At 50.0% G+C, this 132,037-nt stretch overlaps 1 protein-coding gene across 1 annotated transcript; it reads right to left on the bottom strand.

The window, feature by feature from the left end:
- Window positions 1-10,668: 10,668 nt before the first annotated feature.
- Window positions 10,669-78,716, bottom strand: LOC140404563 (uncharacterized). The gene is made up of 51 exons (XM_072493165.1): window positions 78,605-78,716; window positions 75,634-75,747; window positions 75,049-75,162; window positions 73,747-73,857; window positions 73,134-73,247; window positions 72,552-72,662; window positions 71,795-71,908; window positions 71,211-71,324; window positions 69,826-69,939; window positions 69,242-69,355; window positions 67,941-68,051; window positions 67,329-67,442; window positions 66,747-66,857; window positions 65,990-66,103; window positions 65,406-65,519; window positions 64,176-64,289; window positions 63,563-63,676; window positions 62,979-63,089; window positions 62,222-62,335; window positions 61,637-61,750; window positions 60,411-60,521; window positions 59,798-59,911; window positions 59,214-59,324; window positions 58,457-58,570; window positions 57,873-57,986; window positions 55,966-56,079; window positions 55,366-55,479; window positions 54,783-54,896; window positions 54,168-54,281; window positions 53,582-53,695; window positions 52,991-53,104; window positions 52,405-52,518; window positions 51,804-51,917; window positions 51,217-51,330; window positions 50,342-50,455; window positions 49,759-49,872; window positions 48,240-48,353; window positions 47,654-47,767; window positions 46,541-46,654; window positions 45,714-45,827; window positions 44,574-44,642; window positions 44,055-44,156; window positions 39,710-39,828; window positions 33,801-33,859; window positions 31,588-31,727; window positions 26,629-26,697; window positions 21,725-21,887; window positions 18,948-19,124; window positions 18,288-18,394; window positions 17,684-17,751; window positions 10,669-11,883 (listed from the first exon to the last, which is right to left on the bottom strand). Exons 1-51 carry the CDS (start codon window positions 78,714-78,716, stop codon window positions 11,839-11,841), a joined length of 5,655 nt encoding a protein of 1,884 aa, XP_072349266.1. The 3' UTR covers window positions 10,669-11,838.
- Window positions 78,717-132,037: the final 53,321 nt, after the last annotated feature.

Raw genomic sequence — 132,037 nt, 5'->3', positions numbered from 1 at the left:
GGGATATGTTGCTCTCTTTGGTTGTTTCTAAATATGGCGGTCAATATGGTCGCCTTCCTTAATTCTAATTACGTTTGCTTTAGAGTCGCCAGGTATCTTTCGATACCGCCACAAGGTTCAAACCCGAATACTGATCAAAGAGCCGGTACACCAGTTAGTTAGTTCAAAGTCAATACTATTTATTTACACACACAGCAATATCTACTCATGCACAAAATACTACAGACTAAACTATCACTACTGCTAAAGCCTATACTTAGCTTTGGGCGCCCACTCAGTCAGAGGAACAATGGCCGTTGTTCGGATCTGAGGCTGCTGGGGTCGAAGTGGTAGAGGGGAACAGCTAAGGTCGTCCGTCTGGTAGCAAGTGTTGACCTTGGACTTACTTGCTTCTGGTGTTGCTGGTGGAAGGGTGTAGAAGCCAGGTATTTCGAATACAACCAGTATAGGTAAAAGATAGCTGTTTAAGTACTCATTTTTTTAAATGAGAATTTCAGCACACATAAATTCAGGACTTCAATGTGATACATGAAACAGCATAAAATTCCATTATAAGATTATAGCAGCACAGTTGCAAGACAATTTGACACTGCTTGTGCTAATTGTCAAGGCCAAGGACTGAGTTCCATGGCAGCTAGGTGGCAAGAGTCCAATGCAGTTTGTAAGAGCATTGAATCATATATATATATTCTCGATATGAAGTCTCAATTGTTACATTAGCCAAGCCAGCTAAAAGATTAGCAAAATATCACATTCCATAACATGTAGACATGAAACAATTAAAAAGCTGATGTTGCACATTGAAGATGGACGGCTTGCCATCAAATCAAATGTGTTTGAGTCTAACCCAAACCAATTAGGATTATATTGGGGTGTAATTAGATGACTTAAGATAGATATGAAAGTGACTAACTGAAAAGTTTCCGCCCGCCATTTTAGTATTGTCTTTGGGGGGGGGGGGGTTTGAGGAGATGTCTTTGTGTTGTCTTTCTGTTAGTTTAGTCAGTTTTGTCCTTTATAGTCTCCATTTTAGAGATGTCTTTTGGGGGTTCTGTCAGTCTAACAGTCTGTGTCAGTGATGTTAGTCCACTTTTGACTTTGAGTTTGAGTTTAGCTGAAGATTAACTTTCTCTCTCTTTTCATGTTTCATTGCCAGACTTTGACCTTTTAAAAGTTACTTTCGAGCTGTCTGCCTCAGCAAAGAAAGATAATGTCTGTAATTCTCTGAAAGCTTCAAATTGTCTACGAATTGCCTTTTAAATGACTTTCAAATTGTAATCAAGCAACTACAAATAAAACAATTATTTTTGGGACCTGAGGAGTTTATACTGCAAATTTCTGCTGAGTTCCAGTATTCGCAAAGTGCTACTGATAACCGAATAGTGGAAATGATATAAATTCCTTCAACTTTACACAGTCGAATAATACAAGGAATCGAAAAACTTGGCAAAATCTACAAATATTACAAATCTTACAACTTGTCGTATTGCGCCAGGACTTGATTCATCAACTAAGCTTCCCCCAAACTTGGTGTAGTTCGACAGGTTAAGATCCCATAAATTAAAGATTCCTATAAAGGGTCTCTCCACTGTGAAAGCCAAGTCCAAGAGAGCAATTCTCTCTTGGGGCCTTCTTCTTATACCCGAAGGGGCTTCGCGCGCTTTTGGTCGGGCCTTGAACTTGGCCCCAATCAATTGGCCATTCCTTGATCATTCGCATTGATCCTGACCAATAAAGGGGAGGGTGCCCTGATGGCTGGGTGTGTCCTAGGTGGCCATTGGTCTGCTTTGTTTTCTGCTTGCGGCTTGGGGAACTGGCACCAGATTGGTTGCTTAAGTATCTCCCTTTGTTCCCGGAGATGGGCCATCCACATGCTAATGGGCCGACAGTTTCAGTCTCGTCTGGGAGCTGTTTCTCTAATATGCAGACGGCTCTGTGCCTGCCTGCTTTCTTAGCATTGTCCATATTTCCCTGCAATCTTTGCAAATGTTCATTTTGTATTCTGAAAGTGGCCATCCCAGATGGCTACAGATAGGGCCTAGATTTGTGTCGTGGGTACGATTGTGGTATAAAGCACTGAAGGCCAGTGTCTGCACAAACAATGTGAGCTTGGGGTATTTTCAGTCGAACAGGGGAATGAGACAGGGGTGCCCCATGCCCACCCCTCTTGTTTGTGGTGGTGATAGAACCTATGGCCATTGCAATGGGGACTTCAGATAGGTGGAGGGGGTTAATGAGGGAGTTGCGGAATATAGGAGGCCGGATTCTCCGTTCCTGAGGCTAAGTGTTGACACTGCGGCAGGATTCGCAGATTTCTACATCAGCAAAACTGGTGCCGCACCCGGACCAATTCACCGACCGTGAAGGGGCTTGAACCGACGCCATGTGGAACATGATTGGTTCCAATGGGAAACGGTGTCAGATTTGTCGGGTTCGGGACTGACATTCGAGTGGCTGACAAGCTGCAGCCACATTGACACATTCACTCCCCACGGACACCATCCCAGCCAACAAGGTGGCAGCAGTGAGAGTGGCACCGAGGTTTACCGAGGCGGAACTGGAGACCCTGCTGGATGTCGTGGAAGAGAGCCGGGCAACCCTGTACCCCGGGGTGGGTCGGAGGCTGCCAGTCGCCGCCGTTCACCGGGCCTGAGCACAGGTGGCAGAGGCTGTCAGTGCCGTGAGCTACACTGTCGGGACCAGCCCACCGCAGGAGAAGGCCGCTCATGACCGCCTGGAGCGGGAGAAGACTGGACAGGGAGAGCCGGACCTGCAGCCCCTCGCACCAGCAGAACAGAGGGCACCGGACGCAGCTGGAGGGGAGTCGCCGGGGGGGAGGCCGGCATCGGGCGAGGAAGTGAGACCTCGCTGAGCTGTGGTTCCCCACGGCATGTGTGTCACCCCCCCCACCCCACCCCCACACCCCTGCTCCATCCCCACCACCCCACCACCCCCACACCCCTGCTCCATCCCCAACACCCCCACACCCCTGCTCCATCCCCACCACCCCACCACCCCCACACCCCTGCTCCATCCCCACCACCCCCACACCCATCAGCACCCACTCCTCACCACCACCCCCACACTCAAACCACCCCCACCCATCAGCACCCACTCCTCACCACCACCTCCACACTCAAACCACCCCCCACCCATCAGCACCCACTCCTCACCACCACCCCCACACTCAAACCACCCCCGCATGATGGTGCGGTCCCTTCTGGTGTCCCCTGCCCCCGACCACAACCCCAGGTGTCGACCAGCGACAACTACATGGACGGGAGCCCTCGACCCGCAACCCGAGACATCCCGGAGCTCGAGTCCGGGGATGACACTGACGTCTGTCTCCAACACCCTCCCCCATCCCAGAGACACTCACCTCGGTTGGGAACTTTACTGAAGAGGCTCCTGGGTCACTATCACAACAGGCCACGACTGGGAGCGTTGGCAACATTGCCCAGGCACTGGCCGATGTGCGCGGACCCAGAGGGAGGCGGCACAGTCACTGGCCGACGTGCGCAGACCCAGAGGGAGGTGGCGCAGTCACTGGCTGATGTGACACAGACCCAGAGGGAGGCGGCACAGTCACTGGCTGATGTGACACAGACCCAGAGGGAGGCGGCACAGTCACTGGCTGATGTGACACAGACCCAGAGGGAGGCGGCACAGTCACTGGCTGATGTAACACAGACCCAGAGGGAGGTGGCGCAGTCACTGGCTGATGTGACACAGACCCAGAGGGAGGCGGCACAGTCACTGGCTGATGTGACACAGACCCAGGGGGAGGCGGCACAGTCACTGGCTGATGTGACACAGACCCAGAGGGAGGCGGCACAGTCACTGGCTGATGTGACACAGACCCAGAGGGAGGCGGCACAGTCACCGGCTGATGTAACACAGACCCAGGGGGAGGCGGCACAGTCACTGGCTGATGTGACACAGACCCAGAGGGAGGCGGCACAGTCACCGGCTGATGTGACACAGACCCAGAGGGAGGCGGCACAGTCACTGGCTGATGTGACACAGACCCAGAGGGAGGTGGCACAGTCACTGGCTGATGTGACACAGACCCAGGGGGAGGCGGCACAGTCACTGGCTGATGTGACACAGACCCAGAGGGAGGCGGCACAGTCACTGGCTGATGTGACACAGACCCAGAGGGAGGTGGCACAGTCACTGGCTGATGTGACACAGACCCAGAGGGAGGTGGCACAGTCACTGGCTGATGTAACACAGACCCAGGGGGAGGCGGCACAGTCACTGGCTGATGTGACACAGACCCAGAGGGAGGCGGCACAGTCACCGGCTGATGTAACATAGACCCAGGGGGAGGCGGCACAGTCACTGGCTGATGTGACACAGACCCAGGGGGAGGCGGCACAGTCACTGGCTGATGTGACACAGACCCAGAGGGAGGTGGCACAGTCACTGGCTGATGTAACACAGACCCAGGGGGAGGCGGCACAGTCACTGGCTGATGTGACGCAGACCCAGAGGGAGGTGGTCCTCTTCTTGAGCTCCATGCCCACAGACACTGGCCTTCAGTGCTTTATACAACAATCGTACCCACGACACAAATCTAGACCCTATCCCTCACCCCTGGCCCAGTCGATGTCCAGCACCGTGGGGGCCTCTGGCCCTGGAGTCCATCCCTGCTGCCATGGATATTGCCAGCTGGTGCTGCCCATGCCACCGGTACATGCCATGCTCCATGGCTGATCATCAAGTTCAATACCCTGATCCCGCCTTCTCCTCATGTCCCTTGATCCCTTTGGCCCGAAGAGCTGTACCTGACTCCTTGAAATTACACAGCGGTAATGGGTCGGCCTGGCCCACTGATCGCTGGTCCTGTACTACCTTGTTCCTGATGCCCATTGGGAGGGTTTGGAGGTGGGCAAACCAGTCGAGACACCCGTCCTGGCCAGGGCCTGGCCTTCAGACCACCAGGATGTTGGCGAGACAGCATGGCGGAAGTAATGGCGTCTAGTGCTTCGATTTTCCGAATTCTGGAGATATCCTGAAGAGGGCTCGTTGATCCTGCATATTCCTTGGCTTCCATCGTGTGACTGGGAAGATGTCTTTATCCTGAGGACTGCCCTGCAGCTGGTCTGTTACCCTGAATATTACTCCCTGGTGATCATGTTGTTGTTTTCTTGATGCTGTCTGTTTTCCGATAGGGGAGTGTGAAATATGGCTGGGGTGGCCTCGATCGCTGGTTACCCTGATTTAGCAAATCGGAAATGGGAATTCCCACTCACTCCCAAATCACTGAGTGTCTTTAAGACAGAGATAGATAGGTTCTTGATCAATAAGGCGATCTGGGGTTATGGGGAGAAGGCAGGAGAATGGGGATGAGAAAAATATCAGCCATGATTGCATGGCGGAGCAGACTCGATGGGCCGAGTGGCCGAATTCTGCTCCTATGTCTTAGGGATTTGTGCACAGTTTCACTCCTAATTGTAATTATGTCTTGCAGTGTCCTTGTGATTTGAAAGGAAGATGAGTAAATAGTGAGGAGGATAATCTTCGATTACAGGAGGATATAGACGGGCTGCTCAGATGGGCTGATCAGTGGCAAATGCAGTTCAATCCGGATAGGTGTGAGGTGATGCACTTGGGCAGGACAAACAAGGCAAAGGAATACATGATAAACGGCAGGACCCTGGGAAGCACCGACGATCAGAGGGACCTTGGTGTACATGTACACCGGTCCCGAAAGGTAGCAGAGCAGGTGGATACAATGGTTAAGAAGGCACATGTTTTTAGATGGGACGTTTGCGAGCCTTGGGGCGCTGGAGGAAAAATTCGGGCTTCCTCCCGGAAATGCCTTCAGGTACATGCAGGTAAGGGCGTTCGTAAGACGGCAGGTGAGGGAGTTCCACTGCTTCCAGCACTCAGGATCCAGGATAGGGTGCTCTCGGGGGGGTGGGTTGGAGAGGGCAGGGTCTCGGTGATCTACCAGGAGATGCAGGAGGAGGAGGAGACCTCGGTGGAGGAGCTAAAGGGTAAATGGGAGGAGGAGCTTGGGGAGGAGATAGATGAGGGTGCGTGGGCGGACGCCCTGGGTAGGGTTAATTCTTCCTCCTCTTGCGCCAGGCTTAGCCTGATACAATTTAAGGTTCTTCACAGAGCGCATATGACAGGGGTGAGGCTGAGCAGGGTCTTTGGGGTGGAAGACAGGTGTGTGAGGTGCTTGGGTAGCCCAGCAAATTACACCCACATGTTCTGGGCGTGTCCGGCGCTGGATGGGTTCTGGAGGGGCGTTGCGAGGACGGTGTCCAAGGTGGTGAACACCTGGGTTAAGAGAGCTGGAAGTTAGCACTATTTGGGGTGTCGGACGAGCCGGGAGTGCAGGAGGCGAAGGAGGCCAGTATTCTGGCCTTTGAGTCCCTGGTAGCCCGGCGGAGGATTCTGCTACAGTGGAAGGATGCGAGGCCCCCCGAGCGTGGAAGCCTAGATCAGCGACATGACAGGATTCATTAAATTGGAGGGGGTAAAATTTGCCCTGAGAGGGTCTGTGCAAGGGTTCTTCAGGCAGTGGCAACCGTTCCTAGACTTTCTAGCGGAGCGTTAGGAGGTGGTCAGCAGCAGCAGCAACGCAAGGGGGGTGGGTGAAGGGGTGGAGGAGGGGGAGGTGTACTTTGTGTTTTCTATTGTGTTTATTATTGCTTAATGGGGGGTTTGTATATTGGGGGAATTCGTGATGTAGTTGTAAGATGTTTATTTAGGTGTTCTTTGTTTTTCTTTTTTCTGTAAGGGGGGTTTGGTGAAAATATTTTAAAATTTGAATAAAAATATTTCTAAAAAAAAAGAAGGCATATGTTCTACTTGCCTTTATTAGCTGAGGCACAGAGTTTAAGAGCAGGGAGGTTATGCTGGAACTGTGTAAAAAGTTGGTTCGGTCACAGCTAGAGTATTGTGAGCAGTTCTGGAATCCACATTATAGGAGGGATGTGATCGCACTGGAAAGGGTGCAGAGGAGATTTACCAGGATGTTGTCTGGGCTGGAGAGTTTTAGTTATGAAGAGAGATTGGATAGACTGGGATTGTTTTCCTTGGAGCAGCAGAGACTGAGGGGGGACGGGATGGCGATGTATAAAATTATGAGGGGCACAGAGAGAGTAGACAGGAGGAAACCTTTCCCCTTGGTGGAGGGATCAATGACCAGGGGGCAGAGATTTAAGGTGAGGGGGCGGGAGGTTTAGAGGGGATGTGAGGAAAAACCTTTTCACCCGGGGGGGGGGGGGGGAGTTGTTTTCCCCCCCCCCCCCCACTTCCCACAACACAAATCATGACCCCCCCTCATTGAGGAGGACACCGCAAACCCTCATCAAGGAGGGGCATGCTCCCCCCACCACGGAAATAAGAAGTCACCCCCCCGCACACCACACCCCCCCTCCACCCCAGCTCCCCCCTCAATCACCCCCCCCCTCAATCACCCCCCCCCCCCCCCTCAGCCACACCCTTCAGGCCTGTCTCTTCCATCCCCACCCCCTGGCATTACCAATGGTGCATTGTCCTTTAGCACCTACACCCTGGCAGTGCCACCATAGGCTGGCATGATGGACACTGAGAGGGGTCAAGGGGGTAAGTCCATAGCTAATATGCCCCTCTGATGCTGCCAGGTGGCAGAGAGATGGGCTCCCCAACAGTCCTGGGGGTTGGGTGGGTTTAAGCTCTGCGTGAAAAGTCGACCCTTGTAACCCCCCCCCCTTGCGATGGGGGTTCCGTGTCTGGACTGAGCCTTCCAGCCCTGGGAAACCCGAAAATCACCCCTGACACGGTGATCACCCCGGACACGTAACCTAGCCTGGCGCGATACTCTGTCAATTAATATTTAACCTCATCCACTGGCACCTTCCATTCCGCGGGAGACCTCCTAACGTGACACAGTCTTCAGCTTAGTTGTAATCACCGGTAACAAAGTTACACTGAATTTCAATGTTGTTTTCTGTTGCAATAGGATTGGAATGTTACCCAGATCCTCTTACAAAGCAATCTTCTTGAGTAAAGTCCTGTTGAATCAAAGGAATGATGTAGATTACATTCCATTGGAAACAAACATTGAACTAGCATATTGCAGGTAGATTAGTGAATAAAGGTGGTGCAATATTGAGAACTTGTATCTATTGTGCACTATTTTATTACATTTGTTTAATTGGGAATATTTTGTTCAACACGGTGAATGATGTGGTGCCAAGTAAAGTGCTCTACATATACTGTCCAATCGAACAGTCCCAGAGCAGATACAGCACAGGATAGTTATAAAGCTCCCGCTACCCTGTCCCATCGAACACTCTGTAGGCAAACCAACATGAGGTGATACAGAATAAAGCCGCAGCACGTGAGCACAAGTGGCTAGCACTGTGGCTTCGCAGCAGCAGGGGCCCTGGAAAGCCTGTTGGCCGAGCAGAAGGCTGTTTTGGAAAAGGGTTTTCAGGAGAAAGCTGAGCTTATGGAAGAGCAAACTCACCAGATTCGATTCCCCGCTGGGTCACTGTCTGCGCGGAGTCTGCACGTTCTCCCCATGTCTGCGTGGGTTTCCTCCGGGCGCTCCGGTTTCCTCCCACAGTCCAAAGACGTACAGGTTAGGTGGATTGACCATGATAAATTGTCCTTAGTGACCAAAAAAAGGTTAGGAGGGATTACTGGATTACGGGGATAGGGTGGAAGTGAGGGTTTAAGTGGTCTGCAATCTATGTTCTATGTTCAAAGCTCAAACTCCAGCCATCTGCTTCAATCTTTATTTCCACACCTGACAACTTTCCAATAATTTTCAATTGCTCATCGATAATATATATACCATAGAATTTACAGTGCAGAAGTAGGCCATTCGGCCCATCGAGACTGCACCGGCTCTTGGAAAGAGCACCCTACCCAAGGTCAACACCTACACCCTATCCCCATAACCCAGTAACCCCACCCAACACTAAGGGCAATTTTGGACACTAAGGGCAATTTATCACGGCCAATCCACCTAACCTGCACATCTTTGGACTGTGGGAGGAAACCGGAGCACCCGGAGGAAACCCACGCACACACGGGGAGGATGTGCAGACTCCGCCCAGACAGTGACCCAAGCCGGAATCGAACCTGGGACCCTGGAGCTGTGAAGCAATTGTGCTATCCACAATGCTACCGTGCTGCCCCCTACAACTCCTAATTGCTTGCTCATCTGTCACCTTGCCATCCACTCAATTAACCTCTTTGCAGCCTCGTTGTTTGCTCTTACATTCCCACCTAGCCTCGTATCGTGAGCAAATTTGTAAACATTACTCATGGCCTCGTTTTGACAGATTTTTTTTCCCAATTAAGGGGCAATTTTATTGCGGACAATCCACCTCCATGCGCATCTTTGAGTTGAGGGGTGAGACCCACAGAAAAGAGGGGAGAATGTCCTAACGCCACATGGACAGTGACCCCGGGCCAGGATCGAACCCGGGTCTTTGGCACCGTGAGGCAGCGGTACTAACCTCTGCTCCACCGTACCGCTGCCTATGACAGATAGCAATTCCCAGGCAGCCCAAATTCCAAAGGGATACTTGGACAAGCTATCACAACAATCTGAAATTTGTATTTTATTATGAGAGGGTTTCTGTACTGAAGTCAGGAACAAAAGCTTCAAATCACTGTTGGAGATTCTAAATGTTAAATTTAAACATTTATTTTTAAAAAGTACATAAACACACAATATTGTATTTACACAAATAACAGTAGTTCGACAAACCCAAAAGGTTTTAGCTTTGGTAAACTCAGAACTAACCACCCCTTTTAGGCAATAGTACTCATAGATTTTCTCTATAAAAATACCAATAAAAATACCGCAAACTTCCACTGTTGCTACAAGTGAGGCCAAGTATTCCACAGGCTTCTCCCTCTATCAATTGATACTGGAAAACCAACACTTATATCAAAACCTTGGAGACACAGCACTTGTCTTCTCTCAGAGTTGCAGCCAACTACTTTCTTCACTGGTCTGTTTCAGTGCAGATGTTCTTCAGGATCTCATTGGCCATACTTTCATACAGCCGACAATCTCACTTTCAATATGGTTTTTCCCCTTTCATTTTTATATCAATTACATCCATATGGAAGTTTCTTTTTCTAGAATGTACAAATCCTTCATGCGTATTACTTTTCGGTAAATATAAATTTAATACTTTGTTTTTTTCATTTATGGTCTTCACCAATTGTATATTTTCCTTCTACAATGCAATAGTTCAACTTCGAATCACCCTTCTTATCTTCCTAATGCAAATTTCCATTCATGCTGCTTACTGGTATGCCATTTAAACCTGCTCATCTCCCCTTCAAAATATTTGCTTTCACACCTAACCCTTTTCATGTTTCTACCCCATGGTTTCCGATTGGCCCTCTCAGTTATCATGTTCTTCTGTCTAGCCCTTTGAGGCCAGGCTTTCATTCAGAAGAAGGTTCCAGGTGTGCATGGCCAAACTAAAACCTCTGTGGCAACCGAGTTTACTTTTCCATTGAACCCTTGGTTTCACTCTGTCTCAATGTGCACAGGTTCCACTTTACAAAGCGTTCCTGGAGGTATCCTGCCCAGCCGGAGCACAGAATAGAATAGAACAGCTAATAACCCTGGTGCAGCAAAAAGGGGGAGAATGGAATGTGGGGGGTGGGGGGGGGGTGGAGGGGGGGGGGGGGCAGGGCGTTGTGGGGGGAGCAGAAAATGGTGCATTGAACAGGACATGGAATGGGGATTACACATTGGGCACAGGGTAGTTGCCAATTCTGATTACATGTATTCCTGGACGTTCAACTCATGACTTTCCTCCAAGTTCCAGCCATTCGACGACCATCACATCCATCCTTGTGATGTCCTGCCTCCCTACACCAATTGGAAAGCAACACGACTCCAATTGGATGATGCTTGGCGATCGACCAAACAGCATTCCCCCCGCCCCCCAACACTCATTTTCAAGTTGCTGTGTCTCTCTAAATCCACATTACCAGCAGTAAAAAAGGACAGAATGCAACATTTTATTTTATGCCCCGATGATATTTTTCTCCAGAGTTGCTAACCGCAGTGTCTTCAATTTCCGAAGACGCCAGGCCATGTCTGGAGCGTTGGCAACCCTATCACAGAGTCTGGGTCAATACAGCTTCTTTATCTAATTTCATCTCTGTTACACACAATTCAACTACATTATCAGTACCAATATAGGAACATTTAACATCTTCACACTTTGCTGATATAATAAAGACCCAAAATAACAATTATGTATCACAAAATAAAACATCTTACAAAGTGTAAACATTGCCCCCGCTCTCTTAATATCTTTTCCTTACGGAAGGACCATGGGGCGAGGTCTGAGAGCTCAGGTTTATATTAAAATCTCTTGGTATTTGGAAGCTCCCTCGTACTGACCCACACAGCACAGGAAGCTGACAGGCTAGGCTACGACTAAGTCAGGCCTACACAAGGGCTACTAAAGGGGGGTTCAGTCCTCGGGGTTACGAGGAGTTTCCACTCCTAATTGCTGCCCTGGACTCCATTACAGGAATGAGTAGGAAGCGCTTTCCCTCCAACCCGCCAGGCTGTGACATAGCCCCGTGTATCTCGCCATGCATCAACGGGACATTAGAGTTCACCCAGGCTTCCTGACCCTGGAAAATGAAAAAATGAACGGCAAAACGAAATGTGAAAAATGACCAACCAAGCTCTTTAAATGGCAACTAGCTCGAAATAAGAAAAAAAATCTGTACACAACGTGATAATCAGACGATAGCTTCTGTTTGTTAACCCACAGCTTGGGCTCCTGAGTGGAGAGGGGGTGAGATGTTAATCAGGTCAGCAGACGGAGATTGTAGTCTTTAGATGGCATGTTGTTCTGTGATATATGGCCGTGGGAATTTGTTCTGAAGAATAAAAACAAAAGAATATAAACACCTTGTAGCCTCCTGCTATCTCAAGGGGGTGAGATTACAAATTGGAGGAAGTTATGCTTCCATTCTATAACGCGCTGGTTAGACTGACATGTGGAGCAACTTGTGTTCAGTTCTGTACACCATCGATCAGGAAGGGCATGCCGGACTCGACGGGAATTTAGCACAGACTATCAAACAGGATTATCAGGATCGGATTACATCAACAAGGCATGTACGTCCCGAGTACCAAACAGCAGCAACTTGCATTTACATAGCGCCTTTCATCTAATAAAATGTCTCACCGCAGGTTACAAGGGCATAAACCGGACAAGTTAGACATTGGGTCACAAAATGAAAATTAGGACAGGTGTCTAAACGCTTGGTTAAAGGGATGAATGTGAGATTTGATCCACGTGTTTGAAGTGCTGCAAGGATTTGAGAGTGGGTAGGTTCAGAACCTACTGTTTCCTCAAGTGGGCAAAATGCCTGTCTGGCATCATGACATTGCCTACCTGGTACCCTGGCAGTGCCTACCTGGTACCCTGGCAGTGCCTACCTGGCACCCTGGCAGTGCCTACCTGGCACCCTGGCAGTGCCTACCTGGCACCCTGGCAGTGCCTACCTGGTACCCCGGCAGTGCCTACCTGGTACCATGGCCGTGCCTACCTGGTACCCTGGCCGTGCCTACCTGGCACCCTGGCAGTGCCACCTGGCACCATGGCAGTGCCACCTGGCACCCTGGCAGTGCCACCTGGTACCCTGGCAGTGCCACCTGGCACCCTGGCAGTGCCACCTGGCACCCTGGCAGTGCCTACCTGGCACCCTGACAGTGCCACCTGGCACCATGGCAGTGCCACCTGGCACCGTGGCAGTGCCTACCTGGCACCCTGGCAGTGCCACCTGGTACCATGGCAGTGCCTACCTGGCACCCTGGCAGTGCCTACCTGGCACCATGGCAGTGCCACCTGGCACCCTGGCAGTGCCACCTGGCACCCTGGCAGTGCCACCTGGCACCCTGGCAGTGCCACCTGGCACCCTGGCAGTGCCTACCTGGCACCCTGGCAGTGCCACCTGGCACCATGGCAGTGCCACCTGGCACCCTGGCAGTGCCACCTGGTACCATGGCAGTGCCTACCTGGCACCCTGGCAGTGCCTACCTGGCACCCTGGCAGTGCCACCTGGCACCCTGGCAGTGCCCCTGCCACCCTGGCAGTGTCAGGCTGGCATTCAGGCAGCACTGCCAGAGTCTCCTAACAGCGGCTGTGAATCCCGAGGTGGGCCTCTCCCCGGATCTACTGCCCGTGTCATGCCCCGGTTCCAGTTGGGACGCAGCAGGTTGATCGCGCCCTGAGTCAGTTATTGGGGTCTTGGGGAGTTTCTGCCTAGTCAAGCCCTCACTTGGAATTTTTTTCAACAGTGGGAAGCTGAACTTGCCAGCAGGACTGGCTCCTCAGATATCGGGCCACCAATTTGAAAGGGTGCCCCTATCTCCTAGGTGAGCTTGGGTGTACCCCAAAGCCCACACCCACAAACAATGTCACCCCCGCACACGTACACATTACCTCACCCCCCCCCCCAAGTGAGGACCCCCGCTATGGGGTCCCTGAGGCCTCCCCATCCACGTTTTGGGGCCCCCTCTTTCAGGACCTCCAAACTTCACCTCCCCCCCACAACCTTTATAACCCCCTCATCCCCTTTCATGGGCATCGTCCCCCTCAGGCCCTCACCCTTGGCAGCCGCACCCTGGCACCCAGGAACCTCGGCGTTACCACTCTGGCAGTGCCACCTGGTACCCAGACAGTGTCAAGGTGGCAGTGCCAAGGTACTCAGGTGCAGGAGAGAGGGCCAAGGCGCCACCCTGCCCTGTCCCCGACCAGCCAGGCGTCTCCAATGGCCTGGGTTACCCCCAGGTGCCATTACCAGCGGGATTCTCGGCGGTGTGGTGGCTTCAATCCTCTTGACAAGTATCGGGAAGATAGGATCTCACTGCGGCCGTAAAACACAGAGGGCTGGATTCCCCCAAAATGGGGCTATATCCCCTCGCCGGCGTAAAAACGCAGGCGTCACACTCCTGGGTTTCCTGAAAAAAATTCAACCCGATTCATTTACCTTCAGGGGGCTAGCAGGGAGCCGGAATGCTTCTCGCAGCTTTGGCTGTGGATACGGACCCCCGCACTTCCGGTTCCCAGTCCGCGTATGCGCATGTTTGCTCAGAGGCCGCAGCCGCCACCTGAGCATCCCGACCGGCCATAGCATATTAGTTCCACGCCATGGGGAACGCGGCAGGTCGGGAGCGGAGTATCGCTGGGAGGGCCTCTGGCAATGGCCCCCCAGCCGCGCAGCGTAATTCGCGGTCGCGCGGATATTCGGGGCCTGGAGAATCGAAGGAGCGGCGCCGGGCCCAATTCCGTCGGGAAATTTGATTCCCCGGCCCCGCGGCAATTGCGATTTCGGCGTGGGGCTGCGGAGAATCCACCCCAGGGTTTGGGAATCGGAGAGTCCCTCCCAAAGTTTATGGACTGTTTTCATGCCAGTTTCCTGGGGCAATATACCAGGGGGAATATAAATATAGCTATTTAATGTTGAGTATTGTGCAGTGTGGTAGTTAATTAGTAATCTCATCATAAAAGATCTGCTGGGAAATAATGATCATAATACTATAAAATTCCATATTAAGATTCAAAGCGATGTTCGCCAATTACAATCCAGAATTCTAAAATTAAAGAAAATCAGTTACAAAGGTATGAGGGAAGAGCTGGTTAAAGTTGTTTGGGTACATAAACGAAAAGACATGGCAATAAATAGACAACAGGAAACATTTACAGAAGCAATTCAAAATTTTTTGCAGAAATACATTCCATTGAAAACCAAAAACGTGGTGAAAAAAAGTCTAGAGAGAAAGTAATGGGGAAACCTGTCATCTAATCCAGCCCCGGGACCTGATGGCCTATATCCCAGGATTCTAAAAGAGATAGCTGTACAGATAGTGGATGTCCTGGCTATGGTTTCCAAAATTCCCGAGATTCTGGAATGATCCCAGCAGATTTGAAGTTGGCAACCACGGAGAGATTCTCCGGTTGCCGATGCCGAAATCAACATTTCCGACGAAATCGGGGGCGGTGCCGCCCCCTCCAAAGCGGCGTACTCTAGGGGTACGGCGCATGGCGTATCGACGGCCTCAGGACGCTGCCTGAGGCCCTCCCCCAGTGCTCTGCCCGAACAGTGAGTTCCCGACGACGTTGGTCACGTGTGCTATGATTTGTCAGGAACTCGGCCTGGCGGCTGCAGACTTAGTCCAGCGCCGCCATAGTCGCTGTGCCAAATTTTCAGTCGGAAAAGGCCACCGTTCCCACGCCAGAGTCAGGGCAGAGTCTGAAAATCAGAGAATGCAGCCCCACGATTCAGGGAAGGAGAGAGTGGGAAAAGAAAGAAGCACAGGCTGGTTAACCTGACACCATGATCTCAGAAGTATTAGCAATGTACTCAGTAAATAATAACATGATTAGGACAAATCAATCACATTTTACGGAAGGGAAATCAATTTAATGAATTTATTAGAGCTTTTTGATGATGTACCAAAGAGGAACCGGAACATCTGGTACATTCGGATTTCCAAATTCAATAGCAAATGAGAAAAAAATGGTAATATGCATCATAAGGGTTCACGGTGTTAGTGTAATAAATTAGCGTGGATCGAAGATTGATGAAGAGACAGGAAGCAAAGAGTCGGGATAAATGGGACATTTTCCCGTGGTCAGGTTGTGACTAACAGAGAATCACAAGTGTAGTGTGGTGGCCTCAGCTATTCCCAATCTTTATTAATGGCACAGACAGAAAGACAGAGAGTAACATATCTAGATTTGTTGGTGATAAGAAGCTAGGTGGGAACGTAAGCTAGAGGATGATACAAAGGGGTTGCGAAGAGATATAGACGGTTGACTGAGTCGGCAACAAAGGGAGGAAGTGGGAGGTTAATCACTTTGTCATCAAAATAGAAATGCAGAATATTTTGAAAAGGTGTGAAACGTGTAAATGTTAATTTTCAAAGGGTCTTGGGTGCACTTGTACAAGTAACACAGAAAGTTAACATGCAGGTACAGCCAGCAATTAGAAAGGAAAATGGAATGTTGTATATTGCAAGGGGATTCAAGTGCAAGAATAAAGAAGAATAAAGTTGTCCAGGACTTTGGTGAGACTACACCAGGAATACTGGGCGAGATTCTCTGACCCCCCCCGCCGGGTCGGAGAATCGCCGGGGGCTGGCGTGAATCCCGCCCCCGCCGGTTGCCGAATTCTCCGGCACCGGATATTCGGCGGGGGCGGGAATCGCGCCGCACCGGTTGGCGGGCCCCCCCCGGCGATTCTCCGGCCCGGATGGGCCAAAGTCCCGCTGCTGGGATGACTGTCCCGCCGGCGTGGATTAAACCACCTCTCTTACCGGCGGGAGAAGGCGGCGCAGGCGGGCTCCGGGGTCCTGGGGGGGGCGCGGGGCGATCTGGCCCCGGGGGGGTGCCCCCACGGTGGCCTGGCCCGCGATCGGGGCCCACCGATCCGCGGTCGGGCCTGTGCAGTGGGGGCACTCTTTTCCTTCTGCCTTCGCCACGGTCTCCATCATGGCGGAGGCGGAAGAGACCCCCTCCACTGCGCATGCGCGGGGATGCCGTGAGCAGCCGCTGACGCTCCCGCGCATGCGCCGCACGTCAATGTCAGTTTCGCGCCAGCTGGCGGGGCACCAAAGGCCTTTCCCGCCAGCTGGCGGGCCGGAAATCAGTCCGGCGCGGGCCTAGCCCCTCAAGGTTAGGGCTCGGCCGCTCAAGATGCGGAGGATTCCGCACCTTTGGGGCGGCGCGATGCCCGACTGATTCGCGCCGCTTTTGGCGCCGCGCCGATTGCGGAGAATTCCGCCCACTGTGTGCAGTTTTGAGAAAGGATATGCTTGCATCGGAGGAGGTACAGTGAAAGTATTCTAGATTGTTCCTTTGGGAGAGGGGGGAGGTCGTCCTATTTTGAGAGGCTGAGTAAATGGGTCCTTTGCTGGAGGTTAGAAAACTGAGAGGCAATTTCATTGAAACAAACAAAATTCTGAAGGGGCTTGGCAGGTTTGACACAGGGAGATTGTTTCCACTGGTCGGGCATGGTCTCAGAATAAAGGGATCCTTTAGCACTGACATTAGGAGGAATTTCTTCCCACAGAGGATTATTAATGTTTGGAATCCTCTGTTCCAGTGGATTATGGATGCTCTATCATTGAATACATTCATGTTTGGGATACATAGGTGGTAAACAGAACATCGCTAACTACACTCCCCCCCCCCACCCCGCCAAGTAAATGTCAGCCCTCGGCCTATCAGGGAATCAAGGAATGTTAGAAGTGGGTGGGGGAAATGTAGTTGAAAGTGAGGACCTGCCAGGATTGTATGGAATGGCAGGGCAGGTTTGAATGGTCTGCAACTGCTGATATTTCTGATTTTCTTCTCGATCAACGCCTCTGCAATGAGCTGGGGCTGGGTCCCAGCTGGGGAGGAGGCTGAGAGGGACGGGATTGTCTCCCCGCGAATTTCTATTCAAACTGGGGGTTGTTGCCAACCACAGCTCGATACCTGTTCCCCCAAACCGCCCAATTCACTCACACCCTTCACTCGGTGTAGTTTGTGGGCCGGCCCCCAAGCAAACTAATCATGCTGCCCAACCGCGCCCACACCTGCTTCTCCGGCATCACCTCAACACTGCCATGCCAATCAAACCCTGTCCAACGGAATCCGAACAGTCAGACTTCATAATGAAGACCTACCCTGGAAGACAAGCTCATGACCTCCATCCTGGGGTGACGGTTCTTCGATTCCTTGTATGTAGAAAGACCTGAAAGATTTGAACACAGTTGTTAAAAGATTTTGTAATCTCCTTACCATTACAGTGACCCAACCCTTCTTCAGATACATAGCCATGAATGTCCCGTAGTCAGGCCTCCCTGAGCAGTGCCAACTTCCCACATCCCATAACGCCCAACTTTAAATCAAACAGCATCCCAGCACCCGTATCCTAGCACCCAGAATCCGAGTGATGCAGGGGACCCCAGCACCCAGAATCTCTGACCCAGCAACACGTCGACTGTTCCAGTCTCCTGTCATCTCGATCTCAGCATCCAGCGGTTTTGAATCCCACAGTATCCCAATACTCCGGGTGAAGATGGATCCCAACACCTTGATATCTTTGCTGAATTCCGTTCATCGGGAGAAAGCTACTCCTACCTTTTGGTTGTCCAAAAACGATTGATAAGTTAAAATGACATCAAGTACCGACATTTGGGAGCCAGTTTCTCTGACCCTGCCGGTTGGCTGTGCCAATCTAACTTCAGACCCAACCTAGCAGTTTAGCACGAAGGCCTCGAGTCTTACCATGCCAATTCCCAGCAGAAGGATTTCCCAGGGTTAAACCTTCACGCTTATGCCAATCCCAAGTGTCCTCCTCCCACCAAACTGTGTTTTGTTTGTCTGTCTTCCTCCTGTTGGATTACAAAAGTTTTGTCCTGTGTTAGTGTCAGTGAATGCACAGCGTTGGAGCGATACTGAACAAGGTTTGAACCTTGAAGGATCTCTTCAGTCCAGTTCGGAGAGGACTACTGCGCAGACGAAAGGAAATTGCATTCCGTTCTACTTTTTATTAATTGATTATTAAGTGGACATCGCTGACAAGGCCAGCTTTTAATGCCCATTTCTCATTGAGAGATCATGGTGAGCCTTCTCCTCGAACTGAAACAGTTTGATACGCCCGGGAGTGATTAAGAGATCACTCACAATGAAGTGGGATTAAAGTCTCAGCAAACAGACTGGATTTAGATCGCAGATTTCCATCCCCAGAATATAAATGGTTTAGTTACGTTGTTGCAACAACCCAGCAACTCCATGGTCACTGAAACCAACTGTTTGCTTTTTACATTTTTTTTTAAACAGAAATCTCTCAAACTGGTTTGGTGGAATTTAAACTCAGATTCTCTGCATTATAATCCATGGATAGCAAGACAGACGAGGAGAGAGGAGAAGAGGTGACCAAAGTACCTGAACATGGCGTATTTCTTGTCCAAGTGCCGATATCTTGTGCAACATATAATCGCCACGATCAGCACAATGATGATTATCAGAGCCACCGCTGCTGTCACCACGATTAGTGTCAATATGTGGACTGGGAATTGGCACTTTTCCCCAATGTACCAGTAATCCTTCGATGTGTCACAACTGAAATCAAAAATAAATGGTCGGGCACATTAAAACTACTGAACTCAAATGTAGAGAGTAAAACTCCCTCACACTGTCCCCATCAAACACTCCCAGGACAGGTACAGCACGGGGTTAGATACAGAGTAAAACTCCCTCTGCACTGTCCCCATCAAACACTCCCAGGACAGGTACAGCACGGGGTTAGATACAGAGTAAAGCTCCCTCGACACTGTCCCCATCAAACACTCCCAGGACAGGTACAGCACGGGGTTAGATAGAGTAAAGCTCCCTCTGCACTGTCCCCATCAAACACTCCCAGGACAGGTACAGCACGGGGTTACATACAGAGTAAAGCTCCCTCTGCACTGTCCCCATCAAACACTCCCAGGACAGGTACAGCACGGGGTTAGATACAGAATAAAGCTCCCTCTACACTGTCCCCATCAAACACTCCCAGGACAGTTACAGCACGGAGTTAGATACAGAGTAAAGCTCCCTCTACACTGTCCCCATCAAACACTCCCAGGACAGGTACAGCACGGGGTTAGATACAGAGTAAAGCTCCCTCTGCACTGTCCCCATCAAACACTTCCAGGACAGGTACAGCACGGGGTTTGATACAGAGTAAAGCTCCCTCTACACTGTCCCCATCAAACACTCCCAGGACAGGCACAGCACAGGGTTAGATACAGAGTGAAGCTCCCTCTGCACTGTCCCCATCAAACATTCCCAGGACAGGTACAGCACGGGGTTAGATACAGAGTGAAGCTCCCTCTGCACTGTCCCCAACAAACACTCCCAGGACAGGTACAGCACGGGTTAGATACAGAGTAAAGCTCCCTCTACACTGTCCCCAACAAACACTCCCAGGACAGGTACAGCACGGGTTAGATACAGAGTAAAGCTCCCTCTACACTGTCCCCATCAAACACTCCCAGGACAGGTACAGCACAGGGTTAGATACAGAGTGAAGCTCCCTCTGCACTGTCCCCATCAAACACTCCCAGGACAGGTACAGCACAGGGTTAGATACAGAGTGAAGCTCCCTCTGCACTGTCCCCATCAAACACTCCCAGGACAGGTACAGCACGGGTTAGATACAGAGTAAAGCACCCTCTACACTGTCCCCATCTAACACTCCCAGGACAGGTACAGCACGGGGTTAGATACAGAGTAAAGCTCCCTCTACACTGTCCCCATCAAACACTCCCAGGACAGGTACAGCACAGGGTTAGATACAGAGTGAAGCTCCCTCTGCACTGTCCCCATCAAACACTCCCAGGACAGGTACAGCACGGGTTAGATACAGAGTAAAGCACCCTCTACACTGTCCCCATCTAACACTCCCAGGACAGGCACAGCACGGGGTTAGATACAGAGTAAAGCTCCCTCTACACTGACCCCATCAAACATTCCCAGGACAGGTACAGCACGGGGTTAGATAGAGAGTAAAACTCCCTCAACACTGTCCTCATCAAACACTCCCAGGACAGGTACAGCACTGGGTTAGATAGAGAGTAAAACTCCCTCAACACTGTCCCCATCTGCACTCCCAGCATGGGTTATGTGCTGGGTAAAGCACCATCTGTACTGCCTCATCAAACATTCTCAGGCCATAGATATTGTCAAAGTGCAGAGTAAAATTAGTTCCAGAATGTTTCCTCAATGTTATCAGTCACCAACCTCTAATCAGCAATTCAACGTCTTGTGTGACATTTATTCATGTCACATAGCCACAATCTAGGCCTGTGTAAGTTGCTGTGTGGTTGCCAGTTTAACTTGTCAATGATTGCCTGTCAGGTTTGTCTGACCGATCTGAGGTTCCAGTTCCATGTCAGTGTGGTTGACATTGACACATGAACTATCCTCCGTAATGGCTTCGCAAGCCCCCCATTTGTATCGCCATCCCTCGGGAAAAATAGAGAAAGGCGGCAAATGCATCACGCAGGGCACGAGGGGTTGACAAGGAGCTCCTGACAGGGCTGTACAGCAGCACCCTTATCCTGAGTTTCAATCAAAAAACGTTCTCTCACCCAGCAGTCTGGGCCAAAGTGATGGGTTAGTGCCAATCCAAGGCGCCTCTTTGAATTTTGGTTTTCTCAAGCTAACCATTTTAGCCAGAAGCATTGTGTAAAGTGATTACCGAACTATGTTCTATGTTCTATGTTCTAACAGAGATTGATTTGCTAACGGCATCAAATTTAAAAAACAGTCAGGTAAATTATTTGGGTTTCCATTTCTCGGTCAGGGTGTAGGGCTGTGCCAATTCTGTAACTCATGCTCCCTTCTGATGGGCTGTCAGAACTTGCTGGGGTTGCCAACTCGTGTCGGACATCGTCCTGGAGATCTCATCACATGACATCCCCGCCCAAACAGCCTTTTTCTCCTGTATTCCAATGTTTTTCAAACTAATGAACAAAGGCGTCCAATGAAAATATGAAAACGCACACTGTTCTTCATAATACCACAATGATTTTTCTTCCTGGTTTGCTCGTAGCATTATCCCGGAGATTAATCTTCAAATCTGGAGACAAAACAATCCTGCATGTTTGGCAACCCTGAGGCCTTGGTAAATTAATCGCGATGAATCAAATACAATCATATTAATTGAATCTTACAAGCACTTGGGGCCTTGCGTTGAGAGTTCGCATTTTCCATAAATGCAAGTAAAAGCATCTTTACTATCTATGTGACACCTGGACATGCAGATCCAGCCCGAAGATGTATTTTCCGCTGTATAATAGTCCTTAAAATCGTCTTCCATATTGACTGTGCAATTAACTGTTGAAGAAAGAGCAGATAACAAAATCATGACCGTGCTCATGTATCCCGCACACACCGCAAATATTTCCTCAGCAATAGGGAATGAAGCACTGAATGCAACAAGGAATCCCACTCACAATCAATGCCCCCCTCACGAGGCACACGTGCACTGCTTTGCAGCAATCTTGTATGTATGTGCAGTGAACTGGCTAGCAGTGCTCAATGAAGAAAATTAACGGGTATATGTCCCACCACACCCCAATCATGCACTTAGTCAAGCAGAGCTGCCTGTATCCCATGAAATAAGGTAACCCAGTTCTCTCCATTTTAGATTTCCAGCATCGAAAGCCCACTGCTGCCTGTCTACAGAAAGATAATGGCCTCCGATCAGAATGTCCCCTTCTCTGAATCCAGCAGATGTTGCTGCTCCACTAATGCTGTTTCTCATTGTCGGTCTGTAACATACTCCACGTGTCTTGGGTTGGTGTTTTTCCTTGGGCAGAAGTTTAACCTGACTCTCGCCGTCCTACCCAAAGGGCCATGTACTTCCTTTAGTCTGCCTTCTTCCAACATTTCGACCCATCTGGTTCGGACATCTTTAAAAAAAAATCATTTATGGGATGTGTGCGTCGCTGTCCGGGCCCAGCATTTATTGCCCATCCCTAGTTGCCCCTTCAGAAGGTGGTGGTGAGCCGCCTTCCTGAACCGCTGCAGTTTCCCCTGATTCCCATTGACTCCAGTTTAGCTCGGGCTCCTTGATGCCACACTCGGTCAAATGCTGCCTTGATGTCGAGGGCAGTCACTCTCACCTCACTTCCACCATTCAGCGGTTTTGTCCATGTTTGAACCAAGGCTGTAATGAGGTCAGGAGCTGAGTGACCCTGGCGGAACCCAAACTGAGCGTCAGTGAGCAGGTTCTTGCTGAGTAAGTGCCCCTTGATAGTACTGTTGATGACTCCTTCCATCACTTTGCTGATGATGGAGAGTAGACTGATAGGGCGGTAATTAGCTGGGTTGGATTTGTCCTGTTTCTTGTGTACAGGACACACCTGGGCAATTTACCCCATTGCCGGGTAGATGCCAGTGTTGTAGCCGTACTGGAACAACTTGGCTAGAGGCGCGGCCAGTTCTGGAGCACAAGTCTTCAGTACTATTGCCGGGATCTTGTCAGGGCCCAGAGCCTTTGCAGCATCCAGTGCCTTCAGCCATTTCTTGATATCACCTGGAGTGAATCGTATTGGCTGAAGACTGACGTCTGTGACACTGGGGACCTCCGGAGGAGACCGAGATGGATCATCCACTCGGCACTTCTGGCTGAAGATTGTTGCGAATGCCTCAGCCTTGTCTTTTGCACAGACGTGCTGGGCTCCCCCATCATTGAGGATGGGGATAGTTGTGTGGTATCCTGACCCAATCAGGAGCAACACAACTGCCGAGCTCTAAGGAGCACACGGACCTTCTCCCGTGTGGTCTTCACGGGATCCTCTGGGCCCCACAGTGCATTGCGCTGTAGCTCTTTTGTGCTTGTGGTAAAATACCATGAAGAGATCATTCACAACGCATTGCGGGACGATTCTAAGCAGTGAGTGTTCGATGGCCAATATGGATAACATGATCGGAGACAAGAAAGGGTGAAGTTTTGCCCATCCAAAACACAGACAGCTGACAAATCTACACGAATGCAGACTGAACTGGATTGTCAATGACAATCAGGTAAAAATACATAGATACGAACATAGCGAGAGTGTTATGATCACTGTGAGACCCACACATTAGCTAGTTAGCTCCCATTAAAATGGGGAGGTTCTTGTTTTTGCCATGACATCACTGAGGGCATTTCAAACTGCTTCAGTGAACTATTGACACTTTTGATGCAAAAGCTTATAATTTAGATTTTATTACAAAATCTTAAAGCACAGCCACATGGCCCATTGTGCGTGTGCTGAATCCTGGACAGAGCTACCCAGTCACTGTCCCTAAAAATGAAGCGCAATACTGACGCTGCTGGAATCTGAAACAGAAAAGGCAGGAAAATCTCAGCTGGTCAGGCAGCGTCTGAGGAGAGACATAATAGAGTTAACGTTTCGATCCTTAAGAAACATCTTCAGAGCTAACTCTGTTTCTCTCTCTCCAGATGCTGCCAGACCTGTTGAGTTTGTCCAGCATTTTCTGTCCCAGTTCCAGTCCGTTCTGCTCTTTTCATTTTTTTTCTCCTTTTCAAGTTTCTTCTTCATGGTCAAAGTTAATATTGGGATGTGTTCGCCATTGGCTGACGCTGGTGCCGGGATTCCCGATTGGGCAGAGAATGGTGGGTCGACCGAAAAACGGGCTTGACGCTCGTTACAATGCTTTGATCACCCGCCGCTTGTGCCAATGTGCTACCCGCCACTCGCTTGCAGGAAGTGGCAAATGAAAGTAAAGCATGCATATACGTGCAGTTAAGGGGATTGAATCCCGAGTCTCTCCCTACCTCCCCCACCCCCACCGGGCCCCCGGCGATGCTCTGAACCCCTCATCGGGAAATCCACTGGGGGGGGGGGGGCGTTTGGTGAAAGGTTACCCAAGCACAGCCCTGCCGCTGTGGAGCCTGAGGGAGGGGGTCAAAAGCAGCGAAGTGGTTGCGCACCCTCTTTTACACAGCAGAAACCACTCAGCTGCTTTTGATGTGGGGAGGAGCTGTCAATCATAGCAAGAGTGTTTATAAACATTGCGGTCAGCATCAAAGATGCGTTCAAGTGTGAAGTGAAAGAGAAATCAACAATCCGCCAAGCACATGTGTCTGGGCCAATAAAACATATCAATCTCTGGCTAGTGAAATGTATTGCTGTGTGAAATTGAATGGAAGATTTGTATTTGAAAGGCTGTCAAGGGATTTGAATGTTCTGGGCTTTCCAGGAAGCCTCTGACACTTGTCCTCCTTGCTGCTTTAAAGACCTTTGTCTGAGGCAGCAGATGTTAGGAAAGGGTAAGTGAAAATGCAGTGATTTTTCCCTGACCTACCTGGACTGCCCTTCAGCTTTCAGGCAGTGGGGACTGATAGGGCATCTGATCGGGGTCTCTGATGGGGGTGACAGTTGCAGGAGGAATGATGACGGGTCTGATGGGGAGTCTGATGGGGGTCGCTGGGGAGGCTGGTGGGGGGCAGTGGGGATGGGGTCGGGCCACCCTCACGCATGCGTTCTATAGGGGGGGCTGGTGACTCGTTATTCCTGTGGTAGGGGGAAGATGCCCCTCCTTATCAGCGAGGGGAGGGCAGGATTAGTGTTGTGGGGGAGGGGGCCCTGCTCCCCGACCTGCTCCCTGACTCATTGATAAAAACAATTTCCTCATGTTCCCCCTTTTGCGAGTTATCTTAAATATGTTTCTCGCGCCACGAGAAGCAATCTGTCCGTCGCCACTCTGTTAAAAAGAACATCAGTTCTGCACACCTCTAATTCTATATTCCCTGTGCTAAGGAGAACATGTCCAGCTTCAATAGTCTCTACAGAACTGAAGGCCCTCAGACTCCTCTGGAACTGGTCAAGGAACAGGGCAGCATATATAAGTTACAACAATACATCACATTGTCCAAGACCGCAGGAAACTACAAAAAGTCGTGAATGTAGCCCAGTCCGTCACGCAAACCAGCCTCCCATCCATCGACTCTGTCTACAATTCCCGTGCCTCGGAAAAGCAACCAGCATAATTAAGGACCCCACGCACCCCGGACATACTCTCTTCCACCTTCTTCCGTCAGGAAAAAGATACCAAAGTTTGAGGTCGTGTACCAACCGACTCAAGAACAGCTTCTTCCCTACTGCCATCAGACTTTTGAATGGACCTACCTCGTATTAAGTTGATCTTTTCTCTACACCCTAGCTATGACTGTAACATTATATTCTGCAGTCTCTCCTTCCTTCCCTATGTACGGTATGCATTGTCTGTTTAGAATGCAAGAAACAACACTTTTGACAGTAATGACATGTGACAATAATAAATCAAATCAAAAAATCAAACATTGGTTTTAAAGAGGACTGCCTCACAGTGAGTTAACCATTGGGTCAATAATTGTAGCATCAATTTCTTTTTTTTTTAATTTCAAGTACCCAATTCATTTTTCCCAATTAAGGGGCAATTTATCAAGGTCAATCCACCTCCCTGCACATCTTTGGGTTGTGGGGGTGAAACCCACGCAGACACGGGGAGAATGTGCAAACTCCACACAGACAGTGACCCAGAGCCGGGATCGAACCTGGGACCTCGGCGCTGTGAGGTGGCAATTGCGCCACCGTGCTGCCAATAATTGCAGCATCAATAATGGGTCAATAGTCATAGGGTCAGTAATTAAGTGAAAGTGCCTAAAACATTTTAAGTGACTCAATGTCAGCACATGACACCTTAGCCTCTTTGTATAGAATCATAGAATCCTCACAATGCAGAAGAAGGCCATTCGACCCATCGAATCTGCACCCTACGTAGGCCCCGGCCCCCGGCCCCATCCCCGTAACCCCACCTAATCTTTTGGACACTAAGGGGCAATTTAGCACGACCAATCCACTGACCTTCACATCTTTGGACTGTGGGAGGAAACTGGAGCACCCGGAGGAAACCCACGCACACACGGGGAGAACGTGCAGACTCCACACAGACAGTGACCGAGGCCGGAACGGAACCCAGGACCCTGGTGCTGTTAGGCAGCAGCGCTAACCACTGGGCCACCGTGCCCCAATGTAATTGCCACTGAGCTTATATGGTGTCGTCGTGAAAATGCAAAACTCACCAATCAGGTCTTCATTGGAGTACGACACGTTTTTGAAATTGGGTGTAAGTTGAAGACCTAAACAGTTTTCTGAAATATTAATTATTTCACAATTAAAAACAGAATAAATAGGACATACACAGAACAAGCTTTTTAATAATCGTTTAATTAATAATTGTACATATCAGGACAGAAATATGAGTAACACCCTGAGATTGGTTTATTTATTTTGAGGATGCAGTAGTGTAGATGATATGTTGCTGGAATTGTAATTCAGAGAACTGTGAATTCAAATTCCATTGTGTCAATTGAAGAGTTTGAAAGACTCGTTTCTAAATTAGTACCAGTAAAAGTGATCATGAATCATTTGGATTGTTGGAAAAATGGCACTGGCTCAGTCTTTCGGGGAAGGAAGTCTGTCATCCCAGTATGGTATGGCCAATACCTAACTCCTGCCCCACACCCAACTGTCGAACAGAGCTAGCAAGCCCCTTGTTTGCATCATCAGGGTAAATAAGAGTGGGCAATTAATGCCAGCTCTACCAACAGCAGCCATACCTCAAGTATGAATGATACACATTTCGGTCAGCACTGTTCTGGGATAACAGAATAAGGACCGCCCATGTATGATAAATTGGCAGAGCCAATCTCTCGTCCTTTGAAACCAACAGGCCGATGATCCACTCCCACCAGAGTATTAGGCAATGGGTGACATTGCAAATGACACTGAGCATGTTTTAAGGAACAAAATGGGTTGGAGGAAGCAGTAAATGATAAATGGAAGCGGGACATCGAGGGCGGTGATTGTAAATTGGTTGGGAAACCCAAAGGTTCTTAGGTGTAAATCTGACCACAGATTGAATCGGGCTGGGTTACATGGATAGACTGAAGATAGGAGCAGGACGAGGCCTTTTGGCCCTTCGAGCCTGCTCCGCCATTTATCACGATCATGACTGATCATCCAACTCAATAGCCTATCCCTATAGATAGGGGCTGGTTTAGCACAGCGGGCTTATAATGCAGAACAAGGCCAGCAGCGCAGGTTCAATTCCTGTACCAGCCTCCCCAAACAGGCGCCGGCATGTGGTGACTAGGGGCTTTTCGCAGTAAATTCATTGAAGCCTACTTGTGACAATAAGTGATTATTATTATTAGATATGGTTGGCATGTGATAAAAGACAAATGATTCATTGAGACCCTTCAATGGAGGGAGCCTGTTACTCGTTCCTGGTCTGGCCTGAATGTGACTCGGCTGAAGTCTCAGCCTGGATCTGTGGTCAAGTCTCTGAAGTGGGACTTGAGGCAGAGATCAGGATGCCATACAGTTGACACCTCAAGAAACAGGTAATCAACAATTAGCATGTGCAACCTGGAGGTATTTCCTACCAAAAATACTGTAGATTGTGGCATATAAGTTGATCCCATTTTATCGATCCAAAAATCTTTCAGATGCTTGGCTTATCGATCAATCCCCTTTATAGCCACGACATGCTATGCTTGCATACTTGGAAAGGCAGTGGCGTAGCGGTATTGACACTGGACGAGTCATCCAGAGACCCAGATTAATGTTTTGGGGATCCTGGTTCGAATCCCACCACAGCAGATGGTGAAATTTGAATTGAATAAAAAGCTGGAATTAAAAGTCTAATAAAGGCCATCGGCGCGATTCTCCGACCCTCCGCCGGGTCGGAGAATCGCCGGGGGCTGGCGTGAATCCCGCCCCCGTCATGTCCCGAATTCTCCGCCATCAGAGAATCAGCGGGGGCGGGAATCGCGCCGGTCGGCGGGCCCACCCCCGGCGATCCTCCGGCCCGCGATGGGCCGAAGTCCCGCCGCTGTCAACCCTCTCCCGCCGGCGTGGATTCAACCACCTTTTGAACGGTGGGAGCAGGCGGCGCGGGAGGGCTCCGGGGTCCTGGGGGAGGCGGGGGGGTGATCTGGCCCCGGGGAGTGCCCCCACGGTGGCCTGGCCCGCGATCGGGGCCCACCGATCCGCGGGCGGGCCTGTGCCGTGGGGGCACTCTTTTTCTTCTGCCTTCGCCATGGTCTTCACTGGCGGAGGCGGGAGAGACACCCTCCCCTGCGCAGGTGCGGGGATGCCGTGAGCGGCCGCTGACCCTCCCGCGCATGCATCGCCCGGCGAAGTCCTTTCGGCCCCGGCTGGCGTGGCGCCAAAGGCCTTTCCCGCCAGCCGGTGGAGCGGAAACCGCTCGGGCGCGGGCCTAGTCCCTCAAGGTGAGGGCTTGGCCCCTAAAGGTGCGGAGAATTCCGCACCTTTGGGGCGGCCCGACGCCGGAGTGGTTCCCGCCACTCCATCACGCCGGGACCCCCTGCCCCGCCGGGTAGGGGAGAACCCCGCCCATGAAACCAGATGTTTTATTTACTGATACCTTATAACTGGGTGCAGGGGACCATGCAGGTGATACAGGCTGTGTGGGGAAGATGTGTGGGAGTTTAATATATGCCCACAAGGAGCAGGCCCTGCTCCCCCCATGGAGGGATTTCTTTGATTCTTCGAACAGCGATTTCTAGGCCAACATCTACTGTAGCCCAGCGCCAAAACAGTTCTACGTCTGGATCTTGTCAGTGTTTTCATAGAATCATAGAATTTGCAGTGCAGAAGAGGGCCATTCGGCCCATCGAGTCTGCACCAGCTCTTGGAAAGAGCACCCTACTTAAGCCCCCCCCCCCACCCTATCCCCGTAACCTAGTAACTCCACCTTACCTTTCTTGGACACTAAGGGCAATTTATCATGGCCAATCCACCTAACCTGCACATCTTTGGACTGTGGGAGGAAACCGGAGCACCGGAGGAAACCCATGCAGACACGGGGAGAACGTGCAGACTCTGCACAGACAGTGACCCAAGCCGGGAATCGAACCTGGGACCCTGGAGCTGTGAAGCAACTGTGCTAACCACTGTGCAAAAGTTTCTTTAAATACATTAAAAACAAACGGGAGGCAAAAGTTGACATTGGGCCGCTCCAAAATGACGCTGGTAATTTTGTGATGGGAGACAAGGAAATAGCTGAGGAACTGAATAAGTACTTTGCGTCAGTCTTCACAGTAGAAGACATGAGTAATATCCCAACAATTCCGGAGAGTCAGGGGGCAGAGTTGAATATGGTAGCCATCACAAAGGAGAAAGTGCTAGAGAAACTAAGAGGTCTAAAAATTGATAAATCTCCAGGCCCAGATGGGCTACATCCTAGAGTTCTAAAGGAGATAGCTGAAGAAATAGTGGAGGCGTTAGTTATGATCTTTCAAAAGTCACTGGAGTCAGGGAAAGTCCCAGAGGATTGGAAAATCACTGTTGTAACCCCCCTGTTCAAGAAGGGAACAAGGAAAAAGATGTAAAATTATAGGCCAATTAGCCTAACCTCGGTTGTTGGCAAGATTCTAGAATCCATTGTTAAGGATGAGATTTCTAAATTCTTGGGAGTGCAGGGTCGGATTAGGACAAGTCAGCATGGATTTAGTAAGGGGAGGTCGTGCCTGACAAACCTGTTAGAGTTCTTTGAAGAGATAACAAATAGGTTAGACCAAGGAGAGCCAATGGATGTTATCTATCTTGACTTCCAAAAGGCCTTTGATAAGGTGCCTCACGGGAGACTGCTGAGTAAAATAAGGGCCCATGGTATTCGAGGCAAGGTACTAACATGGATTGACGATTGGCTTACAGGCAGAATGCAGAGAGTTGGGATAAAAGGTTCTTTTTCGGAATGGCAACCGGTGACGAGTGGTGTCCCGCAGGGTTCAGAGTTGGGGCCACAGCTGTTCTCTTTATATATTAACGATCTAGATGACGGGACTGGGGGCATTCTGGCTAAGTTTGCCGATGATACAAAGATAGGTGGAGGGGCAGGTAGTATGGAGGAGGTGGGGAGGCTGCAGAAAGATTTAGACAGTTTAGGAGAGTGGTCCAAGAAATGGCTGATGAAATTCAACGTGGGCAAGTGCGAGGTCTTGCACTTTGGAAAAAAGAATAGAGGCATGGACTATTTTTTAAACGGTGACAAAATTCATAATGCTGAAGTGCAAAGGGACTTGGGAGTCCTAGTCCAGGATTCTCTAAAGGTAAACTTGCAGGTTGAGCCCGTAATTAAGAAAGCAAATGCAATGTTGTCATTCATCTCAAGAGGCTTGGAATATAAAAGCAGGGATGTACTTCTGAAGCTTTATAAAGCATTAGTTAGGCCCCATTTAGAATACTGTGAGCAATTTTGGGCCCCACACCTCAGGAAGGACATACTGGCACTGGAGCGGGTCCAGCGGAGATTCACACGGATGATCCCAGGAATGGTAGGCCTAACATACGATGAACGTCTGAGGATCCTGGGATTATATTCATTGGAGTTTAGGAGGTTGAGGGGAGATCTAATAGAAACTTACAAGATAATGAATGGCTTCGATAGGGTGGATGTAGGGAAGTTGTTTCCATTAGCAAGGGAGACTAGGACCCAGGGGCACAGCCTTAGAATAAAAGGGAGTCACTTTAGAACAGAGATGAGGAGAAATTTCTTCAGCCAGAGAGTGGTGGGTCTGTGGAATTCATTGCCAGAGAGGGCGGTGGAGGCCGTGACGTTGAGTGTCTTTAAGACAGAAGTTGATAGATTCTTGATTTCTCGAGGAATTAAGGGCTATGGAGAGAGAGCGGGTAAATGGAGGTGAAATCAGCCATGATTGAATGGTGGAGTGGACTCAATGGGCCGAATAGCCTTACGTCCGCTCCTATGTCTTATGGTCTTATGGTCTTATGTGCTACCGTGCTGCCCCAGCAGGCCAACACCGCTGCTAGGGCGGGGAGGGTGAGTTTCGATCAGCAGATGGCCAAGACAAAAGTGTTTAATTCTAAGGCAGAAAAACTGACAGCCATCTCTGAGCCCGAAAATACGCAGCAAAGGAATTTCAGACGAGCAGATTGAAGTGACAAAGCGACTTTACTGCACAGTGAGATTGAGAACAGAACTATTTTCTTACCTAATTTGTTACTATTGGTGCAATTCCTGTGTTGTAAGGTTTGTTTTATATCTTGCTCTGTTATTTTTATCATACTGTCATGAAACGTCGGTGCTTCAATGTTGAAAATAGCTTTGTGATCAGTAATAATGCTGCCTGGACTTCGCACATGATGGAGAGAAAACAGAGACAAAATTGTGTTCAGTATCAACTGCTCTCCCTCGACACCTCCCAGCAACAAGACCCAACTGTTACAACTGATGGAGCTGAATTTCTCCTGGTCTTTGCCTTAAGATCCGTGAGTAAATAGACAACTTCTGAAGTCAGTTAGAGTCATATTCCTGTAAAGTGACTTCTAATTTAATCTCCTTGCTCAATTTCAACTCATTCCCCATCCCACCCCACGCTACGGGCGGCATTTTCATAGAATAGAATCACTACAGTGTAGAAGACCATTCGGCCCATCGAGTCTGCGAAAGAGCGCCCAACCCAGGCCCAACAACCCCCGCCCTATCCCCGTAAACCCCACCTAACCTTAGGACACTAAGGAGCAATTTAGCGTGGCCAATCCACCTGTCCTGCACATCTTTGGATTTTCCGCGGGTGCAATATGATTTCCGGTGGCCATCCGGCAGTCCGCTAACATCTATGGCGCTTGGCATAGCTCATCCATCCCATCGATAGGGAACCCGCTAGGGATGGGGGAGGGGAGATAGGCGCATGAGATTCTGCCGGTGGGAAGGGCTGCAAAATTCCATCCTAAGTTCTGATCCGCCACCACCCTGTCCTTGTCCATCTCTATTGGCTCCCTCTGGTCCAATTGATTAGGAGAAAAACTTTGGGTCAACATTTTCAGATGATACATTTTGGAATATCCCCCGCCAAAATATTTTGCCAGTCCTCATAAATCAGTTGATTAGCAACTGTCCTTGCGGTGTTCTTTATGTTGCTTATTTCAGGATGGTTGGTGTAGTGTTCACAAAGACCATAAAATAGCTTTAACTTAAACAAAGCTATAAATTTATTAACATTACTAACTTGGATTCGACACGTACTCCTTAAGGATACACAGTTGATTAATAACATCTAAACTACACTCATCTACAGCTAATCTCACTACTGGTTTAAATTATGATCTGCTCTCACTTACGCTGTCTGCTCTTCTCACCCTCTTCAGCTAACTCCTGCACATACTCTCCGCCACAAGGCTTAACATCACTGCCTTATATTGTTGTAACTGTAGCTCCCTCTAGTGGCTACTCTCGACACTACATTAACCCTTGCAGTGCTGATAGTTATGATAATACCATAATCCTGGCAGTAGAAATACTTTCACCCTATTTTCCTTCCGTAAAACCCTTCAGCTTTGGACAAACCCTTATCGATTCTCTCCTTAACCTTCTCTACTCTAATAAGAACAATCCCAGTTTTTCCAGTCGCTCCACATGACTGAAATCCCTCTACCTTGGTACTAATCGGATAAACCTCCTCTGCACTTTCCCCACATATCCTCCAGAGAATGGCTAGCAAATCTACCACTTTATATCTGATTCTTAGGAGCAGGGATTCGAAATGACGATGGGCAGTGGTCTTAAGACTCAAATGAGCCATGTGGCTCTTTATTTGGAGGAGACTGGGTCAGACTGAGCCTCAAAGAATAGCTCTTTTGAAATGTGAATTGGGCACAATACCTCCAGCAAAAGCCTAACCTGTGATTTATGATAGTTTAACATAACTTCCTTTCGTTCGCGAAGCCCCTGAGAGTAAAGCCCAGGATTCAAGTGGTGCCCCAGAGGCCAAGGGGGCCCCAGCTGAATGCCCGAGCCAAAGGACCGTGGGGGGAATTCTCTAGTCCCCCAGGCACGTGTTTCTTGGTGGCGCGCCGTCCGCTGGAGGCGGAATTCTGTCTTTCCGCCGCTTGTCAATGGGATTTCCCATTGCAGCCCCCTCACGCTCCCGGGAAACCCACGGCCAGAGAATTCCGACAGTGCAGCATTCCTTCAATACTGCCACGCAGCGTCAGCATAGATTGTGCGCTCAAGTGTCTGAAGTGAATTTGAATCCACAACTCTAACCTGGAGGACATTCCATTGTAGAAACTAAAATGCCTCCCATACAGATGTATATCTCGTTAATAAGGAACATACAATATTAGATAAGACTGAAGAGGGCTAGTCTTTGTCACACATGATATAAAATAAGCAGAGCTGAGGAGTTTGTTTTGAGATCCTTACCTTGTCATTGTAATCTCTACCGTATCATATCCATAAATATGCCCATAAACAAGTTTCATCTGAAAGAGATAAGGATAGATAGGTACAGATAAACCAGCGTACGGGGGTTAATGAGGCAGGGAAAGATGGGGCAAGGTATTCGGGTCTGTTCCTTCACAGACTGATACAGAATGGGAAAAGGGTGGGATGTAGGATTGGGGGTAAAGGCCTTTCACAGATCGGATCTGGCATTATGTTTAAGAACATCTCGGAGGTAAATGCTTTCACTTCCTCTTAGCAGAGATCTTTCACTGTTTCTACCTGGATTGCTCTTTAGCTTCAAGGCAGGGGTGGCTCATGGGGAGGGGGGGTCGCTGATATGGGTATATCTCAGATATAGGGGGGTCTCTGATGGGGGATCTCTCATATTGGGGATCTCTGATATGGGGGTCTCTGATATGGGGGGTCTCTGATATGGGGGTCTCTGATATGGGGGGTCTCTGATATGGGGGTCTCTGATATGGGGGTCTCTGATATGGGGGGTCACTGATATGGGGGTCTCTGATATGGGGGTCTCTGATATGAGGGTCTCTGATATGGAGGTCTCTGATATGGGGGTCTCTGATATGGGGGTCACTGATATGGGGGTCTCTGATATGGGGGTCTCTGATATGGGGGTCTCTGATATGGGATGTCTCTGATATGGGGGGGTCTCTGACATGGGGGGTCTCTGACATGGGGGTCTCTGACATGGGGTGTCTCTAATATGGGGTGTCTCTGATATGGGGGTCTCTGATATGGGATGTCTCTGATATGGTGGTCTCTGATATGGGGGTCTCTGATATGGGGGTCTCTAATATGGGGGTCTCTGATATGGGGGTCTCTGATATGGGGGGTCACTGATATGGGGGTCTCTGATATGGGGGTCTCTGATATGAGGGTCTCTGATATGGAGGTCTCTGATATGGGGGTCTCTGATATGGGGGTCTCTGATATGGGGGTCTCTGATATTGGGGTCTCTGATATGGGGTCTCTGATATGGGGGGTTCTGATATGGGGGGTCTCTGATATGGGGGGTCTCTGATATGGGGGGTCGCTGATATGGGGGGGTCGCTGATATGGGGGGTCGCTGATATGGGGGGTCTCTGATATGGGGGGTCTCTGATATGGGGGGTCTCTGATATGGGGGTCTCTGATATGGGGGTCTCTGATATGGGGGTCTCAGATATGGGGGGTCTCAGATATGGGGGGTCTCAGATATGGGGGGTCTCTGATATGGGGGGTCTCCGTTATGGGGGTTCACTGATAAGGGGGTCTCAGATATGGGGGGTCTCAGATATGGGGGGTCTCCGTTATGGGGGGTCTCCGTTATGGGGGGTCTCTGATAAGGGGGTCTCTGATATGTGGTGTCTCTGATATGGGGGTCTCTGATATGGGATGTCTCTGATATGGGGGTCTCTGATATGGGGGTCTCTGATATGGGGGTCTCTAATATGGGGGTCTCTGATATGGGGGTCTCTGATATGGGGGGTCACTGATATGGGGGTCTCTGATATGGGGGTCTCTGATATGAGGGTCTCTGATATGGAGGTCTCTGATATGGGGGTCTCTGATATGGGGGTCTCTGATATGGGGGTCTCTGATATTGGGGTCTCTGATATGGGGTCTCTGATATGGGGGGTTCTGATATGGGGGGTCTCTGATATGGGGGGTCTCTGATATGGGGGGTCGCTGATATGGGGGGGTCGCTGATATGGGGGGTCGCTGATATGGGGGGTCTCTGATATGGGGGGTCTCTGATATGGGGGGTCTCTGATATGGGGGTCTCTGATATGGGGGTCTCTGATATGGGGGTCTCAGATATGGGGGGTCTCAGATATGGGGGGTCTCAGATATGGGGGGTCTCTGATATGGGGGGTCTCCGTTATGGGGGTTCACTGATAAGGGGGTCTCAGATATGGGGGGTCTCAGATATGGGGGGTCTCCGTTATGGGGGGTCTCCGTTATGGGGGGTCTCTGATAAGGGGGTCTCTGATATGTGGTGTCTCTGATATGGGGGTCTCTGATATGGGATGTCTCTGATATGGGGGTCTCTGATATGGGGGTCTCTGATATGGGGGTCTCTGATATGGGGGCTCTCTGATATGGGTGCTCTCTGATATGGGGGTCTCTGATATGGGGGGTCTCCGATGTGGGGGATCTCCGATATGGGGGATCTCCGATATGGGGGGTCTCCGATATGGGGGGGGGGGTCGCTGATATGGGTATATCTCAGATATAGGGGGGTCTCTGATGGGGGATCTCTCATATTGGGGATCTCTGATATGGGGGTCTCTGATATGGGGGGTCTCTGATATGGGGGTCTCTGATATGGGGGGTCTCTGATATGGGGGTCTCTGATATGGGGGTCTCTGATATGGGGGGTCACTGATATGGGGGTCTCTGATATGGGGGTCTCTGATATGAGGGTCTCTGATATGGAGGTCTCTGATATGGGGGTCTCTGATATGGGGGTCACTGATATGGGGGTCTCTGATATGGGGGTCTCTGATATGGGGGTCTCTGATATGGGATGTCTCTGATATGGGGGGGTCTCTGACATGGGGGGTCTCTGACATGGGGGTCTCTGACATGGGGTGTCTCTAATATGGGGTGTCTCTGATATGGGGGTCTCTGATATGGGATGTCTCTGATATGGTGGTCTCTGATATGGGGGTCTCTGATATGGGGGTCTCTAATATGGGGGTCTCTGATATGGGGGTCTCTGATATGGGGGGTCACTGATATGGGGGTCTCTGATATGGGGGTCTCTGATATGAGGGTCTCTGATATGGAGGTCTCTGATATGGGGGTCTCTGATATGGGGGTCTCTGATATGGGGGTCTCTGATATTGGGGTCTCTGATATGGGGTCTCTGATATGGGGGGTTCTGATATGGGGGGTCTCTGATATGGGGGGTCGCTGATATGGGGGGGTCGCTGATATGGGGGGTCGCTGATATGGGGGGTCTCTGATATGGGGGGTCTCTGATATGGGGGGTCTCTGATATGGGGGTCTCTGATATGGGGGTCTCTGATATGGGGGTCTCAGATATGGGGGGTCTCAGATATGGGGGGTCTCAGATATGGGGGGTCTCTGATATGGGGGGTCTCCGTTATGGGGGTTCACTGATAAGGGGGTCTCAGATATGGGGGGTCTCAGATATGGGGGGTCTCCGTTATGGGGGGTCTCCGTTATGGGGGGTCTCTGATAAGGGGGTCTCTGATATGTGGTGTCTCTGATATGGGGGTCTCTGATATGGGATGTCTCTGATATGGGGGTCTCTGATATGGGGGTCTCTGATATGGGGGTCTCTGATATGGGGGCTCTCTGATATGGGTGCTCTCTGATATGGGGGTCTCTGATATGGGGGGTCTCCGATGTGGGGGATCTCCGATATGGGGGATCTCCGATATGGGGGGTCTCCGATATGGGGGGGTCTCTGATAAGGGGGTCTCTGATAAGGGGGTCTCTGATATGGGGGGTCTCTGATATGGGGGGTCTCTGATATGGGGGTCTCTGATATGGTGGGTCTCTGATATGGGGGGTCTCTGATATGGGGGGTCTCTGATATGGGGTGTCTCTGATATGGGATGTCTCTGATATGGGGGGGTCTCTGATATGGGGGGGTCTCTGATATGGGGGTCTCTGATATGGGGGGTCTCTGATATGGGGGGTCACTGATATGGGGGTCTCTGATATGGGATGTCTCTGATATGGGGGGTCTCTGATATGGGGGGTCACTGATATGGGGGTCTCTGATATGGGATGTCTCTGATATGGGGGGGTCTCTGACATGGGGGTCTCTGACATGGGGGTCTCTGATATGGGGGTCTCTGATCTGGGATGTCTCTGATATGGGGGGTCTCCGATATGGGGGGTCTCTGATATGGGGGTCTCTGATATGGGGGTCTCTGATATGGGGTGTCTCTGATATGGGGGTCTCTGATATGGGGGTCTCTGATATGGGGGGTCTCTGATATGGGGGGTCTCTGATATGGGGGTCTCTGATATGGGGGTCTCTGATATGGGGGTCTCTGATATGGGGGTCTCTGATATGGGGTGTATCTGATATGGGGGTCTCTGAGATGGGATGTCTCTGATATGGGATGTCTCTGAAAAGGGGGGTTATATTGGAAAGTCCTCCCCTTTCCCCCAAAAGGCAAATCCGGCCCCCACCAAATTACCCCCAATGATTTCGATCAGACCCTCCCATTAGACCCCCTCAACAGAGACCCCCATATCAGAGACCCCCCATATCAGAGACTCCTTAACAGAGACCCCCATCACAGACCCCTTAACTGAGCCCCCCATCAGAGACCCCCATCAGAGCCCCCCATCAGAGACCCCCATCAGAGACCCCTTAACTGAGACCCCCATCAGAGACCCCCATCAGAGCCCCCCATCAGAGACCCCTTAACAGAGACCCCCATCAGAGCCCCCCATCAGAGACCCCTTAACAGAGACCCCCATCAGAGACCCCCATCAGAGACCCCTTAACAGAGACCCCCATCAGAGACCCCTTAACAGAGACCCCCATCAGAGACCCCCATCAGAGACCCCTTAACTGAGACCCCCATCAGAGACCCCCATCAGAGACCCCCATCAGAGCCCCCCATCAGTCTCCCCTGCCTGAAAGCAGAAGAGTAGTCCAGGCAGTGGAGTGAGAGATTGCTGTATTTTCACTTACCCTTCATAACATTTGCTGCCTCAGAGAAAAGTGTTTAAAGCAGCAGCTCTTACAAATGTCAGAGGCTCCCTCCAAAGCCAAGTACACTTCAAAGGGCTTCAAATCTCTGGACAGCCTTTGAAATGCAAATCTTCCATTCAATTTCACACAATAATACATTGCGTTAGCCGATGATTGACAGTTTTATTACTCCAAAGACAGCTGCTTGTTGGATTGTTGGCCTATCTTTACCTTCACTCATGAATGCATCTCCATTACCCTGCTTTGATGCCAAACACAATGGGCAGGACTGTCCGCTTGCCGACGCCGATTTTGTCATTGGCGATCGGGCGGAGAATCCCTTTTTACGGTGCCTGTTTTTGGATGCTCCGAACTCTCCGAAACAGCATCTACGGGGAGTACTCCGCACGTCATTGGGACGGCCTCAGGACGTTACCTGAAGGAACCTCCCCCGATGCTCTGCCCCCGATGGGCTGAGTTCCCGATGGCATGGTTTACTTGTGTGCTCGGTTTTTGTGAACCTGGTGTGGTGACTGCGGATTGTGTCCAGCATCGTCACAGTCGGGGGGGGGGGGGGGGGGGGGCTGGGCTAGGGGGACTGGTGGGGGTGGTGAGGGAGTGTCCAGGAGAGCACTATCTGGCAGGTCGGGTCCATGTTGTACGGTGCGAGCATTGCAGTTCGTCACCGTACTCATGCGCGGCCACAGACCTGGCAATCCCCCGGCCGTTTATTTCGTAAACGCCGTGTGTTTTACGTGGCGCAGCTGCTAGCCCCTCACCCATCGGAGGGTCAGTGCTGGGCCCTCGCTGATTGTTTCAATGTAGAACCAGGCACTTCCTCCGGACATAGCCAGAAAATCGGAGAATCCAGCCCAATGTTTCCAAACACTCTTGCTATGATTGGCAGTTCCTCACCGCATCAGAACCAGCTAAGTGCTTTCACTTCCACTTTTTCGCAGCGTAAGGCGCTTAGCTGCTTTTAATGTGGTGAGGAACTGTCAATTAAAGCAAGAGTGTCAACAAACTTTGTGGTAAATATCAAAACAGGGTAATGAAGATGTCTTCAAGTGTGAAGGGAAAAATAGATCAAGTGCGAGAGGAGTTTGACTCCAGAATGGAGAATCCAGCCCAATGTTTTATATTATATCGTAATAATATTTTCAAAACAATTTTCAGTAGAACAATATTGAAAGCTCCCAACCTGTAGCTTAAATTCCTTTGAAAAGTTTAAGAACGCTTCAGATGTTCTGTCCTCCAGTTCAGTGGAATAATTTCTATTCTCTATCTCCACTGTCACTCTGATCGCATAAGTCACATTTCCTATAATACATTGCATCACACGTTAATATCTTACAGCGTATAAGAATAGGGGGCAAGATTCTCCGTTCCCTTTTGACACCAAAATCGGGGGCGGCGCCTGTTTGACGAAGGTTTCACATGCTCCGCCCCCTCCGAAATGGCTTCATCGCGCTGCTGGCCGCACGCATTGGGACGGCCTCAGCGCGTCACCTGAAGGACCTCCCCAATGCTTCACCCCTGATGGGAGGATTTCCCAATGACGCGGTTCACGTATGGTCTCAGCTGTGCTGGAACCCAGCATGCTGGCTGCGGACTGTATCCAGCACCGCCACACTCGGGCTGGGACTGTGCTGGGGGGGCTACATCGAGGGCTGTGTGGACTGGTGGGAGTGGCCAGTTGTTTACTGTGTTCATATCAGGGTGTAATATTGCCTGTGTTAATATTGGGGTGAAATGTTTACTGTGTTAATATTGAGCTGTAATGTTTACTGTGTTAATATTGGGCTGTAATGTTTACTGTGTAATATTGGGGTGTTATGTTTCCTGTGTTAATATTGGGGTGTAATGTTTACTGTGTTCATATTGGGCTGTAATGTTTCCTGTGTTAACATTGGGGTGTAATATTTACTGTGTTAATATTGGGATGTAATGTTTCCTCTGTTAATATTGGGGTGTAATGATTCCTGTGTTAATATTGGGCTGTTATGTTTCCTGTGTTAATATTGGGGTGTAATGTATACTGTGTTAATATTGGGGTTTGATGTTTACTGTGTTAATATTGGGGTGTAATGTTTACTGTGTTAATATTGGGGTGTAATGATTCCTGTGTTAATATTGGGCTGTTATGTTTCCTGTGTTAATATTGGGGTGTAATGTTTACTGTGTTAATATTGGGGTGTAATGATTCCTGTGTTAATATTGGGCTGTTATGTTTCCTGTGTTAATATTGGGGTGTAATGTATACTGTGTTAATATTGGGGTTTGATGTTTACTGTGTTAATATTGGGGTGTAATGTTTACTGTGTTAATATTGGGGTGTAATGATTCCTGTGTTAATATTGGGCTGTTATGTTTCCTGTGTTAACATTGGGGTGTAATGTTTACTGTGTTAATATTGGGGTTTGATGTTTACTGTGTTAATATTGGGGTGAAATGTTTACTGTGTTAATATTGGGGTGTAATGTTTACTGTGTTAATATTGGGATGTAATGTTTACTGTGTTAATATTGGGGTTTGATGTTTACTGTGTTAATATTGGGGTGTATTGATCCTGTGTTAATATTGGGGTGAAATGTTTCTCATGTTCCTATTAGGGTTTAATCTTCACTGTGTTGATATCGGGTGTAATGTTTCCTGTGTTAACATTGGGGTGTAATGTTTACTGTGTTAATCTCAGGGTGTAATGTTTACTGTGTTAATATTGGGGTGTAATGTTTACTGTGTTAATCTCAGGGTGTAATGTTTACTGTGTTAATATTGGGGTGTAATGTTTACTGTGTTAATATCAGGGTGTAATGTTTCCTGTGTTAACATTGGGGTGTAATGTTTACTGTGTTAATCTCAGGGTGTAATGTTTACTGTGTTAATATTGGGGTGTAATGTTTCCTGTGTTAACATTGGGGTGTAATGTTTACTGTCTTAATATCAGGGTGTAATGTTTCCTGTGTTAACATTGGGGTGTAATGTTTACTGTGTTAATATCAGGATTTAGGAGGCATGGTTAGTAAGTTTGCAGATGACACCAAGATTGGTGGCACAGTGGATAGTGAAGAAGGTTATCTAGGATTGCAACGGGATCTTGATCAATTAGGCCAGTGGGCCGACGAATGGCAGATGGAGTTTAATTTAGATAAATGTGAGGTGATGCATTTTGGCAGATCGAATCAGGCCAGGACCTACTCAGTTAATGGTATGGCGTTGGGGAGAGTTATAGAACAAAGAGATCTAGGAGTACAGGTTCATAGCTCCTTGAAGGTGGAGTCGCAGCTGGACAGGGTGGTGAAGAAGGCATTCGGCATGCTTGGTTTCATTGGTCAGAGCATTGAATACAGGAGTTGGGACATCTTGTTGAAGTTGTACAAGACACTGGTACGGCCACACTTGGAATACTGTGTGCAGTTCTGGTCACCCTATTATAGGAAGGATATTATTAAACTGGAAAGAGTGCAGAAAAGATTTACTAGGATGTTGCCGGGACTTGATGGTTTGAGTTATAAGGAGAGGCTGGATAGACTGGGACTTTTTTCCTTGGAGCGTAGGAGGCTTAGGGGTGATCTTATAGAGGTCTATAAAATAATGAGGGGCATAGATAAGGTAGATAGTCAACATCTTTTCCCAAAGGTAGGGGAGTCTAAAACTAGAGGGCATAGGTTTAAGGTGAGAGGGGAGAGATTCAGAAGGGCCCAGAGGGGCAATTTCTTCACTCAGAGGGTAGTGAGTGTCTGGAATGGGCTGCCAGAGGTAGTAGTAGAGGCGGTACAATTGTGTCTTTTAAAAAACATTTAGATAGTTACATGGGTAAGATGGGTATAGAGGGTTATGGGCCAAGTGCGGGCAACTGGGACTAGCTTAATGGTAAAAACTGGGCGGCATGGACTGGTTGGGCCGAAGGGCCTGTTTCCATGCTGTAAACTTCTATGATTCTATAATGTTTCCTGTGTTAATATTGGGGTGTAATGTTTCCTGTGTTAATATTGGGGTGTAATGCTTCCTGTGTTAACATTGGGGTGTAATGTTTACTGTGTTAATATCAGGGTGTAATGTTTCCTGTGTTAATATCGGGGTGTAATGTTTCCGGTGTTAATATTGGGGTGAAATGTTTACTGTGATAATATTGGGGTGTAATGTTTACTGTGTTAATATTGGGATGTAATGTTTACTGTGTTAAAATTGGGAGTTGATGTTTACTGTGTTAATATTGGGGTGTAATGTTTACTGTGTTAAAATTTGGCTGAAATGTTTCTCATGTTCCTATTAGGGTGTAATCTTCACTGTGATAATATCGGGGTGTAATGTTTCCTGTGTTAATATTGGGGTGAAATGTTTCCTGTGATAATATTGGGGTGTAATGTTTACTGTGTTAATATTGGGATGTAATGTTTACTGTGTTAAAATTGGGAGTTGATGTTTACTGTGTTAATATTGGGGTGTAATGTTTACTGTGTTAAAATTTGGCTGAAATGTTTCTCATGTTCCTATTAGGGTGTAATCTTCACTGTAATAATATCGGGGTGTATTGTTTCCTGTGTTAACATTGGGGTGTAATGTTTCCTGTGTTAATGTTGGGATATAATGATTCCTGTGTTAATATTGGGGTATAATAGCTCCTCTGTCAATATTAGGTGTTACTGGTTCAAGTGCTAATATTGGGGTGTAATGCTGTCCATATCTTTATAACGTTCAAGATAGTGGGCGCGATTCTCCGATATTGAGGCCAAGTGTTCGCGCCATTGTGAACGCCGTCACGTTTCACGATGGTGCGAACAGGGCCCGGGCACGACCTATTCTGGCCCCCACAGAACGGTTCACGTTGCTCCAACCTCCTTATGCGGCGCTCCCGCGCATGCGCAGTTGGGCCGCGCCATCCTGCGTGTGCACGGGGAACTTCTTACGCGGGCCGGCCCCGACCCAACATGAGGTCGGTGTTCAGGGGCCGCCGCGCCAGGAAGTAGGCCGGGGGTGGGGAGAGGCCGGCCCGCCGATCGGTGGGCCCCGATTGCGGCCCAGACCCCATTAGAGGCCCCCCCCCCGGTGCAGGAGCCCCCCTCCACCTCCCACAGGCCGCCCCCCAAGCGTTCCCGAACACCTCCCACGGGCAGCGACCAGGCGCTGGCGTGACTCTGTCACGTTGGAGCGGCAGCTCGGCCCATCCGGGCCGTAGAATCGGCGGCCCCGCCGATTCCAGCGGCCGTGGCCGCGCCACGGAGAATCGCGCGCCAACGTCGGATGGGCGGTGATTCTCCGGCCCGGCGCGGGGCTCGGAGAATCGCGTCCAGTGTTCTTGGGCGTCATTCTCCGCCGGCGGGAGTCTCCGTTCTGCCGGCGCCCGGGGGTTTCCCGACGGCGTGGGGCTGCCCCACAATGGGAAACCCCATTGACCGGCCGGCGTTACGGAGACTCCCGCCGGCCGGTCAGCGCAGAAATGTGGCGGGGCGGGTAGGAGAATTTCGCCCCCTATGTCAGTCACACACGGCAGTCTAAATCATTAAACACCTCAACAGCTAAATTGTAAAACAAATCTAACTTACCAGGAACAGACTGAGATACTGATTGACAGTACGGTCCTTGATAAGGCTTTGGGCAAATGCACTGCACACCATCCGAGGAACCTCCATTTTGACATAAATTAACTGAACAGAAGACAAAAAGGGTAAGTCTTCGAGGAGGAACTGCCTGGTATAACTGACTGGCCTTCTGTGCTTTCAGAGGTTGAAACCTTACATTTCCCATGACCTCAGGACAGCTGTTTGTGGAATAGTGTCATGTAAATTGATGTCACATTTCCGACATATAACTGTAACTAAACTCTAGAAATAATGCAAAAATGCTTTTCAATCTACCAAAGTTGTGGAATGTACTTTATAATGCAGGTCTGCAGGCAAACATTGCAGCCTAACTAACGTGTAACTCAATGTACAGAGAAACAATTATCATCTAATTGACCGACATCTGCCTCTTTGCAACTTTGAGACATTCAGTCATTCTACAGGAGCATATTTCAAAGTTACCATATTCATACAATGATGTACAAAATCTAATATATTCACCGGTAGTCGACGGAACTTGAGTTATGGACTGACTGATGGTGGTGACCATTGAAGTTGTTGTAGTAAAGACTGTTTGGGAATATAAAATGGAGCTGGTAAGATTATTTGTATTGAAACTGCCAACAGACCCGTCATTATCAATTGTCAGAAATAGTCAGAAGTGTGGTGATATGCATCACTGGAAATACACAAGGGGTTAATGCAAATACACTGGGACTAAATAAACACTAGAGAGAGCACCAGAGACATCATGACACAGACATTCAACCAATAGGTCAGTAAGATAGGACACGACCAATGGGCAGTCAAGACACCCAGAGGTGACACTACCACAAGGGGGCAACACATATAAAAGGACAGGGCACACATGCTCTTTCTCTTTTCCACAGGCGACACTCAGAGAGACAGGGGCAGATCGGAAGCATCACACCCACCGCATGGATTAGAGCAGACTGGTTAGTTAGGTTGAGTTACTTTAGTAAGATTAGCAGGAGAATTGAACTCAAGTAGCAGAAGTGTTAACTGTTCAATAAATGTGTTAAACCTATCTCCAAGTCTGAACCTTCCTTTGTCAGAACGTACATCAAGGAAGCAGCTTATGCTAAGCACCTGTCAAAGAGACCTGTCAAAGGGAGTTGTCACAACTAACCAGGGGCTGGATTTGCCGATTGTGAGGCTATGTCCTCACGCCAGCGTGGGAACGGTGGCATTTTACGTCTGAACATTCGACGCAAAATGGCACCAATCATCCGTGTAGCTGTTATGTACCCGTCTCTCGTTGCCGATACAGCCGAGAGAATTGCTGGATCCGTGGCTGCGTATGCACACGGCAGCGGTTCGATTAGAGGTTGGGACGGCCGTCCCCAGAACTTCAACTATTTCAAATAAACTGGTAACAGACTGTGTTAAACCTGAAGCTAGAGAGGTTTCAGACAAACACCCTTAGTGTCTCTTTCCCAATTATTCAGAGAATATTTCCGGCTGAAACATTAAAGTCAAATTGCCTTTTGTAAATTCATTTTTACGGGATGTGGGTTTCGCAGGTTAGGCATTTACTGCCATCCCTCATTGCCCGTGAGAAGATGGCGGTGAGCTGTCTCCTTGAACCCGCTGCACAAAAGATTAAAGTCAGCCATTTACCTCCAGATGTTGAGGCTCCAGTAGATTTGGTGGAAACATCTGGACTGCTGGTTAATGTTGTTGTGTCGGTTGATGTTGATTGCCCAGTTGATTGCTGCCCTGTTGATGAGCTCCCTGTTTAATATCACATTTTATTGTTCAGGATTACAATTTTTGGTGCTTATTTGAAATAGTTTGTCAGCATAATCCCCCATTCTGTTACACTGTGAGATCTGATCGAATGCTTTTTCCAAATCGAAAGGGAAGAGTGTGTATGATTCTTCCCTCATTAATCTAAATGTTAGTTTGGGAGTCTGACTTTGCAGTATCCAGCAATTGAAATCATGTTAGATGATGATCATTACCTTCTCAGTGATCTTCTTGTGCATAAATAGACTGCAGTTTTTTGCCACATTAAAACAGTGAATATACTCCACATGTTCCCTGCTCTGATATTTGAACTCTTTAACGTAAACTAGCTACAGACTGTGTTAGAAGTCATGAAAGAGAAATTTCAGACGAACATCTTTCATGTTCGTCTACCAACAGCTCAGAGAATATTTAGTTTGATGTTGAATCAATAGGTCACTTCGACTACTTTTTTTAATTTAAAAAAAATAAATTTAGAGTACCCAATTCATTTTTTCCAAATAAGGGGCAATTTAGCACGGTCAATCCACCTAGCCTGCACATCTTTGGGCTGTGGGGGTGAAACCCACGCAAACACGGGGAGAATGTGCAAACTCCACACAGATAGTGACCCGCAACCGGGATCGAACCTGGGACCTTGGTGCCGTGAGGCAGCAGTGCTAACCACTGCGCCACAATGCTCCCTGACTGTCATTTACCTTCTGATGTCCAGGGTCCAGTGGATGTTGTGGAAAGATTGGGGCTGCTGGTTGCTGCTGGTGTGTCAGTTGAACTTGATTTGCTTGTTGATTCCAGTCCAGTTGTCGTCATTTCTGTTTAATGCCAAGTTAATTGTGTCAGGTTTCTACTGAATGGTTTTTGTTTATTTATTTCACACTGTTTCCCCATCACAATCTCATCCTATTAAACTGTACCGTATGCTAATCCTGGATTGATCCAGACTCAAACTAAAGAACCAGTCAGAGTTTGATCCCATATCTAGGCTGACACTGTCAGTACTGCACTGAGGGAGTGCTTCACTGGCTCAGATGCCATCTTTCAGGTAAGCTGTTAAGTAGAGCCCAGTCTCCCCTCTTAGGTGTCAGTAATGGATTAGAGGACAGATTTGGGAAGGAGCAGGACAGTTCCCCCAGGGTTCAGATTTATTATTTATCCCTCAACCAACAGCACTGAAACAGACGATCTGGTCGGATGATTCTTGCATTTTGATTGGTCCTAATGTGTATAAATTGGATGCTGTGTTTCACGACATTAAAACAGTGACTGCTCCTCGTGGAATTCTGCCCTCTGATGGTTTAACTGGTTCACAGCAACTTGTTACAGACTCTCCAAATTGTGAAGGGAGGAACTTCAGGCAGACACTTTTAGTGTCCGTCCACCAAATTCTCAGAGAGGATGATGATATCACAAAGCGGACATTCACACCAAGTCAATGCCCACACTTGTCCCAATGCCAGTTGAGCCCACAACAAACACAGATGTAGACAAATATCCTTTGGCACCATGACAACCAAAGAGGTGTGCATTACCTTGTGTTATTTTGTTTGCTTCATCCGGAGAAAAAGATTGAAAATCCCATTCAGTCCCAGAAAGACATCGTAATGAATTCCTTAATGAGCTCAATGGGCCGTTAATCGGGAAAAGTGGGTTTTTCATCCTCTTACCCCAATAGGCTAAAGAAAATTGCAAAATATTTTGGAGGATCCAGTGCCTTTTTCCGGGAACACAAGTTTAAAATTGCACCTGCACCCGTTCACACCCCCACGGACGATACAAATCCAGCACAATAGATCACAATGTCTGCCATTTACCTCCTGATGTTGAGGCTCCAGTAGATTTGGTGGAAACATCTGGACTGCTGGTTAATGTTGTTGTGTCAGTTGATGTTGATTGTCCAGTTGATTGCTGCCCTGTTGATGAGGTCCCTGTTTAATACACCAATAGTTTGTTCAGTATTACAATTTTTGGTACTTATTTCATATAGTTTGTCAGCAGAATTCTCTGTTCTGTTACACGGTGAGATCTGATCAAAACTTTTTTCCAATTCGAAAGGGAGGAGTGTGTTTGATTCTCCCCTCCTCAATCTAAACGTTAGTTTGGGAGTCTGACTTTGCAGTTTCCAGCAATTGAAACTCTGTTAGATAGTCATCATTCCCTCCTAAGTGATCTTCCCGTGCGTAAATTGGCTGCTGTGTTTTTCAACATGAAAGCAGTGACTACACCCCATATGTTCCGTCATCTGATATTGTAAATGTTTAACGTAAACCAGTTACAGATTGTGTTAGAATTCAAGAAAGAGAAATTTCAGACAAATATCTTTCCTGTTCGTCTACCAACTGCTCAGAGAATATTAACAGTTTGATGTTGAAACAATCGGTCACATTGACTGTCATTTACCTTCTGATGTCCAGGGCCCAGTGGATGTTGTGGAAAGATTTGGGCTGCTGGTTGCTGCTGGTGTGTCAGTTGAACTTGATTCGCTTGTTGATTCCAGTCCAGTTGAGGTCATTTCTGTTTAATATCAAATTAATTGTGTCAGGTAAATCTCTTCTGAACTCTTTCTAGTTTAACAATATCCTTCCTACAATAGGGCGGCCAGAACTGAACACATTGGTCTTACCAATGTTGTGTACACCTACAACAAGAAAACTCCTTGTATTCAATATTCTGACCAATAAAACCTAGCATGCTGAATGCCTTCTTCACCACCCTGTCCACCTGCGACTCCACCTTCAAGGAGCTATGGACCTGTACCCCGAGATCTCTTTGTTCTGTAACTCTCCCCAACTCCCGACCATTAACTGAGTAGGTCCTACCCTGATTTGATCGACCAAAATGCATTACCTCAAATGTATCCAAATTAAACTCCATCTGCCATTCATCGGCCCACTGGCCCAATTGGTCAAGATCCTGTTGTAATCTTTTTCTTCACGAACCACGATGCCACCAATCTTGGTGTCATCTGCAAACTTACTAACCATGCCTCCGACATTCTCATCCAAATCATTACTATATATAACAAATAACAGTGGACCCAGCACCGATCCCTGAGGCACATGGCTGGTCACAGGCCTCCAGTTTAAAAAATAACCCTCTACAACCACCCTTTGGCTTCAGTCGCCAAGCCAATTTTGTATCCAATTGGCTACCTCGCCCTGGATTCTGTGAGATTTAACCTTTTGCAACAACCTACCATGCGGTACCTTGTCAAAGACCTTGCTAACGTCCATGTAGACAACGTCGACCGCACTGCCCTCATCTACCTTCTTGGTTACCCCTTCAAAAAACTCAATCAAATTTGTGAGACTTGCCTTTCCCCTTACAAAGCCATGCTGACTTTCCCTAATTAGCTCTTGCCTGTCTAAATGCCTGTAGATATCTCTCAGAATACGTTCTAACAATTGTGTCAGGTTTCTCCTGGATTGTTTGTCGTTAATCATTTCACCCTGTTTCCGCATCACAATCTCATCCTATTAAGCTGTACGGTCTGCTCAAAATTAGTTACAAATTAAAAGTGAAGAACCTTTCACTTGGAATGATCCAGACTCAACTAAAGAACCAGTCAGAGTTTAATCCCATATCTAGGCGGACACTGTCAGTACTGCACTGAGGGAGTGCTTCACTGGCACAGATGCCATCCTTTAGCTAAGATGTTAAGTAGAGCCCAGTCTCCCCTCTTAGGTGTCTGTAATTGATCTGAGGACACATTTGTGAAGGAGCGGGCCAATTCCCCCTGATCGGCAAAAGTGAGTTTTCCGTCCTCTTACCCCGATGGGCCATCCAAAATTGTAAAATGTTTTGGAGGATTCACTGCCGTTCTCCAGGAAAACAAATTTAAAATTGCGCCTGCACCAGTTCACAACCCCCACTGACGATAGAAAATCCAACCCCATAGATCACAATGTCTGCCATTTACCTCCTGATGTTGAGGCTCCAGTAGATTTGGTGGAAACATCTGGACTGCTGGTTAATGCTGTTGTGTCAGTTGATGTTGATTGTCCAGTTGATTGCTGCCCAGTTGATGAGGTCCCTGTTTAATATCACATTATATTGTTCAGGATTACAATTTGTGATACTTATTTCAAATAGTTTGTCAGCAGAATTCTGCATTCTGTTACACTGTGAGATCTGATCAAATGTTTTTTCCAAATCGAACGGGGAGAGTGTGTATGAGTTTCCCGTCCTTAATATAAATGATAGTTTGGGATCTTACTTTGCAGTTTCCAGTAATCAAACTCATTTTGGTAGTCATCACTACCTCATCAGTGATCTTCCTGTGCCTAAATTGCCTCCTGTGTTTTGCCACATTAAAACAGTAACTACACACAACATATTCCTTGTTCTGATATTTTAAATGTTTAAATTAAACAACTTAAAGATTGTGTAAAAATTGAAGGAAGAGAAATTTCAGAAAAAAAAGTCTTCCTGTTCGTCTACCAACTGCTCAGAGAATATTTAGTTTGATGTTGAAACAATAGGTCACATTGACTGTTATTTACCTTCTGATGTCCAGGGTCCAGTGGATGTTGTGGAACGATTTGGGCTGCTGGTTGCTGCTGGTGTGTCAGTTGAACTTGATTCACTTGTTGATTCCAGTCCAGTTGAGGTCATTCCTGTTTAATATCAAGTTAATTGTGTCAGGTTGCTACTGAATGGTTTTTCATGTTACATTTCACCCTGTTTCCCCATCACAATCTCATCCGATTAATCTGTACGGCCTGCTCAAATTTCTCAGAGAGCAATTTCAGTGTTGTATCAGCAAGCTGACACCTTGGTGAATTCCGGGTCCCTTTCGTGCTCCTGAACCCTCTCCCCATTCAGAACTATTTTTCAATGACAATGCTCTGATTGGGCGGAAGCTGACCCCTGTGCCCAATTAGCATTGCTAAATACCGCTCGGATTAGGAGCAGCCAGAGTAGTCTCAGTGGCAAAAGGAGGCAGCGGCCATTTTGGGGGCTGTCACTGCCCCTTATTGTGACAATGCAGTTCACCAAAGAACCAGAGAATATTGATATCACAAAGTGGCCATTTATACCGAGTCAATGCCCACTCTTGTCCCAATGCCATTTGACCCCTGAAATGACGCAGATTCAGACAAACATCCTTTTGTGCACTGAGGGAATACTTCACTGGCACAGATGCCATATCTCAGGTAAGATGCTAAGTGGATCCCGGTCTCCCGTCTGAATGAGCTCAATGGGCCGTTAATTGGGAAAAGTGGGTTTTCCATCCTCTTACCCCTATAGTCTAATGAAAACTGCAAAATGTTTTGGAGAATCCAGGAACACCAGTTTAAAATTGCGCCTGCACCCATTCACACCGTCAACGATGATAGAAAATCCAACACAATAGATCACAACGTCTGCCATTTACCTCCTGATGTTGAGGCTCCAGTAGATTTGGTGGAAACATTTGGACTGCTGGTTAATGTTGTTGTGTCAGTTGATGTTGATTGTCCAGTTGATTGCTGCCCTGTTGATGAGGTCCCTGTTTAATACAACAATAGTTTGTTCAGGATTACAATTTGTGATACTTATTTCAAATAGTTTGTCAGCAGAATTCTCCGTTCTATTACACTGTGAGATCTGATCAAATATTTTTTTCCAAATCGAAAGGGAAGAGTGTGTATGATTCTCCCCTCCTCAATCTAAATATTAGTTTGGGAGTCTGACTTTGCAGTTTCCAGCAATCAAAACGCAATTAGATGGTCATCATTACCTCCTAAGTGATCTTCCTGTGCGTAAATTGGCTGCTGTGTTTTGCCACATTAAAACAGTGACTACACCCCATATGTTCCTTCATCTGATATTTTAACTCTTTAATGCAAACCCATTTCATATTGTGTTAGAATTCAAGAAAGAGAAATTTCAGACAAATATCTTTCCTGTTCGTCTACCAACTGCTCAGAGAATATTAACAGTTTGATGATGAAACAATAGGTCACATTGACTGTCATTTACCTTCTGATGTCCAGGGTCCAGTGGATGTTGTGGAAAGATTTGGGCTGCTGGTTGCTGCTGGTGTGTCAGTTGAACTTGATTCGCTTGTTGATTCCAGTCCAGTTGAGGTCATTTCTGTTTAATGTCAAGTTAATTGTGTCAGGTTTCTACTGAATGGTTTTTGCATTATTTATTTCACCGAGTTTCCCCATCACAATCTCATCCTATTAAACTGTACGGTCTGCTCAAAATTAGCTGCAAATCAGAAGTGAGGAAACTGTCACTTGCATCGATCCACACCCAAATAAAAGGACCAGTCAGAGTTTTGATCCCCTTTGGAGGGTGACACTGTGAGTACTGCACTGAGGGAGTGCTTCACTGGCACAGATGCCATCTTTCAGGTAAGATGTTAACTGGAGCCCAGTCTCCCCTCTTAATGAGCTCAATGGGTCGTTTATCGGGAAAAGTGGGTTTTCCATCCTCTTACTCCTATAGTCTAATGAAAATTGCAAAATGTTTTGGAGAATCCAGGAACACCAGTTTAAAATTGCGCCTGCACCCATTCACACCATCAACGATGATAGAAAATCCAAAACAATAGATCACAATGTCTGCCATTTACCTCCTGATGTTGAGGCTCCAGTAGATTTGGTGGAAACATCTGGACTGCTGGTTAATGTTGTTGTGTCAGTTGATGTTGATTGTGCAGTTGATTGCTGCCCTGTTGATGAGGTCCCTGTTTAATACAACAACAGTTTGTTCAGGATTACAATTTGTGATACTTATTTCAAATAGTTTGTCAGCAGAATTGCCTGTTCTATTACACTGTGTGATTTGATCAAATGTTTATTCCAAATCGAAAGAGAAGAATGTGTGTCATTCTCCCCTCCTTAATCTAAATTTTAGTTTGGGAGTCTGACTTTGTAGTTTCCAGCACCCAAAACTTTGTTAGATGTTCATCACACCCTCCTAAGTGATCTTCCTGTGCGTAAATTTGCTGCAGTGTTTTGCCACATTAAAACAGTGACTACACCCCATATGTTCCTTCATCTGATATTTTAACTCTTTAATGTAAACCCATTTCAGATTGTGTTAGAATTCAAGAAAGAGAAATTTCAGACAAACATCTTTCCTGTTCGTCTACCAACTGCTCCGAGAATATTAACAGTTAGATGTTGAAACAATAGGTCACATTGACTGTCATTTACCTTCTGATGTCCAGGGTCCAGTGGATGTTGTGGAAAGATTGGGGCTGCTGGTTGCTGCTGGTGTGTCAGTTGAACTTGATTCGCTTGTTGATTCCAGTCCAGTTGAGGTCATTTCTGTTTAATGTAAACTTAATTGTGTCAAGTTTCTACTGAATGGTTTTTCATTATTTATTTCACCCTGTTTCCCCATCACAATCTCATCCTATTAAACTGTACGGTCTGCTCAAAATTGGTTACAAATTGAAAGTGAAGAATCTTGCACTTCGATTGATCCAGACACAAACTAAGGAACCAGTCAGAGTTTGATCCCATATCTAGGCTGACATTGTCAGTACTGCACTGAGGGAGTGCTTCACTGGCACAGATGCCATCTCTCAGGTAAGATGTTAAGTGGATCCCAGTCTCCCCTCTTAATGAGCTCAATGAGCCGTTAATCAGCAAAAGTGGGTTTTCCATCCTCTTACCCCGATGGGCCATCTGAAATGTTTTGGAGAATCCAGGAACACCAGTTTAAAATTGTGCCTGCACCTGTTGACACCCCAACTAACGATTATAAATCCAGCCCAATAGATCACAATGTCTGTCATTTACCTCCTGATGTTGAGGCTCCAGTAGATTTGGTGGAAACATCTGGACTGCTGGTTAATGTTGTTGTGTCAGTTGATGTTGATTGTCCAGTTGATTGCTGCCCTGTTGATGAGGTCCCTGTTTAATACAACAACAGTTTGTTCAGGATTATAATTTGTGATACTTATTTCAAATAGTTTGTCAGCAGAATTTTCCGTTCTATTACACTGTGTGATTTGATCAAATGTTTATTCCAAATCGAAAGAGAAAAATGTGTGTCATTCTCCCCTCCTTAATCTAAATTTTAGTTTGGGAGTCTGACTTTGTAGTTTCCAGCACTCAAAACTTTGTTCGATGTTCATCACACCCTCCTAAGTGATCTACCTGTGCGTAAATTTGCTGCAGTGTTTTGCAACATTAAATCAGTGACTACACCCCATATGTTCCTTCATCTGATATTTTAACTCTTCAATGTGAACCCATTTCAGATTGTGTTAGAATTCAAGAAAGAGAAAATTCAGACAAAGATCTTTCCTCTACGTCGACCAACTGCTCAGAGAATATTTGCAGTTTGATGTTGAAACAATAGGTCACATTGACTGTCATTTACCTTCTGATGTCCAGGGTCCAGTGGATGTTGTGGAAAGATTGGGGCTGCTGGTTGCTGCTGGTGTGTCAGTTGAACTTGATTCGCTTGTTGATTCCAGTCCAGTTGAGGTCATTTCTGTTTAATGTCAAGTTAATTGTGTCAGGTTTCTACTGAATGGTTTTTGCATTATTTACTTCACCGAGTTTCCCCATCACAATCTCATCCTATTAAACTGTACGGTCTGCTCAAAATTAGCTGCAAATCAGAAGTGAGGAAACTGTCACTTGCATCGATCCACACCCAAATAAAAGGACCAGTCAGAGTTTTGATCCCCTTTGGAGGGTGACACCGTGAGTACTGCACTGAGGGAGTGCTTCACTGGCACAGATGCCATCTTTCAGGTAAGATGTTAACTGGAGCCCAGTCTCCCCTCTTAATGAGCTCAATGGGTCGTTTATCGGGAAAAGTGGGTTTTCCATCCTCTAACCCCGACAGGACATCTGAAAATAGTGAAATATTTTGGAGGATTCAGTGCCTTTCCCCAGGAACACAAATTTAAAATTGCGCCTGGACCAGTTCACACCCCCACTGACGTTCAAATATTTAATACAATAGATCACAATGTCTGCCATTTACCTCCTGATGTTGAGGCTCCAGTAGATTTGGTGGAAACATCTGGACTGCTGGTTAATGTTGTTGTGTCAGTTGATGTTGATTGTCCAGTTGATTGCTGCCCTGTTGATGAGGTCCCTGTTTAATACAACAATAGTTTGTTCAGGATTACAATTTGTGATACTTATTTCAAATAGTTGGTCAGCAGAATTCTCCGTTCTGTTACACTGTGAGATCGGAACAGATGTTTTTTCCAAGTCGAACGGAGAGAGTGTATATGATTTCCCCCTCCTTAATCTACATATTAGTTTGGGAGTCTGACTTTGCAGTTTCCATCCTCAAACTCATTTTGGTAGTCATCATTACCTCATCAGTGATCTTCCTGTGCCTAAATTGGCTGCTGTGTTTTGCCACATTAAAACAGTGACTACACTCCACATCTTCCTTCATTGATATTTTTAATGTTTAATGTAAACTAGTTACAGATTGTGTTAGAATTCAAGAAAGAGAAATTTCTAACAAACATTTTTGCTGTTCGTCTACCAACTGCTCCGAGAATATTTACAGTTTGATGTTGAAACAATAGGTCACATTGACTGTCATTTACCTTCTGATGTCCAGGGTCCAGTGGATGTTGTGGAAAGATTTGGGCTGCTGGTTGCTGCTGGTGTGTCAGTTGAACTTGATTCGCTTGTTGATTCCAGTCCAGTTGAGGTCATTTCTGTTTGATATCAAGTTAGTGATGTCAGGTTTCGACTGCATGGTTATCCTTTATTCATTTCACCCTGTTTCCCCATCACAATCTCATCCTATTAAACTGTACGGTCTGCTCAATGTTAGTTCCAAATTGAAAGTGAAGAATCTTTCGCTGAGATTGATCCAGACTCAAACTAAAGAACCAGTCAGAGTTTGATCCCATATTTAGGCTGACACTGTCAGTACTGCACTGAGGGAGTGCTTCACTGGCTCAGATGCCATCTCTCAGGTAAGATGTTAAGTGGATCCCAGTCTCCCCTCTTAATGAGCTCAATGAGCCGTTAATCAGCAAAAGTGGGTTTTCCATCCTCTTACCCCTATGGGCCATCTGAAAACTGTGAAAGGTTTTGGAGAATCCAGGAACACCAGTTTAAAATTGTGCCTGCACCTGTTGACACCCCAACTAACGATTATAAATCCAGCCCAATAGATCACAATGTCTGTCATTTACCTCCTGATGTTGAGGCTCCAGTAGATTTGGTGGAAACATCTGGACTGCTGGTTAATGTTGTTGTGTCAGTTGATGTTGATTGTCCAGTTGATTGCTGCCCTGTTGATGAGGTTCCTGTGTGATATCAAGTTAGCCTGTTCAGTTCTACTCTGTTTTGCTTATTTACTTCAAATAGCTATTTTTCAGAACTGCCTGTTCTATTGCACTGTGTGATCTGCTCAATTGATGGTTCCAAATTGAAAGTGAAGGGTGTGTATGATTCTCCCCTTCTTAATCTAAATGTTAGTTTGGGAGTCTGCCTTTGCAATTTCCAGCAATTGAAACTCTGTTAGATGATCATCATTACCTCCAAAGTGATGTCCCTGTGCATAGATTGGCTGCTGTGATTTGCCACATTACAATGGTGATTACAGTACACATCTTCCTTATTCTGATATTTTATGTGTTTGACAATAATTTGAATAGATCTCACAGTGTAGCAGGGGAGGCGATCCAAACACTTTGAAATCAATTAATGTAAAATGGTGTCAGATTGTGTTGGAATGTGAAAAAGAGAAATTTCAGTCAATCATGTTTCCTGGTCGTCTAGCAACTGCTCAGAGAATATTTACACTTTCATGTTAAAACAATCGGTCACATTGACTGTCATTTCTGATGTCTCACCCTGTTTCCCCATCACAATCGCATTCTATTAAACGGTACGGTCTGCTCAAAATAACTTTTAACTCGATAGTGAAGAATGTTTCTCTTAAATTTATCCAGACTCAAAATAAAGAACCAGTCAGAGTTTGATCCCATATCTAGGCTGACATTGTCAGTACTGCACTGAGGGAGTGCTTCACTGGCACAGATGCCATCTTTCAGGTAAGATGTTAAGTGGAGCCCAGTCTCCCCTCCTAGGTGTCAGTAATGGATCAGAGGACAGATTTGGAAAGGAGCGGGACAGTTCCCCCAGGGTCCAGATTTATTATTTATCCCTCAACCAACATCACTGAAACAGACGATCTGGTCGGATAATTCTTACATTTTGATTGGTCCTATTGTGTATAAATTGGATGCTGTGTTTCACGACATTAAAACAATGACTGCTCCTCATGGAATTCTGCCCTCTGATAGTTTAACTAGTTCACAGCAACTTGTTACAGACTCTCCAAACACCGAGTCAATGTCCATATTTCACCCAATTACATTATTCCCCTCAGCTGACACAGAGACAGGCCTGCGCCATGGAAACCAAAGGGGTGTGAATTATCTTGGGCGGATGGTTTCGTTTCCTGCTGAGAAAAAGATTGAAAATCCCATTCAGTCCCAGAAATATATTGTAATAAATTACTTAATGAGCGCAATGGGCCGTTAATCGGCAAAAATGGGTATTCCGTCCTCTTACCCCTTGAGGCCGGCTGAAAATTGCAAAATGTTTTGGAGGATTCAGTGCCGTTCTCCGGGAACACAAATTTAAAATTGTGCCTGCGCCCGTTTGTGGTGATCTATGTGAGGGGTTTCCAGGATGGACTGAGTAGTGACCACAAAGATACTCAAAGCTCTTTTGAAGAACTAATCTAATTTTATTAACACTACTCAATGTGAGTTTGACACTTATTCTGAATAGCAAACATGCATGTAAGAACTAAACTACACGCACTATCTCTATCTACTAAATCTAACTATTATATCTGAACCAGCTCAGCACTACACTATGAATCTTATCTTCATCAACTCCAGCCTAAACTCCTCCCCTTTGCTTGAAAGCCACTGCAATTTATAGTACTGTCCTTAGCTCCCTCTAGTGGCTAGGCTTAAAATAACATTCACTCTTCACATGCTGTACATTTGTATAATGTCACACCTTTCATGCCCCAAATGACGATAAAAATCGGACACAATAGATCACAATGTCTGCCATTTACCTCCTGATGTTGAGGCTCCAGTAGATTTGGTGGAAACATCTGGACTGCTGGTTAATGTTATTGTGTCAGTTGATGTTGATTGTCCAGTTGATTGCTGCCCTGTTGATGAGGTCCCTGTTTAATACAACAAGAGTTTGTTCAGGATTACAATTTATGATACTTATTTCAAATAGTTTATCAGCAGAATTGCCCTTTTTATTACACGGTGAGATCTGATCAAATGTTTTTTTCCCAAATGGATAGTGAAGGGTGTGAATAATTCTCCCCTCCTTAATCTAAATGTTAGTTTGGGAGTCTGCCTTTACCAGTTGCCAGCAGTACAAACTCTGTTACTGGTCATTACAACCAAAGTGATCTTCCTGTGCCTAAATTGGCTGCTGTGTTTAGCTATGTCAAAACAGTGATCACAATCCACATATTCCTCCCTCTGAAATTTTAACTGTTTAACGTAAACTAGTTTCAGATTGTGTTAAATTCAGGAAAGAAGAATTTCGGACAGACATCTTTCCTGTTCGCCTACCAACTGCTCAGAGAATATTTACAGTTTGATGTTGAAACAATAGGTCACATTGACTGTCATTTACCTTCTGATGTCCAGGGTCCAGTGGATGTTGTGGAAAGATTTGGGCTGCTGGTTGCTGCTGGTGTGTCAGTTGAACTTGATTCGCTTGTTGATTCCAGTCCAGTTGAGGTCATTTCTGTTTGATACCAAGTTAATGATGTCAGGTTTCGACTGCATGGTTATCCTTTATTCATTTCACCCTGTTTCCCCATCACAATCTCACCCTATTAAACTGTACGGTCTGCTCAATGTTAGTTATGAATCGCAAGTAAAGAATCTTTCACTTTTTACAAGGGCAGCACGGTAGCACACTGGATAGCACTGCTGCTTCACAGGGTCCCAGGTTCAATTCCCGGCTTGGGTCACAGTCTGTGCGGAGTCTGCACGTCCTCCCCGTGTCTGTGTGGGTTTCCTCCGAGTGCTCTACTTTCCTCCCACAAGTCACGAAAGACGTGCTGCTGGTAATTTGGACATTCTGAATTCTCCCTCTGTGTACACAAACAGGCGCCAGAATGTGGGGACTAGGGGATTTTCACAGTGACTTCATTGCAGTGTTAATGTAAGCCTACTTGTGACGATAGAGATTATTGTTATAAACCTAGATTGATCCAGACTCAAACCAAAGAACCAGTCAGAGTTTGATCCCACATCTAGGCGGATACCGTCAGTACTGCACTGAGGGAGTGCTTCACTGGCACAGATGCCATCTTTCAGCTAAGCTGTTATGTCGACTGACGATTAAAAATCCAGCCCAATAGGTCACAATGTCTGCCATTTACCTCCTGATGTTGAGGCTCCAGTAGATTTGGTGGAAACATCTGGACTGCTGGTTAATGTTGTGTCAGTTGATGTTGATTGTCCAGTTGATTGCTGCCCAGTTGATGAGCTCCCTGTTTAATATCACATTATATCGTTCAGGATAATAATTTTCTGGTACTTATTTCAAATAGTTTGTCAGCAGAATTGCCCTTTCTATTACACTGTGAGATTTGATCAAATGTTTATTCCAAATCGAAAGAGAAGAATGTGTGTCATCCTGCCCTCATTAATCTAAATGTTAGTTTGGGAGTCTGACTTTGTCGTTTCTATCACCCAAAGCTTTGTTAGATGTTGATCACAACCTCCTAAGTGATCTTCCTGTGCCTAAATTGGCTGCTGTGTTTTGCCACATTAAATCAGTGACTACACCCCATATGTTCCTTCATCTGATAGTTTAAATGCTTATATTAAACCAATTTCAGATTGTGTTACAATTCAAGAAAGAGGATTTTTAGACAAATACCTTTCCTGTGCATCTACCAACTGCTCAGAAAATATTAACAGTTTGATGTTGAAACAATAGGTCACATTGACTGTTATTTACCTTCTGATGTCCAGGGTCCAATGGATGTTGTGGAAAGATTTGGGCTGCTGGTTGCTGCTGGTGTGTCAGTTAAACTTGATTCGCTTGTCGATTCCAGTCCAGTTGAGGTCATTTCTGTTTAATGTCAAGTTAGTTGTGTCAGGTTTCTACTGAATGGTTTTTCATGATATATTTCACCCTGTTTCCCCATCACAATCTCATCCTATTAAACTGTACGGTCTGCTCAAAATTAGTTACAAATCAAAAGTGAAGAATCTTTCACTTAAATTGATCCAGACACAAACTAAAGAACCAGTCAGAGTTTGATCCCATATCTAGGCTGACACTGTCAGTACTGCACTGAGGGAGTGCTTCACTGGCACAGATGCCATCTTTCAGGTAAGATGTTAAGTGGAGCCCAGTCTCCCCCCTTAATGAGGTCAATGAGCCGTTAATCAGCAAAAGTGGGTTTTCCATCCTCTTACCCCGATGGGCCATCTGAAAACTGTGAAATGTTTTGGAGGATTCAGTGCCTTTCCCCAGGAACACAAGTTTAAAATTGCGCCTGCACCGGTTCACACCCCCACTTACGATAGAAAATCCAACCCCATAGATCACAATGTCTGCCATTTACCTCCTGATGTTGAGGCTCCAGTAGATTTGGTGGAAACATCTGGACTGCTGGTTAATGTTGTGTCAGTTGATGTTGATTGTCCAGTTAATTGCTGCCCTGTTGATGAGGTCCCTGTTTAATATCACATTATATCGTTCAGGATTACAATTTTCTGGTACTTGCAAATAGTTTGTCAGCATAATCCCCCAATCTGTTACACTGTGAGATCTGATCAAATCTTTCAGCTAAGCTGATAAGTGGAGCCCAGTCTCCCCTCTTAGGTGTCAGTAATGGATCAGAGGACAGATTTGGAAAGGAGCAGGACAGTTCCCCCAGGGTTCAGATTTATTATTTATCCCTCAACCAACAGCACTGAAACAGACGGTCTGGTCGGATGATTCTTGCATTTTGATTGGTCCTAATGTGTATAAATTGGATGCTGTGTTTCACGACATTAAAACAGTGACTGCTCCTCGTGGAATTCTGCCCTCTGATGGTTTAACTGGTTCACAGCAACTTGTTACAGACTCTCCAAATTGTGAAGGGAGGAACCTCAGGCAGACACCAAATTCTGAGAGAGTAATTTCAGAGTTGTATCAGCAAGATGGCACCTTGGTGAATTCCGGGTCCCTTTCGTGCCCCAGAACCCTCTCCTCCATTCAGAGCTAGGTTTAAATATAAGTGATCTGATTGGGCGGCAGCTGACCCCTGTGCCCAATTCCCGTTGCCAAATACGGCTCAGATGGGGGAGCAGCCAGACTAGTCTCAGTGGCAAAAGGAGGCAGCGGCCATTTTGGGGACTGCCGCTGCCCCACCATTTTGACAATGGAGTTCACCAAAGGACCAGGAGAATATTGACATCGTAAAGTGACCATTCACACCGAGTCAATGCCCATACTGGTCCCTTTGCCATTTGACTCCTCAACTAACACAGATACAAACAAACATCCTTTTGTGTCATGGCAGCCAAAGAGGTGAGCATTAACTTGTGCCAGATGGTTTGGTTTCATCCTGAGAAAAAGATTGAGAATCCCCTCCGTCCCGGAATGACATTGTAATGAATTCCTCCATTCGTCAAAAGGGACGTTAATGGGGAAAAGTGGGTTTTCATTCCCCATCGGCCATCTGAAAATTGTGAAATGTTTTGGAGGATACGCTAACACAAGTTTAAAATTGCGGTTGCACCCTTTCACGCCCCCACTGACATTAAAACTCCAACACAATAGATCACAATGTTTGCCATTTACCTCCTGATGTTGAGGCTCCAGTAGGTTTGGTGGAAACATCTGGACTGCTGGTTAATGTTGTTGTGTCGGTTGATGTTGATTGTCCAGTTGATTGCTGCCCTGTTGATGAGGTCCCTGTTTAATACAACAAGAGTTTGTTCAGGATTACAATTTATGATAATTATTTCAAATAGTTTATCAGCAGAATTGCCCTTTTTATTACACGGTGAGATCTGATCAAATGATTTTTTTCCAAATGGATAGTGAAGGGTGTGAATAATTCTCCCCGCCTTAATCTAAATGTTAGTTTGGGAGTCTGCCTTTACCAGTTGCCAGCAGTACAAACTCTGTTACTGGTCATTACAACCAAAGTGATCTTCCTGTGCCTAAATTGGCTGCTGTGTTGAGCTATGTCAAAACAGTGATCACAATCCACATATTCCTCCCTCTGAAATTTTAACTGTTTAACGTAAACTAGTTTCAGATTGTGTTAGAATTCAGGAAAGAAGAATTTCGGACAGACATCTTTCCTGTTCGCCTACCAACTGCTCAGAGAATATTTACAGTTTGATGTTGAAACAATAGGTCACATTGACTGTCATTTACCTTCTGCTGTCCAGGGTCCAGTGGATGTTGTGGAAAGATTTGGGCTGCTGGTTGCTGCTGGTGTGTCAGTTGAACTTGATTCGCTTGTTGATTCCAGTCCAGTTGAGGTCATTTCTGTTTGATATCAAGTTAATGATGTCAGGTTTCGACTGCATGGTTATCCTTTATTCATTTCACCCTGTTTCCCCATCACAATCTCATCCTATTAAACTGTACGGTCTGCTCAATGTTAGTTATGAATTGCAAGTGAAGAATCTTTCACTTTTTACAAGGGCAGCACGGTAGCACAGTGGATAGCACTGCTGCTTCACAGGGTCCCAGGTTCAATTCCCGGTTTGGGTCACAGTCTGTGCGAAGCCTGTCCGTTCTACCCATGTCTGCGTGGGTTTCCTCCAAGTGCTCTACTTTCCTCCCACAAGTCACGAAAGACGTGCTGCTGGTAATTTGGACATTCTGAATTCTCCCTCTGTGTACACAAACAGGCACCAGAATGTGGCAACTAAGGGATTTTCACAGTAACTTCATTGCAGTGTTAATGTAAGCCTACTTGTGACGATAGAGATTATTGTCATAAACCTAGATTGATCCAGACTCAAACCAAAGAACCAGTCAGAGTTTGATCCCACATCTAGGCGGACACTGTCAGTACTGCACTGAGGGAGTGCTTCACTGGCACAGATGCCATCTTTCAGCTAAGCTGTTATGTCGACTGACGATTAAAAATCCAACACAATAGATCATAATGTCTGCCATTTACCTCCTGATGTTGGGGCTCCAGTAGATTTGGTGGAAACATCTGGACTGCTGGTTAATGTTGTGTCAGTTGATGTTGATTGTCCAGTTGATTGCTGCCCAGTTGATGAGCTCCCTGTTTAATATCACATTATATCGTTCAGGATAATAATTTTCTGGTACTTATTTCAAATAGTTTGTCAGCAGAATTGCCCTTTCTATTACACTGTGAGATTTGATCAAATGTTTATTCCAAATCGAAAGAGAAGAATGTGTGTCATCCTGCCCTCATTAATCTAAATGTTAGTTTTGGAGTCTGACTTTGTAGTTTCTATCACCCAAAACTTTGTTAGATGTTGATCACAACCTCCTAAGTGATCTTCCTGTGCCTAAATTGGCTGCTGTGTTTTGCCACATTAAATCAGTGACTACACCCCATATGTTCCTTCATCTGATAGTTTAAATGCTTATATTAAACCAATTTCAGATTGTGTTACAATTCAAGAAAGAGGATTTTTAGACAAATACCTTTCCTGTGCATCTACCAACTGCTCAGAAAATATTAACAGTTTGATGTTGAAACAATAGGTCACATTGACTGTTATTTACCTTCTGATGTCCAGGGTCCAGTGGATGTTGTGGAAAGATTTGGGCTGCTGGTTGCTGCTGGTGTGTCAGTTAAACTTGATTCGCTTGTCGATTCCAGTCCAGTTGAGGTCATTTCTGTTTAATGTCAAGTTAGTTGTGTCAGGTTTCTACTGAATGGTTTTTCATGATATATTTCACCCTGTTTCCCCATCACAATCTCATCCTATTAAACTGTACGGTCTGCTCAAAATTAGTTACAAATCAAAAGTGAAGAATCTTTCACTTAAATTGATCCAGACACAAACTAAAGAACCAGTCAGAGTTTGATCCCATATCTAGGCTGACACTGTCAGCACTGCACTGAGGGAGTGCTTCACTGGCACAGATGCCATCTCTCAGGTAAGATGTTAAGTGGAGCCCAGTCTCCCCCCTTAATGAGGTCAATGAGCCGTTAATCAGCAAAAGTGGGTTTTCCATCCTCTTACCCCGATGGGCCATCTGAAAACTGTGAAATGTTTTGGAGGATTCAGTGCCGTTCCCCAGGAACACAAGTTTAAAATTGCGCCTGCACCGGTTCACACCCCCACTGACGATAGAAAATTCAACCCCATAGATCACAATGTCTGCCATTTACCTCCTGATGTTGAGGCTCCAGTAGATTTGGTGGAAACATCTGGACTGCTGGTTAATGTTGTTGTGTCAGTTGATGTTGATTGCCCAGTTAATTGCTGCCCTGTTGATGAGGTCCCTGTTTAATATCACATTATATCGTTCAGGATTACAATTTTCTGGTACTTGCAAATAGTTTGTCAGCATAATCCCCCAATCTGTTACACTGTGAGATCTGATCAAATCTTTCAGCTAAGCTGATAAGTGGAGCCCAGTCTCCCCTCTTAGGTGTCAGTAATGGATCAGAGGACAGATTTGGAAAGGAGCGGGACAGTTCCCCCAGGGTTCAGATTTATTATTTATCCCTCAACCAACAGCACTGAAACAGACGGTCTGGTCGGATGATTCTTGCATTTTGATTGGTCCTAATGTGTATAAATTGGATGCTGTGTTTCACGACATTAAAACAGTGACTGTTCCTCGTGGAATTCTGCCCTCTGATGGTTTAACTGGTTCTTAGCAACTTGTTACAGACTCTCCAAATTGTGAAGGGAGGAACCTCAGGCAGACACCAAATTCTGAGAGAGTAATTTCAGAGTTGTATCAGCAAGATGGCACCTTGGTGAATTCCGGGTCCCTTTCGTGCCCCAGAACCCTCTCCTCCATTCAGAGCTAGGTTTAAATATAAGTGATCTGATTGGGCGGCAGCTGACCCCTGTGCCCAATTCCCGTTGCCAAATACGGCTCAGATGGGGGAGCAGCCAGACTAGTCTCAGTGGCAAAAGGAGGCAGCGGCCATTTTGGGGACTGCCGCTGCCCCACCATTTTGACAATGGAGTTCACCAAAGGACCAGGAGAATATTGACATCGTAAAGTGACCATTCACACCGAGTCAATGCCCATACTGGTCCCTTTGCCATTTGACTCCTCAACTAACACAGATACAAACAAACATCCTTTTGTGTCATGGCAGCCAAAGAGGTGAGCATTAACTTGTGCCAGATGGTTTGGTTTCATCCTGAGAAAAAGATTGAGAATCCCATTCCGTCCCGGAATGACATTGTAATGAATTCCTCCATTCGTCAAAAGGGACGTTAATGGGGAAAAGTGGTTTTTCATTCCCCATCGGCCATCTGAAAATTGTGAAATGTTTTGGAGGATACGCTAACACAAGTTTAAAATTGCGGTTGCACCCTTTCACGCCCCCACTGACATTAAAACTCCAACACAATAGATCACAATGTTTGCCATTTACCTCCTGATGTTGAGGCTCCAGTAGGTTTGGTGGAAACATCTGGACTGCTGGTTAATGTTGTTGTGTCGGTTGATGTTGATTGTCCAGTTGATTGCTGCCCTGTTGATGAGGTCCCTTTTTAATACAACAATAGTTCACACAGGATTACAATTTATGATAATTATTTCAAATAGTTTATCAGCAGAATTGCCCTTTTTATTACACGGTGAGATCTGATCAAATGATTTTTTTCCAAATGGATAGTGAAGGGTGTGAATAATTCTCCCCGCCTTAATCTACATGTTAGTTTGGGAGCCTGCCTTTACCAGTTGCCAGCAGTACAAACTCTGTTACTGGTCATTACAACCAAAGTGATCTTCCTGTGCCTAAATTGGCTGCTGTGTTTAGCTATGTCAAAACAGTGATCACAATCCACATATTCCTCCCTCTGAAATTTTAACTGTTTAACGTAAACTAGTTTCAGATTGTGTTAAATTCAGGAAAGAAGAATTTCGGACAGACATCTTTCCTGTTCGCCTACCAACTGCTCAGAGAATATTTACAGTTTGATGTTGAAACAATAGGTCACATTGACTGTCATTTACCTTCTGCTGTCCAGGGTCCAGTGGATGTTGTGGAAAGATTTGGGCTGCTGGTTGCTGCTGGTGTGTCAGTTAAACTTGATTCGCTTGTTGATTCCAGTCCAGTTGAGGTCATTTCTGTTTGATATCAAGTTAATGATGTCAGGTTTCGACTGCATGGTTATCCTTTATTCATTTCACCCTGTTTCCCCATCACAATCTCATCCTATTAAACTGTACGGTCTGCTCAATGTTAGTTATGAATTGCAAGTGAAGAATCTTTCACTTTTTACAAGGGCAGCACGGTAGCACAGTGGATAGCACTGCTGCTTCACAGGGTCCCAGGTTCAATTCCCGGTTTGGGTCACAGTCTGTGCGAAGCCTGTCCGTTCTACCCATGCCTGCGTGGGTTTCCTCCGAGTGCTCTGCTTTCCTCCCACAAGTCACGAAAGACGTGCTGCTGGTAATTTGGACATTCTGAATTCTCCCTCTGTGTACACAAACAGGCGCCAGAATGTGGCAACTAAGGGATTTTCACAGTAACTTCATTGCAGTGTTAATGTAAGCCTACTTGTGACGATAGAGATTATTGTTATAAACCTAGATTGATCCAGACTCAAACCAAAGAATCAGTCAGAGTTTGATCCCACATCTAGGCGGACACTGTCAGTACTGCACTGAGGGAGTGCTTCACTGGCACAGATGCCATCTTTCAGCTAAGCTGTTATGTCGACTGACGATTAAAAATCCAACACAATAGATCATAATGTCTGCCATTTACCTCCTGATGTTGGGGCTCCAGTAGATTTGGTGGAAACATCTGGACTGCTGGTTAATGTTGTATCAGTTGATGTTGATTGTCCAGTTGATTGCTGCCCAGTTGATGAGCTCCCTGTTTAATATCACATTATATCGTTCAGGATTATAATTTTCTGGTACTTATTTCAAATAGTTTGTCAGCAGAATTGCCCGTTCTATTACACTGAGATCTGATCAAATGTTTATTCCAAATCGAAAGAGAAGAATGTGTGTCATCCTGCAGTCCTTAATCTAAATGTTAGTTTTGGAGTCTGACTTTGTAGTTTCTATCACCCAAAACGTTGTTCGATGTTCATCACACCCTCCTAAGTGATCTTCCTGTGCCGGAATTGGCTGCTGTGTTTTGCCACATTAAATCAGTGACTACACCCCATATGTTCCTTCATCTGATAGTTTAAATGCTTATATTAAACCAATTTCAGATTGTGTTAGAATTCAAGAAAGAGAAATTTCAGACAAATATCTTTCCTGTTCGTCTACCAACTGCTCCGAGAATATTTACAGTTAGATGTTGAAACAATAGGTCACATTGACTGTCATTTACCTTCTGATGTCCAGGGTCCAGTGGATGTTGTGGAAAGATTTGGGCTGCTGGTTGCTGCTGGTGTGTCAGTTAAACTTGATTCGCTTGTTGATTCCAGTCCAGTTGAGGTCATTTCTGTTTAATGACAAGTTAGTTGTGTCAGGTTTCTACTGAATGGTTTTTCATGATATATTTCACCCTGATCCCCATCACAATCTCATCCTATTAAACTGTACGGTCTGCTCAAAATTAGTTACAAATCAAAAGTGAAGAATCTTTCACTTAAATTGATCCAGACTCAAACTAAAGAACCAGCCAGAGTTTGATCCCATATCTAGGCTGACACTGTCAGTACTGCACTGAGGGAGTGCTTCACTGGCTCAGATGCCATCTCTCAGGTAAGATGTTAAGTGGAGCCCAGTCTCCCCCCTTAATGAGGTCAATGAGCCGTTAATCAGCAAAAATGGGTTTTCCATCCTCTTACCCCTTTGGGCCATCTGAAAACTGTGAAATGTTTTGGAGGATTCAGTGCCGTTCCGCAGGAACACAAGTTTAAAATTGCGCCTGCACCGGTTCACACCCCCACTGACGATAGAAAATCCAACCCCATAGATCACAATGTCTGCCATTTACCTCCTGATGTTGAGGCTCCAGTAGATTTGGTGGAAACATCTGGACTGCTGGTTAATGTTGTGTCAGTTGATGTTGATTGTCCAGTTGATTGCTGCCCTGTTGATGAGGTCCCTGTTTAATATCACATTATATCGTTCAGGATTACTATTTTCTGGTACTTGCAGACAGTTTGTCAGCATAATCCCCCAATCTGTTACACTGTGAGATCTGATCAAATCTTTCAGCTCAGCTCCTTTACGATGTCAATATTCTCCTGGTCCTTTGGTGAACTCCATTGTCAAAATGGTGGGGCAGCGGCAGTCCCCAAAATGTCCCCTTTCAGTCTCCCCTCTTAGGTGTCAGTAATGGATCAGAGGACAGATTTGGAAAGGAGCAGGACAGTTCCCCCAGGGTTCAGATTTATTATTTATCCCTCAACCAACAGCACTGAAACAGACGGTCTGGTCGGATGATTCTTGCATTTTGATTGGTCCTATTGTGTATAAATTGGATGCTGTGTTTCACGACATTAAAACAGTGACTGCTCCTCGTGGAATTCTGCCCTCTGATGGTTTAACTGGTTCACAGCAACTTGTTACAGACTCTCCAAATTGTGAAGGGAGGAACCTCAGGCAGACACCAAATTCTGAGAGAGTAATTTCAGAGTTGTATCAGCAAGATGGCACCTTGGTGAATTCCGGGTCCCTTTCGTGCCCCAGAACCCTCTCCCCCATTCAGAGCTAGGTTTAAATATAAGTGATCTGATTGGGCGGCAGCTGACCCCTGTGCCCAATTCCCGTTGCCAAATACGGCTCAGATGGGGGAGCAGCCAGACTAGTCTCAGTGGCAAAAGGAGGCAGCGGCCATTTTGGGGACTGCCGCTGCCCCACCATTTTGACAATGGAGTTCACCAAAGGACCAGGAGAATATTGACATCGTAAAGTGACCATTCACACCGAGTCAATGCCCATACTGGTCCCTTTGCCATTTGACTCCTCAACTAACACAGATACAAACAAACATCCTTTTGTGTCATGGCAGCCAAAGAGGTGAGCATTAACTTGTGCCAGATGGTTTGGTTTCATCCTGAGAAAAAGATTGAGAATCCCCTCCGTCCCGGAATGACATTGTAATGAATTCCTCCATTTGTCAAAAGGGACGTTAATGGGGAAAAGTGGGTTTTCATTCCCCATCGGCCATCTGAAAATTGTGAAATGTTTTGGAGGATACGCTAACACAAGTTTAAAATTGCGGTTGCACCCTTTCACGCCCCCACTGACATTAAAACTCCAACACAATAGATCACAATGTTTGCCATTTACCTCCTGATGTTGAGGCTCCAGTAGGTTTGGTGGAAACATCTGGACTGCTGGTTAATGTTGTTGTGTCGGTTGATGTTGATTGTCCAGTTGATTGCTGCCCTGTTGATGAGGTCCCTGTTTAATACAACAATAGTTCACACAGGATTACAATTTATGATAATTATTTCAAATAGTTTATCAGCAGAATTGCCCTTTTTATTACACGGTGAGATCTGATCAAATGATTTTTTTCCAAATGGATAGTGAAGGGTGTGAATAATTCTCCCCGCCTTAATCTAAATGTTAGTTTGGGAGTCTGCCTTTACCAGTTGCCAGCAGTACAAACTCTGTTACTGGTCATTACAACCAAAGTGATCTTCCTGTGCCTAATTTGGCTGCTGTGTTTAGCTATGTCAAAACAGTGATCACAATCCACATATTCCTCCCTCTGAAATTTTAACTGTTTAACGTAAACTAGTTTCAGATTGTGTTAAATTCAGGAAAGAAGAATTTCGGACAGACATCTTTCCTGTTCGCCTACCAACTGCTGAGAGAATATTAACAGTTTGATGTTGAAACAATAGGTCACATTGACTGTCATTTACCTTCTGATGTCCAGGGTCCAGTGGATGTTGTGGAAAGATTTGGGCTGCTGGTTGCTGCTGGTGTGTCAGTTAAACGTGATTCGCTTGTTGATTCCAGTCCAGATGAAGTCATTCCTGTTTAATATCAAGTTAATTATGTCAGGTTTCTACAAAATGATTTGTAATTATTTATTTCACCTTTTTATTTAATAGGATCACAATCTGATCCTGTTAAACTGTACGGTCTGCTCAAAATTACTTTTGACTCCGAAGTGAAGAATGTTTCTCTTAGATTCCTCTAAATTCAAACTAAGGAACCAGTCAGAGTTTGATCCCATATCTAGGCTGACACTGTCAGTACTGCACTGAGGGAGTGCTTCACTGGCTCAGATGCCATCTTTCAGCTAAGCTGATAAGTGGAGCCCAGTCTCCCCTCTTAGGTGTCAGTAATGGATCAGAGGACAGATTTGGGAAGGAGCAGGACAGTTCCCCCAGGGTCCAGATTTATTATTCATCCCTCAACCAACATCACTGAAACAGACGGTCTGGTCGGATGATTCTTGCATTTTGATTGGTCCTAATGTGTATAAATTGGATGCTGTGTTTCACGACATTAAAACAGTGACTGCTCCTCGTGGAATTCAGCCCTCTGATGGTTTAACTGGTTCACAGCAACTTGTTACAGACTCTCCAAATTGTGAAGGGAGGAACCTCAGGCAGACACCAAATTCTGAGAGAGTAATTTCAGAGTTGTATCAGCAAGATGGCACCTTGGTGAATTCCGGGTCCCTTTCGTGCCCCAGAACCCTCTCCCCCATTCAGAGCTAGGTTTAAATATAAGTGATCTGATTGGGCGGCAGCTGACCCCTGTGCCCAATTCCCGTTGCCAAATACGGCTCAGATGGGGGAGCAGCCAGACTAGTCTCAGTGACAAAAGGAGGCAGCGGCCATTTTGGGGACCGGCGCTGCCCCGCCATTTTGACAATGGAGTTCACCAAAGGACCAGGAGAATATTGACATCGTAAAGTGACCATTCACACTGAGTCAATGCCCATACTGGTCCCTTTGCCATTTGACTCCTCAACTAACACAGATACAAACAAACATCCTTTTGTGTCATGGCAGCCAAAGAGGTGAGCATTAACTTGTGCCAGATGGTTTGGTTTCATCCTGAGAAAAAGATTGAGAATCCCCTCCGTCCCGGAATGACATTGTAATGAATTCCTCCATTCGTCAAAAGGGACGTTAATGGGGAAAAGTGGGTTTTCATTCCCCATCGGCCATCTGAAAATTGTGAAATGTTTTGGAGGATACGCTAACACAAGTTTAAAGTTGCGGTTGCACCCTTTCACGCCCCCACTGACATTAAAACTCCAACCCCATAGATCACAATGTCTGTCATTTACCTCCTGATGTTGAGGCTCCAGTAGATTTGGTGGAAACATCTGGACTGCTGGTTAATGTTGTTGTGTCAGTTGATGTTAATTGTCCAGTTGATTGCTGCCCTGTTGATGAGGTCCCTGTTTAATACAACAAGAGTTTGTTCAGGATTACAATTTATGATAATTATTTCAAATAGTTTATCAGTAGAATTGCCCTTTTTATTACACGGTGAGATCTGATCAAATGATTTTTTTCCAAATGGATAGTGAAGGGTGTGAATAATTCTCCCCGCCTTAATCTAAATGTTAGTTTGAGAGTCTGCCTTTACCAGTTCCCAGCAGTACAAACTCTGTTACTGGTCATTACAACCAAAGTGATCTTCCTGTGCCTAAATTGGCTGCTGTGTTTAGCTATGTCAAAACAGTGATCACAATCCACATATTCCTCCCTCTGAAATTTTAACTGTTTAACGTAAACTAGTTTCAGATTGTGTTAAATTCAGGAAAGAAGAATTTCGGACAGACATCTTTCCTGTTCGCCGACCAACTGCTCAGAGAATATTTACAGTTTGATGTTGAAACAATAGGTCACATTGACTGTCATTTACCTTCTGATGTCCAGGGTCCAGTGGATATTGTGGAAAGATTTGGGCTGCTGGTTGCTGCTGGTGTGTCAGTTGAACTTGATTCGCTTGTTGATTCCAGTCCAGTTGAGGTCATTTCTGTTTGATATCAAGTTAATGATGTCAGGTTTCGACTGCATGGTTATCCTTTATTCATTTCACCCTGTTTCCCCATCACAATCTCATCCTATTAAACTGTACGGTCTGCTCAATGTTAGTTATGAATTGCAAGTGAAGAATCTTTCACTTTTTACAAGGGCAGCACGGTAGCACAGTGGATAGCACTGCTGCTTCACAGGGTCCCAGGTTCAATTCCCGGTTTGGGTCACAGTCTGTGCGAAGCCTGTCCGTTCTACCCATGTCTGCGTGGGTTTCCTCCGAGTGCTCTACTTTCCTCCCACAAGTCACGAAAGACGTGCTGCTGGTAATTTGGACATTCTGAATTCTCCCTCTGTGTACACAAACAGGCGCCAGAATGTGGCAACTAAGGGATTTTCACAGTAACTTCATTGCAGTGTTAATGTAAGCCTACTTGTGACGATAGAGATGATTGTTATAAACCTAGATTGATCCAGACTCAAACCAAAGAACCAGTCAGAGTTTGATCCCACATCTAGGCGGACACTGTCAGTACTGCACTGAGGGAGTGCTTCACTGGCACAGATGCCATCTTTCAGCTAAGCTGTTATGTCGACTGACGATTAAAAATCCAACACAATAGATCATAATGTCTGCCATTTACCTCCTGATGTTGGGGCTCCAGTAGATTTGGTGGAAACATCTGGACTGCTGGTTAATGTTGTGTCAGTTGATGTTGATTGTCCAGTTGATTGCTGCCCAGTTGATGAGCTCCCTGTTTAATATCACATTATATCGTTCAGGATTATAATTTTCTGGTACTTATTTCAAATAGTTTGTCAGCAGAATTGCCCGTTCTATTACACTGAGATCTGATCAAATGTTTATTCCAAATCGAAAGAGAAGAATGTGTGTCATCCTGCCCTCCTTAATCTAAATGTTAGTTTTGGAGTCTGACTTTGTAGTTTCTATCACCCAAAACTTTGTTCGATGTTCATCACAACCTCCTAAGTGATCTTCCTGTGCCGGAATTGGCTGCTGTGTTTTGCCACATTAAATCAGTGACTACACCCCATATGTTCCTTCATCTGATAGTTTAAATGCTTATATTAAACCAATTTCAGATTGTGTTACAATTCAAGAAAGAGAAATTTCAGACAAATATCTTTCCTGTTCGTCTACCAACTGCTCCGAGAATATTAACAGTTTGATGTTGAAACAATAGGTCACATTGACTGTCATTTACCTTCTGATGTCCAGGGTCCAGTGGATGTTGTGGAAAGATTTGGGCTGCTGGTTGCTGCTGGTGTGTCAGTTAAACTTGATTCGCTTGTTGATTCCAGTCCAGTTGAGGTCATTTCTGTTTAATGACAAGTTAGTTGTGTCAGGTTTCTACTGAATGGTATTTCTTCATTCATTTCACCAAGTTTCCCCATCACAATCTCATCCTATTAAACTGTACGGTCCGCTCAAAATTAGTTACAAATCAAAAGTGAAGAATCTTTCACTTAAATTGATCCAGACTCAAACTAAAGAACCAGTCAGAGTTTGATCCCATATCTAGGCTGACACTGTCAGTACTGCACTGAGGGAGTGCTTCACTGGCACAGATGCCATCTCTCAGGTAAGATGTTAAGTGGAGCCCACTCTCCCCCCTTAATGAGGTCAATGAGCCGTTAATCAGCAAAAGTGGGTTTTCCATCCTCTTACCCCGATGGGCCATCTGAAAACTGTGAAATGTTTTGGAGGATTCAGTGCCGTTCCCCAGGAACACAAGTTTAAAATTGCGCCTGCACCGGTTCACACCCCCACTGACGATAGAAAATCCAACCCCATAGATCACAATGTCTGCCATTTACCTCCTGATGTTGAGGCTCCAGTAGATTTGGTGGAAACATCTGGACTGCTGGTTAATGTTGTGTCAGTTGATGTTGATTGTCCAGTTGATTGCTGCCCTGTTGATGAGGTCCCTGTTTAATATCACATTATATCGTTCAGGATTACTATTTTCTGGTACTTGCAGATAGTTTGTCAGCATAATCCCCCAATCTGTTACACTGTGAGATCTGATCAAATCTTTCAGCTAAGCTCCTTTACGATGTCAATATTCTCCTGGTCCTTTGGTGAACTCCATTGTCAAAATGGTGGGGCAGCGGCAGTCCCCAAAATGTCCCCTTTCAGTCTCCCCTCTTAGGTGTCAGTAATGGATCAGAGGACAGATTTGGAAAGGAGCAGGACAGTTCCCCCAGGGTTCAGATTTATTATTTATCCCTCAACCAACAGCACTGAAACAGACGGTCTGGTCGGATGATTCTTGCATTTTGATTGGTCCTAATGTGTATAAATTGGATGCTGTGTTTCACGACATTAAAACAGTGACTGCTCCTCGTGGAATTCTGCCCTCTGATGGTTTAACTGGTTCACAGCAACTTGTTACAGACTCTCCAAATTGTGAAGGGAGGAACCTCAGGCAGACACCAAATTCTGAGAGAGTAATTTCAGAGTTGTATCAGCAAGATGGCACCTTGGTGAATTCCGGGTCACTTTCGTGCCCCAGAACCCTCTCCCCCATTCAGAGCTAGGTTTAAATATAAGTGATCTGATTGGGCGGCAGCTGACCCCTGTGCCCAATTCCCGTTGCCAAATACGGCTCAGATGGGGGAGCAGCCAGACTAGTCTCAGTGACAAAAGGAGGCAGCGGCCATTTTGGGGACTGCCGCTGCCCCACCATTTTGACAATGGAGTTCACCAAAGGACCAGGAGAATATTGACATCGTAAAGTGACCATTCACACCGAGTCAATGCCCATACTGGTCCCTTTGCCATTTGACTCCTCAACTAACACAGATACAAACAAACATCCTTTTGTGTCATGGCAGCCAAAGAGGTGAGCATTAACTTGTGCCAGATGGTTTGGTTTCATCCTGAGAAAAAGATTGAGAATCCCATTCCGTCCCGGAATGACATTGTAATGAATTCCTCCATTCGTCAAAAGGGACGTTAATGGGGAAAAGTGGGTTTTCATTCCCCATCGGCCATCTGAAAATTGTGAAATGTTTTGGAGGATACGCTAACACAAGTTTAAAGTTGCGGTTGCACCCTTTCACGCCCCCACTGACATTAAAACTCCAACACAATAGATCACAATGTCTGCCATTTACCTCCTGATGTTGAGGCTCCAGTAGATTTGGTGGAAACATCTGGACTGCTGGTTAATGTTGTTGTGTCGGTTGATGTTGATTGTCCAGTTGATTGCTGCCCTGTTGATGAGGTCCCTGTTTAATACAACAATAGTTCACACAGGATTACAATTTATGATAATTATTTCAAATAGTTTATCAGCAGAATTGCCCTTTTTATTACACGGTGAGATCTGATCAAATGTTTTTTTTCCAAATGGATAGTGAAGGGTGTGAATAATTCTCCCCTCCTTAATCTAAATGTTAGTTTGGGAGCCTGCCTTTACCAGTTGCCAGCAGTACAAACTCTGTTACTGGTCATTACAACCAAAGTGATCTTCCTGTGCCTAAATTGGCTGCTGTGTTTAGCTATGTCAAAACAGTGATCACAATCCACATATTCCTCCCTCTGAAATTTTAACTGTTTAACGTAAACTAGTTTCAGATTGTGTTAGAATTCAGGAAAGAAGAATTTCGGACAGACATCTTTCCTGTTCGCCTACCAACTGCTCAGAGAATATTGACAGTTTGATGTTGAAACAATAGGTCACATTGACTGTCATTTACCTTCTGCTGTCCAGGGTCCAGTGGATGTTGTGGAAAGATTTGGGCTGCTGGTTGCTGCTGGTGTGTCAGTTGAACTTGATTCGCTTGTTGATTCCAGTCCAGTTGAAGTCATTTCTGTTTGATATCAAGTTAATGATGTCAGGTTTCGACTGCATGGTTACCCTTTATTCATTTCACCCTGTTTCCCCATCACAATCTCATCCTATTAAACTGTACGGTCTGCTCAATGTTAGTTATGAATTGCAAGTGAAGAATCTTTCACTTTTTACAAGGGCAGCACGGTAGCACAGTGGATAGCACTGCTGCTTCACAGGGTCCCAGGTTCAATTCCCGGTTTGGGTCACAGTCTGTGCGAAGCCTGTCCGTTCTACCCATGTCTGCGTGGGTTTCCTCCGAGTGCTCTACTTTCCTCCCACAAGTCACGAAAGACGTGCTGCTGGTAATTTGGACATTCTGAATTCTCCCTCTGTGTACACAAACAGGCGCCAGAATGTGGCAACTAAGGGATTTTCACAGTAACTTCATTGCAGTGTTAATGTAAGCCTACTTGTGATGATAGAGATTATTGTTATAAACCTAGATTGATCCAGACTCAAACTAAAGAACCAGTCAAAGTTTGATCCCAAATCTAGGTGGACACTGTCAGTACTGCACTGAGGGAGTGCTTCACTGGCACTTTTACAGTTATGTGAGAAATATGAGAATGACTAGAGCGAGGGTAGGTCCGATCAAGGACGGTAGCGGGAGATTGTGTATTGAGTCTGAAGAGATAGGAGACGTCTTGAACGAGTACTTTTCTTCTGTATTTACAAGTGAGAGGGGCGATATTGTTGGAGAGGACAGTGTGAAACAGACTGGGAAGCTCGAGGAAATACTTGTTAGGAAGGAAGATGTGTTGGGCATTTTGAAAAACTTGAGGATAGACAAGTCCCCCGGGCCTGACGGGATATATCCAAGGATTCTATGGGAAGCAAGAGATGAAATTGCAGAGCCGTTGGCAATGATCTTTTCGTCCTCACTGTCAACAGGGGTGGTACCAGGGGATTGGAGAGTGGCGAATGTCGTGCCCCTGTTCAAAAAAGGAACTAGGGATAACCCTGGGAATTAAAGGCCAGTTAGTCTTACTTCGGTGGTAGGCAAAGTAATGGAAAGGGTACTGAAGGATAGGATTTCTGAGCATCTGGAAAGACACTGCTTGATTAGGGATAGTCAGCACGGATTTGTGAGGGGTAGGTCTTGCCTTACAAATCTTATTGAATTCTTTGAGGAGGTGACCAAGCATGTGGATGAAGGTAAAGCAGTGGATGTAGTGTACATGGATTTTAGTAAGGCATTTGATAAAGTTCCCCATGGTAGGCTTATGCAGAAAGTAAGGAGGCATGGGATAGTGGGAAATTTGGCCAGTTGGATAACGAACTGGCTAACCGATAGAAGTCAGAGAGTGGTGGTGGATGGCAAATATTCAGCCTGGATCCCAGTTACCAGTGGCGTACCACAGGGATCAGTTCTGGGTCCTCTGCTGTTTGTGATTTTCATTAATGACTTGGATGAGGGAGTTGAAGGGTGGGTCAGTAAATTTGCAGACGATACGAAGATTGGTGGAGTTGTGGATAGTAAGGAGGGCTGTTGTCGGCTGCAAAGAGACATAGATAGGATGCAGAGCTGGGCTGAGAAGTGGCAGATGGAGTTTAACCCTGAAAAGTGTGAGGTTGTCCATTTTGGAAGGACAAATATGAATGCGGAATACAGGGTTAACGGTAGAGTTCTTGGCAATGTGGAGGAGCAGAGAGATCTTGGGGTCTATGTTCATACATCTTTGAAAGTTGCCACTCAAGTGGATAGAGCTGTGAAGAAGGCCTATGGTGTGCTCGCGTTCATTAACAGAGGGATTGAATTTAAGAGCCGTGAGGTGATGATGCAGCTGTACAAAACTTTGGTAAGGCCACATTTGGAGTACTGTGTACAGTTCTGGTCGCCTCATTTTAGGAAGGATGTGGAAGCTCTGGAAAAGGTGCAAAGAAGATTTACCAGGATGTTGCCTGGAATGGAGAGTAGGTCTTACGAGGAAAGGTTGAGGGTGCTAGGCCTTTTCTCATTAGAACGGAGAAGGATGAGGGGCGACTTGATAGAGGTTTATAAGATGATCAGGGGAATAGATAGAATAGACAGTCAGAGACTTTTTCCCCGGGTGGAACAAACCATTACAAGGGGACATAAATTTAAGGAGAAAGGTGGAAGATATAGGAGGGATATCAGAGGTAGGTTCTTTACCCAGAGAGTAGTGGGGGCATGGAATGCACTGCCTGTGGAAGTAGTTGAGTCGGAAACATTAGGGACCTTCAAGCAGCTATTGGATAGGTACATGGATTACGGTAAAATGATATAGTGTAGATTTATTTGTTCTTAAGGGCAGCACTGTAGCATTGTGGATAGCACAATTGCTTCACAGCTCCAGGGTCCCAGGTTCGATTCCGGCTTGGGTCATTGTCTGTGCGGAGTCTGCACGTCCTCCCCGTGTCTGCGTGGGTTTCCTCCGGGTGCTCCGGTTTCTTCCCACAGTCCAAAGATGTGCGGGTTAGGTGAATTGGCCAATGATAAATTGCCCTTAATGTCCAAATTGCCATTGGTGTTGGGTGGAGGTGTTGAGTTTGGGTAGGGTGCTCTTTCCAAGAGCCGGTGCAGACTCAAAGGGCCGAATGGCCTCCTTCTGCACTGTAAATTCAATGATAATCTATAATTAATCTAGGACAAAGGTTCGGCACAACATCGTGGGCCGAAGGGCCTGTTCTGTGCTGTATTTTCTATGTTCTATGTTCTATATGCCATCTTTCAGCTAAGCTGTTATGTCGACTGTGTTAGAATTCAAGAAAGAGAATTTTCAGACAAATATCTTTCCTGTTCGTCTATCAACTGCTCCGAGAATATTAACAGTTTGATGTTGAAACAATAGATCACATTGACTGTCATTTACCTTCTGATGTCCAGGGTCCAGTGGATGTTGTGGAAAGATTGGGGCTGCTGGTTGCTGCTGGTGTGTCAGTTAAACTTGATTCGCTTGTTGATTCCAGTCCAGTTGAGGTCATTTCTGTTTAATGTCAAGTTAATTGTGTCAGGTTTCTACTGAATGGTATTTCTTTATTCATTTCACCCGTTTCCCCATCACAAGCTCATCCTATAAAACTGTACGGTCTGCTCAAAATTAGTTACAAATCAGAAACGCAGAATTTTTTCAGAGATCAATTTCAGTGTTGTATCAGGAATCTGACACCTTGGTGAATTCCAGGTCCTTGTCCAGCACCTGAATTCTCTCCCTTATTCGGCTCTGATTGGGCGGAAGCTGCCCCCTGTGCCCAATTAGCGGTGACAAATACCTCTCCAAAGTGGGAGCAGCCAAACTAGCCTCAGTGGCAAAGGCACGCAGTGGCCATTTTGGGGACTGCCACTGGTGCACCATGGGGGCAATGCAGTTCATGAAAGGACCAGGAGGCAGAAGATAAACTGGCCATGCACACCAAGGCAATGCTCACATTGACCTACCACAGTTTCAAACCTCAACTGACACCGATACAGACACACATCCTTCTGCGCCATAGCAGCCAAAGAGGTGCATTAACTTGTGTCGAATTGTTTGGTTACATCCTGAGAAATAGATTGAAAGTCCTATTCTGTCCCAGAAAGACATTGTAATGAATTCTTTAATGATCTCAATGGGCCGTTAATCGGCGAAAGTGGGTTTTCGACCCCCTTACTCCTATAGGCCATCTAGAAATTGCAAACTGTGCTGGAGGATTCAGTGCTGTCTCCGGGAACACCAGTTTAAAATTGTGCCTGTACCCGTTCATGGCTTCACTGACGATTAAAAATCCAACCCAATACATCGCAATATCTGCCATTTACCGCCTGATGTCGAGACTCCAGTAGATGTGGTGGAAACATCTGGACTGCTGGTTAATGTTGTTGTGTCAGTTGATGTTGATTGTCCTGTTGAAAAAGGAGAATTTGAGGTTGCTGTTTAATATCACGTTATTCTGTTCAAGTTGGCAATAGTTTGGCACTTATTTTGAATAGTTTGTCAGCAGAATTACCCACTCGACTACACTGTGTGTGATCTACTCAAATATTTATTCCAAATCGGAATGGAAAGTTGTGTTTATTTCTCCCCTCCTTCATCTAAATGTTAGTTTCGGAGTCTGCCTTTACCAGTGTCTAGCACTCAAAACTCTGTTAGATGGGCATCTAACATCCCTGAGAATATTTTCAGTATGATATTGTTAAATAATATGTCACATTATCTACCAATTACCCTGTGATGTTATTGTCCAGTGAGAATGGTGTTAAACCCCCTGACTGCTGCTTTCTGCTGTTCTGTTGGTTGAAGTTAATTCTTTGTTGAGCCTTGCAAATATTGTTCCTGTTTCATGTCACATTAGTTGTGTCAGCTTTAGACGGAATGTTTTTCGTTTTAATTTCAACCTGCTTTCCCTTCAGAATCACCTCTCTGGTTTAATGTTATCTGCTCGAGATTGATATTTGTGTTTAAGTTAAAACTGAAAGATGTATCTCTTTATTCCCCCCCCCACCCTGAATCGATCATCAAATTTAGGAGTTGTCTTGGCTCTGTACGCAGAATTTGAAAACTCTGTACTGCTTGCAAGATACACTTCGGCATCTTGTCAAGCTGGTGCAAGTCTTTCTTTCCCTCCAGCATCTGCCCTCTTACACAGAACATTTATTCGCTCAAAACACTCACCTGATATCACTACGACTGCAGGAGAGAGCCAGAAGAGTAAAGCCAACACCTGTGTAAGCCTGTACGAGGTGTTGCCCATTTTGTGTTGTGTACCTGAAAATCCCAGCTCACAAGTTAAGGCAAAGTGTCCAAAATCGATTCGGTGTGCTTCAAATCGGCCTTTGCTGGTCTTTTAAGGAATCCAGAGATGAAGTTGAAATGGGCTGTAGTGTCGGGTCACAAAGTATTTAAAAGACAACCAAGTTCTGAGGCTGATTGACAACTGAATAAGCAAGCCATCTGAGGATCGTTATATAACTGTCTGTGCGTCAATAGGTTGTAAAATGTCAGCTATGTGAAATATCGCATTAGTCCGGCACCGTAACATTCAACAAAAATGCATCACTTAAGACCTTTGTACCGATTATATTGTTGGGTGTGAAACTCAAATTCTAAGTAAGACCCTGAGTCTTGACTCAGAGTTTGCTGACATCTCGATAAGAAATGATTTAAGGGTTGCATTAATACAATACAGAGAAAACAAGCTTCCAGGAATTCAAAATTAATGGGCGTCATTCTCCGACCCCCCAGCGGGTCGGAGAATGGCCGTTGGCCGCCGTGAATCCCGCCCCCGCCGGTTGCCGAAGTCTCCGAAGGGAGAAAAGTCGGCGGGGCGTTAATGGCGCCGCAGACGTCGGAGAATGGCACGGGTCTGCGCAAGGCAGCCGATTTTCGGCCTGCCGATATTCTCCCTTCCGGATGGGCCGAAGTCCCGTCGACGTGATGACCGTTCACGTCGACGTAAATTAAACCTCCTTTTCATCGGCGTGACCCGGTGCTCCAGGCTCACGCCGACCAGCGTGGAGGTGAGTGACGGCCTGGGGGGTTGGCTCTGGGCAGGCGATGGCGTGGCCGCAGTCTGAATGTGTGAGGAGAGGTGTGTCTCGGGTTGTGTGTGTGTGTGTGCGGCAGGGGGGGTGGTTAGAGTGGGCTGGGCTCTGGGGGAGTGCCGGGAGGGGGGTCCGTGCCGGGGAGGGGGATGGGGGGTCCGTGCCGGGGAGGAGGTTGGGGGGGGGTCCGTGCTGGGGAGGGGGATGGGGGGGTCCGTGCCGGGCAGGGGGATGGGGGGTCCGTGCCGGGAAGGGGGATGGGTGGTCTGTGCCGGGGAGGAGGTTGGGGGGGGTCCATGCCGGGGAGGGGGATGGGGGGTCTGTGCCGGGGAGGAGGTTGGGGGGGGGGTCCGTGCCGGGGAGGGGGATGGGGGGTCCGTGCCGGGGAGGAGTTTGGGGTGGGTCCGTGCCGGGGAGGGGGATGCGAGGGCAAGTGAGTTGGTCCACATGGCCAGGTGCCAGCCTCCAACAGTTGGACCCATGCGGTCCATGCCACCTGGCTGGGGGGAGGAGGGGATATGGGCAATGATGACATGTCGTCGTTCCCCTCCCCCCACCAGGCCGTCATGTTTTCAGACCATCCAGCGATGTTGGCCGCCGTGGCGGCAGCCGCTCATGTCTATGTTGCCCTGGATGAGGAGGAGGAGGAGGAGGAGGAGGAGGAGCGTGCCAGAGAGGCGGCGCAGGCTGCTGCAGAGGGGCAGGCGGCAGCCGCCCAGGCTGGAGGGACACCCGACCGACAGGACGCGGAGGGGGAGGAGGACGTCGCGGCCCCACGGCAACGGAGGCACCCGAGGGCGCCCCGTGTGTACCGGCCCCGGCAGTCATACCAGGACCTCACGGACCGGGAATGCAGGAGGAGACTCCGGATGAGGCGGGAAACCTGGGACACCTGTCACCGCGTGGCACTGGCGGGGGACACCCTCTCCCCGTGTCCGTCAAGGTTACGGTGGCCCTGAACTCTTATGCAACGGGGTCATTCCAGGCACCGAGTGGGGACCTGTCTGGCATATCGCAGACATCGGTGCATCGGTGCATCCGGGCAGTGACAGATGCCCTATATGCCATGGCGCACCGCTACATCCGCTTCCCTGTGGACCGGGCCAGCCAAGATGCCCGGGCCGTGGGCTTCTCTGCCGTGGCCGGGTTCCCCATGGTCCAGGGCGCGATCGATGGGATGCACGTCGCCGTGCGGCCACCTGCAGATAACAGGGCCGTGTTCACTAATAGGAAGGGGACCTATTCGATGAACATACAGGTGGTCTGCGACCACCGCATGATGATCACGCCCGTTACCCAGGCAGTGTACACGACTCATACGTGTTATCGCGGTCATCCATCCCTGGCATGTACGAGGGACGCCATCCCCGGCTGAGGGGCTGGTTGCTGGGCGACAGGGGCTACCCATTGCAATCGTGGTTGATGACGCCTATACGGAGGCCACGCAATGAGGCAGAGAACCGCTACAATGATGCCCATGTAGCGACAAGGGGAGTGATAGAGAGGTGCTTTGGCGTGCTGAAGATGCGTTTCAGGTGCCTGGACCTCTCTGGGGGCGCCCTCCAGTATCGGTCAGATAGGGTCGGCCGCATCATTGTGGTGTGCTGCGTCCTGCACAACATAGCCCAGCAGAGGGGCGATGTGCCGCAGGCAGAGGAGGGCGGAGTGGAGGAGCAGCAGGAAGAGGCGCAGTCCTCCCCAAATGAGGGGGATGGGGGCAATGGTCAGGGCAGACGGGGTAGACACAGGCGGGTGGCTGTCCACCGTTACCGGCTGGCCCAGCGGGCACAGGACAGACTGATAGCCGCCCGCTTCACTGACTAGATGGGCATGGGAATCGGGTAGTATGGCTACAGACCGCACACCATGGCAACAGCCGACCACCCACACCCCCCACCCATCCACCCACCCAGCACCCTCACCCCCCTCCCCAACCCCCCCCCACCCCCCCCCCCCCCCCCCATTGCTGATCCACCTGCGGCACAACGGGCCGGGCTCACCCAGTTGCGGGTGGACGCGTGTCTATCGCAGGCCATGGAGAATGATGACAACCCGCCTCCGATGAGCTCCTGGCTCTACATCGTTGGACTATGTCTGACCCATGGCCACAGTACCACCATCCACCCGGACCATCCCTGCATGCGGCTGTGACACTGCAGCGCACGGTCCCGTCCTCTGCCCGGGGGGATGTTGATGGCGGCCCAGGGGGAACGGGGCAGACTCACCTGGGGCAGAGGTAACACCACCCCTCACACACACACACTTGCGCTCAACGTACATGACACCCCCGCACGCTTTGGACAGAGCACAAAGGCAGCTTCGGTAGGTGTAACATTGACTTTAATAACCAAAGGAGTTCATGCACGTGCCCTAGCGCCTAAAACTCATCTGTGCCCTGCACCCGTGCCAACTTACTCAGTGTCTAATTGTTTGGCCTTACGGGCCCTTTGACTACGTCTACGTGGTTCCCCAGACGGTACAGCAGAACTGGAGGTGGACTCCTGTGATTCCTGCCCTCTGACACTGGATCCCTTTGGCAGCCGTTTCCTGGGGCGTCCTGGCCTAGGTGGGCCAGGCTGCGGCCCGGGCGACTGGGATGGCGAGCTGCCAGCCTGTCCTGCCCGTTGCCCACCCGATGCACCTGGGACGGAAGGGGGGGAGTCCGAGGTGTCGCGGTGTTCCGGGACCTCCCCTACAGGGGGAGCCGGGACGGACCACACCACCTCCTCCTCCCTCGGGGTGCCCGATGGCCCCCTGGCCTCTACATGGGTGGGGGATGCGAACGGACTGGCCATCCGACGCCCCCCCGACATCTGGCGCTGCCAGTCCTGGAGGCCCGTGCTGGTATCGACAGGGGTCTGCAGGTTTGCAGCCATGGAGCCCAGGGGGTTGGCAAACCCTGTCTGTGACAGTGCAACGCCGGCTCGCACATGGCCACTGGCGCCGATGCCCTCAGCGATGGCCTGCAGAGACTGGGCCATGGCCTGCTGAGACTGGGCTATGGCGTTGAGCGCCTCTGGCGCTGGCACTGGCTCATGGCCTCCTGTGAGAGGGCAGCCATGTCCTGGGCCACAGACGCCGCCTGCACGGAAAGCCCCAGGCCTCGCAAACCGTTCCCCATGTCTGACACCGTCGCACCCATTGCCTCCACCGCGGACGCCACCCGTGCGGTGTCAGCCTGGGTGGCACGCATGACCGGCACCACTCCCAGCTCCTGGACGCGGGTGGACTCCTCCACCTGCGACCGCAGCCGCCGCAAGCCGCCCGTCACCCTCTTCGCTTGTCTCCGGGTCGGTGGTTGCATCGGATCTATGTGTGGGTGTGGTAACTGCAGGAACCCGGGATCCATCTGGGCGGCAGATGTTCACTTGGGCTGGGCTGCCCTCCGACCGCCCGGCCCCTCTGCTGCTCCTACCTCCACCTGCTGTACCGGGACGGCTGTGTTGTGCGCACCAGTGAGTGTAGCAGACGCCTCATCACTAAAGTGCCCAACCGAGGTGAGTGTTTCTGCGATGGTGGAGGGTGTTGGTGACAGCAGTGGCGTTGTGTCGTGCTCTTCGTCCCACTCTGAGTCCATGGCACTTTGGGGTGGGGGTTCGTCTCCACCCATCCACTCTGAGTCACTGTCCGGTATTTCGTCTTCCCGGGTAGGGGTGTCCTGGGTAGTGCTGTCCCGGGTAGTGCTGTCCCGGGTAGTGCTGTCCCGGGTAGTGCTGTCCCGGGTAGTGGTGTCCCGGGTAGTGCTGTCCCGGGTCGTGGTGTCCTGGGTCGTGGTGTCCTGGGTCGTGGTGTCCTGGGTAGTGGTGTCCTGGCTCGGATGTGACGGGGACCTGTGGCTGCCCCCCTCGTCGCTGGGTGGTCGCTCCCACACGTGACGGGGGTGTCGTCTCCCTGTTGCTCCAGGTCTCTCTGTCTCCCGTGGCCTCCGAGGGGCATCCTGCGGGCGTCGCATGCTGGAGGGTCCGGGTCTCTCTGTCTCCCGTGGCCTCCGAGGGGCATCCTGCGGGCGTTGCATGCTGGAGGGTCTGGGTCTCTCTGTCTCCCGTGGCCTCCGAGGGGCATCCTGCGGGCGTCGCATGCTGGAGGGTCCGGGTCTCTCTGTCTCCCGTGGCCTCCGAAGGGCATCCTGAGGGCGTCGCATGCTGGAGGGTCCGGGTCTCTCTGTCTCCCGTGGCCTCCGAAGGGCATCCTGAGGGCGTCGCATGCTGGAGGGTCCGGGTCTCTCTGTCTCCCGTGGCCTCCGAGGGGCATCCTGCGGACGTCGCATGCTGGAGGGTCTGGGTCTCTCTGTCTCCCGTGGCCTCCGAGGGGCATCCTGCGGGCGGTCTGCATCTGCGGGGATGGGTGCCTGGACGTTTGGTCCTGCGATACACAATGAAGCATGCATGGTTAGACATCAGGCAGTGATCAGGTGATATGGGGGAGGGGGATATAGGGGAGGGGGGATATGGGGACGGGCTGTCGGTGGCTCACTTGCTAGTACGCCCCCGACCTCTGCATCAGCAACCTCCCGGTCCTCAGGTCCGCCAGCCAGTTCCAGGGCCCTTTCCTCGTGTTCGGTCAGTGGCCTCTCATCAGCGGGGCCTCCTCCAGTCCTCACATGCTCCCTATTGTTGTGTGCGCGCTTCTCCTGTGGGGGGGGGGGTTGGCAGGGGTAAAAGGCAACACTGTTAGGCAGGTATATGAATGCACGCCATCGGTTGCGCATGCATTGCAGAGGTTAAGGTTAGGGCTGGATTCACTTGGGGATATGGGGGATATGGGGGAGGGAGGATATGGGGGAGGGGGGATATGGGGGAGGGGGGATATGGGGGAGGGGGATATGGGGGATATGGGGTAGGGGGGATATGGGGGAGGGGGGATATGGGGAGGGGGGATATGGGGAGGGGGATATGGGGGATATGGGGAGGGGGGATATGGGGGATATGGGGGAGGGAGGATATGGGGGATATGGGGAAGGGGGATATGGGGGATATGGGGAGGGGGGATATGGGGAGGGGGGATATGGGGATATGGGGGAGGGGGATATGGGGGATATGGGGGAGGGGGGATATGGGGGAGGGGGGATATGGGGAGGGGGATATGGGGAGGGGGGATATGGGGAGGGGTGATATGGGGAGGGGGGATATGGGGAGGGGGGATATGGGGGAGGGGGGATATGGGGAGGGGGATATGGGGGATATGGGGGAAGGGGGATATGGGGGAGGGTGGATATGGGGGAAGGGGGATATGGGGAGTGGGGATATTGGGGATATGGGGAGGGGGGATATGGGGGATATGGGGAGGGGGGATATGGGGGAGGGGGGATATGGGGGAGGGGGGATATGGGGGAGGGGGGATATGGGGGAGGGGGATATGGGTGATATGGGGAGGGGGATATGGTGAGGGGGGAGATGGGGATATGGGGAGGGGGGATATGGGGGAGGGGGATATGGGGAAGGGGATATGGGGTAGGGGGATATGGGGAAGGGGGATATGGGGAGTGGGGATATGGGGGAGGGGGGATATGGGGGAGGGGGGATATGGGGGAGGGGGGATATGGGGGATATGGGGGAGGGGGGATATGGGGGAAGGGGGATATGGGGGACAAGAGGGAGGGGGGATATGGGGGAGGGGGGATATGGGGAGGGGGATATGGGGAGATATGGGGAGGGGGATATGGGGGAGGGGGGATATGGGGTATGGAGGGGGGATATGGGGGATATGGGGGAGGGGGGATATGGGGGAGGGGGATATGGAGGAGGGGGGATATGGGGGAGGGGGGATATGGGGGAGGGGGGATATGGGGAGGCGATATTGGGGATATGGGGGAGGGGGAATATGGGGAGGGGGATATGGGGAGGGGGGATATGGGGCAGGGGGGGATATGGGGAGGCTCACCCTGCCTGCTCTGACGAGGTTGTTCACCTTCTTGTGGCACTGGGTGCCTGTCCATGGTGTCAGGGCCACAGCGGTGACGGCCTCTGCCACCTCCGTCCACAGACGCCGGCTGTGGCGTGGGGCAACTCTGCGGCCGTGCCCGGGATACAGGGCGTCCCTCCTCTGCTCCACCATGTCCAGGAGCGCCTCCACATCGCGTGACTCGAACCTCGGGGCTGAGCGGCGGCCAGCCATCCAGTCGGGTGTTCCGGTCGGGTGTTCCGGTTGGTTGGGGGGGAGCTGCGCGGCCTTATGAGCCGCCACGCCGTGCGGCGCGTATGACGCTGCACAGCGTGAACCACGTGCGCAGGCGCGGATCCCGTTACGTCGCTGCTAGCCCATTTCGGGCCGGAGACTTTCGACCCATTTTTCCGACATGACGCAAGTCAGATTTGCGCCGTTTTTTGCGCCGATCGGCGGACTTTCCGCCGATAACGGAGAATTTCGCCCAATATCCTGGACACTGATGCAAAGAAGACAGGGAGAAAATTCATGGCAACAATTTGAACATTTCTGTTTGTTAGTTTGAAAATAGTGAAGATGGCGAGAGTGAAGAATGATTCAATTCCGTGATGACGATTCTGCCCGCTTTCGATCAATAATAATCGCTTATTGTCACAAGTAGGCTTCAATGAAGTATCTGTGAAAAGCCCCTAGTCGCCACATTCCGGCACCTGTTCGGGGTGGCCGGTACGGGAATTGAACCCCTGCTGCTGGCATTGTTCTACATTACAAGCCAGCTGTTTAGCCCACTGTGCTAAACCAGCCCCAATAGCGGGGGCATTGGGGCCGGGGGTATTGGAGGCAGAAAGTTACGTGATTAACCTTTGAGGAATATGTCCAACCAGATTTGACAATTGTTCCCCAAGTTTGACTCGAGGCCACACATGTTGCGAATTGTTTGTTTTGCTAAAATAATTATAATTTATAAATGGTATTTATAAAGTTATAATAGCTTCTAGCTTTCAAGTCATAGCTTTAAGCTCTGTCATTGATGTCTTTGGTGTGATATGTGGTTGTCATGGTCCAGGGTTTACACATAAGTCGGAGGCGATACAATTAGCAAACTCATTTTTATATAATATTATGCCAACTATTCGCAAAGTGGCCTCTACACAAAGCTCTTCATGGAACTATCTCTCTCTATGCCCTGCTACCATGTGATCATAGAACCATAGAGACCAGTGCAGAAGAAGGCCATTCAGCCCATCAGGTCTGCACTGACCCTCCGAAAGAGCACCCGACCTAAGCCCAGTCCGCCGCCCTATCCCCGTAACCCCACCTAATCTGCACATCTTTGGACATTGAGAGGAAACCGGAGCACCCAGAGGAAACCCACGCAGACACGGGGAGAAAGTGCAGACTCCGCACTTCACCTGAGGTCGGAATTGAACACGGGCCCCTGGCGCTGTGAGGCAGCAGTGCTAACCCACTGCGTCACCGTGCCACAGTAAACTCACATCACTGATTATGTAGACTATACATTTATGCATTTAATATTAACCCTTTAATATTACATCTCTCACCAAATCTCTGACTCAATAAATACTATTTATATTATTCTATATTTCCCCCCAGAGCCTCTGTACCCAGGTCGGATGTGCAGAGATGGAAGAATCCCCTAGCTCTCTGAACCCAACCTTTGAAAAAGACCACATGCAGGTCGGATTTTCAATCTGGGACATAGGATGGATTGGAAAACAGGCTGCTGGAAGGAGAGGTGAGCTGGAAGGAGAGGTGAGCTGGTCGGAAGGACTGCCTCTGTGCTCAGGCATTCAGCCGATCTAAATTTGAAAACACAACAAAGCAAAAACTAGTCCTGACACCCACACACTCCCCTTGCACCATCTATGCCAACAAATATCACCTCATGGCCCCACCAGCCTCCCATAGCCCCTCATATACCCCCATTCCAACCTATGTCCTTCTACCCAACCCCATGGTCTCTAAAACCCCCATATGCCCCCCACATTACCATAGCCCTTTATAACCCCTGTGCCACCTTAGTGCCAACTCATGCCAACCCACACATCCAACCCACTACCCTGTTCCCTTAATCCTTCCAGTCCAGTTTACCTAGTATCCTTTGGCAGCTTTGACAGTTCTTTGACAGCTTGACAGTTCCAATGAGTTTTTGCTCAAACGGTACTGAAGCATGTTTACTTTTAACAATCCCAAAAGGTTCTTTCCCTCTCCCAAAGGTTGCCTTTCCACTCCTAAAGGTGTCCTGGAAATACATTCAAAGGGGTACCATACATCTTCAAAGGAATCCGCCAAGTTCAGACTTCCTCGCACCTCTTCTAATCTGCACAGGGCCAGGAGTTTTCAGCCCCACCCATCTGGTAGGATATTTTAATCCCACCAAACTCAATGGAGATGTAAATGACTTGCCGCGTCCGCCAGGGGAAAGACACGTCGAGGCTAAGTTGTAAAGTCCTGGCCCAGATTCCACATTCCTGGCCTAATGAAATCCCATTTCAGCGGAGGCAATTGGTGACTTAAATGGTCAAATGTCTCTTGTGAATCGTGCATGCGCATACTTCAGCCGACTCCAGTCCTGCCTCCACGAATATGTGAACTGCAGGGTTCTGGACCGCGACTTAGAATTTTTTGCCATTTCCAAAATTTTCGCCATGCTGAGGAACATCTCTGCTGTTGCCAAAAATCTGGCCTCTAATCTTCATCACTAGTTCGCAGAGATTAGCAATGTGATAGTTTCACCAATCTCCCTGGCCTTGTTCATATCTCTGTCTGAGATTCAGATCGCCATGTGCCCTCTTTAACTCTGCGGAGTAGAAATAATTGTTTGGTGATGCCGAACTTGAGTACCGCTGAAAAAAGAGACAAGCTATCAAAGTTTCTCACCTTGCACTAATCAGGAAAATGCGCAGGAAATTACCAACGGTAAATGCAACAATTCATACTGCATGTGAAGAGGGTGCTTACTGGTTGGTATTTGGACTATTATTGGTGGAGGTGTTGCCATGGAGAATGCAGCACGGAACAGTTAACTGCCCAGCTTTGTTCAAATTCAACCCATGGCAGGTTGCCTCTGATTGGCCGAGGCATTACTAGAAAACATGTCACGGGGAGAGGGGCTTGGAAAATCCGACCTCTGTTTTAACCAGATACAATCTCAGACTTTGCAACCTTTCCAGAGCTTGACCTTCTCTATTCTGGTCCCTAATCCGGACTGGGCGCACCTGCCTGGACATCTGGGTAACTCATGAACTCATTGATTGTAATTCTTTGTCTGATTTGCATAATATTCATCCGCCCTTTGCTCTTGCAACGTCAGAGGTTTTTAGACATGGTATCAATGTATGCGGAAGAAGAGGATGTTGATGGCTGCTCTGAGGTTGTTCCACGAAGACATTTAACCTCAATCCGTCTGGAGTAATATTCAACAACTATGAGGAGCGTCTTCCCGTCTGAACTTAAGTAAGTCCATTCTTAACGTTCCCAGGGTGTGGATGAAAATGACGACAGCATCAAATGTCTCTTCTGCTCTTGGCAATGAATCGCACAGGTTAGATGCTCAAAAGTGTCCCCCCCAATGATTTGGAAATGATTTGGAAAAATCCCAACCTCCATTTAAAAAAAATAATAATAATTCAGAGTACCCAATTCATTTTTTCCAATTAAGGGGCAATTTAGCATGTCCAGTCCACCTACCCTGCACATCTTTGGGTTGTGGGGGCGAAACCCACGCAAACACGGGGAGAATGTGCAAACTCCACACGGACAGTGACCCAGAGCCGGGATCGAACCTGGGACCTCGGCGCCGTGAGGCCGCAGTGCTAACCCACTGTGCCACCGTGCTGCCCGCCAACCTCCATAACATTAACCCTTTACATTATTCAAATCTATAATGGTTTCTTGGTTTCCACCTTTAAATGTGTTCAGTTTTAATCCACGCCGCAGGGACTTGAGGAAGGAACATTCTCCGGTAGAATTTGTGTCCAAGGACGGGATTCTTCAGCCCTGCCCAGCGCAAGATCGACACGGGCGAGACGCGAACTTTGGAAAAGCCCATCGACCTCGGGTGGGATTCACTCGTCGCCAGGCGGGCGGGGCCAGGAATTCCGCCCATGCTTCACAAGCAGTGAAGCACTTTCAAGTCCAATTACTGTTGTAACACAGTAAACACGCAACCAATTTGCGCCTGGAAAGATCCCACAAACAGAAATATGAAAATGTCTGCCAGTAATCTGTTTTATCGATGTTAGTTGAGGATAATTATTATCCCCAGGACAACACGGGAGAACCCCATTGCTCCAATAGTACCTTGGCATCTTTAATGCTCACTATAGAGGGCGGATGGGGCCTCATTTTTACCTCTCTGCTCTGATGGTGCAGTAACATGTGGTGTGTGTCGACCTGGATTATGTCCTGTGAGAGCATCACTAAATGAGGCAAAAATGATGCTGATTTGTCCATTCCAAGTTTTCCAATGTCCAATTCTACACAATCGCTTCGCAATAGCGAAGGATGAAGCAACTTAGCAACAGCAATCGATTAAGCAAAATAAACAAATAAACAAATAAACAAGGGCCAAGTACAAAATACATGAATAGCATTTTAGCTGACTTTACTTTACGACTTTCAAGATTACGTTCTCGGGAACATTTCACTCCCATATTAACTCGGCAATTCAAAGTCTTGCTCAACGACTCAAATTAGGCTGGGCTTCCGTTACTTCATAAAGTAAATCACACCTTTCCACATGGCTGACGTATTAGAATTCCAGGCGTAAGGGCAGTCAAACTGACCAAAGGTCATTTGTATCATGTGATCTCATCCCTTCAGAGAACCGGCTACGTCATTTCAGGTGTGTTCCCTCAGGCCATGCAAAGGAAAAAATGTTAAAGTATATTTTTATTTATTTTTGAATGTATTGGTAACAGCAAAGAACAGGGGGTGGATTAGTACAGTGGACTAAACAGCTGGCTTGTAATGCAGATAAGGCCAGCAGCGCGGGTTCAATTCCCGTACCAGCCTCCCCGAACAGGCGCCGGAATGTGGTGACTAGGGGCTTTTCACAGTAACTTAATTGAAGCCTGCTTGTGACAATAAAGATTATTATTAACAAAAATGGGTGAGTTTGATGCCAATAGTTGTTGCCGTGGCTGTATCCCACGAGACCCTTTGGTTCCTCTGCACCTACTTCCCCTTCACATTGGGCGGCACGGTAGCACAGTGGTTAGCATTGCCGCTTTACAGCTCTGGGATCCCAGGTTCGATTCCCGGCTTGGGTCACTGTCTGTGCGGAGTCTGCACGTTCTCCCCGTGTCTGCTTGGGTTTCCTCCGGGTGCTCCGGTTTCCTCCCACAGTCCAAAGACGTGCAGGCTAGGTGGATTGGCCGTGCTAAATTGCCCGTAATGTCCAAAGGGGTTGGGTGGGGTTGCTGGGTTACGGGTATGGGGAGGAGTTCTGGGTTTAAATGGGGGTGCTCTTTCCAGGGGCCGGTGCAGGCTCGATGGGCCGAAAGGCCTTCTTCTGCACTGTAAATTCTATGTAATCTATGTAATTCACTCCTTTGTCTGGTCTGGCCCTTTGATCCCCCCCCCAAAAAAAAATTAAACGCTATGATTAATTTCTCTGCTTTGGTAAAGAATGCCTTGGCAATGTCGATTGGGAGGGATTAAACAGGAAGCGGAATCTTGACAGTACATTCATATTGATTGTCTGGAATCTTCCCGCCAGGGAGAGGGGGAGCGAGTCCCACCTCCGGAGGTCTCTCTTTACTTCCTCCACCAGACTCGATAGGTTCCACTTGTGGATCCGTGTCCAGTTGTGGGCTATTTGGATCCCCAGGAATTAGGTTTGGAGCAGCTTGAACGGCCGCCTCCCCCTCTCTGAATCTCCCCCTGCGGGTTCATGGGGAAGATTTTGCTTTTGCTCAGGTGGAGTTTGGACCCTGAGAAGGCTCCTTAGGATTTCCATTATTCCTCCCATGCTGGCTCGGGGGGTTCGAGATGTAGAGGAGCAGGTCATCCACATAGACTGAGACTCTGTGCTCCCTGTCTCCTGTCTGGATTCCTCTCCACCCCTTTGCTGGCCTGAGAGCGATGGCCAATGGCTCGATTGTCAGGGCAAATAGCAGCGGGGAGAATGGACATCCCTGCCTCGTGTCGCTGTGCAGCCGGATGTATTCAGAGCTGGTGGTGTGAGTCTGTACGCTCGCCATGGGAGCCCCGTACAGTCGGTGGCCCAAACCCAAACCGTTACTGTACCTCCATGAGGTACCTCCAGTCAAATCCGCCAAAGGCAGCGAGTTCCAGACTCCCAGCATCCTCTGGGTGAAAAGGTTTTCCTCAAATCCCCTCGAAATCTCCTGCCCCTGACCTTAAATCTCTGCCCCTGGTCAGTGACCCTCCACTAAGGAGAAAGGTTCCTTCCTATCCACCCTATCAATGTCCCTCATCATTCTCTATTCCTCTAAGAACCGTCCTAACATCCATCTCTTTGACCAAACTTGTCACACTCTTGACCTTTGGCCCGGACTCCATCTTTTGGAAGTTATGCCTCCTGTGATGTTTTCCTGCTTGATGGTACAGTATAAAAGTCACGAAACAGTTGTATAAATTGACTTGAATTTGGATAGCTGATAAATACATAGTCAGATTATATCTTATTCAGACAGATTGAGTATCCTTTATCCAAGAACTTCAGGGCAGGCTGCATTTCGAAATTTGGATAATTTAAAGGCTGCAATCAGTCTGAATCCTCAGAGATCCGGGCGCCATGCAACCCTAACCCCATCCCTGGTTAAAGACAGAAACCCCCTTCCATCACTCATTAGGCATCAGGACCACCCCCATCGCTAATACCAGCATTCTCCCCTCACAAGTAACCAACACCCTGCAATGGGGTCACCGAAGGCCCCCTGCCTTTAACATCCCCCCCCCCCACAGCTCCACCACTGCCAGCCCCCCTCCTTCGGTACCCCCACCCATTTTAGCCCCCATTAAGCCCCCCTCCAGGGCTCCTTTCATGACCCCCCCCTCCCAACCTCTTCACCCCCACTTCAGGCCACATCCCTTGACACTGCCCCTGGCACGCTGAGCCCTGCCCTGACCGCGACCACCCAGAGGCTCTGATAGCCTCCGGGGCCCCCGGTGTGGCCATCACGTCTGGTCGCCATGGATGGAGACCAGCAGTGGTTACCGCCAGCCTCATACTGCGCTGGTGATGGCATGAACCAGGTTGCGCAGGGTGACACGGGCTGAGGGAATCACGCTCTATTCAGCACCTGGCATGAACCCCAGACATTAGGGGCTGGTTTAGCACAGGGCTAAATCGCTGGCTTTTAAATCAGACCAAGGCAGGCCAGCAGCACGGTTCAATTCCCGTACCAGCCTCCCCGAACAGGCGCCGGAATGTGGCGACTAGGGGCTTTTCACAGTAACTTCATTTGAAGCCTACTTGTGACAATAAGCGATGTTCATTTCATTTCATTTCATTCATTTAGGGGTGCTCCCGTTATTCTCCGGGAATAGCAGGAGGAGCACTGGGTGCAACACTGGGGGAGGATCGCCCCCACGATCTACAGTCTGGAGCAAATCAAATAGCTGGACAAGGATGTATGACTGAATAATCAGTATAGGGAATCACATTTAATCAGGGCGGATGGATCCACTCTTTGTATCACAATACGAAAGCAAAACATAGTCTCATGATTCTGGGCAACAAATTGCTTTATAACTTAAATGCAGATTATTCTTGATTAACCTGTCACTTACAGCTGGTAAACGCAAAGATAGCTTGAAGGTCGGACATTGAACAAAATGCAGGTCTTTGCTCCATCGTGAACATCAGTCACCAACACCCCCCCACCCCCACCCCACCCTCACCCTGCCCCACCTCCTCTGCCTCCTGTAATTTTCATTTCTGTATCCTCCAGTCTCTTCAATATTCCACCACCCAAATATGCATATTCCCCTTTGCGTTTATATTCCAGCACCTTCAAAACATTCAGCGCATCGCAACAGCGATTGTCAAACAAAGGCTGCCATGAGTCACCTGAGGAGACATGAGGACAAATGATCAAAACCAAGGTGGAAGAGGAGTGTTTTAAAGGAAGAGAGGGAGAGAGAGAGATGCAGGGGTTTCGGGAGGTCATTCGAAAGTTTAGGACTTCAACTTCTGAAGCCACGGTGACCAATGGGAGAGACATTAATATCGGCGATCTCGAGAGGTCTGAATTGGAGGAATGCAGAATGTTCGAGGGTGGGAGAGGGTACAAAGAGAGGTGAAGGGGTGAGGGGCAGTAAGGTCATGGGGGGGGGGGGTGGTTTAAAGACAAGGGTGAGCGTTTTGAAATTGAGAAGTGGTGACGGTCTGGAACGCATTGCCTGGGAGGGGGTAGAGAGGGGGGTTTTCCTCACATCCTTTAAAAAGTTCCATGGGCACTTGGCACGTCTTAAGGTTCAAGGCTATGAGCCAAATGGGATTAGGCAGGCAGGTGCAGACTCAATGGACTGAAGGGCCTCTTCTGCACTGCGTATTTCTCTGATTCTGTGATCCTGGTGCCTTCAAGGACTGAGGCTCAATTCAAACTCCCGGTGAGAGCCAGGGCCGAAGCAACCATAAAGCAGTTCACCGTTCATTAGTGCCCTTCAGAGAAGGAAGCCTGTCGACCTTCCCAAGTCTCGGCATGTGCGTAGCTCCACTCTCGCACAAACTGGCTCGGAACTCCTCTGGGGATAGTCACCCAGTAGCACCTTAATGTTGCAAGGAAGCAGGCCGCAAGGGGGGAGTTCACCACCACTTTCTCGGGGCAACCAAGAACGGGAAATAAATTAAGCAAGTTCTGGGACTCTCACTACTTAATAATCGCGACATAAATATAAGTTTACTGCTCCCAGCCAATACAAACTGGAAAGGAATCTACTTATTTAAGGAGGAAATAGCGGGGCACCTGGAGGGAAATTGTCCCATTGGGCAGACGCAGCATGGGTTCACAAAGGGTAGGTCGTGTCTGACTAATTTGGTAGAATTTTTCGAGGACGTTACCAGTGCAGTAGATAATGGGGAGCCAATGGATGTGGTATATCTGGATTGCCAGAAAGCTTTTGACAAGGTGCCACACAAAAGGTTTGCTGCATAAACTAAAGGTGCATGGCATTGAGGGTAAAGTGGTAGCATGGGTAGAGGATTGGTTAACTAACAGAAAGCAGAGAGTGGGGATAAATGGGTGTTTCTCTGGTTGGCAACCTGTAACTAGTGGGGTCCCTCAAGGATCAGTGTTGGGCCCGCAGTTGTTCACAATTTACATAGATGATTTGGAGTTGGGGACCAAGTGCAATGTGGCAAAGTTTGCAGGCGACACTAAGATGAGTGGTAAAGCAAAAAGTGCAGAGGATACCGGAAGTCTGCAGAAGGATTTGGATAGGTTAGGTGAATGGGCTAGGGTCTGGAAGATGGAATTCAATGTTGCCAAGTGTGAGGCTATCCATTTTGGGAGGAATAACAGCAGAATGGATTATTATTTAAACGGTAAGATGTTAAAACATGCTGCTGTGCAGAGGGACCTGGGTGTGCTGGTGCACGAGTCGCAAAAAGTTGGTGTGCAGGTGCAACAGGTGATAAAGAAGGCGACTGGAATTTTGTCTTTCATTGCTAGAGGGATGGAGTTCAAGACTAGGGAGGCTATGCTGCAATTGTATAGGGTGTTGGTGAGGCCGCATCTGAAGTATTGTGTTCAGTTTTGGTCTCCTTACCTGAGAAAGGACATATTGGCACTGGAGGGAGTGCAGAGGAGATTCACTAGGTTGATCCCAGAGTTGAGGGGATTAGATTATGACGAGAGGTTGAGTAGACTGGGACTGTACTCATTGGAGTTTAGAAGGATGCGGGGGGATCTTATTGAGACATATAAAATTATGAAGGGAATAGATAGGATAGATGCGGGCAGGTTGTTTCCACTGGTCGGGGAAAGCAGAACTAGGGGGCATAGCCTCAAAATAAGGGGAGGTAGATTTAGGACGGAGTGTAGGAGGAACTTCTTCACCCAAAGGGTTGTGAATCTCTGGAATTCCTTGCCCAGTGAAGCAGTTGAGGCTCCTTCTTTAAACGTTTTTAAGAAAAAGATAGATGCCTTTCTAAAGAATAAAGGGATTCAGGGATATGGTGCATGGGCCGGAGAGTGGAGCTGAGTCCACAAAGATCAGCCATGATCTCATTGAATGGCGGAGCAGGCTCGAGGGGCCAGATGGCCTACTCCTGCTCCTAGTTCTTATGTTCTTATGTATTTAAAATGTTTGAAATTCATCCAACTTTAGGGGGTGGGTTGCCTGCTCGGTTTCGCTGTTGTTATGGGCCAGGGATTAGAAAACTCCAAAGTAAATCATGGAGTTCACCTGACCTACAACTGTTTATTGATTTTGGTTACGATGAGTACAAGGGCCTGACTTTCAGGTGTTAGTCAACAGAGTGATTAGGTGCTTTTAATCAAAAAAACAAACTTTATTCTAAGAATTTAGTTAACATTTGTATAAACACACACAATAAGAATTTTATCAACTACAAACATAATGACCCCACACAGATGCAGTAATCTATGTATAATCCTAAATGAATTCCCCCTTAACTGTTCCAATTCAATAACAAAATCCAAGTAAAGCCAGAATCCCCTTTTCAAAGGTGTGGCCCAGCACACGGCATTCTTACTGGTATAATACTTGTTATTGACACCCTTGTTCCCCTTTTCAAACAGCAGGTTTGAATTCCTTCCAGAAAGCAATTATCTCCTTTAAGTTACCAAGTTACCAAAAGCTGGAAACAGCTTTTAAAATGAAGATAGAGAGACACTTTTTTCCACCTGTGCAGTTCAAAACCGGTTCAAACTCAAAGCGAAAGTAAAAACTCACCGAGCCACAGCCCAGCTCCACGCACACAATGACATCACTCAAGCCATGTGATAAGACAAAAACATTTTTTTTTTTTTAGAAAATATTTTATTAAGGTATTTATAAACTTTAACACTGACAAAAACATTTCTGAAAGGGACACTCCCATGACATTGTTAAATCCATGATTTCCGCTAACAGGTCTCATTAGATCTCAGATCGGCAATCTCGCTTCCAAAGAAAGAGAAACTTCCATTTCTATATCGCCTCTGTTATGGGCCAGGGTTTAGAGAACCCCAAAGTGTATCATGGAGTTCACCTGACCCACAACTTTTAATAGATTGTGGTATGGGGAGCACACGGCCCACTCTACAGGTGTGGTACAGCAGAAATGGAAAAGTATTTTTTAAAACAATGTTTATTCTATGAGCTCAAGCTAACATTTTTAAAACATACAGTGAACATCTTAGAAACCATTAATTCAAATACAACCCCCAAAGACTACAACACTAAGTAATCCTTTAAGCTTTCCTTTTAACATCCATAAGACTTAAAACACCTTTTAACAGAAGCACATTAGGTTTACATTCACTACTGAGAACATTTATAATTCTGAATTCACCAAATGATCAAGAGATAGTCTTTTGATGGCAGAGAGAACAGCAGTACACCTGCTCTGTCTGGCTTCAGCTCCAACACTGAAAACGAAACTAAAACACACCCTGCAGCAAACAGCCTAAAACGAAAGTAAAAAGCTGACAGACAGCCCAGCTCCACCCACACTCTGACATCACTGATAAACACCCATTTCTTAAAGGTACATTTCTTCAGCAACCATTTCTTAAACGTATTCTCACATGACATCTCATATTGTCCAAAGTGTTTTACAGCTAATGTTGCCAGTTTTTGCCGAGCAACATTGCCCAAACAGCAAGGTGATGATCACCAGATGGTCTCTTTGTTCAGGGACGTTGTGCTCCGCTCCTGTTTCTAGGTGTTCTTATGATGGACCAAATAGCCCACTTCTCTGTCAAATGGATAGGTAAATCATGAAACATTAGTTGGATTGCATAAATCCAATCTTTTCTCTCAATAAAGGGTAATGGTACAGACTGTCACTTTGAGTGCAGAGAACGCGATTCTCCAGCCTCGTTACGCTCTCACTCAAGCGAAACGAAGCCGGTGAATAGCGGGGGGGGGGGCCAAAAGCGAGATCGGCAGCTCTCTCTTTGGGAAAGCCTTTTTTCTCTAATATCACGGAATGCGTTTGTGTGAAATTTTGTTTTGACACCACCCCTGTCTGAAATTAAATGAAAATCGCTTATTGTCACAAGTAGACTTCAAGTAGGCCACATTCCGGTGCCTGTTCGGGGAGGCTGGGACGGGAATTGAACTCGCGCTGCTGGCCTGCCTTGGTCTGCTTTCAAAGCCAGCTATTTAGCCCTGTGCTAAACCAGCCTGTTTGGAAAAACAAGGAGAAAGAGGTGAAGAGCTGGAGAGGGATGAAATCCCAGAGTGTAGGGCCAAGGCAATTGGAAACATGGGCGCGATTTACCCGACACGTCCTGCCGGAATCGAGGCAGGACATGGCCAGTAGATCCCGGGAGAGGCCTTTCCCAGGATTCCTGATGGTGGTTAGGCCTCGTGAGATCTAAACAGATCGAACCAGAGGGGCACAGCCAGGGTTCCAGGCTAGCAATGCCAAGATGCCAAGCTGGTTATAGGGCCCAGGGTGCCCTGTCAGACTTGAGGACCCGCCAATGCCGTCCCGATCTCTTCCTGCATTGAGGACCTCCGCTCATCGAGCTCCACACATCAGAGCTCCTCAATGCAGGAAATGGCATTGGAATAGTGTGGAAATTGAGTTGGGGGGTGTAGTGACCTGTGCATCTGTACATACATCTGCACATACACCAGGGACTGCAGCACAGATGTGACAGCCACAGCATCACTAGAGGGAGCATCAGAGACGTGTATAAAGGGTCGAGCCCAAGGCAGGATCCGCCTCTTTGAGAAGCACAGAGCTAGTGAGCAGCAGCACACAGGGATAGGTTAGCATAGGCAGCTTACCTTAGTTTCACTGGTGATACCTCTTGACTGTTTTACAGCTAGTTGAGCTCTGGAAGCAGAACGAACCCTTTGAATAAAGTGTTTGTGTTAACTGTGAGTCTAGAGTCGTTATTCAGAATTAGAGAATAACATAGGGGGAGGGGGTCATCATCGAGGGGAAAGATGACTCTCCCCCCCCCCCCCCCCCCCCCCCAGGGCAACAGAGTGCCATTAGAAACTTTTATATTTTATAAAAAATTCTAAGCCCTGAGAAGCAAGAGAAAGGGCCCATGAAACCATCTGAGAATCGGGCCTTTTCGGCAAAGGTGTCAATCAAGCCTGAAATCCGGAGGAAATTGCCGCTTTAGCTGGAAGTGGATACATCATTGGGAAGGAAGTGGCTTACATATACCATAGACCGCGCAAGGGTAGGGGGCGGGATTCTCCGCCGGCAACGGGATCCTCCGTCCTGCCAGCCAGCGGGAAGAGAATCCCAACGTCCGGAGAATTCAGGCCAGGACGTATTGCACATCTGCATTTCTGCTCAGGAATTCCTCCTGACATTCCCGGGCAGTGCCGGACGAAAAGGCCATGCCCACCTGTGTTAAAAGAAGAGTTGGTGACACGTCCTACATCGCATATTTTGCAAATGGCGTGGCATTGAACTGGACCTGTGCTTATTTCTAACCACATGAGAGACAATGTCCATTGGCCACCCGGGATATCTAATGGAATCCAAGCAATAAATGTGATTGATTCTGTAAATAAATCCATTTATTGTCTTTGCAATCTCGTCATGCCAATAAAACAGTCACCCCTACCTTACTCACATAGATACCTAATCTGCATCAACACATGGAAACTACACTGAAAAATACAAACATATATCTGCAATAATATCTGAAATTGTCTGGACTAGTTGTATTTATGTATCATTTACAATCACCTTTTTGCAACAAAAACAAAAAAGGTACAATCAGAAAACACCGGGTGGCTGGAATTTTGTTTGGAATACGTGTCAATTGCAAGGCGATTTAAAACCCCTTGGTGGGAGCAAGTGAGGGTGGAGGACTGAGATTGTGACATAAATACAGCTGAGAGAGGCAGTACCATTTTTAGGAAGGGAGGTACTGCTTGAAGTTGGCTGAAATACTTTGGTTGACTGTATTGATGCCCACTTGCAGAGTGGAAGCCTCGACTGGATTTCCGAATTACTCCAGTAGAACCACCAATAGATTAGCCACTTCCACTAAAATTCAGTTGAGACCACGAAAGCGCCAGTTCAGACCAGTTGAGGCAGTTCAGGCTTCAACTGGTCTGAACTCTTTTATTCCTTCTGGCAGGGAAACGGGGCGAAATTCTCCGTTATCAGCGGAAAGTCCGCCGATCGGCGCAAAAGACGGCGCAAATCCGACTTGCGTCACGTCGGAAAAATGGGTCGAAGGTCTCCGGCCCGAAATGGGCTAGCAGCGACGTAACGGGATCCGCGCTTGCGCAGTGGTTCACTCCGTGCAGCGTCATATGCGCAGCACGGCGTGACGGCTCATAAGGCCGCGCAGCTCCCCCCCAACCAACCGGAACACCCGACCGCAACACCCGACTGGATGGCTGGCCGTCGCTCAGCCCCGAGGTTCGAGTCACGCGATGTGGAGGCGCTCCTGGACGCGGTGGAGCAGAGGAGGGACGCCCTGTATCCCGGGCACGGCCGCAGAGTTGCCCCACGCCACAGCCGGCGTCTGTGGATGGAAGTGGCAGAGGCCGTCACCGCTGTGGCCCTGACACCACGGACAGGCACCCAGTGCAACAAGAAGGTGAACGACCTCGTCAGAGCAGGCAGGGTGGGCCTCCCCATATCCCCCCCTCCCCATATCCCCCCCTCCCCATATCCCCCCCTCCCCATATCCCCATATCCCCCCTCCCCATATCCCCCCTCCCCCATATCCCCCTCCCCATATCCCCCCTCCCCCATATCCCCCATATACGCCCCTCCCCCATATCCCCCCTCCCCCATATCCCCCATATCCCCCCTCACCCATATCCCCCCCTCCCCCATATCCCCCCTCCCCCATATCCCCCATCCCCATATTCCCCATCCCCCATATCCCCCCTCCCCCATATCCCCCCCTCCCCCATATCCCCCCCATATCCACCCCTCCCCCATATCCCCCCTCCCCATATCCCCCTCCCCCATATCCCCCTCCCCATATCCCCCATATCCCCCCTCCCCCATATCCCCCATATCCCCCTCCCCCATATCCCCCTCCCCCATATCCCCCCTCCCCATATCCCCCCTCCCCCATATCCCCCCTCCCCCATATCCCCCCCCTCCCCCATATCCCCCATATCCCCCCTCCCCCATATCCCCAAGTGAATCCAGCCCTAACCGTAACCTCTGCAATGCACGCGCAACCGATGGCGTGCATTCATATACCTGCCTAACACTGTTGCCTTTTACCACTGCCCCCCCCCCCCCACAGGAGAAGCACGCACACAACAATAGGGAGCATGTGAGGACTGGAGGAGGGCCCGCTGATGAGAGGCCACTGACCGTACACGAGGAAAGGGCCCTGGAACTGGCTGGCGGACCTGAGGACCGGGAGGTTGCTGATGCAGAGGTCGGGGGCGTACTAGCGAGTGAGCCACCGACAGCCCGTCCCCATATCCCCCCTCCCCTATATCCCCCTCCCCCATATCACCTGATCACTGCCTGATGTCTAACCATGCATGCTTCATTGTGTATCGCAGGACCAAACGTCCAGGCACCCATCCCCGCAGATGCAGACCGCCCGCAGGATGCCCCTCGGAGACCACGGGAGACGGAGAGACCCGCACCCTCCAGCATGCGACGCCCGCAGGGTGCCCCTCGGAGACCACAGGAGACGGAGAGACCCCGCACCCTCCAGCATGCGACGCCCGTAGGATGCCCCTCGGAGACCACGGGAGACGGAGAGACCCGCACCCTCCAGCATGCGACGCCCGCAGGATGCCCCTCGCACACCACGGGAGACGGAGAGACCTGGAGCAACAGGGCGACGACACCCCCGTCACGTGCGGGAGCGACCACCCAGCGATGAGGGGGGCAGCCACAGGCCCCCGTCACATCCGAGCCAGGACACCACTACCCAGGACACCCCTACCCGGGACAGCACTACCCAGGACACCCCTACCCGTGACAGCACTACCCAGGAAGACGAAATACCGGACAGTGAGTCAGAGTGGATGGGTGGAGACAAACCCCCACCCCAAAGTGCCATGGCCTCAGAGTGGGACGAAGAGCACGACACAACGCCACTGCTGTCACCAACACCCTCCACCATCGCAGAAACACTCACCACGGTTGGGCACTTTAGTGATGAGGCGTCTGGTACACTCACTGGTGCGCACAACACAGCCGTCCCGGTACAGCAGGTGGAGGTAGGAGCAGCAGAGGGACCGGGCGGTCGGAGGGCAGCCCAGCCCAAGCGAACATCTGCCGCCCAGATGGATCCCGGGATCCTGCAGTTACCACACCCACACATAGATCCGATGCAACCACCGACCCGGAGACGAGCGAAGAGGGTGACGGGCGGCTTGCGGCGGCTGCGGTCGCAGGTGGAGGAGTCCACCCGCGTCCAGGAGCTGGGAGTGGTGCCGGTCATGCGTGCCACCCAGGCTGACACCACACGGGTGGCGTCCGCGGTGGAGGCAATGGGTGCGACGGTGTCAGACATGGGGAACGGTTTGCGAGGCCTGGGGCCTTCCGTGCAGGCGGTGTCTGTGGCCCAGGAAATGGCTGCCCTCTCACAGGAGGCCATGAGCCAGTGCCAGCGCCAGATGGCAGAGGCGCTCAACGCCATAGCCCAGTCTCAGCAGGCCATGGCCCAGTCTCAGCAGGCCATGGCCCAGTCTCAGCAGGCCATAGCCCAGTCTCTGCAGGCCATGGCCCAGTCTCAGCAGGCCATGGCCCAGTCTCAGCAGGCCATAGCCCAGTCTCTGCAGGCCATGGCCCAGTCTCAGCAGGCCATGGCCCAGTCTCAGCAGGCCATGGCCCAGTCTCAGCAGGCCATTGCCCAGTCTCTGCAGGCCATGGCCCAGTCTCTGCAGGCCATGACCCAGTCTCTGCAGGCCATCGCTGAGGGCATCGGCGCCAGTGGCCATGTGCGAGCCGGCGTCGCACTGTCACAGACAGGGTTTGCCAACACCCTGGGCTCCATGGCTGCAAACCTGCAGACCCCTGTCGACACCAGCACGGGCCTCCAGGACTGGCAGCGCCAGATGTCGGGGGGGCGTCGGATGGCCAGTCCGTTCGCATCCCCCACCCATGTAGAGGCCTGGGGGCCATCGGGCACCCGAGGGAGGAGGAGGTGGTGTGGTCCGTCCCGGCTCCCTCTGTAGGGGAGGTCCCGGTACACCGCGACACATCGGACTCCCCCCCTTCCGTCCCAGGTGCACCGGGTGGGCAACGGGCAGGACAGGCTGGCAGCTCGCCATCCCAGTCGCCCGGGCCGCAGCCTGGCCCATCTAGGCCAGGACGCCCCAGGAAACGGCCGCCAAAGGGATCCAGTGTCAGAGGGCAGGAATCGCAGGAGTCCACCTCCAGTTCTGCTGTACCGTCTGAGGAACCACGTAGACGTAGTCAAAGGGCCCGTAAGGCCAAACAATTAGACACTGAGTAAGTTGGCACAGGTGCAGGGCACAGATGAGTTTTAGGGGCTCGGGCACGTGCATGAACTCCTTTGGTTATTAAAGTCAATGTTACACCTACAGAAGCTGCCTTTGTGCTCTGTCCAAAGTGTGCGGGGGTGTCATGTACGTTGAGCGCAAGTGTGTGTGTGAGGGGTGGTCTTACCTCAGCCCCAGGTGAGTCTGCCCCCTTCCCCCTGGGCCGCCATCAACATCCCCCAGGCAGAGGACGGCACCGTGCGCTGCAGTGTCACAGCCGCATGCAGGGATGGTCCGGGTGGATGGTGGTACTGTGGCCATGGGTCAGACATAGTCCAACGATGTAGAGCCAGGAGCTCATCGCAGGGCGGGTTGTCATCATTCTCCATGGCCTGCAATAGACACGCGTCCACCCGCAACTGTGTGAGCCCGGCCCGTTGTGCCGCAGGTGGATCGGCAAATGGGGGGGGGGGGGGGGGGGGTTGTGTGCATGCGGGTGGGGTGGGTGGGGTTGGGGAGGGGGGTGAGTGTGGTGGGTGGGTGGATGGGTGGGGGGTGTGGGTGGTCGGCTGTTGCCATGGTGTGCGGTCTGTGGCCATACTACCCGATTCCCACGCCCATCTAGTCAGTGAAGCGGGCGTCTATCAGTCGGTCCTGTGCCCGCTGGGCCAGCCGGTAACGGTGGACAGCCACCCGCCTGTGTCTACCCCGTCTGCCCTGACCATTGCCCCCATCCCCCTCATCTGGGGAGGACTGGGCCTCTTCCTGCTGCTCCTCCACTCCGCCCTCCTCTGCCTGCGGCACATCGCCCCTCTGCTGGGCTATGTTGTGCAGGACGCAGCACACCACAATGATGCGGCCGACCCTATCTGACCGATACTGGAGGGCGCCCCCAGAGAGGTCCAGGCACCTGAAACGCATCTTCAGCACGCCAAAGCACCTCTCGATCACTCCCCTTGTCGCTACATGGGCATCATTGTAGCGGTTCTCCGCCTCATTGCGTGGCCTCCGTATAGGCGTCATCAGCCACGATCGCAATGGGTAGCCCCTGTCGCCCAGCAACCAGCCCCTCAGCCGGGGATGGCGTTCCTCGTACATGCCGGGGATGGATGACCGCGACAACACGAATGAGTCGTGTACACTGCCTGGGTAACGGGCGCAGACGTGCAGGATCATCATGCGGTGGTCGCAGACCACCTGTATGTTCATCGAATAGGTCCCCTTCCTATTGGCGAACACGGCCCTGTTATCTGCAGGTGGCCGCACGGCGACGTGCATCCCATCGATCGCGCCCTGGACCATGGGGAACCTGGCAACGGCAGAGAAGCCCACGGCCCGGGCATCTTGGCTGGCCCGGTCCACGGGGAAGCGGATGTAGTGGTGCGCCATGGCATATAGGGCATCTGTCACTGCCCGGATGCACCGATGTCTGCGATATGCCGGACAGGTCCCCACTCGGTGCCTGGAATGACCCCGTTGCATAAAAGTTCGGGGCCACCGTAACCTTGACGGACATGGGGAGAGGGTGTCCCCCGCCAGTGCCACGCTGTGACAGGTGTGTCAGCAGGTGGCAGATGTGTGCCACGTTTCCCGGCTCATCCGGAGTCTCCTCCTGCATTCCCGGTCCGTGAGGTCCTGGTATGACTGCCGGGGCCGGTACACACGGGGCGCCCTCGGGTGCCTCCGTTGCCGTGGGGCCGCGACGTCCTCCTCCCCCTCCTCGTCCTGTCGGTCAGGTGTCCCTCCAGCCTGGGCGGCTGCCGCCTGCCCCTCTGCGGCAGCCTGCGCCGCCTCTCTGGCACGCTCCTCCTCCTCCTCCTCCTCCTCCTCATCCAGGGCAACATAGACATGAGCGGCTGCCACCACGGCGGCCAACATCGCTGGATTATCTGAAAACATGACGGCCTGGTGGGGGGGAGGGGAACGACGACATGTCATCATTGCCCATATCCCCTCCTCCCCCCAGCCAGGTGGCATGGACCGCATGGGTCCAACTGTTGGAGGCTGGCACCTGGCCAGGTGGACCAACTCACTTGCCCTCCCATCCCCCTCCTCGGCACGGACCCCCCCCCCCAACCCCCAACCTCCACCCCGGCACGGCACGGCACGGACCCCCCCCCCCAACCTCCACCCCAGCACGGACCCCACCCAACTTCCACCCCAGCACGGACACCCCCTGAACCTCCACCCCAGCACGGACCCCCCCCCCAACCTCCACCCCAGCATGGAACCCCCCCAACCTCCACCCCGGCACGGACCCCCCCCAACCTCCACCCCAGCACGGAACCCCCCCAACCCCCAACCTCCACCCCGTCACGGACCCCCCCCCCAACCTCCACCCCAGCACGGACCCCCCCCAACCCCCAACCTCCACTCCGGCACGGACCGCCCCCCAAACCACCCCGTCACGGACCCCCCCCAACCTCCACCCCAGCACGGACCCCCCCCAACCCCCAACGTCCACCCCGGCAAGGACCCCTCCCCCAACCGCCACCCCGGCACGGACCCCCCCCAACCTCCACACCAGCACGGACCCCCCCCAGCCCCCAACCTCCACCCCGGCACGGACCCCCCCCCCCCCAACCTCCACCCCGGCACGGCACGGACCTCCCCCCATCCTCCACCCCGGCACAGACCCCCCCCCAACCTCCACCCCAGCACGGACCCCCCCCAACCTCCACCCCAGCACGGACCCCCCCCCCCAACCTCCACCCCGGCACGGACCCCCCCCCAACCTCCACCCCAGCACGGACCCCCCCAACCCCCAACCTCCACCCCGGCACGGACCCCCCCCAACCTCCACCCCAGCACGGACCCCTACAACACCCAACCTCCACCCCGGCACGGACCCCCCCCCCAACCTCCACCCCGGCACGGCACGGAACCCCCCCAACCTCCACCCCAGCACGGACCCCCCCCCCCAACCTCCACCCCAGCACGGACCACCCCCCAACCCCCAACCTCCACCCCGGCACGGACCCCCCCCCCAACCACCCCGGCACGGACCCCCCCCAACCACCACCCCAGCACGGACCCCCCAACCCCCAACCTCCACCCCGGCACGGACCCCCCCCAAACCTCCACCCCGGCACGGCACGGACCGCCCCCCAACCTCCACCCCGGCACGGACACCCCCCCAACCTCCACCCCAGCACGGACCCCCCCCCAACCTCCACCCCGGCACGGACCCCCCCCAACCTCCACCCCGGCACGGACCCCCCCCAACCTCCACCCCAGCACGGACCCCCCCCAACCTCCACCCCAGCACGGAACCCCCCCCAACCTCCACCCCGGCACGGACCCCCTCCAACCTCCAGCCCAGCACGGACCCACCCCCCAACCCCCAACCTCCACCCCGGCACGGACCCCCCCCCAACCTCCACCCCGGCACGGACCCCCCCAACCTCCACCCCAGCACGGACACCCCCAACCCCCAACCTCCACCCCGGCACGGACCCCCCCCCCAACCTCCACCCCGGCACGGCACGGACCCCCCCCCGCAACCTCCACCCCAGCACGGACCCCCCCCCCAACCTCCACCCAGCACGGACCCCCCCCAACCCCCAACCTCCACCCCGGCACAGACCCCCCCCCCAACCACCCCGGCACGGACACCCCCAACCTCCACCCCAGGACGGACCCCCCTCCAACCCCCAACCTCCACCCCGGCACGGACCCCCCAACCTCCACCCCGGCACGGCACAGACCCCCCCCAACCTCCACCCCAGCACGGACCCCCCCCCAACCTCCACCCCAGCACGGACCCCCCCCCATCCACCCCAGCACGGACCCCCCCCAACCTCCACCCCAGCACGGACCACCCCCCAACCCCCAACCTCCACCCCGGCACGGACCCCCCCCCCAACCACCCCGGCACGGACCCACCCCAACCACCACCCCAGCACGGACCCCCCCCCAACCCCCAACCTCCACCCCGGCACGGACCCCCCCCCAACCTCCACCCCGGCACGGCACGGACCGCCCCCCAACCTCCACCCCGGCACGGACACCCCCCCAACCTCCACCCCAGCACGGACCCCCCCCAACCTCCACCCCAGCACGGACCCCCCCAACCTCCACCCCAGCACGGACACCCCCCAAACCTCCACCCCGGCACGGACCCCCCCAACCTCCACCCCAGCACGGACCCCCCCCAACCCCCAACCTCCACCCCGGCACAGACCCCCCCCCCAACCTCCACCCCGGCACGGACCCCCCCAACCTCCACCCCAGCACGGACCCCCCCCAACCCGCAACCTCCACCCCGGCACAGTCCCCCCCCCCAACCTCCACCCCGGCACGGCACGGACCCCCCCAACCTCCACCCCAGCACGAACCCCCCCCAACCTCCACCCCAGCACGGACCCCCCCCAACCCCCAACCTCCACCCCGGCACGGACCCCCTGCCGGCACTCCCCCGGAGCCCAGCCTACTCTAACCCCCCCCCCCCCCCCCCCCCCGCACACACACACACACACAACCCGAGACACACCTCTCCTCACGTAATCAGACTGCGGCCACGCCATCGCCTGCCCAGCGACCAACCCCCCAGGCCGTCACTCACCTCCACGCTGGTCGCACAGGTTCACGCCGATGAAATGGAGGTTTGATTCACGTCGACGTGAACGGTCATCACGTCGACGGGACTTCGGCCCATCCGGAAGGGAGAATATCGGCATGCCGAAAATCGGCTGCCTTGCGCAGACCCGTGCCATTCTCCGACGTCAGCGGCGCCATTAACGCCCCGCCGACTTTTCTCCCTTCGGAGACTTCGGCAACCGGCGGGGGCGGCCAACGGCCATTCTCCGACCATGGGGAACCCGGCAACGGCAGAGAAGCCCACGGCCCGGGCATCTTGGCTGGCCCGGTCCACGGGGAAGCGGATGTAGTGGTGAGCCATGGCATATAGGGCATCTGTCACTGCCCGGATGCACCGATGCACCGATGTCTGCGATATGCCGGACAGGTCCCCACTCGGTGCCTGGAATGACCCCGTTGCATAAAAGTTCAGGGCCACCGTAACCTTGACGGACACGGGGAGAGGGTGTCCCCCGCCAGTGCCACGCGGTGACAGGTATGCCAGCAGGTGGCAGATGTGTGCCACGGTTTCCCGGCTCATCCGGAGTCTCCTCCTGCATTCCCGGTCCGTGAGGTCCTGGTATGACTGCCGGGGCCGGTACACACGGGGGCGCCCTCGGGTGCCTCCGTTGCCGTGGGGCCGCGACGTCCTCCTCCCCCTCCTCGTCCTGTCGGTCAGGTGTCCCTCCAGCCTGGGCGGCTGCCGCCTGTCCCTCTGCGGCAGCCTGCGCCGCCTCTCTGGCACGCTCCTCCTCCTCCTCCTCCTCCTCCTCCTCCTCCAGGGCAACATAGACAGGAGCGGCTGCCACCACGGCGGCCAGCATCGCTGGATGGTCTGAAAACATGACGGCCTGGTGGGGAGGAGGGGAACGACGACATGTCATCATTGCCCATATCCCCTCCTCCCCCCAGCCAGGTGGCATGGACCGCATGGGTCCAACTGTTGGAGGCTGGCACCTGGCCAGGTGGACCAACTCACTTGCCCTCCCATCCCCCTCCTCGGCACGGACCCCCCCCCAACCCCCAACCTCCACCCCGGCACGGCACGGACCCCCCCCAACCTCCAGCCCAGCACGGACCCACCCCCCAACTCCCAACCTCCACCCCGGCACGGACCCCCCCCCCCAACCTCCACCCCGGCACGGACCCCCCCCAACCTCCACCCCAGCACGGACACCCCCAACCCCCAACCTCCACCCCGGCACGGACCTCCCCCCCAACCTCCACACCGGCACGGCACGGACCCCCCCCCGCAACCTCCACCCCAGCACGGAACCCCCCCAACCTCCACCCCAGCACGGACCCCCCCCAACCCCCAACCTCCACCCCGGCACGGACCCCCCCCAACCTCCACCCCGGCACGGCACGGACCCCCCCCCAACCTCCACCCCGGCACGGACCCCCCCCCAACCTCCACCCCAGCACGGACCCCCCCCATCCACCCCAGCACGGACCCCCCCCCCAACCTCCACCCCGGCACGGACCCCCCACAACCTCCATCCCAGCACAGACCCCCCCCAACCTCCACCCCAGCACGGACCCCCCCCCAACCTCCACCCGGGCACGGACCCCCCCAACCTCCACCCCAGCACGGACCCCCCCCCAACCTCCACCCCAGCACGGACCCCCCCCCCCCCAACCTCCACCCCGGCACGGACCCCGCCCAACCTCCACCCCAGCACGGACCCCCCCCAACCCCCAACCTCCACCCCGGCACGGACCCCCCCCCAACCTCCACCCCAGCACGGACCCCCCCCAACCCCCAACCTCCACCCCGGCACGGACCCCCCCCCAACCTCCACCCCAGCACGGACCCCCCCCAACCCCCAACCTCCACCCCGGCACGGACCCCCCCCCAACCTCCACCCCAGCACGGACCCACCCCCCAACTCCCAACCTCCACCCCGGCACGGACCCCCCCCCCCAACCTCCACCCCGGCACGGACCCCCCCCAACCTCCACCCCAGCACGGACACCCCCAACCCCCAACCTCCACCCCGGCACGGACCTCCCCCCCAACCTCCACACCGGCACGGCACGGACCCCCCCCCCGCAACCTCCACCCCAGCACGGAACCCCCCCAACCTCCACCCCAGCACGGACCCCCCCCAACCCCCAACCTCCACCCCGGCACGGACCCCCCCCCCCAACCACCCCGGCACGGACCCCCCCAACCTCCACCCCAGCACGGACCCCCCTCCAACCCCCAACCTCCACCCCGGCACGGACCCCCCCCAACCTCCACCCCGGCACGGCACGGACCCCCCCCCAACCTCCACCCCGGCACGGACCCCCCCCCAACCTCCACCCCAGCACGGACCCCCCCCATCCACCCCAGCACGGACCCCCCCCCCAACCTCCACCCCGGCACGGACCCCCCACAACCTCCATCCCAGCACAGACCCCCCCCAACCTCCACCCCAGCACGGACCCCCCCCCAACCTCCACCCGGGCACGGACCCCCCCAACCTCCACCCCAGCACGGACCCCCCCCCAACCTCCACCCCAGCACGGACCCCCCCCCCCCCAACCTCCACCCCGGCACGGACCCCGCCCAACCTCCACCCCAGCACGGACCCCCCCCAACCCCCAACCTCCACCCCGGCACGGACCCCCCCCCAACCTCCACCCCAGCACGGACCCCCCCCAACCCCCAACCTCCACCCCGGCACGGACCCCCCCCCAACCTCCACCCCAGCACGGACCCCCCCCAACCCCCAACCTCCACCCCGGCACGGACCCCCCCCAACCTCCACCCCGGCACGGACCCCCCCCAACCTCCACCCCGGCACGGCACGGAACCCCCCCAACCTCCACCCCAGCACGGACCCCCCCCCCTCAACCTCCACCCCAGCACGGACCCCCCCCCCCCAACCCCCAACCTCCACCCCGGCACGGACCCCCCCCCCCCCCAACCACCCCGGCACGGATCCCCCCCAACCTCCACCCCAGCACGGACCCCCCCCCAACCCCCAACCTCCACCCCGGCACGGACCCCCCCCCAACCTCCACCCCGGCACGGCACGGACCGCCCCCCAACCTCCACCCCGGCACGGACACCCCCCCCAACCTCCACCCCGGCACGGACCCCCTCCCAGCACTCCCCCGGAGCCCAGCCTACTCTAACCCCCCCCCCCCCGCCGCACACACACACACAACCCGAGACACACCTCTCCCCACGCAATCAGACTGCGGCCACGCCATCACCTGCCCAGCGATCAACCCCCCAGGCCGTCACTCACCTCCACGCTGGTCGCACAGGTTCACGCCGATGAAAAGGAGGTTTGATTCACGTCGACGTGAACGGTCATCACGTCGACGGGACTTCGGCCCATCCGGAAGGGAGAATATCGGCATGCCGAAAATCGGCTGCCTTGCGCAGACCCGTGCCATTCTCCGACGTCAGCGGCGCCATTAACGCCCCGCCGACTTTTCTCCCTTCGGAGACTTCGGCAACCGGCGGGGGCGGCCAACGGCCATTCTCCGACCATGGGGAACCCGGCAACGGCAGAGAAGCCCACGGCCCGGGCATCTTGGCTGGCCCGGTCCACGGGGAAGCGGATGTAGCGGTGAGCCATGGCATATAGGGCATCTGTCACTGCCCGGATGCACCGATGCACCGATGTCTGCGATATGCCGGACAGGTCCCCACTCGGTGCCTGGAATGACCCCGTTGCATAAAAGTTCAGGGCCACCGTAACCTTGACGGACACGGGGAGAGGGTGTCCCCCGCCAGTGCCACGCGGTGACAGGTGTGCCAGCAGGTGGCAGATGTGTGCCACGGTTTCCCGGCTCATCCGGAGTCTCCTCCTGCATTCCCGGTCCGTGAGGTCCTGGTATGACTGCCGGGGCCGGTACACACGGGGGCGCCCTCGGGTGCCTCCGTTGCCGTGGGGCCGCGACGTCCTCCTCCCCCTCCTCGTCCTGTCGGTCAGGTATCCCTCCAGCCTGGGCGGCTGCCTCCTCCTCCTCCTCCTCCTCCTCATCCAGGGCAACATAGACAGGAGCGGCTGCCACCACGGCGGCCAACATCGCTGGATGGTCTGAAAACATGACGGCCTGGTGGGGGGGAGGGGAACGACGACATGTCATCATTGCCCATATCCCCTCCTCCCCCCAGCCAGGTGGCATGGACCGCATGGGTCGAACTGTTGGAGGCTGGCACCTGGCCAGGTGGACCAACTCACTTGCCCTCCCATCCCCCTCCTCGGCACGGACCCCCCCCCCAACCCCCAACCTCCACCCCGGCACGGCACGGACCCCCCCCAACCTCCAGCCCAGCACGGACCCACCCCCCAACTCCCAACCTCCACCCCGGCACGGACCCCCCCCCCCAACCTCCACCCCGGCACGGACCCCCCCCAACCTCCACCCCAGCACGGACACCCCCAACCCCCAACCTCCACCCCGGCACGGACCTCCCCCCCAACCTCCACCCCGGCACGGCACGGACCCCCCCTCCCCCGCAACCTCCACCCCAGCACGGACCCCCCCCAACCCCCAACCTCCACCCCGGCACGGACCCCCCCACCCAACCACCCCGGCACGGACCCCCCAACCTCCACCCCAGCACGGACCCCCCTCCAACCCCCAACCTCCACCCCGGCACGGACCCCCCCCAACCTCCACCCCGGCACGGCACGGACCCCCCCCCCAACCTCCACCCCGGCACGGACCCCCCCCAACCTCCACCCCAGCACGGACCCCCCCCATCCACCCCAGCACGGACCCCCCCCCCAACCTCCACCCCGGCACGGACCCCCCCAACCTCCACCCCAGCACAGACCCCTCCCAACCTCCACCCCAGCACGGACCCCCCCCAACCTCCACCCCGGCACGGACCCCCCCAACCTCCACCCCAGCACGGACCCCCCCCCAACCTCCACCCCAGCACAGACCCCCCCCCAACCTCCACCCCGGCACGGACCCCGCCCAACCTCCACCCCAGCACGGACCCCCCCCAACCCCCAACCTCCACCCCGGCACGGACCCCCCCCCCAACCTCCACCCCAGCACGGACCCCCCCAACCCTCAACCTCCACCCCGGCACGGACCCCTCCCCAACCTCCACCCCGGCACGGACCCCCCCCAACCTCCACCTCGGCACGGCACGGAACCCCCCTCAACCTCCACCCCAGCACGGACCCCCCCCTCAACCTCCACCCCAGCACGGACCCCCCCCCCCCCCCAACCCCCAACCTCCACCCCGGCACAGACCCCCCCCCCCAACCACCCCGGCACGGACCCCCCCAACCTCCACCCCAGCACGGACCCCCCCCCAACCCCCAACCTCCACCCCGGCATGGACCCCCCCCCCCCAACCTCCACCCTGGCACGGCACGGACCGCCCCCCAACCTCCACCCCGGCACGGACACCCCCCCCAACCTCCACCCCAGCACGGACCCCCCCCCAACCTCCACCCCAGCACGGACCCCCCCCAACCTCCACCCCGGCACGGACCCCCCCAACCTCCACCCCAGCACGGACCCCCCCCAACCTCCACCCCGGCACGGACCCCCCCCAACCTTCAGCCCAGCACGGACCCCCCCCCCAACCTCCAGCCCAGCACGGACCCCCCCCCAACCCCCAACCTCCACCCCGGCACTGACCCCCCCCCCAACCTCCACCCCGGCACGGACCCCCCCCCAACCTCCACCCCAGCACGGACACCCCCAACCCCCAACCTCCACCCCGGCACGGACCCCCCCCTCAACCTCCACCCCGGCACGGCACGGACCCCCCCCAACCTCCACCCCAGCACGGACCCCCCCCCCCCCCAACCTCCACCACAGCACGGACCCCCCCCAGCCCCCAACCTCCACCCCGGCACGGACCCCCCCAACCCCCAACCTCCATCCCGGCACGGACCCCCCCCCCCCAACCACCCCGGCACGGACCCCCCCCAACCTCCAGCCCAGCACGGACCCCCCTCCAACCCCCAACCTCCACCCCGGCACGGACCCCCCCCCAACCTCCACCCCGGCACGGCACGGACCCCCCCCCCAACCTCCACCCCGGCACGGACCCCCCCCAACCTCCACCCCAGCACGGACCCCCCTCCAACCACCCCAGCACGGACCCCCCCCAACCTCCACCCCGGCACGGACCCCCCCCAACCTCCATCCCAGCACGGACCCCTCCCAACCTCCACCCCAGCACGGACCCCCCCCAACCTCCACCCCGGCACGGACCCCCCCAACCTCCACCCCAGCACGGACCCCCCCCAACCCCCAACCTCCACCCCGGCACGGACCCCCCCCCCAACCCGCAACCTCCACCCCGGCACGGACCCCCCCCCCAACCTCCACCCCGGCACGGCACGGACCCCCCCCAACCTCCACCCCAGCACGACCCCCCCCCCAACCTCCACCCCAGCACGGAACCCCCCCCCCAACCTCCACCCCAGCACGGACCCCCCCCAACCTCCAACCCGGCACGGACCCCCCCCAGCCTCCACCCCAGCACGGACCCCCCCCAACCTCCGCCCCAGCACGGACCCCCCCCAACCCCCAACCTCCACCCCGGCACGGACCCCCCCCCCAACCCGCAACCTCCACCCCGGCACGGACCCCCCCAACCCCCAACCTCCACCCCGGCACGACACGGACCCCCCCCCAACCTCCACCCCAGCACGACCCCCCCCCCCCAACCTCCACCCCAGCACGGAACCCCCCCCCCCAACCTCCACCCCAGCACGGACCCCCCCCAACCTCCACCCCGGCACGGACCCCCCCCAACCTCCACCCCAGCACGGAACCCCCCCAACCTCCACCCCAGCACGGACCCCCCCCAACCTCCACCCCGCCACGGACCCCCTCCCGGCACTCCCCCGGAGCCCAGCCTACTCTAACCCCCCCCCCCCGCCCCCCGCCGCACACACACACACACACACACAACCCGAGACACACCTCTCCTCACGCAATCAGACTGCGGCCACGCCATCGCCTGCCCAGCGTAAACCCCCCAGGCCGTCACTCACCTCCTCGCTGGTCGGCGTGAGCCTGGAGCACCGGGTCACGCCGATGAAAAGGAGGTTTGATTCACGTCGACGTCAACGGTCATCACGTCGACGGGACTTCGGCCCATCCGGAAGGGAGAATATCGGCATGCCGAAAATCGGCTGCCTTGCGCAGACCCGTGCCATTCTCCGACGTCTGCGGCGCCATTAACGCCCCGCCGACTTTTCTCCCTTCGGAGACTTCGGCAACCGGCGGGGGCGGCCAACGGCCATTATCCGACCCGGCGGGGGGTCGGAGAATGACGCCCACGGTCGTCTCTCAGCAATTACTTCGTGTCAAACCTTCCAATAATTTTAAATGTTTGTGAAATCAGCGGCTTCTGACTCCAGGGACTGGTTTAGCACACTGGGCTAAATCGCTGGCTTTTAAAGCAGACCAAGGCAGGCCAGCAGCACGGTTCAATTCCCGTACCAGCCTCCCTGAACAGGTGCCGGAATGTGGCGACTAGGGGCTTTTCACAGTAACTTCATTGAAGCCTACTTGTGACAATAAGCGATTTTCATTTCATTTTTCATTTCAGACAATGTAGGCCCATTGTGCTCGATTACACCTCACAGCAGAACCCTCTTTTTGTGGCCACAGAGGATTCAGGTACGAGAGTATAACAATAACGATTTATTATTGAAGCAAACTCTATACAGGTCACAAGCCAGGGCCCAATCGGGACGTCTCTGTCGTGATATTCAAACATACATCATAACACATACATAATGATAGACAGACCAATGGACCAATTAGCACACATAACACGACAGGCAATCACAGACAAGAGCAGACACAGTATAAGACAAGAAACACAACACTTCCTGGGCAGTCCATCTGGAGACAGCACAGGGCCAGGACCTCATAGCAAGACACTCACACCGTCACAACGTGCTGAGTCCCAAGTCTGATGTATGAATAGTTAAATGGAATAAAACTGCGTTGTACCAATCGCAACAGTGTTGGTTCGTCTGTACCTCAGAGCACCCAACACCACATGGTACCAGGAGTGAATCGATACCGACCGGCAAATCTGCCATCCTGAGCCATGGACACCCGCAACAAACCGCAGCCATTGCAAGTCGCTGGGAACCTGGGCACAATTTGGAAGCTCTTCAAGCAGCGCTTCGAACTCTTCGTGCAAGCCAATGAAAAACAGGGCGCCTCGGACGAAACAAAGATTGCCATGCTCCTCACTACCGCAGGTCAGCACGCCATCGATGTATACAACTCCTTGGTGTTCGCGGAAGGCGAGAACAAAGCTAAGTATGACACGGTCCTCCTCAAGCTCGACCAGCACTTCAACGTTGAGGTCAACGAAAGCTTTGAGAGGTCTATCTTTCCGCAGCGCCTGCAAGGTAAGGATGAGCTCTTTCAGCCCTTCCTGATGCACCTCCGCATACTCGCGCAGTCCCGCGGTTACAACACTACCTCAGAGTCCATGATCCGGGACCAGATCGTTTTTGCCGTTGCCTCCAGTGGCTTACGCCAGCAGCTTCTAAAGATTAGGGGCCTGACCTTAGCATCTGCAGTTGAAGCCTGTGTCCTGCATGAAAATGCGACCAGCCGCTATGCCCAATTTCAGGTGACCGAATCGGCACGGAGGGGGTCCCACGCGATCGAATCGGCAAGCCAGGCCGCCCACGAGGCCGAACGCGTCCAGGCAATCGAGTTTCTCCCGGCCCGCGGCCCGGACGACGACGGCCGTTTCGCACGCTTTTTGAGGCCTCCCGCGTTTGTGCGCGCCAAAACCTACGGCAACACTGAGGGACGTGCTGCGCAGGCGCGCCCGACGCAAGACCGAACTGCGCATGCGCAGTGGCGTAACGAACGCCATGACGTCATGACGTGCGGCAACTGTGTAGCTGCACATTTAAAAGGGCAATGTCCTGCAAAAACCCGACAATGCCTACGCTGTGGCAAGATGGGCCACTACGCTGCCTACTGTCGAGCGGCTCAACCTGTTGATCTTCCACATCTCCGACAACCTCGCAGGAACATGCGGACCATTCAGCCTCCACATCACGACATCCAAACCGCGACACAGATGACCGAGACGCCTTCCGGGTTGCGGTCATTGATGCGAACCGGGTCACCACCATCAATCCGGGCGATGAATGGAGTGCCACCCTAACGGTCAACCAGAATTCGTCACCCACCTACTAGACTGGACTTATGAGACTGTTCACACGTCAAACTTTTGCAACCACTGTTTTATAACATGTCACTGTTTTATCGTTACAGGCCTCGTTTGATCGTTCCAAATTTCAACGTCATTGTTCTTTTGTTATGGTACAACCTCGTTAGCATGTCACACCTGACATCGCCCCTTGTATATAGTTAAGCCCCATGTACATGATGTAAATATTACGCACACACACAAACCTTTAGCTGCACTCAGGACACATTTATATTTATAATCACGTAGGCACATAATCTTGTAAAAAAGGGGGATGTCATGATATTCAAACATACATCATAACACATACATAATGATAGACAGACCAACGGACCAATTAGCACACATAACACGACAGCCAATCACAGACAAGAGCAGACACAGTATAAGACAAGAAACACAACACTTCCTGGGCAGTCCATCTGGAGACAGCACAGGGCCAGGACCTCATAGCAAGACACTCACACCGTCACAACGTGCTGAGTACCAAGTCTGATGTATAAATAGTTAAATGGAATAAAACTGTGTTGTACCAATCGCAACCGTGTTGGTTCGCCTGTACCTCAGAGCACCCAACACTTCGGTCTCTACCGAGGCTCCTATGTAATAATAATAATCTTTATTAGTGTCACAAGTAGGCTTACATTAACACTGCAATGAAGTTACTGTGAAAATCCTCTTCGCCACATTCCGGCGCCTGTTCGGGTACACAGAGGGCGAATTCGAAATGTCCAATTCACCTAACAGCACGTCTTTCGGGACTTGTGGGAGGAAACCGGAGCACCCGAGGAAACCCACGCAGACACGGGGAGAACACACAAACTCCGCAGACAGTGACCCAAGCCGGGAACTGAACCTGGGACCCTTGAACTGTGGAGCAACAGTGCTAACCACTGTGCTACCGTGCCAGCTTATATGTCCGTAATTAATCGCCCCGCAGCGGGGATCTCATATTTCACGAGACTTATGGGGAGGCTAACCCATCCCTCCCCGTAGGATTATAAAACCCTCATTAGGATTATAACACCCTCGTTAGGGGTATAACACCCTTGTTAGGATTATAATACCCTCGTTAGGATCATAAAACCCTCGTTAGGGTTATAACACACTCGTTTGGATTATAAATCCCTCGTTAGGGTTATAAAACCCTCGTTAGGATTATAAAACCCTCGTTAGGATTATAACACCCTCGTTAGGGTTATAACACACTCGTTTGGATTATAAATCCCTCGTTAGGTTTATAAAACCCTCGTTAGGGTTATAAAACCCTCGTTTGGATCATAAAACCCTCGTTAGGGTTATAACACACTCGTTTGGATTATAAAACCCTTGTTAGGGTTATAAAACCCTCGTTAGGGCTATAAAACCCTCGTTAGGATTATAACACCCTCGTGAGGATTATAAAACCCTCGTTAGGGTTATAAAACTCTCGTTAGGATTATAACATACTCGTTAGGATTAAAAAACCCTCGTTAGGATTATAAAACCCTCGTTAGGGTTATAACACCCTCGTTAGGGTTATAAAACTCTCGTTAGGATTATAACATACTCGTTAGGATTAAAAAACCCTCGTTAGGGTTATAAAACCCTCGTTAGGGTTATAAAACTCTCGTTAGGATTATAACATACTCGTTAGGATTAAAAAACCCTCGTTAGGATTATAAAACCCTCGTTAGGGTTATAACACACTCGTTTGGATTATAAAACCGTCGATAGGACTATAACACTCTCGTTAGGGTTATAAAACCCTCGTTAGGATTATAAAACCCTTGTTAGGGTAATAACGGCCTCGTTTGAATGATAACACCCTCGTTACGATTATAAAACCCTTGTTTGGATTATAACAACCTCATTCGGATTATAACACCTTCGTTTGTGTTATAACACCCTCGTTACGATTATAACACCCTCATTAGGATTATAAAACCCTTGTTAGGATTATAACACCCTCTTTAGGATTATAAAACCCTCGTAAGGATTATAAAACCCTTGTTAGAGTTATAAGACCCTCGTTAGGATTATAACACCCTCGTGAGGATTATAAAACCCTTGTTAGAGTTATAAGACCCTCGTTAGGATTATAACACCCTTGTTAGGATTATAACACCTTCGTGAGGATTATAAAACCCTTGTTAGAGTTATAAGACCCTCGTTAGGATTATAACACCCTCGTTAGGATTATAACACCCTCGTTAGGGTTATAATACCCTCGTTAGAGTTATAACACACTCGTTTGGATTATAAATCCCTCGTTAGGGTTATAAAACCCTCGTTAGGGTTATAAAACCCTCGTTTGGATCATAAAACCCTCGTTAGGGTTATAAGACCCTCGTTAGGATTATAACACCCTCGTGAGGATTATAAAACCCTTGTTAGAGTTATAAGACCCTCGTTAGGATTATAACACCCTCATTAGGATTATAACACCCTCGTGAGGATTATAAAACCCTTGTTAGAGTTATAAGACCCTCGTTAGGATTATAACACCCTCGTTAGGATTATAAAACCCTCGTGAGGATTATAAAACCCTTGTTAGAGTTATAAGACCCTCGTTAGGATTATAACACCCTCGTTAGGATTATAACACCCTCGTTAGGATTATAACACCCTCGTGAGGATTATAAAACCCTTGTTAGAGTTATAAGACCCTCGTTAGGATTATAACACCCTCGTTAGGATTATAAAACCGTCGTGAGGATTATAAAACCCTTGTTAGAGTTATAACACCCTCGTAAGGGTTATAGAACCCTCGTTAGGATTATTACACCCTCGTTAGCGCTATAATACCCTCGTTAGGGTTAAAAAACGCTCGTTAGGATTATAAAACCCTCGTTAGGATTATAACACCCTCGTTAGGATTATAACACCCTCGTTAGGATTATAACACCCTCGTTAGGGTTATAAAACCCTCGTAAGGATTATAACACCCTCGATAGGATTATAACACCCTCGATAGGATTATAAAACCCTCGTTATAATTATAACACCCTCGTTAGGATTACAACACCCTTGATAGGATTATAACACCCTCGTTATAATTATAACACCCTCGTTAGGATTACAACACCCTTGATAGGGTTATAACACCCTTGTTAGGGTTAAAAAACGCTCGTTAGGATTATAAAACCTTCTTTAGGATTATAAAACCCTCGTTAGGATTATAACACCCTCGTTAGGATTATAAAACCCTTGTTAGGATTATAACACCCTCGTTAGGGTTATAAAACCCTCGTAAGGATTATAACACCCTTGATAGCGTTATAACACCCTCGATAGGATTATAACACCCTCGATAGGATTATAAAACCCTCGTTATAATTATAACACCCTCGTTAGGATTATAAAACCCTCGTTAGGGTTATAACACCCTCGTTAGGGTTATAAAACCCTCGTAAGGATTATATCACCCTCGATAGGATTATAACACCCTCGATAGGATTATAAAACCCTCGTTATAATTATAACACCCTCGTTAGGATTACAACACCCTAGATAGGGTTATAACACCCTCGTTATAATTATAACACCCTCGTTAGGATTACAACACCCTTGATAGGGTTATAACACCCTCGTTATAATTATAACACCCTCGTTAGGATTACAACACCCTTGATAGGATTATAACACCCTTGTTAGGGTTATAAAACCCTCGTTAGGATTATAAGACCCTCGTTCGGATTATAAAACCCTTGTTTGGATTATAAAACACTCGTTAGGATTATAACACCCTCGTAAGGGTTATAGAACCCTCGTTAGGATTATTACACCCTCATTAGCGCAATAATGCCCTCGTTAGGATTATAAAACCCTCGTTAGGGATATAAAACCCTCTTTAGGATTATAACACCCTCGTTAGGATAATAACACCCTCGTTAGGATTATAACACCCTCATTAGGATTATAACATCCTCGTTAGGATTATAACACCCTCGATAGGATTATAAAACCCTCGTTATAATTATAACACCCTCGTTATGATTACAACACCCTTGATAGGATTATAACACCCTCGATAGGATTATAAAACCCTCGTTATAATTATAACACCCTCGTTTGGATTATAAAACCCTTGTTAGGATTATATCACCCTTGTTAGGGTTATAAAACCCTCGTTAGGATTATAACACCCTTGTTAGGGCTATAATACTCTCGTTAGGGTTATAACACCCTCGTTAGGATTATAACACCCTCATTAGGATTATAACACCCTCGCTAGGGCTATAATACCCTCGTTAGGGTTATTAAACCCTCGTTAGGTTTATAACACGCTTGTTAGGGGTATTAAACTCTCGTTAGGGGTATAACATCCTGGTTAGTCGAATAAAACCCTCGTTAGTGTTATATCGCCCTCGTTAGGCCTATAAATCCTTCATTAGGGTTATAACACCCTGGTTAGGATTATAAAACCCTCGTTAGGGTCATAATACCCTCGTTTAGATCATAAAACCCTCGTTAGGTTTATAACACGCTTGTTAGGGGTATTAAACCCTCGATAGGGGTATAACATCCTGGTTAGTCGAATAAAACCTTTGTTAGGGTTATATCACCCTCGTTAGGGCTATAAAACCCTCGTTATGGTTATAACACCCTCATTCGGATTATAACACCCTCGTTAGGGTTATATCGCCCTTGTTAGGGTTATAACACCCTCGTTAGGGTTATAATGCCCTTGTTAGGGTTATAACCCCCTCCTTAGGGTTATTACACCCTCATTCGGATTATAACAACCTCGTTAGGATTATAACACCCTCGTTAGGATTATAACACCCTCGTTAGGGTTGTAACACCCTCGTTAGGGTTTTAAACACCCTCATTAGGATTATAACACCATCATTCGGATTATAGCACACTCGTTAGGTTTATAACACCCTCATTATGATTATAACACCCTCGTTAGGGTTATAACACCCTCGTTAGGATTATAACACCCTCGTTGTGATTATAACACCCTCGTTAGCGTTATAACACCCTCGTTTAGGGTTATAACACCCTCGTTAGGGTTATAACACCCTCGTTTAGGGTTATAACACCCTCGTCAGGATTATAACACCCTCGTTAGAATTATAACACCCTCGATAGGATTATAACACCCTCGTTAGGGTTATAACACCCTAGATAGGGTTATAACACCCTCGTTAGGATTATAACACCCTCGTTGTGATTATAACACCCTCGTTAGGGTTATAACACCTTCGTTTAGGGTTATAACACCCTCGTCAGGATTATAACACCCTCGTTAGGGTTATAATGCCCTCGTTAGGGTTGTAACACCCTTGTTAGGGCTATAACACCCTCGATAGGTTTATAACACCCTCGTTAGAATTATAACACCCTCGATAGGATTAAAACTCCCTCGTTAGGATTATAACACCCTCGTTAGGGTTATAACAACCTCAATAGGATTATAACACCCTCGTTAGGATTATAACACCCTCGTTAGGATTATAACACCCTAGATAGGGTTATAACACCCTCGTTAGGATTATAACACCCTCGTTGTGATTATAACACCCTCGTTAGCGTTATAACACCCTCATTTAGGGTTATAACACCCTCGTTAGGGTTATAACACCCTCGTTTAGGGTTATAACACCCTCGTCAGGATTATAACACCCTCGTTAGAATTATAACACCCTCGATAGGATTATAACACCCTCGTTAGGGTTATAACACCCTAGATAGGGTTATAACACCCTCGTTAGGATTATAACACCCTCGTTGTGATTATAACACCCTCGTTAGGGTTATAACACCTTCGTTTAGGGTTATAACACCCTCGTCAGGATTATAACACCCTCGTTAGGGTTATAATGCCCTCGTTAGGGTTGTAACACCCTTGTTAGGGCTATAACACCCTCGATAGGTTTATAACACCCTCGTTAGAATTATAACACCCTCGATAGGATTAAAACTCCCTCGTTAGGATTATAACACCCTCGTTAGGGTTATAACAACCTCAATAGGATTATAACACCCTCGTTAGGATTATAACACCCTCGTTAGGATTATAACACCCTCGTTTGGATTATAACACCCTCGATAGGATTATAACACCCTCGTTAGAATTATAACACCCTCGATAGGATTATAACACCCTCGTTAGGATTATAACACCCTTGTTAGGATTATAACACTCGCGTTAGGGTTATAACACCCTCTTTTGGATTATAACACCCTCGTTAGGGTTATAATACCCTCGTTAGTGTTATAAAACCCTTGTTAGGTTTATAACACGCTTGTTAGTGGTATTAAGCCCTCGTTAGCGGTATAACACCCTGGTTAGCGTTATAACACTTTTGTTACGGTTATAAAACCCTCGTTAGGTTTATAACACGCTTGTTCGGGGTATTAATCCCTCGTTAGGATTATAACACCCTCGTTCGGGTTATATCACCCTCGTTAGGGCTATAAAGCCCTCGTTAGGGTTATAACGCCCTGGTCAGGGGTATAACACCCTCGTTAGGGTTATAAAACCCTCGTTAGGGTTGTAACACGCTTGTTAGGATCATAACACCCTCGTTAGGATTATAACACCCACGTTAGGATTATAACCCTCATTCGGATTATAACACCCTAGATAGGGTTCTAAAACACTCATTAGGATTATAAAACCCTCGTTAGGATTATAACACCCTCGTTAGGATTATAAAACCCTTGTTAGAGTTATAACACCCTTGTTAGGATTATAACACCCTCGTTAAGATTATAACACCCTCGATAGGATTATAAAACCTTCTTTAGGAATATAAAACCCTCGTTAGGGTTATAAAACCCTCGTTAGGGTTATAGAACATAGAACATAGAACAATACAGCGCAGTACAGGCCCTTCGGCCCACGATGTTGCACCGAAACAAAAGCCATCTAACCTACACTATGCCATTTTCATCCATATGTTTATCCAATAAACTTTTAAATGCCCTCAATGTTGGCGAGTTCACTACTGTAGCAGGTAGGGCATTCCACGGCCTCACTACTCTTTGCGTAAAGAACCTACCTCTGACCTCTGTCCTATGTCTATTACCCCTCAGTTTAAAGTTATGTCCCCTCGTGCCAGCCATTTCTATCCGCGGGAGAAGGCTCTCACTGTCCACCCTATCCAACCCCCTGATCATTTTGTATGCCTCTATTAAGTCTCCTCTTAACCTTCTTCTCTCCAACGAAAACAACCTCAAGTCCATCAGCCTTTCCTCATAAGATTTTCCCTCCATACCAGGCAACATCCTGGTAAATCTCCTCTGCACCCGCTCCAAAGCCTCCACATCCTTCCTGTAATGCGGTGACCAGAACTGTACGCAATACTCCAAATGCGGCCGTACCAGAGTTCTGTACAGCTGCAACATGACCTCCCGACTCCGGAACTCAATCCCTCTATCAATAAAGGCCAACACTCCATAGGCCTTCTTCACCACCCTATCAACCTGGGTGGCAACTTTCAGGGATCTATGTACATGGACACCTAGATCCCTCTGCTCATCCACACTTTCAAGAACTTATAAAACCCTCGTTAGGATTATAACACCCTCGTTAGCGCTATAATGCCCTCGTTAGGGTTAAAAAACCCTCGTTAGGATTATAAAACCCTTGTTAGGATTATAGCACCCTCATTAGGTTTATAAAACCCTCGTTAGGATTATAACACCTTCGTTAGGGCTATAATACCCTCGTTAGGGTTATTAAACCCTTGTTAGGATTATAACCCTCGTTAGGGTTATAACACCCTCTTTTGGATTATAACACCCTCGTTAGTGTTATAAAACACTCATTAGGTTTATAACATGCTTGTTAGGGGTACTAAACCCTCGTTAGGGGTATAACACCCTGGTTAGCATTATAACACTCTCGTTAGGGGTATGACATCCTGGTTAGTCGAATAAAACCCTCGTTAGGGGTTTTAACACCCTCATTATGATTATAACACCCTCGTTAGGATTATAACACCCTCGTTAGGGTTATAACACCCTCATTCGGATTCTAACACCCTCGTTAGGGTTATAACACTCTCGTTAGGATGATAACACCCTCATTCGGATTATAACACCCTCCTTAGGGTTATAACACCCTCATTCGGATTATAACACCCTCCTTAGGGTTATAACACCCTCATTCGGATTATAACACCCTCCTTAGGGTTATAACACCCTCATTTGGATTCTAACACCCTCGTTTGGGTTATAACACCCTCATTCGGATTATAACACCCTCCTTAGGGTTATAACACCATCATTCGGATTATAACACCCTCCTTAGGGTTATAACACCCTCATTCGGATTATAACACCCTCATTCAGATTATAACACCCTCGTTAGGGTTTTTAACACCCTTGTTGTGGTTATAACACCCTCGTTAGGGTTCTCACGCCCTTGTTAGGGTTTTTAACACCCTCATTCGGATTATAACTCCCTCCTTAGGGTTATAACACCCTCATTCGGATTATAACACTCTCGTTAGGATTATAACACCCTCCTTAGGGTTATAACACCCTCATTCGGATTATAACACTCTCGTTAGGATTATAACACCCTCGTTAGGATTATAACACCCTCCTTAGGGTTATAACACCCTCATTCGGATTATAACACTCTCGTTAGGATTATAACACCCTCGTTAGGGTTTTTAACACCCTCGTTAGGGTTAAAACACCCTCGTTATCGTTGTAACACCCTTTTAGGGTTATCAAACCCTCAATAGGATTATAACACCCTCGTAAGGGTTATAATACCCTCATTAGAATTATAACATCCTCGTTAGGGTTATAACACCCTCGTTAGGGCTATAACACTCTTGTTAGGGTTATAACACCCTCGATAGGATTATAACACCCTCGTTAGGGTTAGAACACCCTCGTTAGGGTTATAACAACCTCAATAGGGTTATACCACCCTCGTTAAGATTATAACACCCTCGATAGGATTATACCACCCTCGTTAGGGTTGTAAAACCCTCGTTAGGGTTATTACACCCTTGTTAGGATTATTACACCCTTGTTAGGTTTATAACACCTCTGATCCCAGGAATCAACCTAGTGAACCCTCATTTTACTTCCTCCATATCACAGATATAGATCTCGTGGCGCAGTGGGTTCTTGTCCCTGCCTCTGAGCCGGCAGTTCAGGGTTCGAGTCCCATCCCAGAACTTGGTAGCTATTGCTTCTATAATGCGGCCAAACAGAATTTTCGAATTAAAGGTGAGAATACAAATTCTCCCAACATGAGTGATAGATTAGGGTTAGTGTTAGGGTTAGGGTTATGAGAAACCCACTTCGGAGATAATGCCTCGATTCCCTTTGAGTTGTTGCTTCATCCGCCACTTGCATCCCTGGAAGGGGAAGCATAAATGAATCCACAAGGGACTCCGCTTTTACGGGGTTTTCAGCAAGTGCACATTGAAGAATCATTGCAGTATCGCCATATAGAATTTTCACCCTGCCAATGAATGAATGCATTGTAATGTTCTTGTTGGATGGCCTTATTTATTACAAGAACACTTGTAGATAAAGCTATGAATGATTTATCAACATTAACTACGGCTAAACTATATACAAGACAACAGAGGAAAAACTGTAAAATCGTGCCAAGCAACCTCTCTCTTCAACTTCCTCCAGCCAGTCTGAGGTCAGCTGAATTTAACATTCACTTATATACTTCCTTCTGCACTGTAAATTCTATGAAATCTATGAAATCTATACTAGTGAGACTCCTAGTGGTCAGTCGGTGAATTACAACCCAACCATGATATCGCTGCACCCATCAATTCATCACATTGGGCGAAATTCTCCGGTATCGGCGCGATGTCCGCCGACTGGCGGCCAAAATGGCGCAAATCAGTCGGGCATCACGCCGCCCCAAAGGTGCGGAATGCTCCGCATCTTGGGGGGGCCGAGCCCCAACCTTAAGGGGTGAGGCCCGCGCCAGACGAATTTCCGCCCCGCCAGCTGGTGGAAAAGGCCTTTGGTGCCCCGCCAGCTGGCGCGGAAATGACATCTCCGGGCGGCGCATGCGCGGGAGCGTTAGCGGCCGCTGACGGCATTCCCGCGCATGCGGAGTGGAGGGAGTCTCTTCTGCCTCCGCCATGGTGGAGACGGTGGCGAAGGCGGAAGGGAAAGAGTGCCCCCACGACACAGGCCCGCCCGCGGATCGGTGGGCCCCGATCGCGGGCCAGGCCACCGTGGGGGCACCCCCCGGGGCCAGATCGCCCCGTGCCCCCCCCCCCCCAGGACCCCGGAGCCTGCCTGCGCTGCCTTGTCCCGCCGGTAAGGTAGGTGGTTTAATCTACGCCGGCAGGACAGGCATTCTAGCGGCCGGACTTTGGCCCATCCGGGCCAGAGAATCACGGGGGGGTGCCCGCCAACCGGCGCGGCGCGATTCCCGCCCCCGCCGAATGTCCGGTGCCGGAGAATTTGGCGACCGGCGGGGGCGGGATTCACGCCAGCCCCTGGCGATTCTCCGACCCGGCGGGGGGTCGGAGAATCTCGCCCATTATCTTTACTCGTCGGGAGAGATTGACTTTTGTAATAGGAGTTTCGAAACCTGCACAAGCACCACCCAATGACCTGGATAAATATCTGGAAATACCCCACTTCAACATGGCAGGGTGTCGAACGATAACCACTGACTGGATTCCAGCCAAGACAGCAGCACCAATTTCCCAATGCCACTGTTGCTGCGAAGCAACAGTGCTAACCACCGTGCTACCGTTCCGCCACTATGAACTGCCTCAGGAGGTGAATGTCTGTCGAGCGCATGGCTGTATTTATGTTTGTGTGTGTGTAGCCGTTTGAAATAAGGTTGTCAGTAAATTGAAACTGATAAAGTGACTCACATTCTGCCTACAAACCGTACATTGTGTGGGAACCACCTTAAACTGCTTCATGAGTTGTGCTTACATCGCTTCATTCTAACAGCTAGCAACTGGCTCCAAAGGGCAATTGCACATAATAATTGAAAAATCACCTGCCTTGGGTGCAAGGAAATTAGTTTTGATTTTACAGCTGTTCCTATGCTCAAAATTGGAACTTTAGACAATAAAGTCGATAACAGCAGTGTTTACAGTCCTCTGCTGATTATGATTCAACTAATGGTGCATTTCTATGTGAAAAGAGTTTGGGACCTAGACCTGTAGTGGCGGTCTACCCAAGGCCAGATCCTCAACATATTTCTCCTATATTCATCCCGAATGGGAAATGTACAGTCTGACGAGGAAAAGCAAAGGGCCCTCCGCAAGTAATCTTCCCAAAGGATTTCCTGCCCAGAACCAGCAATTGGCCGCCAGGGTTCGAGATCTTCCACCATTGCCACTGAGAGTTTGCTAGCTCCATCTTTAGCCGTGGCTCGTAGCCCGGTGCCTGGGACCCTTACCTGGGTCTGCGGCAACTCGCGAAAGGGAAGGTATGACCACCTCCTAAAGTCTCAAATGATTCTGCTGCTCTAAACCCAACTGTGATTATTTTAAAGTGCCACCTCTTGGATACATTCTGCCCTTGACCCCAATTGCCCGTGTTTCTTGAGAACAAAACACGGTTACAGAATGTGTGACATCACTTGTGTCACATGATTACGTTGCTTGATTGCGTTGATCATTGCATTAAGCGACTGCATTACGTTGCTGCGTTCGGCCATTTTGTTACATCCAGGTGTACAACACTGAGGTTATATCGCTGAGATACATAGCTGAACTCATTACTGGTCGAATTGGAGCCAGGGTGAGCTGGGTCCAGAGTGAGCTGGATTCAGAGTGAGCTGGATTCAGAGTGAGCTGGATTCAGAGTGAGCTGGTTCCAGAGTGGGCAGGATCCAGAGATGGATCCAGAGTGACTTGGAGTCAGGGTGGGCAGGAACCAGAGTGAACTGGATACAGAGTGAGCTGGGCCCAGAGTGGGCAGGAGCCAGAGTGAGCAGGAGCCAGAGTTGGCAGGAGCCAGAGTGGGCAGGAGCCAGAGTGAGCTGGAGCCAGAGTGAGTTGGATCCAGAGTGGGCAGGAGCCAGAGTGAGCAGGAGCCAGAGTTGGCAGGAGCCAGAGTGGGCAGGTGCCAGAGTGAGCTGGAGCCAGAGTGAACTGGATCCGGAGTGAACTGGATCCAAAGTGAAGTGGAACCAGGTTGGGCAAGTGCCAGAGTGAGCTGGATCCAGAGTGAGCTGGAACCGGAGTAGGCAGGAGCCAGAGTGAGTTGGATCCAGAGTTATCTGGAACCTAAGTGAGCTGGTTCCAGAGTGAATTGGAGCCAAAGTGGGCAGCTGCCAGAGTGAACCGGATCCAGAATGAGCTGGTACCCGAGTGTGCAGGAGCCAGAGTGAGCTGGTACCCGAGTGTGCAGGAGCCAGAGTGAGCTGGATCCAGAGTGAAATGGAGCCAGAGTGGGCAGGTGCCAGAGTGAACTGGATCCAGAGTGTGCTGGATCCGGAGTGAATTGGAGCCAGAGTGGGCAGGTGCCAGAGTGAACTGGATCCAGAGTGTGCTGGATCCCTGAGTGAATTGGAGCCAGAGTGAATTGGAGCCAGAGTGGGCAGGTGCCAGAGTGAACTGGATCCAGAGTGTGCTGGATCCCTGAGTGAATTGGAGCCAGAGTGAATTGGAGCCAGAGTGAGCTGGATCCAGAGTGAACTGGATCCAGAGCAAGCTGGATCCAGAGTGAATTGGAGCCAGAGTGGGCAGGTGCCAGAGTGAACTGGATCCAGAGTGTGCTGGATCCCTGAGTGAATTGGAGCCAGAGTGAATTGGAGCCAGAGTGAGCTGGATCCAGAGTGAGCTGGATCCAGAGTGAACTGGATCCAGAGCGAGCTGGATCCAGAGTGAATTGGAGCCAGAGTGGGCAGCTGCCAGAGTGAGCTGGATCCAGAGTAGGCAGGAGCCACAATGAGCTGGAGCCAGAGTGAGCTGGATCCAGAGGGATCTGGATCCAGGTTGGGTTTGGAGCCACAGTGAGCAGGAAACAGAGTGGGCTGGAGCCGGAGTGGGCAGGAGCCGGAGTGAGATTGATCCAGAGTGAGCTGTAAGCAGAGTGAGCTGGATCCACGCTAAATTGTGCCCAAAAGGTTAGGTTGGGTTACGGGGAAAGGGTGGGGGCTTGGGCCTGGGTAGGGTGCTCTTTCAAAGGGTCAGTGCAGACTCGATGCCCAAATGGCCTCCTTCAGCAGTGTAGGAATTCTGCGATTCTACGATTCTATAATCAGGTCAAAGACAGGCAGACACATTCAGGAATTCTGTTCCTGTTTATGTATGTTTAATTCCATTATGAATCCCTTTGTCGCAATTTCTAATGGAAACTGATGATGTAAAAATAACGCTGTTATTAAATCCTCGCACTGTTGCCGTGGTTCCATTAGTTGGAGAGTATCATTGGAGTGTGACAAGTCTACGTGGGACAACCCCATGACAAAACTAGCCCTCAGGAACTGATAATGGAGAAAGGTTGACCTGTAACTGATTTTTGATCGGAAGACGTATACGCAGAAGGAAAAGTCACCAGCCTGTTTTTAAACAATCGTAATTAAAGCAAGACAATTTGTCAAACATTTCCCTGTCTTCAGCAGTTGGTTTTGGACAAGATCGAAAAGCAATTTTGTTA

The sequence above is a fragment of the Scyliorhinus torazame genome, chromosome 31, assembly GCF_047496885.1.
Source record: "Scyliorhinus torazame isolate Kashiwa2021f chromosome 31, sScyTor2.1, whole genome shotgun sequence".
Taxonomy (NCBI): Eukaryota; Metazoa; Chordata; class Chondrichthyes; order Carcharhiniformes; family Scyliorhinidae; genus Scyliorhinus; species Scyliorhinus torazame.
The sequence above is the reverse complement of the archived record's forward strand: the minus strand, read 5'-3'. Positions and strand labels throughout refer to the sequence as shown.

Coding starts and splice junctions, on each gene's coding strand:
- LOC140404563 (XM_072493165.1), bottom strand. CDS start 78,716: ATGACCTCAACTGGACTGGAATCAACAAGCGAATCAAGTTTAACTGAC. Junction 71,909..72,551: donor TGGAGCCCCAACATCAGGAG/GTAAATGGCAGA, acceptor GATATCAAACAG/AAATGACCTCAACTGGACTG. Junction 33,860..39,709: donor CAAAGGAATTTAAGCTACAG/GTTGGGAGCTTT, acceptor TATCTCTTTCAG/ATGAAACTTGTTTATGGGCA.